The sequence below is a fragment of the Chelonia mydas genome, chromosome 1 (genome assembly GCF_015237465.2).
Source record: "Chelonia mydas isolate rCheMyd1 chromosome 1, rCheMyd1.pri.v2, whole genome shotgun sequence".
Classification (NCBI taxonomy): Eukaryota; Metazoa; Chordata; order Testudines; family Cheloniidae; genus Chelonia; species Chelonia mydas.
This window is the reverse complement of record NC_057849.1, coordinates 325965425-326109603: the sequence shown is the minus strand read 5'-3', so window position 1 is coordinate 326109603 and position 144179 is coordinate 325965425. Positions and strand designations below refer to the sequence as shown.

At 43.0% G+C, this 144179-nt stretch overlaps 1 protein-coding gene across 1 annotated transcript; it reads right to left on the bottom strand.

Moving 5' to 3' along the window:
- Nucleotides 1-40194: 40194 nt before the first annotated feature.
- GNAI1 (G protein subunit alpha i1) lies at nucleotides 40195-110357 on the bottom strand. The gene is made up of 9 exons (XM_007060810.4): nucleotides 109348-110357; nucleotides 83676-83718; nucleotides 83452-83593; nucleotides 70063-70220; nucleotides 60918-61046; nucleotides 46048-46177; nucleotides 44531-44684; nucleotides 42419-42625; nucleotides 40195-42297 (listed from the first exon to the last, which is right to left on the bottom strand). The coding sequence occupies exons 1-8, from the start codon at nucleotides 109463-109465 to the stop codon at nucleotides 42435-42437; spliced, it is 1065 nt and encodes a 354-aa protein (XP_007060872.1). The 5' UTR covers nucleotides 109466-110357; the 3' UTR covers nucleotides 40195-42297; nucleotides 42419-42434.
- Between the last annotated feature and the right edge of the window lie 33822 nt (nucleotides 110358-144179).

Sequence of the window (144179 nt, the reverse complement as noted above, 5' to 3'; positions counted from 1 at the left end):
CCTCACATCATCTCTGAGATATAAGCAAAGAATATTGAGGGATCAATTCACCACTGAAATGTGGCATCTCTGAATGAACATAGCAGCTGCTCAACAGCACTCCTCTGCAGGACTATATAAACGTGCAGTGGAAGTAAGAATACTCCAACTATAATTGCATGGGGGATTAGAGAGGCAGAATGTAACTACTTGCATTGGAATTTGGCCAGGACACTAAACACTTCTAACTACTGAAAAAATCTTCAGTAAATTCAATCAAGTGATCAGGACCCGAGCTCCAAATCTCATACAAACCATGTAACTTTTTTCAGAGTAACAGCTGTGTTAGTCTGTATTAGCAAAAAGAAAAGGAGTACTTGTGGCACCTTAGAGACTAACCAATTTATTTGAGCATTGTTGAAATCATGGTGGAATTCCTCAAGGGCTTCTTTTCCATGGGTCCAGATGATGAAGATGTCATCAATATAGCGCAAGTAGAGTAGGGGTGTTAGGGGACTTTTGGTAGTATAGCACTTCTGTCTCTGTGCTGTGGCCTTGGCTTAGTCCTCAAAGGGAAAACCATCACCTGCCAAATCACCAGCATCACTTCCTACAACGTCCAGGAGTTCCTTGGAGGTCTCTCACCCAGCCACTGAGTAGCCCCTCCTCCTCTCAACATGGCCAAAGTCAAAATCCAAGCAAGGGAGTGAGGCAAGTCAAGATTGTGACAGTCCAGCCCCAATGTGAAGTACTCACTTGAGCAAAGTTACTACATGCCTGAAGGTCAGTGGGACTGCATTAAGTTAATTGGCCTAATAACCTAAGTGCCTGCAAAATCAGGACTTTATCCAGTGATTAGTAATGACACAGGCTTTAAGAAGTTAGATACATGAGTTGTATCCTGGGAGTGTCACTTTAGGAGAAGAAAATAAGTGTTTGAGGAGAAATTCAGTGATTTTTTTCCCCCTGAAACAGCTAAAGCCACCCTGCTTTTCTGCTTCATGCTAAGCGTGAAACATACTGAATCACTCTGGCAGATACCTTAAGCTAGGTGATTGTGTATCACTTCATGGGGTTCTATTCAAACATGCTATTGTGTAAAAAAAATAAATAACCGTGTTCTTGTGCCCTATACCATATTTTTACGGCACTGACATCATTAGCAACTGCTAGTAAATTGACCAGTAAGAGAGTCGATTTCCTGTAGCTCAGGGTACAAGCCTTACTGATCCATTTTTTCAGTCCATGTTCACAGCCATGCAGGAAAAGGATGTCCTATTTTTAGAAATAACCTTGAGCATGTTTACTGGCAAGCATATCTGTAGACTAACCGTGCAACTGCTGTAACTCTTTGATCCAACTGCTTTTCATAATCAAAGAGCACAGCTAAATAGGCTACGCTACTGAACTTATGCATTCAGGCAGCAAAGCACACCTGGGTGAAGCACAGTCTAATTGTGTTATTGTTTTGTGTTGTTTTCTTTTGTAATGTATTTTACAGAGATGGAGATAAAAAGAAGTTGAGGTCAAGGCCTGCACTTCCACACAGACTGAGTCACTGCTGGAGCTGTGCAAGCTCTGGTGGGCTTAGTCCAGGAAGGGGATGGCAAACTGAGCTCTGCAGTATGGATGCAAACCAAGTTTGACTTTGGTAAACTGGAACCTCCAAGAGAAACCAGCACCTCCCTGACTCCCCCGGCGCTCACATATACAGATGTCTTTCTGCCACAGCTACACCAGCTGCTCCTTTCCCCCACAGCCCCCTTCTCTCCTTCACCAGCTGCCTCTTCTTCCAAATCAGCACCAACGCAATGTCTTGTGAGGTTCGTGATGGAGTCTGCTTCTCACTGCTGGGGCCTGGGAGCCCCTTCCAATCCTTCCCACAGGTTTTTTGGGGCCACAAAGGGCCATTTCTTCCAGAAGAGGCTTCAGAGAACCATGAGAAATGAGTGACTGCCTCCATTCCTCCTCTGTCACCACCTCCGTAGTGCAGCGGGAGCCCCGTTCCCTTGCTCGACGGTTTTATTGAAAGATAACTCTTAATCTATGCGGCAGCTGGGGAGCTCCTGAGGATGACCTGAAAAAAAAGTGTGTGCGAGGGCAGATGCCCCATAATCCCTAGCGTGCCATTGGGGCCTGATTCCCCCATTGATCTCAAGGGGACGACATACAGTTAGGCAAGTTCTGGAGTACTTTGCTGAATTGGGGCTAAGGAACACCCCAGCAGAAGGGGTGGTTGTCGCTGGGAAATGAAGGAGACTGCCTAGGAACAGAGTGAGATTTGTGCTTTTCCAATCTGTGTAATAATTGCCGTGCTCACCAAACTTTTGTGAGCAAAGGCTGAGGCTTTCAAATGAGTTCAACCCCCAACCCACTCAAAACGTGGCTCAAAGCGACTATTCCAGCTACAGCCCAAAAGATGGGCTTTTCCTTCATCTAAATGCACTGAAAAACAGCAAGAGTTTAATCTAATCTGAGCCTACCAAAGACTCCCATTAGACATGAAAAGATACTGCAATAATTCAGTTTTCATCCCACTACGGATTTACATTCATTTAGCACTTGTGCACCAGGGATATAAAACCCTTCAGAATTATTTTCATAGTTTCCTTTGGTGACAGCAATAATGAAAATACAATAGTAAGTTTCCTCATTTTTAAACTAGCATTGTATATATCAGTGCCAAAAATCATTTGTCAAGGGAAAGGCAGCAAATAAATAAATGGGAAAGCAAAGTGATACAATGTCCATTTAATCAGTAACTTGCCACTTGAACAAGCCAATACCTGATGTTTCAGATAACATCTAATTCTAATACCTGATGCTGCTGGATTAATACACTGAGAAGGTCCTACACATATTCATTCAGCTGTTTAAACAAATGTGCTTTTCACTCCTTTTTATGTTCACTTTCCAGGGCTACTCTACAAACTAGCTGGCTAGCAAGAAGGTTGCCAGGAACAGTGAATTTTAAATGAATTCTGGAGAATATTCACTGAAAACAAATTTTGAATTCTTAAAGGTGAGTATTCTCATCCCAGCCCTGTGGCTGAGACCTACTCTCATCCAATCAGAGAGCAGAAACTGACCACATTACCTCTGTGACCAAAGCTAGCCAATGAAACTTGAATTTCAAATATCCAGTGTGCAATCAGTCAATGGATCGTGAACCACTTGAAGAAATTACTGAGAAAATAATTATGAAGAGTGAATAAACTGGCAAAAATTGCAATCATCATATGGACAATTTGTGAAAAGAAAAAGAGTCAAAATTTATTCAATAAATTATTCATTATGAACTAGTCACTGAACTCTACTCATAATAACTCTTACTTATTATTTGCATTGCAGTAATGTGTAACACTCCAAAAGGAGACTGGGGCCCCATTTTATAAGATTTTCTGCAAACACAGAGTGAGAGCCAATCCCTTCTCCAAACAACTCACAATCTAAAGAGACAAAGGATGGGAGGAGCAACACAAGCACTGTGAGGTGAAGGGACTTGCCCAAGGTCACAGAGCAGGTCAGTGACAGAGCTGGGAAATGGGAATAATCCCCAAATATCCTGAATAATCCCAAATAATCCCCAAATATCCTATTCACTGGACCACACTGATTCACTGGGCCAATATACTGATTGCTCAATCCTATAAAGTTCCAAATATATTCTGTGAGGTGCTGAGGGCCCTCAACTCCTGCTGTTGTTATACCAATAAAATAAAAACCAGCAGGATCTTATTAAAGGGGAAAAGGCAAAATACCACATTTATTGTGAATATAGACAGAATCATAGTAAGCAGTTAGTTATAGCTATAACATTCCATTCAATCTCATATTTATTCACACATTCATTCATACAAACACACACACACAGGTTCTGCAAGGTTGTTATCATAGTTACCAACCTTAGAGTTGCTCATGCCAAGCCACTGGCCAGGTGGCCTGGACATGAGGAGGGAGCAGGGCCTTGTCAGATGCACATCTGATGCTCCTGGAAGTTGGTTTGCAGAATCAGACCCCAAAGTTCTCACTTTCCAGAGTCCATTTTTATAGGAATTTCTTCCTATGTCAAGTCTACGGGAATTGCTTCATCCTGCTGTTGCTGAATCAATCAGCAGATAGCACATTCCTGACGGCTCCGTGCTGCCAGATGTTATCTTGTTCTTTGGTTCTCCCATTCTTGAGGCTGTTGGGTGGATTCCAGTCTGCCCTCCGGGGGTCCTCTGGTTATTTCCACTTGACGCCGTCTTCAGCCGATGGACACTGGATTCTTAGGCTGGCACCTCCCTGATCATTCAGTTATTATCCACAACAAGCATCCATCCACATACATCTTCTATATCTATTTTAATCACAATTGTTAACAAAGCGAGATGAATACAACAAAAGGGCGGGGAGTCTCTGGGTGCTGTTTCTATTGTTACAGAGTATTGCTTTGAGTCTCTCTCTGTGTGAGCAGTTGTTGTTACAAAGAATTGCTCTGAGAACAGACTCTGTCTTAGAATGTACTAACACAATTAGCAGCTTGCAAGTTTCACACATAGAGGGAGAGAAACAGTACCAAAAACCAAGAGACCTCTTAATTAGTAATACCCTGGAATTTAAACTATGGGGAATCAAACTCATTTGTGATTTTAATACAGAACTTCTTTAATATGATCCAACACTGTCAATGGCAGAAGAGGGTTTTCAGCACTCCTCAGCTCGTCAGAAAAGTTAGTACTGGTCAGAAATATTCCAGTACAACAGGGGTTTTTTTTGTCAGAATTTGCCAATTTGTCAAAACCTGTCTGCTTTCCTGCCAGCTCGCCTGCCCAGCTCCTTATCAGCCTATCTGGTGGACTAATGAGGAGCCGAGAACCTGGAAGCCCTTGGAAGCTTCTGGTTCCCCAGCAGCCCAGACATCTAGCTCCTCAGAGGCCTGGGCTTCCAGGGATCACAGCAGCTCACTATACAGACTGCCCCAGAGTCAGGGTCTCCAAGCTTCTGGGGTCCGTTGCTGAGGGCAGCATGCCAGGTAGACTGCTGTGGAGTTGGAGCTCTGTTCCCTTTCTGAATCCCTTGTTCCAGATCAGACTAAAACAATACATCAAAATCTTCTGAAAAATGAAGTTACCATTCTCTGCCCAGCTCTAGGAAATGCAGTGGTAAATACATCACTCATGACATATCCCTTTACCCATGTTAATTTGCCTTCCCTCAAATGCTTATCTTCTTCAGCCTCTTTTTCTGTTTTCAGAGTTTTTATGAAAAAAATGAAAGTTAAAAGCACTCCAGCTTCAACACACATTGCCAATTTCAGTTTTGGCTTAGAGACCAATTTAAGCTTTTATTATAAGTCCTTTAATATGCAGTTGTTTTTATTTTAACAGAATTGCTGATAGACCCTGAGGATCAAGTTGCAAACAGTGCTGTATAATGTTTACTACTTTGCAACTGGGTTTGACAAATGTATAAAATATTAAAATGTTGCCATGGAATATATTTCCAAGAAGTATTGTTAGAGCCTATTGGAAAACATGTGTTGTTCTAATAGAAGGGGAAAACATGATAAAATATGGATTAACACAAAAGATTCCTATAATAATACACCTGACAAGAGCAATAACCATGAATTTTCTGAGAAAAAGGATACATATTGAGCCACTTCCAAGAAAGAGTTTTAATCTGTTTCCCTGGAACAGCAACTTACGCCAGAGCTGACTGTTCAAAGGTTGGGCTATTTTTCCACTGACTGTGTCTGGAGAAGAAGGCTGTTTCAGTGGAATGATAACCTATGACTCAGTTAAATTCCTTGCTCTGCCCTAGACTTCTTGTGTAACATTCGGCAAGTCACAGTCTCTTTGTGGCTCAATTTTCCATCTTTAAAATGGGGATGAGTACATTCAAGATTGTGACTTGTTCAGAAATTATATTGATGGAGGCCATATAGGTAACTAGAACTGGTCAAAAAGTTTTCCACACAACAGTGCAAGGAGTGGAAGTCCATTGGCTGGGGTGTTCTCAGCTGTCTGGTATTCTCTAAAAATAACTGACATGTGCCTATATGTTCACACAGAATTCTGAGTTAAAATAATGTTAAGGTCTGTGTGCCTTAACATTCCCTGCTAAACAACACAGGGCAGAAAATAGGTGATTTCATATACTGAACTGTATTGCTGCTATGTATACACTCAAAGTTTAAATACATAAAATTGAACTCAGATTAGGACTACTGATACTAAACCTTATGGCCAAGATATAGTCTTACTGGAACATGATTTTATAATGTGAAGTCCGACATAACCTTAACTATTATTATGGTGTCACTGGACAAAAGCATAGTCTGAAGGGAATGATAGAACATGTCCTCTGTAACCCATGAAGGTCTGGTTCTAGATTTGGCAGGTTCAGGATCCTGTGTGAAGCATAATACCTGGCATCCATAACTTACATTGTACATTTGGTTATGGGAGGGTTGGACAGCTCAGCGAGTCACAGACAATTGCTTAGCCCCTCAGAAGAAGAATCAAGGTGGTTTTCAATAGTGGGGAGGAGGTTTTCATTATCTAGAAGGATGCTGAAACATTTTCAGCACCCTGGATAATAAAGCTTGGGCTCCATCAGTCCAACATACAAGGTGCACAGAGTGTGGGAGAGGAGGTAGAGTCCATTGGCTGGGGTGTACTCAGGTGCATTCTGAGAGCATGTGTTGACAAAGCAAAGTCCTGTGCAGTTGCATACTTGGCATATATTGCCCCTATCACCTGGATCGATCGGCCTTCAGCTGTCATTAAGACTGTGCCAATCACAATACGTCTGCCATTCTTCACGCATGCTTGCCTTTCTTCTCCACGTTCGTCAGAAACATTTAACAATGTCATCTTCCCATCTTCTTGGAGGCCAACCGGGTGGTCTTTTCTGTTCTCGTGGGTACCACTCAGCAATGATTGCGGTCCACCTATTGTCCGTGAGCCGTGCTGTGTGGCCTGCCCATCGCATCTTGTGATGTCTGCTTTCTACAACAATATCTTTCACACCGCTGAGTTCTCTGATCATTTCATTTGGGATGCGATCCAGAAGGGAAATTCCAACATAGCTCATTCCATTGCCCTTTCAGCTACTGACAGCCACTGCTCTTCTCTCTTCGTCAGTGCCCACGTTTCGCTGCCATACAGCATGGCTGGCAGCACGGTTGAATTGAAGCTATTTGTACATGTGGTCTTGTCGATTTTTCCTTTGAGGACGTCCTTGATGGAATTAAATGCACACCATCCTGCCCGAATCCTTCGCGAGAGTTCTCCATTCAGGTCTTGGTGCATATTAACTTCTTGTTCCAAATATATGTACTGTTCCACTTCTTCAATTTCTTCTCCTGTTACCGTTATTTCATTTTGCAGTGGTTCATTTTCAGGCCGACCTGACTGCTTTTCTTGTTGAGTCTTCATAGCATGCTCTACAGTTGGTTGGTGCTTTCGGCAATTAGTACAATGTCCGCGAATCTGAGATGGGATAACTGTTCTCCATTTTTGTTGACACCACTCCTCTAATTGATCTTGTTCATAACCATTTCGAGGCAGGCGGTGAATAGTTTCGGTGAAATCGTATGTCCAATAGCCATCAGTATCTTGGTTCCTCTTACACACGTTCCAAACATTATTGTTTTATATTCATATAATAAAAATAATTTTACAAGTTAAAAAGCCTTGCTAGAGCCTGACTATGAGGGCTGGCATTTGTACGGAAAGACAGCTTGTTTAAATTTTTATCTTATAAACAAAAGTTAGCATTGGAAAAGGCCAAATATAGCATAGATAGGTGCTTTGCAAGGCACCATTAAAATACACCATTAAGCATCCAAGGGTATGTCTTCATTAGAAATGTTATCCTGTGAGACTACTACTGTGAAAAGTTGAGTCAGCTGACACCACGGTGACCATGACTTTGTGGTCAGTGTGGACAAGTCATGCTCAGCATCACGATAATTAGTTCTGCTTACACCCTGTTCCCTAAAAAAAGAAAAGGAGTACTTGTGGCACCTTAGAGACTAACAAATTTATTTGAGCATAAGCTTTCATGAGCTACATCGGATGCATTCAGTGGAAAATACAGTGGGGAGATTTTATATACACAGAGAACATGAAACAATGGGTGTTACCATACGCTCTGTAACGAGAGTGATCAGATAAGGTGAGCTATTACCAGCAGGAGAGGTGCAGGGGAGGAACCTTTTGTAGTAATAATCAAGGTGGGCTATTTCCAGCAGTTGACAAGACCCTGTTCCCTGTTAGGTTAGGCCATGACTATCTGACACAATGCTGAACACAGCCAGCCCTTTTCTAAACTGACTGCAAAGTTATACTCAGCATTTTATCAGCTTATTTGACACTTCTCCCACTGAGTTCGAACAGGATAACATTTCCTCACCTATCCAAAGACACAGTGTCAGAGATAGCTGCTTTGTCTCTCATATTGCAAGGAAGTACGTATTTTAAGGGCTGGAAAACTTTTTAAGAGCGGGATAAATTGTGTCAAATGTTGTGATGTGTTCTAAAAAGTGGATTCATGTCCCAGCAGGGACTAGAGTGAGGCTACCTGTCATGAAGTGTGATCCTCCAGTTACAGACCATGACAACACCAGATGACCGAGACTACCACTCTCTTTGCAGAAAAAAACTTCCATATCTGGCATGAATGCCTTAGGAACTGAATCTGACATGATGTGACTAAATCCATTACTCCACCTCCCAGGTTGTCAAGCCCAAGAGAGGTTCTGCCACAGCATCCCAGGCTCTATTCTTCCTGGTCCCTTCCCTGCTTAAGAAGGTAAAAGTGCCCTTGGGAGATACTGGGTTCATCTACACCAGTGGTTCCCAAACTTGTTCCACCGCTTGTTCAGGGAAAGCCCCTGGCGGGCCGGGCCGGTTTGTTTACCTGCCGCGTCCGCAGGTTCAGCCAATCGCAACTCCCAGTGGCCACGGTTCGCTGCTCCAGGCCAATGGGAGCCGCTGGAAGCGGCGGCCACTATGTCCCTCAGCCCGTGCCGCTTCCAGCGCGAGCCGCGATCGGCCGAACCTGCGGAAGCGGCAGATAAACAAACCGGCCCGGCCCGGCAGGGGCTTTCCCTGCACAAGCGGCGGAACAAGTTTGGGAACCACTGATCTACGCCATAAATGATGAGTGACTGTAGCATGGGCAGGGATATATACCCACACTAGCTCTAATTGAGCTAGCATAGATAACAATAGTGAAGACATGGCAGCATGGATTTCAGCACCAGCTAGCAGCCCGAATACATACACAGGATCCCTCGCAGGCTTCTAATGGGGCACACAGCCCATGCTGAAGTGTGTGCTGCTGCACCTTCACTCCTATTGTTAGCCATACTGGCTAGATTAATGCTAGCATGGGCATGCCTCCCATGCTACAATCACACCTTAATTTGTGATGTGGACGTATCCTGAGGTGTCAGAAGCCTACAGCTAAAGAGGATATAGCTTCCTGTGGGCCTCATTCTCAATCCAGCAGTCAGAGGCTAATCTGGTTTAGAATTGAGTCCAGTCTGGATGACTGGTACTTAGTAGAGAAATGACTTGACATGGACCTGAAGTCAAAACCAGACATATCTATGTGAAAGGATAGCTATTCTAGCTGGAAGCATCCTACTCTCCTATCAGAAACCTAAGATGCTCAGCTGTTCAGCAGATCACCTGACTTTCTCAGTAGCCCTTAATTCTTCATGGATAATCACAATACTGTGCCTGATTCTCTTTTCACTTCCAGTTGTTTCACACCGCTGTGAGTTAATGGAGTTATTCCTGACTTACACTGCTTTAAGTAGGAGCACAATCAGCCCCTGTGGAGGAAACTGAAAGTGAATCAAGCATCCAGAGATGAAAGACTAGAGCGTATTATATCAAATTGCCACTTAATCAACTAAAAATCTTCTTTGACACAGCATTTAACCACTTTGCAAAGGAAATTTCTAGACTCAAGATGACAACTCAGGCAGATATTTTTGCATCAAATATTATCTTGTTTTGTACACCCCCTCTCATCTACCCCTCCTAAAAGAAAATCCAGAGAAATATTTTAAATACCTGCTTACTTACACTTATAAACAGGGGAATATTGAGTAGGATTACCAAGGTTATATATCACCTCTGGATTTGTCAATGGCGTAGCCGGTACTAGAGTACTGTGCCCTTGTTCTGGTGTCCACAATGCAAGAAGGATGTTGAAAAATTAGAGACGATTCAGAGAAGAGCCACAAAAATGATTAAATAATTGGAAAAAATATCCACTATAGTGATAGACTGAAGAAGTTCAGTCTGTTTAAGGTTATCAAAGAGGTGGTTAAGTTGTGGCTTGCTCAATCTATAAGAAGCTACATAGAGAACAGGAATTAGATAACAGAGGGCTCTTCAATCTAGCAGACAAAGATATAGCAACATTCAGTGTCTCGAATTTGGAGCTGGACAGTTTTAGTCTAGACATAAGCTACAAATGTTTAACAGTGAGGACAAAGGCAGATTGAGATTATTGTGGCCCTGGGCACAAAGAACTGTGGGGGGAGGCAAAGAGGGGCCATGTCCTCCCAGTTTTTAACATGGGTAGAGTAGCCTTGAGCAGGCACAGAGCAGCAGTGGCTGGTGTTGTGCTTCATGGTGGAGGAACTGATAAGGTGATCAGATCCCACACCGCAAAGCACAGCCCCTGCTAGAGGTGCTTGCCGCTTCCAAGTAGAGGGCTCAGGGGGCCCTGAGCCCCCCTTGCAATGGGGCTCTGTCCCCTGTTCTTCCCCTTCCCTCCAAGCCCCCACTTCCTGGCCAGGCCAGAAGCCGGAGCTGGGCCATGATAAGAGCCGCTCAGGGAGACTGGGCTGCTGCGGGGAGCCCAGTTCCTCCACTCACTCTGGCTGGTGCACCCCAGGGGGCAGGGAAATGGGCTGGCGGCTGCCTTTGGGCACCCTACCAAGGGCAGAAGGAGGGTATGGGACTCCCCACAGCAACCTGGGCTTCTTGGGCGGCTCTTACTAGTTCTGGCTTCTGGCTTCGCCAGGGGGGCGGGGCCTTGGGGGTATAAGAGGAGGAGGGGTGGGGTCTGGGGGGAAGAGGAAGAGCACCAGTTCCCCCCCACACTTCTACACAAGTTTTGGTGCCCCTGTGGGGGACCCCAATTTGGCCAGGACCCCTGGGCATGGGTTCTGTGGCCCCAGGCATTAATCCACCACTGAGTGGTGGAGTGAGGGTAAATAATCTTTGGAACAATTTACCAAGGACTGTGGTGGATTTTCCATCTGGCAATTTTAAAATCAAGATTGGATGTTTTTCTAAAAGATATAGTCTAGTTTAACAGAAAATGATTCAAGGAATTGCTATGGCCTGTGTTATGCTGCAGGTCAGACTAGATGATCACATTGTACAGCTGTCTGCCCTCCGCAGAAAGATCTGGCAGCTGCTGATCTTACAGCTGACTTGAGATTGCTGTTGCCTTGGCACTTCACCTCAGCCTTCTGCCATGGTCAGGACACAAGGGTGGGGCTTAGGGACACAAAAGATCCTATAGGACTGAGTGTAGGTGGCACATTGGAAATATGTGTGGATGTACGTTTTGAATGTTGCTTTATTCTTTCCAGTCTTCTTTCCACAAGCAAAACTTGCCGAAGATGGATGCTATAGTATCTTCCAATGAAGTTTTGACTGAGCAGTGTTACAAAATTTAGAACTAAAAGGAGCATTTTGCAAACCAATCTGTGGAACATTCTTGGGGGCATAAAGTTTCATGTCAAGCAAAATTCAGAGGGCTCAAAAGTGGGTGGGATTTTTCAAGTTTTTCTCACTATCTCACTCAGTCCTAATATTATTATCCCCCTTGAGGAAACCAAGCCAGAGAGGTTAAAGCTACCATTTTAAAAAATGATTTCTGAGTTTGGGTGCCTAAAGACACCTTGGCCCAGAGCCTCAAATGTATTTAGGCACCTAACTCCCAGTGGGCTTTATTTTCTGAAGTATCACAACTCCAACAGAAGTCAAGGGGAGGTCCAGGTGCTCAATATCTCTGAAAATCAGGCCCTTGAGATGTTTCAAGTTGTGCACCCAAAAACAGGCTATCAAAAGATAGAAAATCAGACACAAATCCCTTATTGCAAGTTAAAGAATATCTAAACTGCAATAGCGTAAAGTTTAAATGATTCTAAGCAGTGCGATTTGCTACAGATGGCCAAATTGCTGACAGCAGTTCTTAACTTATACATTATGTTTTACATAGGAAAATTACCGTTAACAAACCCATACACATACTCATACTATACTAAAACTGAACTATGCTATAATATAACTATACAGTACGTATAATTTAACATTATTTGATAAACTCACTCTTTCCACTGGCTGTGTTAGTGATACTGTCTCTTTCTGTGTTTGCTCCTTCTGCTGTGGCTGCTGCTGCTTTTTCATTCTGTTACTGTTGTAGCTTTGGGTCTGTTGTTCTCTTTTCTCCAGCAGCTCTTCCTGCTGGCTCCTAACTGTCTAACCGCCTGTCAGCACACTGCCTTTTATACTGTCAGACCTTCATTGAGCATGTTCACTATTAAACATTACCTCATCCCTGTTTACTGGGCATGCTTACTACTACCAAAAAAAGCAGCCCCAAACCAGCCCAGGCTGGAACTGTCTGACCTATCCCTACCCTTCTAAGCATTATCTCAATTCTGCACATGCTCACATACCTAGTACCAACATTCAATTTGGGCATCCCTGGACATGTCCAGACATGCTCAGACTTATTCAATACTAATAACCCAGAAACACTCTGTGGCCCTTCCTTATGTTACTCTACATTCTATTGGGCATGCTCAGTCCAGGAATCTCTCAGCTCTGGTTATGTGACCCACGTTGTCCAGTGGTAAGCGACCTGCAGTTTTCTGTTGTTGCAGTGACTTGTGCTTATTCAAAAGGGAAGTCAGAGCAGTGGCGGATTAGCCACTGGGTTGAGAGGGCCCGTGTCCAGGGGCCCCAACCAATTGGGGGCCCCCAGAAAAATGGGCACTTCCATGCCCCAACCCCGCTCCCCAACAGAAGTGCCAGGCAGCAGGGGAAGCCCCCGGGCCCAAGACTGGAGGAGCTCTAGGACCCTGCCACAGCCTCAGCGCTGGGGGAGCTCTCACTCCCTGCTGCGGCCATGGGGCTGTGGCGGGGAGGGGGCACAGAGCTTCTCCAGACTTGGGGCCACAGTGGGGGAAGCAGAAAGGAGCAAATAGGGTGCAGGCCGCAGCGGGGGTGGGGAGAGGTGTCAGAATGGGGCAAAAGCGTGGGTGGAATGGGGTGGGGCTATGGGGGAAGGGGCAGAATGGGGTTGGATTGTGGGTGGGGCCACAGGCAGAAGGGGTTGGGAGGGGGCCCCCCCTTGCTCTGACCCAGGGCCTCACAAAACCTTAATCTGCCTCTGAGCCAAAATGGAGGTTATGAACACAAAATGGAATTAGAGGAATTTCTTCCGTTTCACAGTGATTTTTCCTCACTTAAGTATGCGATGGCACCTCTAACAGAACCATTCACTGTTCTCTTAAGTCCATTCATGCTGATGAAGCAGCAAACTCATGTTCAGAATGGAATAAGCTTTCATGTGGAAACCAGTTGAAGGAAATGTCATTTTAGGGGATGAGCCCTCTGCAGCCTTCTCAGCATAGGCTGATCTCAAGGGATAGTGACCTCACATAAGCGCTGACACTATTATCTTCAGAGTCACTTCTCAGATCTATTGCTATAGTTCATCTTTCCTCTTCATCAAACTTGCAAACAGTTAGATGTCTAGAGCAGCACAGCCTAATCAGGAAGTGCTACTGGCTCTTCCGTGGAAGTTATAAATCATAAAAATGTAGAGCTGGAAGGGACCTCAAGAGGTCACTTAGTCCAGCTGCCTGAGCTGAGGTAGATCCAAGTATATCTAGACCTTCCCTGACTGGTGTTTGTCTAACCTGTTCTTAAAAACCTCCAATGATGGGAATTCCACAACCTCCCTTGGAAACCTATTCCTTAAAGGTTGCATTCCTTTAGTTATTCCATAAATTTTTTTTTGTACAGCTCTGTTAGTGGATGTAAAAGGAAGTAGGGTAATTTACTTCTGTGCGGTGGAGTGAAATTTATAGAGATCCAAATGTTAACAGCATTGTCTAATGACTATACCTTTTAGTCTGTCTTTTGAACAGTGTTAAAATACAGAAGTAGTGTTAATTATTTGATAGTGGTGTCTCCCACTATAAATGCTATTGAATGTTTCATTTCAAATGCAAACATACTTTTACAAAATTAACCCATTTCTAATCAACTTTCTTTGAAAATCTGAGATTATGAAAGACTTTATAATTTTTGGTTCAAACAAGCAGAAAATTATTCTGCAGCCACATCATCTTTTCAACCTTGGCTTGTAGCTTAAAGGGAAACACACATGAGGGGTTGGGATCAGGTTTGAAGGTCAAGTATGAGCATTCCCAGGGACATATATTCAACTGATCTTTGTCTTCTAGACCATAGCTAAATATTTATTTTCTTCTTGTGAATTTGTATTTACTGATTTTCACTGAGGTCTATGGTTAACTACAATACAACCATTAAAAGAGAAGGTTATGAACAATCTCTCGTTTAACCTGATCCAACCATAGGCTAAACATGCTCAACTCCCATGAAAGTCATGGGAGTTGTGTGTCTTCCCTGGAATAGCCTCCCTCTCTTGTACATTAAAAACAACCCCTTTCTCTTCCTTTGTAGCCATAGCCTTATGCAGTAGCACTTTACTCCTGGTGTAGGCCCACTGACCTATGCTATCATAGGGGTTGACAGGGCTGTAAGGGAGAGTAAGGTCTCCCAAGTTCTGGCTGCAGTGGGGATAGCTGTCCAATTCCTTCCTGCATGCAAGTTGAAGGAGGTAGAGAGAAGTGGGACTACCACAGACTCTGTCCTTTGCCCCTGATAGCCAGAATAGCTGGCCAGCTGCACAACAGGACGTAAGCTTTTCCATGAAAAGGAAGAATTATCATACTCCCTACCTAGAGCAACAGTGAGCAGTAAAGGAATAGCACGTGATTCACAGTCTGATTTATTTTGGGGGCAGTGCCACCCCCTATTCCAGGCAGATTGTAAAGTTACAACCTCCAACCCACTGAGTTGAATGGGACTATTAATGGAGTATGGTACTATTCAAGGTAAGTAATGGCAATAAAGTCTGGCCCTTAATTATTACTATTCAACCTTTATATTATGGCAGTGCCCAAATGCCCCAAATCAATATCGAGGCCACCAAGCCTTCCTGCGATCATCAGCACCTCGCTAACAGCAACTCCACACTTCCACCGTTGTCCCATGGGTTGTATTTTCCCAGTTTTCTCTACATGCTCTTCAGGATAGGGACTTTGCCTTATAAAAGCTCAATTACAGTATTACTGTCTGTAAGCAATTAAATCAGAGTAAAACCACTCATGACAAAAAGACCAGAAGATATTGGGGAAAGAAATTCAGATTAATTATTTACGAGTAACATTACAGTTATATTGCATTTAGTCAGTTGTCAGTTCAGTCCATTTACAGTACTTAGTTCAAACTGTCCTCAATAATGATATCTTTCCTCTTAGCTGATACAGAACATGCTTTGGTGGGATGCAAATTGTGTTTCCCCTCTACTCCCGGTGTGTTTTATTATTTAAACTCAGCGGGAACTCTGACACACAATTTCTTTCCCCAGATTTTAGAGCATAAACATGATATTTTATATGGTCTTGTCTCTAGGGAAAGGTCTTTGTCCTGGAGTGTTTGTATTCAAACAAATAGTTAACAAAGAGCAAAACTAATTTGTTTTGAGAACCAAGTCTAATTGCAAACAAGTTAATTCTACAAAATTGGGACTCAAAACACATTACCATCACTGAGCAGGACTAAGCGATCTAGCCAGTCTAAGAAATAGGACAGACTATTTGGAAGTATTTAATCAAATGTGTCTAAAGAGTAAATGAGACTTTGTTTGATAAAACCATAGTTTGCTGATTCCATTTCTCTCGACTCTAAACGTGTGTGTGCATACACACACATACACCCCTACATAGACACATATATGCTGTCCCAGGTGTTCTGTCATGTTCTTTCTTGTGCGTCACTCAGCCTTATTTAAAAAAAAAAAATCACTTGGGGCCAAATTTTGCCAGCCTTACTCATGTTGAGCTGTATCTTACTCCATGATTAGTTTTGTTAAAATCAATGAATGTTCATAAAGCATTTTGAGATCAAAGGCTCTATTTAAGTACAACGCATTGGGTATGTTTTCACTTCACAATTAATCTGGGTGATTGGCACCTACCTCTGAGCACCTGGATTAGTCTAGCCTAGGTGTGAGAGTCCCCACAGCAAAGCCCTCCCTGCATTACTATGTTCTCCCTGTTTCTTCACTCACCTGCAGTGTAGACATGGCCTATGCTATGCTGGTATAAGAACATTCATACCAGGATAGCTGCATCCACACTAAGGGGTTGTACTTCTTTAACTATACTGGTGTATTTAAAGCTGTACAGCTCTTGTATGTAGACAAGCCCTTCCAAATGTGTTTGATCAATATTTTACCCTAATTTATGTCCCTCTCTCCGTCTTCCTGTGGAATAATGGGTATGTCTTCACTGCAGAGATAACCCCACTTTACCCAGATTTTAGCCTAACCCCCCCTACCATCTGATCTGGATTTGGAGGTGCTTTAAGCCTGGGCTAGCTGGGAGCATGGGTTTAAGTCCAGGCTCCATTTTAATTTAGGTTGGAACACACCCACTTTGCAGTGAGGAGGCAGGTAAAATCACTTGAGTTTTGATAGTCCTCTAATGCCCTTCCCACAAGTCCCCCTGAAGGACAGACAAGTTCTCCCTCAGCTTACTGGGAAAGAATCCTAGAGTGTCTCAGCATGAAGAATCATGGGCTATGCCTCCAGACACGCACAGATGAGCATTTTTGCCAGCGTAGCTGATTCCCTCCTTGCCCCCAGGCAAAATAAGCTATACCAGCAAAGGCACAGTTTTGCCAATATAACTGCATCTACACTAGGGACTTTTCGTAGCATATCAGCCATCAGTGCTGTCCCTTATTAGTGGTTTTCAAAAGTCTTTTAAAACTTTGGCCCAGATTCAATATATGAATTTAGAAATGTCTATTCAAGTAAAACTTGTGCAACTCATTGCAATATGTATTTCAATTTTCTAGAGGCAATCAAAAGCAGAAATAACCAGCACTTTAAGTAAAAATTCAGAGAACATGGTTCAAAGGAAGTCCCATCTAAAGTGAATTCTCTCTTTTCTCTCTTAGGAATACTGACCGTGTTAAATGAAAATAGGTGTGTATGGAGAATATGCATCTGGATTCAAAAAGAAACACTGCCTACATTCTCCACATGGGTATGCAATATGTATATAGTTAACTATTTTAGGTATTTAAAAGTTATGTATTTTCTTCAACTCTATTAAAAACAATAAAGAGTGGGGCAGCGTGGTCCAATGGATTGGGAACTAGAGTGGGAGTCAGGGGACCTAGGTTGTATTCCTAGCTCTGCCAGTGATTCATTTTTACCTTAGGCACCTTTGTCACCTCTGTTTCCCCATCTGTGAAGCAAGGAGAATGATAATTACCTTGAAAAACCATTTTGATGTCTACAGATTATCATTGGTTAATTATGTATAGATTGCTGTTGGAAATATAAGTGTCTGATATGAGACTCGATTCATAAAAAATTAAAGAAGGAAAATACAATTAATGCCACTCAACATGGGTCTATGGCAAATATAGCCTATCGGACTAATTGGATATCTTTTGTTTTTAAATGAGATTACACATTTTTTGATACAAGTAATCATGTTGAGTAATATACTTACACTTTCCTAAGGTGTTTGACTTGGTACCACGTGACATTTTGATTAAAACATCTAGAAAGATATAAAATTAACATGCCACACATTATGTGGATTAAAAGTTGGCTAACTGATAGGTCTAAAAATGTAATTGTAAACAGGGAATGATTACTGAGCAAGTGTATTTCTAGTGGAATCCCAGAAGGATTGGTTCTTGGCTCTACAATTTAACATTTTTATCGGTGACTAGGAATAAAACACAAAATTATCACTGAAAAAGTTTGCAGATGACACAATAATTGGAGGAGTGATAAATAATTTGGAGGACAGGTCACTGGTACAGAGCAATCAGGATCTCTTGGTAAGATGGGCTCAAGAAAACAATGTGTGTTTTAATACAGCTAAATGTAAATGTACACATCTGGGACAAAGAATGTAGGCCATACTTACATAATGGGGGACTCTATCCCGGCAAGCAGTGACAAAAAAGATATGGGGGTTGTGGTGAATATTCAGCTGAACATGAGCTCCCAGTGTGATGCTGTGGCCAAAAGGGCTAATGCTATCCTTGGATGCATAAACTGGGGAATCTCAAGTAAGAGTAGGGAGGTTATTTTACCTCTGTATTTGGCATTGGTGCAACTACGGCTGGAATATTGGGTCCAGTTCTCCTGCCCACAATTCAAGAAGGTTGTTGATAAATTGGAGATGGTTCAGAGAAGAGCCACAAGTTGCCGTTTTAGTCTGTATCCACAAAAACAACGAGGAGTCTGGTGGCATCTTCAAGACTAACAGATTTATTTGGGCATAAACTTTTGTGGGTGAAAAACCCACTTCTTCAGATGCATGGAGTGAAAATTACAGAGGCAGGCATAAATATATATTGGCACAAGAAGAGAAGGGAGTTACCTTATAAGTGGAGAATCAATGTTGAAGGCCAGTTTAGTCAGGGTGGACGTAGTTCACTCACAATAATTGATGAGGAGGTGTCAATACCAAGAGGGAGAATTGCTTTTGTAGTGAGCCAACCACTCCCAGTCCCTATTCAAGCCCAAACTGATGGTGTTAAGTTTGCAAATGAATTGTAGCTCAGCAGTTTCTCTTTGAAGTCTGTTTTTGAAGTTTTTTTGTTGAAAGATGGCTACTTTTAAATCTGTTATTGAGTGTCCAGGGAGATTGAAGTGTTCTCCTGCTGGCTTTTGTATGTTACCATTCCTGATGTCTGATTTGTGTCCATTTATCCTTTTACGTAGAGACTGTCCAGTTTGGCCAATGTACATGGCAGAGGGCATTGCTGGCACATGATGGCATATATTACATTGTTAAGCTTATAAGAAGCACACAGGATATTTATAGGGAAGAAGGCAGCACGCCGCATTTATTGAGAATACAACAGTTAGCATATGCTTTTCAATCTGTCTCTCTCTCACTCACACTCACACACACACAGAGTCCTGCCAGTTGATATTTATAGTTACCAGTCCAGAGTCTGGATCAATCTAGTGGCCAGCCAGATTGGTCACAGAGGGGAGCAGGGCTCTGTCGGTCGCGATCTGATGCTCCTGGAGTGTGGCAAGATGAACCCAAAGTTCCATGGCCAAGCACCCTGTTCTTATAGTCTTTTTTCTCTGTTGAAGTCTATGGATTTTGCTGTGTTAGTTTGTGACCGGTTACTTCTTAATTGGTGTATCTTTTGATGTAAACATTCCAATACACCTCCAAGAGGGTTATCCTGTCCTGGTTCCGATTTAAGCAATTGTCCTGTCTTTAGGGGTGCCAGCCTTCACCTCAGGGTCATCAATTTGCCCTTCCTTCATTATGGATGTGCATGGATGATTTTCTGGTGTTCTTAAGTCTCTTTACTCCTTTTTCCTTGACCATCTGGCTATAACAATGGCCTTCACACCTTATCTTTTCCTGATGCATAAATTCCTCATTCACACAGTCTTTTTACAGAGATCTTTGAGAATGCAAACAGTGTCAGTTTATTTTGAATCTCCTTAACATAGACACAGTACAAGATCCTGTCTTTTACTTACTAAACCTTAAAACAAAGAAATGTATATTTAACTAGAGTGCCTAATTTGTAATACACATAGGAAATCATACTAGACGTTATAATTTATCCTAAAACAAAAGGGTGACCATAATCAGTTATAATGATTGTTCTGGTCTGTCCCTGCCTTAAAATCAGTACAGACACGGGCAGTCTGTCAGATGCATTCCTACCAATGTCCCAGAGGGTCATTCCTTTCTGCTGTTCAAAAAGGGTGGCTGGTAAAATGAAATCAAGACATACATTAATACCTCTATTATTATAGTACAATTATAAAATCCTGCTCCTACAACATTAGTAGATGTGCAAGTGAATGAGCCTCTGATTATGTGGTTGGATCCTATGATGGTGTTGCTAGAGTAGATATGGGGACAGAGAAGGCAACGGGGTTTGTTACAGGGATTAGTGTTTAGTGTTAGTGTTTCTGTAGCGTGGTGTGTAGTTGCTGGTGAGTATTTGCTTCAGGTTAGGAGGCTGTCTGTAAGCGAGGACTGGCCTGCCTCCCAAGGCTTGTGAGAGTGGGGGATTGTTTTCCAGGGTAGCTTGTAGATCATTGATGATGTGCTGGAGAGGTTTTAGCCGGGGACTGTATGTGATGGCCAGTGGTGTTCTGTTATTTTCCTTGTTGGTCCTGACCTGTAGTAGATGATTTCTGGGTACCCATCTTGCTCTGTCAATTTGTTTCCTCACTTCCCCAGCTAGGTATTATAGTTTTAAGAATGCTTAATAGAGATCTTGTAGGTGTTTGTCTCTGTCTGAGGGATTGGAGCAAAAGGATAAATGGACATAAATCAGACATCAGGAATGGTAACATACAAAAGCCAGTAGGAGAACACTTCAATCTCCCTGGACACTAAACAACAAATTTAAAAGTAGCCATACTTCAGCAAAAAAACCTTCAAAAACAAACTTCAAAGAAAAACTGCTGAGCTACAATTCATTTGCAAACTTAACACCATCAATTTGGGCTTGAATAGGGACTGGGAGTGGCTGGCTCACTACAAAAGCAATTTTCCCTCTCTTGGTATTGACACCTCCTCATCAATTATTGGGAGTGGACTACATCCACCATGACTAAATTGGTCTTCAGCATTGGTTCTCCACTTGTAAGGTAACTCCATTCGTTTCTTGTGCCAATATATATTTGTGCCTGCCTCTGTAATTTTCACTCCACGCATCTGAAGAAATGGGTTTTTTACCCATGAAAGCTTATGCCCAAATAAGAATGATCAAAGGATTAGAAAACATGCCTCATGGTGATATGTTCAAGGAGCTTTGTTCTAGTTAGGTTAAAGAAAAGATTAAGGGGTGACTTGATTACAGTCTGTAAGTACCTTTATGGGGAACAAATGTTTAATAATGGACTCTTTAGTCTAGCAGAGAAAGGTATAACACTATCCAATGGCTGGAAGTTGAAGCTAGACAAATTCAAACTGGAAATTCAGGCAAAAACTTTTAATGGAGAGAGTAATTAAGCATTGGAACAATTTACCAAGGGTTATAGTAGATGCTCCAACAGTGACAATTTTTAAATCAAGAAGGGAAGTTTTTTTCTAAAAGATCTGCTCTCAGAATTATTTTGGGGAAGTTCTATGGCCTGTGTTATACAGGAGGTCAGACAAGATAATCACAATGGTCCCCTCTGGCCTTAGAGTCTATACTACTGTTATTACCTATGCCAGGTAGATTAAAATTAGCAGGGGTATGCCAACCTGTCCTACAAGCACACTTTTACTTGAGTGTAGACATACCCTGACAGCTTCAGGCAACCATGGTGTTTGCCAACACACACATGCGCACATTACTGATTGTGGGTTTAGTGACCCTGCAGGTAATGGGAAGTGACATGGCTTTTTCCTCATCATGTGAATATGGTAAAGTCTCACAGAAAGTCACCGTCTTCTAATATTGGACAAGGAACACCATTAGGATAATCAACCAGTATTTTTTCTAAAGCTTCTCTCTCCCTCTGCTTCATTAGAATCTCTCCTCATTTGCATCACCGGCACAAATCATCCTGGATTTTGTCCCTTTTGCCCCTCTAAGTGATGGCAACTGACATCAAATGTGAGTGAGCCAGAAAAGTGCAATAACTAGAAGAACTGTAAGAGCCACTAACACGGAATCTAGAAAATAATATTATCCTGTTAATGATTAAAAACCGTGTACTTTTATTTAGGACTGTAATAAGCTGGGGAGATTTTCAATGGGAGTTGGGTGCCTAACTAGCTGTGGTGCCTTTACAAATCTGTCCCGTGGAGATATGAAATATAGAACAATAATTTATCACAAGATCTGTCTTGCAATAAATATGTTCTTTCATATGTAAATTATTGAACAACATTTGTAAAATCTAGTTATTGCTGTTTATCAACCTTGCACACACTTTAAATGTTATACATTAAATTCATTTTAAAATAAATCCGGCGCTGAATATAAATTGAAATCACCTTCTAACTTTATTTCCACAAATTGAAAATTAATAGTGTATTTTCTTTAACTGCAAAATCATCCTGGATAATACTTTTTATTTAATCACAAATCCCTTAAATGTTAGATGCGAGCATTCTCTTGTTTCAATTCGGTAGCAGCCACACATTTTAATTAGAATAGCTGTACTTTCATTTTAATCTATATAGAATATCCTGCAATACATTTTACTGGGTTGTTTCCTATTAAACTTTTATGCAATGTAATACAATATTTATCAATCCAAATTGCTGAGTAAATTTTGGCTTGTGTTTTTATGATTATGTTTTCCTGGGTAGAGGCACCATAAAATCTCAAAATACTTTTCACTTTTGTTCTGTTTTTAATCTATTGCTTTACAAAAGAATTGCCATCCTGGAACAGACTAGTGGTCACTCTGACTATGGCCAAAGGCACATGCTTCCCTGAAAGGCACTGAAACAAATGTGTTTCTGTGAACTCATGTGTTAATCATCTTAGGACCTGAACAGGGGTATCACTGGGCGGGAGGGAGGGCTCTGGGGGCTATAGCCACCCCAAAATTTGCCTTAGACCCCTGTAGCAATGGCCGGTCTCTGGCTGCCCAGATCTGAAGGCAGAGTGGAGAGCAGCAACTGCTGGTTGGGTGCCCAGTTCTAAAGGCAGCACCACAGCAAGCAGGAGTAAGCTCAGGGCAGGTGGAAGGTCCCCACATCAGCCCCGACTGACCCGCTCTAAGCTGGGTTCCTGGACCCTGCTGCCCCCTGCGGTCACTGCTCCCTGAGGGCTTTGCTGGCCCAGGTCCCCCTGCCCAAGTGGCTGTTACCAGCTGTGAACAGTTGAAGAGTGGCAGGGAGCTGAGGAGGAGCCACAGCCCTGGGGCTCTGGCCCCAGCAGGAGGAGATCGGGAGCACCGCTGCTGCCTGCACCGTGGCACCAGCCAGTGCAGCAGTCACCCCTCCAACCTGGCCAGGCACTTAAGGGGGAGGAAGAGGAGGTGACAGGGCCAGCACTTACCAGAGGAGAAGCAGAGGGCAGCCCCCCAGTTTTCTGTTGAGAACATCACAGCGCCCCCCCTCCCGACAAGAGGCTAGTGAAGCCGCTGATCCTGAATGTGTTCAGCATAAAGCCTATTTGTATTTAGGGAACCAGACAACATTCAGTTTCTACAAAAAATGAGGATTACTCAGCTGTAACCAGAGTTTTTCCAAGTGTTTGCTACACCTGAAAAGAATGTAAAGTTTCAACAGTCTTTTCTGAATACAAAAAGTGACAGTCAAAAGGTAAGTCTTCTGTCCTGCTGACCATTAGGGGCTATGCCAAAATTCTGCAGCCACGAGGCCCTCCTTATGGTCACAGCTGATGCCATCACTCTGGATGAAGCATCCACCATGTCCAGACTGCAATAAAGTCTTGGGTACCAGATGGCCTGCTGCAGTGAAAGCTTTAAATTCCCTGGAAGCTTCTGGCATCTCTTTGTGAATTTGGACACTGCATCCCAATTCACAAAGTCATATTTGGATAATCACACCTGCTGATTTGCAGTGTGCATCTGCCATGATGAAGTCAGACAAATTTTCCTCTCCATCAAGTCCAGTCTTGGACTCTTTGTCCTTAGGGGTGGACTTATATCTCCCCTGTCATGACCTGTCATTTACTGCAGTCACCACAAGCGAGTTAGGAGCTGGATGGGAGTAAAAACACTCCAAGTCCTGCATGGGGACATACTATGGCTTTTCAGAACACTTATGTGTAGGCGGTAATGAATTTGGAGTATTGCAAAGAGATTCAAGCAGGCTCCAAAAGGGATTTATTTATCAGGTTTCAGAGTAACAGCCGTGTTAGTCTGTATTCGCAAAAAGAAAAGGAGTACTTGTGGCACCTTAGAGACTAACCAATTTATTTGAGCATGAGCTTTCGTGAGCTACAGCTCACTTCATTGGATGCATTTATCATTTATCAGGGGAGCTGCTCTCCCTGGAGATGAGGACAGGAGGCTATCCAGCAACTTATGAACATTCTCCTTCACGATTTCAGCCTGAATCCCCAAGGAGGAAGGTATATGCCTAAGATCCCAGTATAACCTAAAGTCCTCAGGCACTGGAGAGGAAGAGTCTGCTATAGCACAGTCATCTGAAGAGGAAGAATAAGGGTGAGGGGCCAATGGAGGCTGCTGGGAGGGAAGGAGGGGGGAACATGTTCTTGTAGGAGACAGTCAGTCTGGACTGGCTCAGGAAGAATAACCTCAGACCGCACCTGTAATAGAGGTGGCTCAGGAATAGAGACCACATTGGGAATCTGTGATTTTGCCCCAGACTGCATCAAAGAATGGGATTTCCAAGTCTGAGGCACATCCCAAGGATTCAAGGAGGCCACTGCAAATAGGAGTAAGGCATTTGTGGCCAGAGGCCCCTATCCCTACTGCAGGAATGGTGCTAATCCCAGTACCAATGGTAACCTGAGGATCAATAATAGTACTTCAAAGGCCAGGGGAAAAAGGGGAAATCCCTGAACCAGATCTCCAGGAGCCCTAGAAGTCACCTAGTGAGAATGGAGGAGTCACCCCAAGGGAGCAAACAAATGGTCAGCCTCGTCCAGGATCCAGTATGAAGAAGGCATCAGTGCTGAGGCTGAATGGGAGGTCAACACCATCAGTACCAGAAGATGCATCGCACGTCTAATCGTCGTCTAAGCAAATGACTGAGGCAAGACTGATGTCGGTGCCAAACCTGATGAATGTGTCTATAGTAAGGACACAGTGACAAAGATTGCAGTACCAAGGAGTTCATTGACACAGATGCTAAGGAGGTCGACTGTGACTCTGCCCCAGATGGTGAGGAATGTAGTGCCGACAAGTGAGACAGCTCAGCAACCCAGTCAGACAGCACCAGTGCCACAGCAGAAGAAGATGAGGTAGAAGCCACAGCAGCTGACAGCCCCTGAACTACCAGGGAATCTTGATCAGAATGGCAAAGCAGGTCTGACATCATCCTAGTGGTGTGGAGAGAATCCATGCCAATGCTGTAGTCATTGGTACTGGACTCTACGGACAGCCCATGGCCAGTACTGGAGTTGACAATAGAGTCCAATTGATCTCAGCATAGTACCGTGGAGTGATTAGATGGGCCTGCTCCATCGTGTATACTGAAGGACTCAGTGCCACTCAGCAGTCCTCTTAGAGGATGAAGAAAAGTCCCTCTGAGTCCTGGAACAGTCCCAGTGGGTCTTATAGGAGGCTCTTCCTTGGAGGACCTCTAAGGATGGAGATTCCGCCACTTCCCTAGGTAACCCTTCCAGTGCTTCACCACCCTCCTAGTGAAATAGTTTTTCCTAATATCCAACCTAGACCTCCTGCACTGCAACTTGAGACCATTGCTCCCTGTTCACTCATCTGCCACCACTGAGAACAGCCGAGCTCCATCCTCTTTGGAACCCCCCTTCAGATAGTTGAAGGCTGCTATCAAATCCCCGCTCACTCTTCTCTTCTGCAGACTAAATAAACCCAGTTCCCTCAGCCTCTCCTCGTAAGTCATGTGCCCCAGCCCTCTAATCATTTCCTTTGCCCTCCGCTGGACTCACTCCAATTTGTCCCCATCCTTTCTGTAGTGCGGGGCCTAAAACTGGATGCAGTACTCCAGATGTGGCCTCACCAGTGCCAAATAGAGGGGAATAATCACTTCCCTCAATCTGCTGGCAATGCTCCTACTAATGCAGCCCAATATGCCATTAGCCTTCTTGGCAAGGGCACACTGTTGACTCATATCCAGCTTCTCGTCCACTGTAATCCCCAGGTCCTTTTCTGCAGAACTGCCGCTTAGCCAGTGGGTCCCCAGCCTGTAGCAGTGCATGGGATTCTTCCGTCTTAAGTGCAGGACTCTGCATTTGTCCTATTGAACCTGATCAGGTTTCTTTTGGCCCAATCCTCCAATTTGTCTTGGTCACTCTGGACCCTATCCCTACCCTCCAGTGTTTCTACCTCTCCCCCCATCTTAGCGTCATCCACAAATTTGCTGAGGGTGCAATTCATCCCATCATCCAGATCATTAATGAAGATGTTGAACAAAACTGGCCCCGACCAGCCCCCTGGGACACTCCACTTGATACTGGCTGCCAACTTGACATCGAGCCATTGATCACTACCCGTTGAGCCCGACAATCTAGCTAGCTTTCTATCCACTTTATAATCCATTCATCCAATCTATACTTGTTTAACTTGTTGGCAAAAATACTGTGGGAGACCATATCAAAAGCTATGCTAAAGTCAAGATATGTCACATCCACTGCTTTCCCCTATCCCAGAGCCAGTTATCTCATCATAGAAGGCAACCAAGTTGGTCACGCATGACTTGCCCTTGGTGAATCCATGTTGACTGTTCCTGATCACATTCCTCTCCTCCAAGTTCCTCAAAATGGATTCCTTGAGAACCTGCTACATGATTTTTCCAGGGACTGAGGTGAGGCTGACTGGTCTGTAGCTCCCCAGATTCTCCTTCTTCCCTTTTTTTAAAGATGGGCACTATATTTGCCTTTTTCCAATCATCTGGGACCTCCCCCGATCACCACGAGTTTTCAAAGATAATGCCAATGGCTCTGCAATCACATCAGCCAACTCCCTCAGCACCCTCAGATTCATTAGATCTGGCCCCATGGACTCGTGCATGTCCAGCTTTTCTAAATAGTCCTTAACCTGTTCTTTCACCACTGAGGGCTACTCACTTTCTCCCCATACTGTGCTGACTAGTACAGCAGTCTGGGAGCTGACCTAGTCTGTGAAGACTGAGGCAAAAGAAGCATTGAGTACTTCGGCTTTTTCCACATCATCTGTCCCTCGGTTGCCTTTCCCATTCAGTAAGGGTCCCACACTTTCTCTGACCTTCTTGTTGCTAACATACCTCTAGAAACCCTTCTTCTTACTCTTCATATCCCTTGCTAGCTGCAACTCAGGCCTTCCTGATTACACCCCTGCATGCTTGAGCAATATTTTTATACTCCTCCCTAGTCATCTGTCCAAGTTTCCACTTCTTGTAAGCTTCCTTTTTGTGTTTAAGCTCACCGAAGATTTCTCTGTTAAGCCAAGCTGGTCACCTGCCGTATTTGCTATTCTTTCTGCACATTGGGATGGTTTGTTCCTGCGCTCTCAATGAGGCTTCTTTAAAATACAGCCAGCTCTCCTGGACTCCTTTCCCCCTCATATTAGCCTCCCAGGGGATCCTGCCTATCACTTCCCTGAGGGAGTCAAAGTCTGCTTTTCTGAAGTCCAGGATCCATATTCTGCTGCTCTCCTTTCTTCCTTTTGCCAGGATTCTGAACTTGACCCATAGGCGCCGATTCCGTGGGTGCTCCAGGGCTGGAGCACCCACAGGGAAAAATTAGTGGATACTCTGCACCCACCGGCAGCCAAGCTCCTCTCCCTGCCCCACCTCACCTCCTCCCCTGACTGCGCCGTGGCCCCGCTCCTCTGCCTACCTCCCAGCACTTGCTGCTGCCAAACAGCTCTTTGGTGTCATAGCAAGCTCCGGGAGGGAGGTGGGAGGAGTGGGAATGTGGCACGCTGAGGGGAGGCAGCAGGGCTGGAGTGGGGATTTGGGGAAGGAGTTGGAATAGGGGCAGGGCAGTGATGGGAGGGGCAGGGACAGGGACAGAGGGGGGTCAATCACCCACTGGCACGAGTAGAAGTCAGCACCTATGACTCGACCATCTCATGGTCACTGCTTCCCAGGTTGCCACCCACTTCTACTTCCCCTACCAATTCTTCCCTGTTTGTGAGCAGCAGGTCAAGAGGAGCATGGTCCCGAGTTGGTTCCTCCAGCACTTGCACCAGGAAGTTGTCCCCAACACTCTCCAAAAACTTCCTGGATTGTCTGTGCACCGCTGTATTGCTCTCCCAGCAGATGTCAGGGTGATTGAAGTCCCCTATGAGAACCAGGGCCTGTGATCTGGAAACTTCTGTTAGTTGTCCGAAGAAAGCCTCATCTACCTCATCCTCCTGGTCTGGTAGTCTATAGCAGATGCCCACCAGGACATCGCCCTTGTTGCTCTGACCTCTAAACTTAACCCAAAGACTCTCAACAGCTTTTTTCCAGATCCATACTGGAGCTCTGAGCAGTCATACTGCTCCCTGACACACAGGGCAACTCCTCCACTTTTCTCTCCCGCCTGTCCTTCCTGAACAGTTTATACCCATACATGACAGTGCTCCTGTCATGTGAGTTACCCCACCAAGTCTGTTATTCCAGTCACATCATAGTTCCTTGACTGTGCCAGAGCTTCCAATTCTTCCTGCTTGTTTCCCAGGCTTCTTAAGTTCGTGTAAGATAATTAGCCGATTGCCCTACTTTCTCAGGCCTCCCCTGTTGCACCATCTTCCTTGTGTTTCCTTCCTGTATCCCTCTTCCTGTTAGGGAAAGCACTGGATATCGAGCCAGGAGCCACACTGTGTTAGCTCCAAAGGACAGCGCAGGACTAGACAACCTGAAGAGGTCCCCAGTGCCGAAGTAGGCTTCGGCCTGCTTTTGTGACCTGCTTTTGTGTTCCAGACACAAAAATCTCTCACCACCTGTATCCTCCTCTTAAATGACTTTTTTTAATGTGCCCTTCTTCCAGGTACAACAAACACTACTGGGTTTAGCCACCCCACACAACAGACAATGTTTAAACCCTAATGAGGGCGTCACCCAGGCCAACTAACTATCCATCCTAACTACTGTAACTAAACTAAGGGTTCTACTAAGCTACCCTAACCATGAACTATATACAACAAATTTCCAGAGAAATTGAGAAAAACAGCATGAGGTAAATCATCACACAAAGAAAGCTCCAACTCTAGCCACGGGCAGTGAGGAGAGTCGGGGTGGCACTGCCTTTAAATAGCTAGGGAAGGGGCTAGAGCCACGGGATGCGAGTGCTGCCCCTATGGTACTACCAGGCAAAAGTCTCCAGTTTTGATGCACAGGATGTGCACACACAGGAGTGTAACACACATCTGCACCCACTCAAAGAACATGACATACACGATTCCTAAAGTTATGGGATTGAAACTTGGTTTTTTGCAGTGTAAATTTTGCAGTGCAAAAGCCTGTCAAAACTTGAAGCAATATAAATCAAAGAAACCATCGAGTGATAAGATGTCCACAATGCAAGGTGCACTCCTTTTTGCAAGTCATCTTAATTAGCTAATTGCTTCCAGATGAAGACCTCTTCCAGAAAGCACTATTTCTGAAAGTGATATTTTAGCATAGGTGAATCGAAGTAGCTGTATTGAAACAGCATTGCTACTCCAGTACTTTAGTGGGAGTACTGCCCTTTCGAATTGCCAGCACTATACTTTTAAAGTCACAGGTGACGGAAAATGCTGGCTATGTTCTATCTACATAGTAAGTGCCTGCACTAGAAACACTGTTTCAAAGAAATCACTGTCATCACTGCAACAGAAAGACTTTGGGTGTGTCTACACAGCAGCTGGGAGGTGTGATTATCAGCTCAAGTAGAGATACACACACTAGATCTGCTTCCGCTAGTGTGTTAAAAATAGCAGTGTGGCTGCAGTGGCAAGGGTGCAGCACAGGCTAGACATCCTAGAATTGTACTCGAGCGGCTGGCCTGAGCCACTGCCACCACACTGATATCTCTAACACTATCATGCAGAGCTAGTACATATATGTCTGCACATGCTGGCAAGCACAACTCCCAGCTGCTGTGCAGACATACCCTTAATATTCAGCCTCTTAGAACAAGAGTTGTTGAGACATACAAGCTAATATAAGTGGCAACATGCATTTAAAAGTCCAAAACAATCTAGCAAGATACAGTCTTCGTTCAAGATGAAGGGATGATGTGGATGAAGGGAAAGCGGCGGACGTGTTATTCCTTGACTTTAGCAAAGCTTTTGACACGGTCTCCCACAGTATTCTTGTCAGCAAGTTAAAGAAGTATGGGCTGGATGGATGCACTACAAGGTGGGTAGAAAGTTGGCTAGATTGTCGGGCTCAACGGGTAGTGATCAATGGCTTCATGTCTAGTTGGCAGCCAGTATCTAGCGGAGTGCCCCAAGGGTCAGTCCTGGGGCCGGTTTTGTTCAATATCTTCATTAATGATCTGGAGGATGGTGTGGATTGCACCCTCAGCAAGTTTGCAGATGACACTAAACTGGGAGGAGTGGTAGATACCCTGGAGTGTAGGGATAGGATACAGAGGGACCTAGACAAATTGGAGGATTGGGCCAAAAGAAATCTGATGAGGTTCAACAAGGACAAGTGCAGAGTCCTGCACTTAGGACGGAAGAACCCAATGCACCACTACAGACTAGGGACCGAATGGCTAGGCAGCAGTTCTGCAGAGAAGGACCTAGGGGTGACAGTGGACGAGAAGCTGGATATGAGTCAACAGTGTGCCCTTGTTGCCAAGAAGGCCAATGGCATTTTGGGGTGTATAAGTAGGGACATTGCCAGCAGATCGAGGGATGTGATCATTCCCCTCTATTCGACATTGGTGAGGCCTCATCTGGAGTACTGTGTCCAGTTTTGGGCCCCACACTACAAGAAGGATGTGGAGAAATTGGAGAGAGTCCAGCGAAGGGCAACAAAAATGATTAGGGGTCTGGAACACATGACTTATGAGGAGAGGCTGAGGGAACTGGGATTGTTTAGTCTACGGAAGAGAAGAATGAGGGGGGATTTGATAGCTGCTTTTAATTACCTGAAAGGTGGATCCAAAGAGGATGGATCTAGACTATTCTCAGTGATAGCAGATGACAGGACAAGGAGTAATGGTCTCAAGTTGCAGTGGGGGAGATTTAGGTTGGATATTAGGAAAAACTTTTTCACTAGGAGGGTGGTGAAACACTGGAATGCGTTACCTAGGGAGGTGGTGGAATCCCTTTCCTTAGAAGTTTTTAAGGTCAGGCTTGACAAAGCCCTGGCTGGGATGATTTAGTTGGGGATTGGTCCTGCTCTGGGCAGGGGGTTGGACTAGATGACCTCCAGAGGTCCCTTCCAACTCTGATATTCTATGATTCTAAGATGGTTTCTCACAGTCTCCTTGCGAGCCTTTTACTGGCTGGTCTGGCCAGGACCCATCACAGAGATCAAATCGCTTGGTTTCTTTGTCTCCTGAGGTGAAGGATGAGAACAGAGCCCCTCTCTGTTCCTTATATTCCCAAAAGGGTTGTTTTTTTTCTTACAAGTCTCCTTTGTCTCTCTGGGATGAAGGAGCCTTGTTAATTCACTGTTTCTCAAGTTCAGGATCAGGATAACCCCCACTGGTTTAGCTTGATGGCTTTGTTTACCGCTAATATGTAAAATGGGGAAAACCCACATTCCTTTGTCCAGGACAGACCTGTTTCTTACTTTTACCTGGACAAGTCTGTCTTGTCTTAAACATGTTCTAGTAACATCATGCGAAGGGAAGTCATAACTTCACATACAAGGTCAATACATGCATTTTACAATATTAATAACCAGTGTGTTTTTAGCTTTCACATGATACCTCATAAGGCATATTTGATACAAATCTTATTACAGTAACGTGTAGGGTGTGAATACAGAGGTGCCTAGGGTCACAACATTAAAGGTTTTGTTCGGGGGGGGGGGAGTGCAGATTGAAAAAAGAAGGCCCAGTCCATAGATTATGGATAAAAGAGGCACATTCAACTTTCACTTTCAATTTTGTCTCTACTTTATTTAATACCACCTGTTCTCACACTTCGTTCTAGTTGTGTCACTGTATTTGGACTAACGCATTTGTTCTCCATACTTCAGTGTATTGGTCTGAATTCATATTTTTCAACTTAGTGTGAAGCTTTACAGTCCTGTTACAATATCTAGGGGGAGGGAGAAAATGCGCTGATATAATACAACAAATGAATGTTTTAATGCAAGCTGTTTTAATAAGGAAGAGATTAAATATTTAGATCATACTACTGGCATGCACTGTGCTTCAAAGGGAAAAATGGATTCCTATTCAACACTGTTTACAATCTAAGGGTTGAATTGTATTTTTATCATACATCCTAAGTACAGGTCAGGACATAATTGCTCTGCCCCAAGAGTGGACCAAGCAACAAGACTCATCTACATGGGAAAACTGACCAGAATTGTTATTGAGGGATAAGCTATTCTGGAATAGTTCCCTGTATGGACACTCTAAAGGTTTGTCTACACTGGCACTTTACAGCACTGCAACTGTCTCGCTCAGGGGTGTGAAAAAACACCCCCCTGAGTGCAGCAAGTTTCAGCACTGTAAAGTGCCAGTGTAGACAGTGCCCCAGCACCGGGAGCCGTGCTCCCAGCGCCAGTAGCTATGCCCCTCATGGAGGTGGGTTTTTTAGAGCGCTGGGAGAGCTCTCTCCCAGCGCTCTGCCGCGGCTACACAAGCCATGTTAAAGCGCTGCCACGGCAGCGCTTTAACATTGCCAATGTAGACAAGCCCTGATTCTGGAAAAAGAATATCCACAGAGAGCTATTCCAGAATAACTTATCCCGCAATAGCTATTCCAGTCAACTTCCCTATGTAGAACAAGCCCTAAATCACAATCTGGTGTCTGGTCACTTTTTGCATTTGGGAAAATAACTTATACCAGTCCTACACCTTGTGCAGATTACTTTCCTCTCTGCATTGGTTCAAATGTGCTGACCGCCACATCTTTGTAGGGAAGGTAGGGCAGAAGCCCTTTACAGGCTGCTCTCCACCCTGAACCGTGACATGGGTATAGACCACACAGAGAATTAAATTAGCGACTTACACATTTTTACTCCTCTGTGTCGGCACATCATGTGGGCCACAACTGTGCCCTAAATCAGGTAGATAAACTTATGTGTCTGGTACAAGAGTGCATACTAAATTTTGTACATTTAAAATTAAGTTTCTAGTAAAAAAGAAATATGGTGGGAGTATGGAAGGGGGAAACTGGTAAACATTTGTGATCCAAAGTCTGTGATCCAAATTTGTCTTCTCAAAAAACTTGATCCATTTCTACTCCTGGGACAAATTCTCTGTACCATCCATGGCAAAGGCAAGAGTACATTCCCAGCATGAACAAATATTAGAGGCCAATTCAAGACACTGCAGAAACAAATTCAGCAACTGAGTTGAATCTTAATCTACTGCAGGTTATTAGTGCACAGCTATGAACTTTTTTTTGTTTTTTGAATGATCTCAACATGACACCAAATTCTTGCAACATTTATACTGTGGGTACAAGTAAACAACCTGCAGAATGTGCTCCCATGATAACTTGAAAAGTGTCATGGCACTCAGTGGGTTTAAAGAAATAAACAAACCTGTACAGACATAGTTCAAGAACAATAATGCACAGAAGTGATTCTAAAATACTACTGTGTCAGAACAGGAAGAGAGAAGTATGTGGAACATTAGGAAAATGGTTCATGTCATTACACACATCAGGAATTCAGAATACACAGATTGTCAAGGAAGTTTTTCTGCTTAATTTGTTGACCTTTTCTATAGTTACAGATACAAATAATCCATATTAAATACCCATATTGAAAGACGGCAGGTCAATCTCTCTAATGAGCAAAGATATGTGGTTTGGTCTGTTCCAGCCTGACAGATTACTTAATTTACAGGAACATTCTTTGAGATACGATCTTCTGCCTGGGTCCCACTGTAGAAGTGTGCACACCATGCACATAAGACCAAAATATTTTAACTAGCAGGGTCCTTTGGGGCTATGCATGTGCTCTTCACATCCTTGTGCCCCGGTCCTCAGTGAAGTTATAAAGGGCAGAGCAGCCCCACTGCCCCTCAGTTTCTTTACTAACATATAATCCAAGTAAAGGACTCCATATCAGTAGAGGAGGAGCGCAGGTTGTGGGATTGGTGCGATTTCAAAAGAATCTTGAAGAATTCCAGTTACTATAAGGTAAGTAACCTCACTTTCTTCTTTGAGCATTTGTCCACATCGATCCCACTATAAGTGACTAGCAGTTACTACTTTAGGTGAGTGATAGGAGTCCTATCTAAATGACTTTAGGACAGCCCTTCCAAACTGGGTTTCTAATCTAAAAGCTGCCACAATGGAGTAGAGATTTATAAATGTATGAACTGAACTGCAAGTAGCTGTCCTGCAGATCTCAGAAATAGGGACTCTCCTAAAGCAAGCTAATGATGTCATCTGACTGCTCTAACTCAAAAGAGAAGAGGTAGTTTACTAAGTAGAAAATTTTAATGCAGTCTAACTCATTTAGAGAGTGAGAGGAAACAGTCTGCCCATCAGACTTATCACCAAAACCCACAAAGACTGGATGATTTATGAAATGGTTTTGTTCTGGTATGATAAACAGATGTAACCATGAGACATATAGTGTGTGGAATTTAGCCTCTACAGGAGAGTTGAGCTTTAGGGGGGAAAAAAGATACCTGTAAGTGGATAAGTTGATTTATATGAAAATCCCAAACCATTTTTGGTAAATATTTCGGATGTGGCCTGAGAGTAATCCTGTCTTTATGGGGTGAGGGGGGAACAAAACAAAACATTGTTTAGAGTGGCTGTCATCAAACCCTAAAAACAGTGCTGGGTGGGACAAAATTGAATGATTTTTTCACAGGTGGGTAATATGCAGATATAGCAGCAACATGAAGTCTAGCACAGCTAAACAGATCCCTGAGTGTTTCAAAGACAAATATTCCAAAACACTCCAAGAGCTGAATAGTATCAGGGGGCAGCCATGTTAGTCTGTATCCATGAAAAGAACAAGGAGTCTTGTGGCACCTTAAAGACTAACAGATTTATTTGGGCATAAGCTTTCGTGGGTAAAACACCACTTTTTTCTTCAGATGCGTGGAGTGAAAATTACAGATGCAGGCATTATATAATGACACCACGCATCTGAAGAAGTGGTGGTTTACCCACAAAAGCTTATGCCCAAATAAATCTGTTAGCCTTTAAGGTGCCACCAGACTCCTTGTTGTTTTCAAGAGCTGAATGTGTCTCTGAATGAACAAAAAATATTCCACTTAGTGTGGTATGCCCTTATAGTAGAGCCTTTTCTGCTCTGGGCCAAAACATCCTGAAAGCTTCTATCCACAGAACTAAGCCAATGAGCCTCCAAGCTGTCAGATGTCGTCATGCTGGGTCCAGGTGGAGACCCAATGGTCGATGGTAATCGCAGCCCATGCAGCCATAAAATAAGGAGACTGCCAGAGAAAGGAAAGAAGGGGTAAAGATTCTCTACAACAAATCCAAGTTTCTTTGAACTCAGCATAAAACATGCCACCTCTGGTCTTATAAAAAGCATGCTGTCATAGTAGTAGGGTCTCTTCCCTTTCAGAAGAGAGGCCTTTTTCTAGAAAAATTAGGATCCTTTTCTTGGTACTGAAATAAGAAAGACGGAGGCCTCTACCTGGAAAATAAGAGAGATCTGCTTTGCTTCCTCTTCTGCAATTGTAAAGACCAAGAGACTCAAAATCCTTCAGAAAGTGAAGCACTTTGTCAGTTCTTGACTTAAGAAAACCCTCAAAAGGAAGATCCACAATTGTGGCTTAAACCTCTTTTGGAATGCCTGGCAGCCATGGTGTTCTCTGCATAGAATGGTCTGCAGTGACCTTTGACCATGCTCTAGCACCAGAGGCAACCAGGGAGACCTGCAAATCTATCTTCGTCACTAACTGGCCTTCCATAGCCACTGCCTTTAGTTAGTCTCTGGTCTCTTGAGGAAGCTTACCCATTTACTGTAACACTTCCTTCTCACTGCAGGAAGTTGTACTTCACCCACATGACTTGATAGTTGGCTATAGAATCTGAAAACTTGCAGAGGAGTAAACTCTTCTCCCCAGAATCTCCATCTTCTTGGGCTCTTTATTCCTGGGCATAGATTTAGGTGGCCCAAGCAGCTCAGCATTTTCATGAGCCACCGTCACAACCAAAGTTCCAGGGATTGAATGAGTAAAACAAGTACTCAAAACCCCGTAGGGGGAATTTGGTACCTGCAGTCTCCCCTCTTAGATGTGGCCAAGACAGATTCCAGTGTTTGCCACAGGTCCTTGGCAGGCTCAAGAATGCCTTCATTAGTAGGCATGGAATCTCTAAGATGTCCGCCATTCTTTTAAGGAAATCATGGAAAGTCTTGAAATAGTCTATTGTGAATTTATTAGATGGAGCCACAACTCCGTCAGGTGACAAAGATCATATGGTCAGGTGAATAGGCTGATCCTCATATTTCTCAGTGAGGTATTTTCCCTTGCTATGAGGTTCTTGCTCGAACTCTGAAGGAATTCATGGTAAGATGACTGAGGCACTCATAGATGATTCTTTAGGAGGTGGCAACCTTACACTGGATCTTGATACAGCTGAATACAAAGTAGAGAGGGTGAGACCAAGGATTCCACAGAAGCCAATAAAGTCAGGACTGAGTCTCATAAAGGAAGGGCAAATAGTTCCCCATAGGTGGAAACCAGAACATGAGAGCACACTGAAGCATGGGATCTGTGATGAGAGGGGCTCCTTCCAAGGCTACACTCAGGCATCAACCTAGGCAAAGGAGATCTCATAGGCGAAGGGCTCCTGCTGCCATGTGAAGGTGATGCAGTTTAACAGAATCCTTCTAGAGAAGGAGCTAGTCCCTGAGGCGTAGGAACAGAAAGAAACTCATAGCATGAGAAAGAGCATTGGTATTTGTCACGAGGCAAGTATACCCAGTCACCCTCGAGGTGGGGCAAGGGCGATAGCCCCACGGTTAAGTCAATATGGCTGCGCTCAGCCTCAGGGCTCCATGGCCCAATGACAGGCACCAATAGGGCTCGCCTTGGTGGCAGGTAAAGAGCAGCCCTATGGCCAGTCAATGGGACTCCCCTTGGCTGCAAGGAAGCACGGCTTAATGGCCAGAGTCAATAGAAGGGGGTTTGGTGGGCCGCCCCCCAAAGGGGGGGGTGGCCGGTTAGGGGGACCCAGACCCTCCCATCTCCATCAGGTACCAACCCAGGGCCCTGGTAGAGGCGAAGGGGTTCGTCACAAAGTTGGTGGGGAATCTGCCTGCAACCCGCTGACTGCTGCACGGACACTGGCTAATCCCTCCTTGGGCTACTTTCTACCTTGACTCCTGCAGTTGAAGTCTGGGTGTGGTCAGAGTCTCCAGGCCACTTGGACAGCACGGCCCTCGGCAGCTGCAATCTCCCTGGGACATCTGCCAGTACCTGGGTACCTGTCCAGGTCTCAGCACTTTTGTGGCCTGGACTTCCAGCTGCTCCTCGGCTGGAGCCGAAGAGGTGCATCCTTCCTCCTAAGCAGTCAGCCCAGACTGAGCTGAGTTGCTCCCTTTTATACTGCAGCAGTTGGAGCATACCCAGCAGGGGTGAGGGAGTGTGGCTTCTGCTGCCAAGTACTGGTTTAACCCCTTCGTCTCCCATGTAGGGCAAGTATACCCCCTCACAGTACTGTAGAGGTTGGATGCAGAGAAATTTTCATCTTTGGTACTCAGGGCTCTGGTATCAGTACGGATACAGGAGAGACATCCATAAAAGTGGATTCTGGTTCCAGAGTGATGGTATATAAAAGCAGCTATGGTGGACATAGGAAGCAGTACTGATGGTGATGGAATTGTGACAGATGGTACCAATGCTGAGGTCTCAGAATTCTTATCAGGATGCGGTACCAATGCCAATGATGCCAAGGGAGTAATGTCAGTCACCGAAGATAGAAGACACTGAAGCGTTTTTTGAAGCAGGAGCAGACTGCTTTTGAGGGGGAACCTCAGAATCTACACTACAAAATGTACTTTCCATTAGAAACAGTTAATTGGCATGAGGAGCCCTTTGTGGGAGCTCAGAAAAAATTACAAATGGCACACTCAGAGATATGAGACTCGCCTAAACAAAACATTTTCTATGTGCATCATTGGCAAGCATAGGGATCCTGCAAGCAGGGCATATTTTAAAGCCCAGAAACCTATTTTCAGCCATCAGACCTACTCTCCAGTACCAAGGTGATATTCAAAAGAAAAAAAAGAAAAAACTTATCAAAACTAATTCTAAATGTAAAAACTATGGGGAAGCTGGGGGACACCCTGGGCTCTGACTCACTACCATGGGCAATGAAAAGGACCTGCGTGGTGGTTGAGGCTGCTCTCTCCTTTTTACCCTTGCCGTAGGGCGTGTGAAGGTAAGCAGGATGCATGCATAGCCCCAATAGACACTTCTGGCTAAAAGATTCTTGGCTAACATACCTACAGTGATAGCTGTGTGGACAAACGCTCAAAGAAGATACTTCCAAGTCATATACAATAGGTTTTTACCTGGCTGTGGAGCCTAACAGATTCACACCTTGCAAGTTTCTCCATGATCCTTTGTACTCTTATCAAAAGACTCTGAACATTTCAAAAGCACAAAGATCTTATTTTAGTATTCTTGTAGATTTTAAATTGGCTAGATTAATTTATTTCTAGGCGCTATAGCCATAACTGATAAATCATACACAGGCAAACTCTGAACATGCTCACATAAGAGGTAGTTAATGTTGGGATAGAGTACCCCAAAGTATCACTAGGTTTAAGCATGTCTCTGGTTCCATTAAAAATCTTAATAAATTGGTCATTTATGGTGAAATGTAAAACACACACAAGATGGAGGGAAGGTGTGCTGTTTCTTTAAAACTGTTGCAGGGAGCTGGATAAGAGGTGGACTGAGGAAGATTCTAGACTGTAGCGTTACAGTGAAGCAGAGAGAAAAAGGAAGACAGATCCAGTAACTTCAGGGGTACCACTTTTCTGATCTAATCAAGTTCTTTGTTCCATGTTAGAGGGAAACTACAATTTCAGTTGTCAAAGGTGTTGGCGTCACAAGCTGATGTCATTTTGGTGGCTCACACACATTTTGGTATCGTTTTGACTCTATTCTGGAAAGCAGCAACTCTGAAAGTGTCCCTAGCCTCTGTTTGCCAGAAGCTAGGAATGGGCCACTTGATGATTACCTGTTCTGTTCATTCCCTCTGGGGTACCTGGCATTGGCCACTGTTGGAAGACAGGATACTGGGCTAGATGGACTTTTGATCTGACCCAGTATGGCCGTTTTTATGTTCTTATAAAGTGACAGATGTCACGATAGTTATCTGCATACACGCTTCCCGCAGGATGCTATTGCTACGAGGGCTAACACTGTCTTTGGATGCAGGTGTAGGGAAATACCAAGAAGTGAGGTGACATTACCTGTGTATACAGCATTAACGAGATTATTACTGGAATACTACGCCCAGTTATGGTATCTACAATTCAGAATGGATGCTGGAAAACTGGAAGAGGACTCAGAAGAGCTGTAAGAGTGATTTCAAGATCTGGAAAACCTGTCTTACAGTGAGAACCCTTAGACATGCATTTAGCGTATGGAAGAGAAAGTTAAGAGATCATTTGATTATGGTCCATCAGTATCTACATACATGGAGACAATTTGTTAGCAGATATGTCTTTGTCAGATATAAAGAACTAACACCCTCCAAGAGGCTGGAAGATAAAGCTCAAGGGATGGTGGGATTCTCCATCATTTGAAGTCTTTCCGATTGGATGACTTTCTAAAAGATATGCTCTAGATCAACCAAAAGTTATGGACTTGATCGTCATAATAGCCCCTTTAGGCCTTAAAATGCATGAAAAAGAACAACTTATTTTGTATACACCGTTCCATAAATGTAAGACACAGACTTGTGAGATTCCCACCACAGAACCAGTATCAGTTCCGGGGGGGAGGGGGGGAGGGGAGGAGAAGTCTTCATGGAAATTTGTCCAGCTGCCAACCCAGCAAGTCAAAAGAGGAAAGTCCATCAGTCTGGAGTGGAAAAGCTCATGAGGAGATATATTTTCAATGCACTTGTTTAGTATAGGACAAAAAATTGTGTACATATTTCAGGAAAGAATTATACTTTTTTTTAAAAAAAAATCTCAATTTTATTAGGATGTTAGTAAATTATACAGGATAAAGTTCAGGTCATCAATGTGTGCTCATTTTTATTTTACTTACATACACTCTGATGTGAATTTACTCACAATTTCATTTCTTTTCATTTGTATTCACTATCTTCACAAAGTGGATGCAGCAGGTCTTCCATCAGTAAATTTAATGAAAAACATTTCTCTTAGGCAAGGCACAAAGAATTTAGACAAATTTTCAGTAATTTTTGATTAATCCCAATTTTTTTTTACATTAAGTACAAAGACAACAAGTTAAATAGTCACAAAATATTTCAGTGATACATAAAATCAGTTGTGAATGCAGCATGATAATGCACAATTCAAAGCAGTCCAAGATGTAAACCGTTTATCATAATTACTTACGAAAAGAGCTTGTTCTGTGTGAACATTTTCAACACCTCCATTAATAAATTAACATTACTGCTCCTTTGTTTTACTCTCATTTGAAAACATTTAGAAATTCCATAGCAAATAATGAAAAATTACAAGAATGAAAAGAGCTAAGAACTATTTCAAGGCCATTTCACAGCCTTAAACAAAGAATACACAATCAAAAATGAGTTAATGCTTTAAATAACCCTAGTTAGACATTTAGAATGAACACTTCTAAGCATATGCATCTGTAAGAAAAAATGGAAAACTAGCAACAGTTTCAGAGGTGTTCTTGTCTTGGACAAAGTAATATGGTATATGGTAGTTACATACAATGTTCTAACAAGTGTAGAAAGTAATATTTCTAAATTTGTTGTGATTACAATTCTTAGGTGACCAAAATGCTCAGGACAACCATCTAAGAACTTATTTACAAAATAAAAGCTTATTTCAGTTTCAAATGTATAAAAATCAGTTTTGGCACTACCCATAAGGCAATGCATAATATACCCCTTACATAGTAAATGATACAATGAAAGGTAAAGTTAACTGAAAAGAAATTCTATGTAATATTATTTAAAGGGACACTGTCAGTTTAAAAAGTCACACAAGTGCACACCATTAAAAGTCAACAATAGCACATAATTACCTCATATGGATATCGGAGATACTGAAGGTTTTCTTTATATTTGAAACAGAAAATATCTGTACTATATTTGATACCACTGTGCATTGTTTTTGATAGTGTCTAATATTTTCATGACTACCAATAATTTGTAGACCTAGTTTCCTTACCTACAATTAATAGCAACACCTTAGGAGCCTGATTCTAATTCCACGGAATGAAAAGAAAAAAAGGCTTCTTGCTCTCAAGTTTTGCCACTGGCTTTTACGAGAGCAAGGAAAGTTTTGCCACTCAGAGGAGAAAGAAGATAAATAGACAAAATACATTTTAAAAAATTTAATCTCTGTTACTGATCCTAATAATTTTTTTTTACATTTCCATCAGCTTGGGCAATGAAAATTAACTAATCCGGTTTCAGTTTCTCAGTGTTGTAATGTTTGTGCTGAAAAGACTGCAAAAAAAGTTTATTTGTAATCAGTTGTTTCCACTAGAATTTTAATAAATCAAAGAAACCTTTCATTAGCCTTGAAATTTTTAAGAGCTTTTTCAAAACCTAAGGTTAGGGACAAATTTGAATTCACAGTATCCCTTTAAATCTGAGCAAGTGTAAGATTATTTTAGATTACCAAGAAACCTGTAACACTTGGTTTTGCAAACAAAACCTAATAAGTCAGCATGCATATTTAAGATGAAACAAAAATTAACTTTTACAAGATGTTTAAATAATCCAAAGGCAGGGAAAAAGAAAAAAAAAAGGTTTACCCACCTTAAGAGCATTCTCATAAAATGTGGAAACTTTGGAACACAAATCAAGTTATTAAAATATTCTGTTCAATGGTCATACAAATAACATTCCTACAATTACAAGTATACATACAATTAAGAAACTTTTCATTGTTACCTAATATTTAATTAATTAAATTTACAAGACAAACATAAATAAAGCTGTTAAAACAGGCAAGTACAGTACTGGTCTGTCATTCAGCACAAATTGTTTTGTACTTCTTTCTTCTTAAAACCCCATCAGGTTAGAAGTTTGTGAAGTCATTCTTCAAATCTAAAAATAAAGATCAAAAGAATTAGATTCCTACGTACATGTACAAATGCTCTATATTACTGAGGCATATACAAATTGATGAAAAGTCCTATTACTCATTCTGGTCAAGGAACACAATTACCATTGAATGCAAAGTCTTAGAAGAGGCCACAGTCTTTTAGATTATTTTTTATGATGACGTCAGTTACAGCATCAAAAACAAACTGCACATTCTTGGTGTCTGTGGCACATGTGAAGTGAGTATAGATTTCCTTTGTGTCCTTTCTCTTGTTCAGATCTTCAAATTGACACTGGATGTATGCAGCTGCCTCTTCATAAGTGTTGGATCCTGAAGGAAGGGAAAAAGTTGTTCAATAAACACTAAATTTCAGGCTAAGGGTCTACACTTACCGGGGATTCAACGCACGGCGATGAACGCATCGGCAATCAATTTAGCAGGTCTAATGAAGACCCACTAAATCGACTGTCGATTGCTCTCCCATCAACTCCTGTACTCCACCAGAACAAGACGTGTAAGGGGAGTTGACAGGAGAGTGTCTCCAGTCGACATGGCGTAGTGTGGAACCCATGGTAACTACATTATTCACATAGCTGAAGTTGCGTAACTTAGATCGATCTCCCCCCGTAGTGTAGACAAGGCCTAAGCAGCAATGAATACTATACACTTTGAAGGAAGTCATGAACTGTTTTTTAAAAACTGCTGGACAGTTTCTTTAAAAATGGAAGAATGGTGTGCAGTTTTAAGTAACTGCACAACTACTGTTTTAAGTTACAGTATAAAACTCTTGCTGGTGGTAAAACATACTGGATTATTAATGTTTTAAGTTATATATACAAAAGGCTAAGGACTCAAATGAACTCCCACTTACATGGGAGTTTTACCCTTGACTTCAATGGGAAGTTGATCAGGTTATTAAAGAGCTCTAACTGCTCTGCAAATATAAGTGATGTTTTGTTTCCATGGAACTGTTTGTTCATGTTTTCAGATTAAACACTAAGGAAATTAAATACTGAGGGAACAAAAGCAAAAAAAACTTCCCTCATTCCATTTATTTTTGTTTCCACTCACTTTTCTTTTTCATGGAGCTTTCTTCCATCCCCACCTGCCCAAATTTGTATTTGGCCTATTCCCTCTTTTCTCCCAGTTTTAATTATATTTTTTCAAGTAAGTATTCTCTGCACAAGAGAATGATAGAATTTTATATAATTATGAAAATAAAATAAATCTACCAATAGGTAGTAGAAAACTAAATGCAGACCACTGCTGAATTACATCATCGTCTCTTCCTAAAGAATTCTTGCATACTATATTTTCCCTTCCAATATTTTAAAAAAAACCCTAAATGCCCTAAACCTCTTTAGGAGAAAATCCTATGATTGTAAAGGTTTTGGAGCAAAATGGAGTACAGGAAGAGCCTAATCAGAATAAATTGGAAAGAATCTCATCACGAAGAATGTTTAAACACTTTAAATACTCAACGAACCAAATATTTGTGTGGATTCTCCCCCAATGTTTCCAAATATTCCATGTATTTGAAAAGATGTTTGACATCAGCTTTCAATAAACCATGAATGTAACAATACTTCTGATTACAGTTAAATATTTTAAATTGTTGTTTAATGTTAGTATTTATCCTATTATGCTCTCAAACCACCACCTTAGAATACATCTCTGTTGGGAAGACTATCATCATTGGCATCGAGAGTTGCCATTTTGTAAGCTGTTACAAGTTTGGGACAGTTTTCTCACCTTATATGTACAGTTTTTCATATCTCTGAGCTGCAGTTAACTGTATTTTGGGATATTTTTAGACCTGGTTGTGGCTTTTCAGGCGGTCAATGCTCGCAGCCCAGAGATAGTGAATACTGGTCTATCAGGAACATTCCTGCTCTACAATGAGCAGTTATAAGGCTAAATTCTCTTAGCCTTACTCATATTCATAGTTCTGTTGACTCTGCTGGGACTACTCATGTAAGTAAAAAGAGCAGGATTTGGCACATACTTTAAAGTGACTAAAAGTGGCACAGTGAAGTTTCATGTTTATGTTACTCAACTTTCATATCAAATTGGCTCAGTTTACAACTAAAGAACGGTCTCCCCTAACTGCTAGCGGAGGACACAACTTTGATTCCAGATTAAACTGTTTCTTACTGGTGTTTCATGCATCATAAAACCAGGAATAAGATTCCATAACTGGAAGTGACTTGACTTCCCACGCAAGTGGCAGAATACCTGCATATTCAGGGTAGCAAATAGTGAGGGGACTCCTTTTGATTTTTTCTTCAAAGAGATCCTTCTTGTTTAGGAAAAGAATAATAGAAGTGTCTGTAAACCATTTATTGTTGCAGATGCTGTCAAACAATTTCATGCTTTCATGCATCCGATTCTGCAATTGAAAAGAAGATATTTCAGCCTACCCTCCATTATCCTTTTCAATAGTAATGAAATCAGGAAATGTATACCTGTTTGATACAGTGAAACTCTACCAATGGAGTAATAAAATCTCCTGTAAAAGTGTTTTTGTATACTGAATCCCAGAATCCTACCCCATGATGTATAAAACGGAGAACAAGATCATCAAAGCACGATTTCCTGTAATAAGTTTGGCGGCGTTCAGGTGAGTAAATTCTTTATTTTTGTTTTATTTTTCATTTACTTATGACTGTAGTTTTGAATGTCTAACAATTGCACTGCTTAGTGTCTCTTTTCCGTACATAACTGCAAATGTTATAAAGAAAAAAGAGTCCAGGGAAGACAGCAACCTTTAAGTGGAAATTGATTACTGCACAAATCCTCTAAAAGAAGTTAGAAAATCAAATATGGCAGCCCTGCCTGATAGTCAACTACTCCAGTGTTACCAGGAGACCAAATGAATAGTGTTTTTCCCCAAAAGTGATTTACTCACAAACATTTTCCAGTCATGAGAATAGCCTCTGCCATGCTTCTAACTGTTTATGCCAGTAGACTATTACCCACCCTGGACACAATTTGCCTAAGCTTGATTTGAAGGCTACTTCCTTACTCCTCAAATTACAGTCTACAGGAAAGTCAGCACACAGAAGTACTTCACTTATTAAGCCAGCTAGAGAGCAGCACAGACTAGGATCACTCTTGTCAGCTCCATGAATAAAGAGTGGTGCTAGTTTGTGTCTGCTTCCGCTAGGCGAGTCTGATCCTGAAAGAAGAGAAAAGAAGAGTAGCCGGAAAGAAAAACCAAAGAAACGAAGAAATAGAGAAGACCAGCAAATGCAGGGAAAATGATCAGAGAAAGAGACATATAGAAAGGAAGACTGAAGGACTGGAAACTAGGTAAAAAAAAAAAAAAAGAAAAAGAAAACACACGCAGGGAAAAGAAAGTGGTGGCTAAATAAGCCATATGGTTTTCCACTAAAAATTGTTTGAACCACCAAAATTTGTCATCGTAACCCCCTACTATGCAATTAAAAAAAAGCGTTCATCCCATTACCTAGTTTAAAAATAGAACGTCTTTTGGAACATGGAAAAGAGCTATCTGTAAACAAAAGTAGCTAGTAAGAATTTCTTTCTAGATATTTTCTTATGCCAGTAATATTCAAAGAGATGGCATTTTTTTCACCATTTCTACTGTCCACTGGGACATTTGCAAGTGGAAATTACTTTCTTGTGAAAACAGAAGATATACACGCTTTTCATAAAGGGTTTAACTTCCTTCAAGATCATTTAGTTTCTACTTCCTCTTTTCCCCCTTCCTTCAAGATTAGTTTACTTGCCATTTCCTCATCTTCTGCTAGGACCAAATCATAATCACTGAGCGCTACACAAAATATTATTGCTGTAACTCCCTCAAAGCAATGAATCCACTTCTTCCGTTCTGATCTCTGGCCTCCCACATCAAACATTCTGCAAAACAGAAAAATAAGATAGTGTTGAAATTCCAGCCTTCTGAATACTATACAAAAATTTGAGAGCAGACTGTACTAGTCTGATCACACAATTTTATGGCAAAAGAGTATTCAAGTTTTAGAGTAACACCCTAGTGTTGAAAATTAATTTTAATAAAGCCTTAAAGCCAAAAATTACTTTGAAACTAAAGCAAATAAAATGCCCTGCAGAAGTAAATGTGATCTCTACTACACAGTTTATCTGCAACTGTTTATGGCTGCAAGATATCAAAACCCACTGCAAAATATGTACCTGGATTTAGTTTTACTACACACATACTTGAATAAAGAGCTTTTCAACTTCTTTGGCTTATTGAAAAAAAATGCTAGCATTAAAAATACAATGGACCATGAAAACATTTCTTTTCTTACACAAATGCTTTGAGCTAGGGTGCAAAATCCTGTACATTCAGAAGCACAGAGTAATTATGTGTTTCACTGCTTTGGGGGAAGTTTTGTAAAAACACTTGGATTACACTCTGAAAATTGAGTAAAAGTTACATTTCCAGTTTTTATTTTCACTGTTTCAACATTTCTAAATCAAATTTACACTGTTTATCACTCAAATTATAATTTTTCTAACTTTCAGCTTTTCAAATTCAGCCTAGAAGTTAAGTTGGGTTTTGACTGGTGTACAGGCATACAGCTGGGGTTTGGTAAACATGACAGTTGCTAATGTTTAAAACAGAAAAATCCAGTTCGCTTTCCTATAGCTGATCAGGTTTATCTTTAAAGACCTCTAGTATATAAGCTGAAGTAAGCAGTTCAGTACCCAAGAGATGTTCTTCAAGACGTTTTAGTCAACATGGATCCCTTTGTTGGTGCGCATGCACCTTATGGGTGTGAGATCTGAGTCTTTTGAATAGCACTGTCCTTTGAGGTCATGAATTGAGGCCTATGGCCTCCTGATACCACTGTACAAGGCATAAAGGGCAAAGTGGTCATAACTCTCCCTCAGTTTTCTCACAATTCAAAGCTTGTGTTAGCTGAGGACTCCTAAAAGCAACTGAAGTTGCAGCTCAGGCTGGAGCTTGGGCTCTGAAGCCGAGTGAGTGGAGTGGACTTCAAAGCCCAAGCTGCAACTTCACACTATCTACATAGCTATTTTTAGACCACTAGTGCAAGCCCCATTACCTAAGTCTATTGACCTAGTATGGAAGGCTCTCTATGCTGCGGGCTGTGTAAACATGCTCTAAAGCAGAGGTTCTCAACCTTTTTCTTTCTGAGGCCCCCAACATGCTATAAAAACTCCATGGCCCACCTGTCCCACAATATCTGGTTTTCTGCATATAAAAGCCAGGGCAGGAATTAGGGGGTAGCAAGCAGGGCAATTGCCTGGGGCTCCATGCCACAGGGGCCGCCACAAAGCTACATTGCTCAGGCTTCAGCTTCAGCCCTGGCAGGGCTCAGGGACTTGGGCTTCAGCCCCATGCAGTGGGGCTTTGGCTTTTTGCCCTGGGCCCCAGCGAGTCTAATGCTGGCCCTTCTTGGAGGCCCCCCTGAAACCGGCTCGTGGCCCGCTGGGGGGCCCCGGTCCCGTGGTTAAGAACCACTGCTCTAAAGGTCCTGAAGTATTCAACACTGCAATTTAAATATTTATCATTACAATTTAATCCTTACTTTGAAAATTGTCTTTGCCATGTTTGATATACATGGAGTTATTTGCACCAAAAACAAAGCTTCACAATCAAGTTTGTTGATAAATTATAAGAGACCTATCAAAAACTGCATAGAAAGAAAATTGCTTTGATGTATTTCTGCAAAACTAAAAGGTAAGGTTTTAAACAGATAGGATAAGTAATAACCAAAAAGGACCATCTTAACTTCTGAGATACAGCTTATCAAAATGGGATAAAAAACTTGCTGCTACTACTTTAGATTTATTCAGTGCTCAGAAGCATGTTAGGTACTTTACAGACAACAAAGAAATGTTGCCTTACCTCAGAGAACTTTTTTTTAAATGTAGACATGACAAAACCAGGATGGATGGAAGGATAGATAAAGTTTACGATAAGCTAGAAGTCTACAATGTTATGTGGTTATTTAAATTACTTATGTACCCTGATATATTAAAATATGTCTCTCTTCAAAACTTGTCCCTGTCCATTTGCATCTAAAAAGATTCTGCTCAGAAGCGAGTTATTTTTAGTACTGATTCAACAAGTCTATAAAACCACTATTGCTTCCTTTAAAACAAAACTAAACTAAACAAAAAAAACTAAAATCCTCATGACTTCCCACACTCCTGTTTAACTACTACTGTTTAACCCTTGTGATGCTCCACCCAAAAACTCTAAATTTTATAAAAACAACAAGGAGTCTGGTGGTACCCTAAAGACTAACAGATTTATTTGGGCATAAGCTTTCGTGGGTAAAACACCACTTTTTCAGATGTATCTTATGGAGTTCTGCTTCCTTTTTAAAAAAAGGCTAATCAGGCAACCAATTAGGCACAGCCTAGCTGCATGAGACATTTACATCCAAAGTAAAGGTCAAGAAGAGGAAAAACAAGTTAAAAAAAATCTACAAAAAGTATGAATAAGTAATCTAACAAGATGTCAGAAATTTGATAGCCAGATCTTCAGCCTCCTGAGGAACAAACAGAACTGATAATTAGGGGTCAGTAACTCACAATTTGTACTACTGTCACTCCCAGGGGTTTCAAATTCCCTGGCTTTACTAATCAGTTTGCAGATCACTCTACACCTGAGGCTAGATATTCAATAGTGTGGCTTTTTAAATGTTACTGCTGGAAACGTAATTTTCACAGAGTTCGGAAGACAGAGTGGGGAGGATGCATTTCCACCTGCCACAACAGCTACATTTTTTCATGGTTGAACAAAAACAATTCAGTATACTTATAACCTTCTAAAGTATACAAATGAAATACATTTCCAATGTAGTAAAAGTCTTAAAACTTGGATTTGTCAAATCATACCATGCATTTCCATCAATATAAATACTGAAGGTTTTTTTTAAAAAGTGGGAACAGACACAATGGACTAGATATTTAGAACAGAAGTGCAGCTGCTGCACAAGAATCACAATTATCCAGTAAATATATTTATGTAACAAATGCTACTTTATAGTGAATTAATACTAAGTTTGTTGCTCTTCTCATTACAAGCCATTTCAGTGTACATAAAGCAAGAAAAACACTTATCTCCAGTTCCAAAACAACTTATAAGCTTTAAAGCAAACTTAAAGAACTAATCTATGATTTCTTTTTCAAAGTTCAAAAAAATGGAAACTAAATAGAACATATTATTTTAAGAGGAAAGTCAACTTAAAAACAAAACTCCCACACTTCTGCCAACATATTGTATCTACGATTGCTTCAATTAACACCTAAGATCACATAGCAGATTTATTTATTTCATTACACTTTATTGTGTGCCTTTGACAGTAGTCTAGTTAGTTTGTTTCCTCTGTAGAGTCAGTTAGCTAGTCATATTTCCCCCTTGTTTGTGCGAGCCTTTAATATAGCAAGAGGAGAAAAATGCTTTTAAAAAAGGGTGACTGTAAAACCACAAGAGTTTACAGGCTGGAATTAGGGGCAAGGTTAGTAATCTACTTGTAAAACACATTTTTAAAATAGTTTAGATTTTAAGTTAAAATTGATCTAAGAACTCTCCCACGGACTTTAAATGAAAAGTTACAATGCTTTGGTAAGCCATCCAATGAATAAGATTTGCATGTGACCTTAGCAAAGTCACAATCATCCAGACCAATTGAAAATTGATGTTCAAGGTCTATTTCTATCTTCAGATACACGTAGAATAACTTCACTGAATTCAATGGAAGTTGCAATCATTTATCCAAGGGCAAAAGGGGTCCATAATTGTTAGTGATCCTCATTTTCAAAAGATTGGCCGGCCTAGCAGGAATTAAAAAAATATTGGTTAAGGTATTAAGTTAAAGTGCAGCTGGACTCCATTCTTTTAAAAATATTTTTTACTAACTCATCAAGAGTGAATAAGAGCCTAATTTTGGTCTTTAAAACTGTAATTCTGGATGGCTAAGGGCCTCTGATTTGACCATTTCTTTCCCCCTGCATTTATACTGGAAGGAAGCCACATATTCCTACTAAGGTATATTTGTATGTCATCAGGGAATGAAGCAGATGGAGCGGCCAAAGTGCCTATTTATTTGTATTACCATAGGAGCCTTAGCGCAGCAAAAGCAGCAGCTGTTTCTTCAAAGAGCAGCAGAAGCTTCACGAGACCTAGGATTGGGAAGAGAGAAAGAGTAGGCAGGGAGAAGGGAGGGGGAAGAAAAAAAAAAAAGTGCATGTGGCCCTTCCCTCAATCCACCTAAAGAATATAGGAGGGAAAAGGAAAGAAGGGAAAGAGAAACCACATCAAGCACCTCAAAGCCAGGTGAGAAAATTGAAGAAGCAACTGTGTCCCCTCATAAGAACAGATTCATTAAAACAAGAAGCAACCATTACAACCATCTAATCTGACCAAGCCAAGAATTTCATCCAGAAATTCCTCCACGTTAATACCCTGTGCTTGAGTTAAAGTATATTATTTTACAAAGACATCTAGTCCTGATTTAAGACTTCAGGTGATGGAAAAGCCACAACCCTTGATAAGCTGTTCCAATTGTTAAGTACCCAAACTTAAAAATGTGTGGTTTATCTCCAGCCTGAATTAATCTATTTTAGGATTCTTAGGCAGCCTCTGGTCTTGTCTGCTAGAATAAATAGCCCTTTACAGGTACTAACAAGTGATCAAGTCACCTCTTAACTTTCCCTTTGATAAATTAAATAGATTGAGCTTCCTAAATCTTTCACTGTAAGGTGAGTTTTCCAGACCTTGACTCATTTTTGCAGCTCTCTTCTGAACTCTTTCCAATTTTTCAACATCCTTTTTGAAGTGTGGACACCAGAACTGGACAGACATTCCAATAATGATTTCACCAGTGCTGTTTAGAGGTAATACTAGCTCTCTATTCCTGCTCAATGTTTCCCGGCTTATACATCCAGGTACCCACCACGGCCCTTAAATCCTCTTCAGAATCACTGCTTTTGAGGATACAGTTTGCCAATATGCAACAGTCTGGGTTGCAAATTCACCAAGCAACGGGAGAGGAAGCAAGGGAGTAAAGCAGGGCTAGCAGACACCGCTACCCAAGAAATGGCAGTCCGGAAAGAAGTGCCAGAGAATTGCAAGGAAAACGGCCCGAGTAAAATTCTCTGCTCCATTCATTGGTGACTGAAATTCTGCCAACAAGCCCAGCTGGTACTTCCTTCCCACTGGCACCTTTTATCTGCTGCTTCAGTGTAGGGTGCACAAAAGGCCCATTTCAGAGAAGGCAAGGGGGACACAGGTCACTTGTCTTGTCCTTCCTCCAAACAGACTAAGGCCATGTCTACACTAGAGAGCCTACAGCAGCACAACTGTACCATTGCAGCTGTGCTGCTGTAAGATCTCCCATGTAACTGCTCTATGCCAACGGGAGAGAGCTCTCCCGTCAACATAAACAAACCACACCCAACGAGTGACAGTCTCCCACTGACAAAGCACTGTCCACATCAGCACTTCTGTCGGTGCAACTTATGTCATTCAGAGGTACGCTTTTTTCACACCCCTGAGCAACATAAGTTATACCAACAAAAGTGCTAGTGTAGACATAGCCTAAAAAGACACCAAGAGGAAAATACCAAGACTTTTACTGAGAGAGACAAGGTGGGTAAGGTAATATCTTTTATTGGACCTACTTCTGTTGGTGAAAGAGAAGCTTTAAAGCTACACAGAGCTCTTCTTCAGGTCTGGGAAAGGTAATCAGAGTGTCTCAGCTAAATACAAGGTGGAACAAATTGCTAAGCAAAAAGAGCTAACGCATCTTGCAAAGGATCATTCAAGTTAAGCAGGCAATTAACACCTCTGCAGTCATGAGACAAAGGAGGGTTAGTCGGTTAGACTGTTGTAATGAGATCTAAAACCAGTGTCCCTACTGAATCCATGATTTTTACTGTCTAGCAAAGTTATGAATTTAAGCTGTGAGGCTTTGCAAGAAGCCTAGTGGCAGATCTCCAGACAACAGTGGGCAGAACTGAAGATCAGGGCTGCATTTCTCAGTAATGGGTCTGCTGAAACCTTGTCCAATACATCCCATATCACTTCTACCCGCAAAGTTCAATGCTAACTCAGAGCAGGGGGTTCCATCTTGCCATCCCTTGCCTGTCATATTCTTGTGTGAATAAGGGTGCTTCTTCCCTCAAAAAATTGGAGAGGTAGCAAGGTGGGAAAGAGTGGATGGTTCTCTCACTCCACTCTGCCACATAATCTTGTGAGAACTTGAGATCAGTCTTCTCAATCTTAGAACTTTTTTTTTGTTGTTGTTAAACACACACACACGCCCACCAGCTGCCACCTCCTATACAAACAATTCTGAAGTGTGGTTCAGGTGGTCTTTTCTCCTTACTCTCACCTCAGAGTCTCTTTGACTGCTGCTCATTGAAGTAACAGTTGCAGCATCTCCTGCCACAAAAGCTGCTGCTGCAGCTGGCTCCTGTCTAATGGGAATGTATGAACTTACATATCCAAAAAACCTTTCATGTCAAAGATATATGCTGGCCATATGTTCACACTGATCTTCATTTTATAAGTGATATCTGTGAACAGATTTATGATTAAAAAATTAAATTACTTGTGGAATTTCCTGTAAAGATTGCATCCTACTTAGTCACACTTCATTCTGGTGGACTCTTGAGTAGCATCAGGAATGCTCAGAATATTTTAAAATTTCTGCAACTCTGTTGGGAGTTACTCATACAAGTCACCAAGAGAAGCAAGAATGTTACAGCCTTCCATGCACCAAACCCTCTAAAGTACAGTTCTATTTTAAAAGATAACTATAAGTAAATAAAGTTGCACTTACTCAACAAACCTGATCTGTGTGCACATGCATGCGCAATCATAACTGCTGAGTGACAAAAATTAAGATTTTACTACTATTTATTCCTGCTTTGTTTTGCACAACAAGCCCAGGTCTTGGAGAGCTAACTAGAGTTTTTTCCAGCTCATGTGTCAACAGCATGTGTATCCAATATCCCTTTGCAGAGCCACCAGAGCCTCCCCATTGACTTCAAATTATGTGCTCAGTTACATTGGTGAAAGTCATTGATAGCCCCCAAATATATAAACAACTGACTGAATTATCATATTCCTTTCCTGCATGGGTAGAGAAGAGAAATTTGGGGAAGGGGGTGCAAAAGTGGCAATAATAAAGGAAGGTTACTTACCCTTAACTGGAGCTGTTTCAGATATGTGGGCGCTATGGACATTCACTGTGAGTGCCCACATGTGCCAGGGAGCAAAAAATTTTCAATAGTCTGCATTGGTCTGTGCCTGTACCCGTGTCCTTCGTCTCCTCATGCTCCCAACTGACGGCATAAGGGGCAGTGTCGACTGATTGCCTCTCTAGCGTCTACTCTACTGCAAATCAGAAGATAATGCAAACTAAGGGGAAGGAGGGAGGACATGAATACCCATAGGGGCCACACATCTCAAAGAAGAAACAGTTACTAACCTTTCGGTAACTACTGTTCTTCGATATGTGTTGCTCATGTCCATTCCAATGTAGGTGTACATGTGCCGTGTGCAGTGTTGCTGGAAGTTTTCCCCCAGTGTTATCTGTCGGGTCAACTCTGGCGCCATCAGGGTGCGGTATATAGGCACTCAACAACATGCTGCCCCTTCAGTTTCTTCTTGCGGGCAATTCCGACAGAGGGATAGGTGGGCAAGTTTTGGAATGGACATGAGTAATACATCTCGAAGAACAACAGACACAGAAAGGTTAGTAACAGTTTTTTCTTCAAGTGCTTGCTCATGTTTATTCCCATATAGGTGATTCCCAATCAATCAATTAGGTGCTGGGATCGGAGTTTTGCTGAGACAGACTGGAGGACCACTTGACCGAAGGCTGCATCATCTCTGGATTGTTGAGTGATAGAAGAGTGCGTGGTGAATGTGTGAATGGATGAGATCGCTGCCTTGCAAGCATCCAGGATTGGGACCTGTGCCACGAATACCGCTGAAGCAGCTTGCGATCTTGTGGAGTATGCTGTCAAGCGAGGAGGTGGCACCTCTGCCAACTCGTAGTGTGTGTGGATGCAGGATGTGATCCCCAGGATAGATTCAGCCGATGGCAACATGCCCCTTGCTCTAATGGGGCCCCCCCATCTTGACAACAGCAGATTGAGGTCCCAAAACTTTAAGCAGTTCCTTGATGTGTTGATGGGGAAGTCTTTCAGAACGTTTATGATTGATATGACAACTCTGAAATGGTCTTCCAGAAGGGAGGTTCTGGCCTAGTTCAAGTTGAGAACTTCTCCTATGAATTCTATCTTCTGAACCAGCAAGAGAGTTGACCTTTTTGCATTTATCAGAAGACCCAGATCCTGGAAGGTGGACTGTATGAGTTCCATGTGTGCTTTTACCAGGTCCATGGACCAGCCTTTGCCCAGCCAGCCGTCCAGGTATGGGTAAACCTGCACACCTCCTCCGGAGGAAGGCCACCAGGACTACCAGGCACTTCTTGAATACTCGTGGGTTTTCGACAGTCCAACAAGTAACACCATGAACTGATAATCATAGTTGTTTACCATGAATCGGAGGTATTTCCTGTTTCCTTGAAAAAGGGCTACGTGAAAATATGCGTCCTTCAAGTCGAGGGCAGCATACCAATCCCCTGGATCTAGAGAGTGGATGATAAAGGCCAGGGAGACCATGCGGAACTTCAGCTTCTTCATAAACTTGTTCAGGCTTCCGAGATCCCCGTTGGCCTTCGGGATCAGGAAGTGATGTGAGTAAAACCCTTTGCCTCTTAATTTCATAGGAACCTCCTCCATGGCTCCTGCCCTGAGGAGCGATTGGACCTCCTGGGCCAGAAGTCTCTTGTGAGAAGGTCCCTGAAGGTTGGGGAGGGAGGGTGGGACGGAGTGGAAGAAATTAATTGCAGGGTGTATCCCACTTCCACTGGGCAAACAGTTCACAAACACAGGGGCAAGATCCAGACTTTGGTCTGGTATGCCGTCCTCCGGTGTACCCTCAAAAGATCTGCTTAGAACCCGTCAATTGTTTCCCAGGCGCAGAAGTAGAGGCTGCAGAGGTGTGCGGCGTATGCCTCCTCCGGAAGCCCTTGCTCCTCCACTGGCTGATGTCCTGCCTCTGCTGGTGTTGCGGCGGGTAAAATCAGCCCACAGGTTGGGACTTGTACTGTTTGCGCATTGGGGCTGAGGTGTGAAGGCCCAACAACTCTAGAGTGGCCCTTGAATTTTTTAGGCAGTGAAGCCAAGTGTCTGTTTGTTCGGAAAAGAGGGAATTCCCCTCAAATGGAAGGTCCTGAATTGTTTGTTGTACCTCGTGGGGCAGTGCAGAGGACTGAAGCCAAGAGCTCCGCCTCATGACCATCTCTGTGGCCATGGTTCTAGCTGCAGCATCCTAGGCCTCCTGAAGGGATGCTTTGGCCACAGTCTTACTCTCCTCTACTAGGGCCACAAATTCAGATAAGAGTTCCTTAAATGTTATCGCTGACCAGGAATTAAAATCATAGCAGCCTAGGCCCTGGTGGTTTGATATCCTAAGCTGGAGGCCCCCTATCAAGAAGGCTCCTCACCACCTCATTTGCCTCTGGTGTCGATGGCAGGGCCAGGGCTGTATCCCCTCTGTGGCTCACCCTAGGCTGGTAGTCCATGAGCACCAGACTTGAAGATCCCTCTCTGGGGCCAGAGTCACTGGTACCGATTGTTCTGTAGATGTTTGGAGAGTGGCCCAGCACAGGTCTTAGTCGCTCCATGGCCCCCTGTCGAGTATAACTTCCTGCCCAATAAATCCAGTTTCCTGGCCTCTCGCTTTCGGCGATGGGCCTTGCTGCCCTGGTCTCTCCCGTTCGTTCGCAGCAGCAACGACTAGGGATCCTGGAGGGGGGATGAGTGTATAGATACTCACCCCTTGGAGGATTACAAAGTACTTTCTTTCCACATACTTTGCTGTGAGCTGGAGGGCTGCGGGGGGTTGCCACAGAGCCCTCATAGATTGCAAGATGGCTTCATTTGAGGGCAGGGCCACTCTTGCCAGTCACAAGAGTGCTAATATGTCCACCAGGGCAGGAGCTGACTCTGCGATCTCTACCTGTATGTCCAGGTTCTGGGCCACATGATGCAAAAGCTCTTGGTGAGCCTTATAATCATCTTGAATGGGTGCTATGGTCATCCCTGCCACTGCCTTATCCAGGGAAGACGACAATGAGGCTTGGACTGACACCAGGTCTTGCATGTCCTCTGTTGTTGGTGAGTCCCCCACAGGGTATCCTGTGCTTCAGCCACCTCGGCACCCAGAACCGAACCCCTTTCTGAAGGGAACAGCAGGGGAGCTCTCACTTTTGGGGGCACTGAGTGAGAACCTTGGAATGGTTGAACCGTCCAAGGGGTCCACATCAGCCACAGGAGTGGCATTTGCCATTGGGTCGGTGGCCATGCCGATGGGATGAGCCCTTGTGCCATGGCTGTGGAATGCCCATAGTCGACTCAATGTGTGCTCCCTCGGGAGGCGTACAATTCAGCCTCTGACTTGGAGCTAGAGGACCCACTCCTGGGTGACTGTAGCAGCGCGGTGCCCATCAGTGCCAGGTAGCGGTGCTGCAATGGTGAGCAGTCGAGCCCTGCGAGGAGGGACGTGATGGTGGGGTGTCGCGCCATCATTGCTGGCTTGCCCAGTACTAGCACTTGTCTCTGAGGCACTGGGTCCTGCGGTGCTAGGACTGTACCTGGTAGTCCTGGGAGATGGCAGTGCTGGGAGGGCAAGAAGGCTCCTCACCACCTCATTTGAAGACTTGAAGACCCCTCTCTGGGCCCAGAGTCACTGGTACCGATTGTTCTGTAGAGAGTGGCCCAGCACAGATCTCAGTTGCTCCATGGCCTTAAGGCTTTGTTGAGAGCACCCCCAGTCCGACTTATTCAGCTTCTTTTTAGGCACCAGTGATGGGGAGCAATACTGCACAGCTGGTGCTGCCTTCTTACTAGCCAGAGAGGTATGTCAGTACCAGGCAATAGAAGGTGACAGGGAACCCATACCGTGCTGAGTCCCTCTTAAAGAGGTCAGGGCACTCCCGACCGAGGAAGTACTCGCTGTCAAATTGGGCTGCCCTAACCCTTCCCTCTTAAGTCACGAAGAACCTCCTCCCTGGCTTCCATTCAGAGAAAGGCTTGCATCTCCAGAGCCAGAAGTTGCTCATGAGAAGGAGAGCATGGGGGAGGGGGACGGAAATAAACAGAAGCATATAACCCCTTTCCACAGAGTTCATCACAAAGTGGTCTGTGGTGATAAGAGACCATGCCATGTTGAAGAGGGGCAAGCGGCCCGAATACTAAAAGGGGACATGATCTAATGACATGGGAATTGGTATAATGCCCAAGGAATCCCATCGAAAGATCTGTTTGGCTGGCCCCCACCTGGGCAGCCCAGGTAGGGATGCTGAGGCAGATGGGGGCAGCTGCCTGCATCTAAAACCCGTTTCATTTCTTTTGCAGTGACGGAGTGACGTTTCTGGAGTGATGGAACTAAGAAACAGGTGGAGTGCTGGGGCCTGAAGTGTTTCCTCAAAGACCCAGGGACTTGAGGGTGGCTCTGGAGTCTTTCAGACCATGGAGCTTTGCATTTGTTTGCTCTGAGAAGTACCAAGTGCCTTCGAACAGAAGGTCCTGAATGGACTGCTGGACCTCCATTGGCACTCCTGAAGAGTGGAGCCAAGAACATTTGCGCATGACCACCGCAGAAGCCATAGATCTAGTCGCCAAGTCTTTTGCGTCCAGGGCTACCTGCAGGGAAGTCCCTGCTACAGACTTACACTCCTCTACCAGAGCAGAGAACTCCTGCCTGGACTCCTGGGGAATTGAGTCCTTGAATTTTAACATCGAGTCCCAGACATTAAAGTCACACCTCCCCAGCAACACCTGCTGGTTGGAACTGCGGAGCTGCAGACCCCCATAGAATAAACACCTTTGTCCTGAAAAGGTCTAGTCTCTGAGTCTTTCACTTTGGGGGTTTTTGCTTGTTGCCCTTGTCTCTCTCTCTCTCGTTGGCCGCCGAGACCACCAGAGGCCTGAGAGAGGAATGGGAGTACAAATAATCATACCCTGGAGCGGGAACAAAATACTTCTTTTCAGCTCTGAGGCGGGAGGCAGGGAGGATGGGGTTTGCCATGGGGCTTTAAAACTGTCTGTGATGGCCTCACTGAGAGGAAGAGCTTCCTTCAATGGGGTTGCTGCGCTCAAAATATCAGCCAGGTTGTGGGAGGACCTCTAGCTATCTGCACTTTCAGTGCAAGATTCAAGGCCACTCTTTTCAACAGCTCCTGGTGAACTTTGAAGTCATCGTGGGGAGGTGACACGCTCACCCGACACTACCCCATCCAGGGAGGACGATGAGGACGCCTGCACTGGCAGGTGGTCCTCCTCTTCTCCTTCTGCATCGATCCAATCCTGAGGGTCTAGGTTCTGAGGATCGGTACTAAACTTGGTACCTGAGTCCAGATTGGGTGTTGCTCGATGGGATGGAAATGCTTTCTCTCTCAGACCACCGAGCATGAGCGCCTGGAATCAGGGGAAAATCCCCTGGGTTCAAAAATGGCCACTGCATATGCATAGGCCAGTGCCCACTGTGCCAAGGACTTCGGGGTAGCCCTACATCTGGATCCATAACCTGATAAGGCTGACTGGGGTGGTACTGGGAACAGTTCCTTGGCTGGGAATACAATTCCACTCTGAGTCAAATGACTAGCCTTCCTTCAGGGCCCACAGAGGGGCAGTACTATTTGGTGCCTGGGAACGGTGCTGAGGCGAGGAGACCTGCGCTGACACCAGCAGGGACGGCTTCCCTCTTGAGGGTACCAAACGGGAGCTTGGGGCAACTTGCTGCCTTCTGCTCACTGGCACCAACGTCACCAATTCTTGTACTGCCAGCGACAGTGGTACCGAAAGTACCAACAAGTCCCTGGCTGCAACAAATGCCTCTGGGGTTGACAGCACCACGACTCTGCTGGTGCCACAATGTCCCTCTGGTGCAGAAGGTTGATCCGGGACTGGATTCAACAGAGAGGACTGGCCAGACTCAAGTCACACTCCACTGTGCTACCCATGGTTGGCTTTCTTCAGAGTTGGGGAACACCCCCTCTCAGCCACCTGCTTATGTTTTTTCTTCAGCATCGGTGATGGGAAATGGTGTCGAGAGACTCCCACAGTGGGAGAAGCACTCCACACCAACACCGAAATACTCAGTGCTGAGTCGACTAGCTCGGCTCCAATGAGGGTCGGCACACCGCCTCCACCAAGATCTTTTGGCCACAGCATCACACTGGGAGCTCATGTTCAGCTGATTATCCATCACCAGCAACAAATCTTTTTCAGAGAGTCTCTGCTTTCCAGGAAAGAGTCCTCCATCCTGTAATTGAGGCCTTTATTCTGTGTTTACATTCAACCACATTAACATGCATATTGTTTGCTTGTGCCCAGTTTGCCAAATGATTCCAATTGCTCTGAGTGACGTGTCTTCTTCATTATTTACCACTCCTCCAATTTTTGTGTCATCTGCCAACTTCATCAGTTATGAGTTTATGTTTTCTTCCAGGTCATTGATAAAAATGGTAAATAGTGTAGGAACAAGAACCGATTCCTGTAGGACCCCATTAGAGAGAGACCCACTCGAGGCAATTCCCCATTTACAACTACAGTTTGAGACCTATCAGTTAGGCCATTTTAAATCCATTTAATGTGTGCCATGTTAATTTGACATTGCTCTAGTTTTTATATCAAAATATAGCGCGGTACCAAATTAAACACTTCACAAAGCCTAAGCATATTACATCAACACTATTCCTTTCATCAACCAAACTTATAATCTCATCGAAAAATAAAGATCTATTTTCCATAAACCCATGTTGATTTACATACTACACAGACAGTACATGTAACTCTTCCCCTGTATCCTTTTCATGCATTTGCTTGCTGAGAGAAGTAGAAGAGATTTCAAAATGTTTAGTTGCAAAACACCTAATGCACAGAGAGATAACATCTCTTAATAAGACTTGATGCGGAAACGTCTGCTCCTTAGAAGTTTCCTGAACTGTCTTTACAAAGTCTCATTTTTTCTTCATGAAGAAAAAAAAAACAGATTTGCAAAATTAGTCAGTAAACAAAGCATCATGTTGCAAACTGGGATAGAAATCAGCATTTAGATGTACTATAAAAGATATTTTGGTGGTTTCACTTCACAAATAGTGAATGTTCATAGTCCGTCAGCTCTTCAACTGATTTTCAAGTAGAAGAAAAGCTGATTTTTCAATCACTAGTTCTTCAACATTACACAAAAAGGATTATTTGAAAGAAGTTTATATATGCACATTATTCATGTAAACATGTAAGTTTACATGGGAATTAAATAGGCTTTCCTGGTGCTACAATTCAATGCTAAATATGCCTCCAAGAAGTTTGTGTTATTTCATTGTACTTGGTCTCTCACTGTGAAAGTCATTCCCCCAAGCCCTTCCCTCCGCGTGGACACCCCATCTTCTCTGAATATAGTTCCAAATGCCAAGAAATAAGTTGTGATAAAAGTAAGTCACAGTTGTTAACGAACATTTAAAACTTTGAATAAAACATATCACAGGGTTATGTGTACAGCTTGAATACTCACTTAAAATGAAGATCTTTGAAAGTAAAATGAGTTTCCACTATTCCTGTAGTTTTCACTCTAGTCCTGAGAACATCCTGTTGAGTCGGGATGTAACTGGTTTGTGCTATCCTGTCCAGATCATTCAAGTAACTAAAGATAAAATAAACACCGCTTTTAATTATTTTAAAAAAGATAAGAGATTTGCACAGATAACTTTTATAACAGATAAAATATCTTTAACATATCTAAAAATCCTCACAACTATTCAGCACATTCAGTTTAGCGTTCATCGTAGACATACGCACGGACAGTATTCTTTGGAGTAAAACAGAGAACCTGCACACTACATTTAAGTCTTACAGGTTATTTACTTCTTTCCTGGATATCTGGCTGGTGAATCTTGCCCATATGCTCAGGGTTTAGCTGATCGCCATATTTGGGGTTGGGAAGGAATTTTCCTCCAGGGCGGATTGGAAGAGGCCCTGGAGGTTTTTCGCCCTCCTCTGTAGCATGGGGCACGCGTCACGGGTCACTTGCTGGAGGATTCTCTGCTCCTTGAAGTCTTTAAACCATGGTTTGAGGACTTCAATAGCTCAGACATAGGTGAGAGGTTTATCGCAGGAGTAGGTGGGTGAGATTCTGTGGCCTGCGTTGTACAGGAGGTCACACTAGATGATCATGATGGTCCCTTCTGACCTTAATATCTATGAATCTATGAATTTACAAGTTTAAAAATAGAATTTTAAAAAAGTTTGGCAAGCCTGTACTAGTTAAAAAAGTGCATACTGGAAAATATTATTCTAGAAAGAAGAAAATTTAAGCAATTAATTCCATCTTAAATAATTCTTCCTTCTAAGTCTCAGAACGCATATGTGGTTTTCTTCCAATTGGTGCAAGCAATTATAAAGTAGGAAAACATGTAAACAGATAATACATTTCATTATCTTTACACCTGTCTACAGAATTAAAATATTTTAATATGCTGTCCCTTAATGGGAATTAATAAATGTATGAAGAATGTTCCAGCCAAAATACTGAATCAACAGATGTTCATGTGACTTAATGCTCTGTGATTCTGTTTATTGACTAGGTGGCTGGTTTGGCACACTGTACCACAGTAACTTTCCTTCTAGTCAGATAGTTTTGAAAATAAAGCCTTGTGTTTTACTTTCTGAAATTCTTGAGATGCATGCCATCAATTCAGTGCTTTAAATACAGTACATATGTGATTTTTATTCACATTCACTTTGAAAAGGAACAGAAAAAAGGAACGGCTGCCTATGTGATCAGAAATTATCAACTTCAGGGATATAATTAGGGGTGTTAAGTAAACTGTGCTGTCATTATGAAATTGCAGGAAAGAGAAGAGGAGGTTACTTACCTGTAACTGGAGGTTCTTCGAGATGTGTGCTCCCTGTATGTATTCCACTGAGGGTTATGTACATGCACCAGAGCTTTTCAAAGTAATATTGCTTGGTGGTCCGCACAGGCACCTTTGTATTGCCTTGTGGTTTCGCCTGATTGTGTTCCAGTGAGGGTGATTGACAAGATGGTGCAAGGAAGATGGTGGAACCGTAGAACAGAGGACCACTGCACCGAATGAGGCATCTGGCACCGAATGCACATACTAGAGCATAGTGAGAGGAAAAGGTGTGTACTGAACTCCACGTGGCTGCTACGTATACCTGCAAGGGATCTATTGTGGAGCATGGCTGTGGTTGATGCCTGTGCTCTCGTGGAATGGGCTTGTATCCCATCTGGTGGGGAGTTCCCGACAATTGATAGCAACAGTTAATGCACCCTGAGACCCACAGAGATTTTCTGGGTGGAAATGGCATGTCGTCCTTTAATTCTCTCAGCTATGTAGACAAATAGCCTGGGACACTTTGGGAATGGCTTCATCCTTTGTAGGTAAAAGGCCAGGGCCCTACACACATGGAGGGAATGAAGTCACTGTTGCTCATTAAAAGATCTCATAAAAGATCTTCTACACTTTCCACAGTATGCATCCGATGAAGTGAGCTGTTGCTCACGAAAGCTTATGCTCAAATAAATTGGTTAGTCTCTAAGGTGCCACAAGTACTCCTTTTCTTGTTGCTCATTAGAGGCGTGTGGTTTTGAAAAGGGGGTAGGCAGAGTATGGGTTGGTTGAGATGGAATTGTGAAACCCATTTTGGCAGAAACTTGGGATGCAGTCACAGTGAGACCTTGTCCTTACCTAATGTGGTAAAAGCGGGGTTTGCCAGCACGGCTCCCAGTTCACCAACCCTCCTCGCTGAGGTAACGCCAACAAGGAACATGACCTTCGTGGAGAGGAGAGAGAAAGAGAGCGAGGGCAGGAGGCCAGTGGTTCAAAGGAGAGTTCATTAAAGAGGTATAAAGACTAGGCTGAGGTCCAATCAGGGAGTGATAGGCTGAATTGGCAGATATTTACATAAAAGGCCCTTCCAGAATCGCACGGTCTAGGGGTGAGTAAAAATCAAATACCCTTCTACTGGAGGGAGGAAAGCACTAATGGTGACTGCATGCACTCTGACAGAGCTGAGATCGAGTCCTGAGGTTTTCAGGTAGAGGAAATAGTCAAAGCATAGGGATGTCCACAGCTTTGGGGGTAAGATCTTGCTGTTGGGCCCTGGAGGTGAAGCATGTCCATTTGGCCTAGCAGGATTGCCTTGTGGAGTCCTTCTGGCTATTGGAGAAGAGATCTTGCACTGCCAATGAGCATTCTTGTGCTAATGGAGGTGTCCATTCAAAATCTATGCTGTCAAGTGTAGCTTCCGTGGATATGGATGCCTAAGTCTGCCACTGTGTTGCCAGCAGTTCCGGAAATGTCTGGAGCTGGAGTGGAGGTTGTTTCGACATGTGGAGAAAAAGAAGGAACCAGAACTGACGACACCAGAATGGAGAGATTAGAATGGCTGTCCTGCTGGAGTTTTTGGAGGACGCGGGGAAGGGAGGGGGCATACTTTGTCCAGTCTGATCAATCGACGACCGGAGCGTTGCTCAGTGAGTGAGCACAGAGTCCTCTCCTAGAGGAATACTGGGTGCACTTGGTGTTGGTGTGTTATGCAAAAAAGATCTCTGATTGGTGTGCCCCAGCAACCAAGCTTGTCTGTGATTATCGTTTCGTGCAACTCCCATTTGTGGTCGGTTGCAAAGGTCTTGCTGAGAGAATCTATGATCGCATTCTGGGTACCAGGCAGGTAGGCTGCTGACAAAAGGATATGATGTGCAATGCACCATTCCCAGAGGAACTGCCTTCGTACACAGCGCTGGGGACCTTGTGCCACTTTGTTTATGTAGTATACTGTGGTGGTGTTGTCTGACATGACGAGGATGTGGCAATAACAGATAACTGGTAAGAACACGTGACATGCTTTGTGTACTGCTCAAAGTTTGAGTATGTTTATGTGCATTCTGGACTCTCGCATGGGTCCAGGTGCCTTGTGATCTCCAATGTAAGTGCCCCAACCCAGCGGTTCTCAACCAGGGATACACGTACCCCTGGGGGTATGCAGAGGTCTTACAGGGGGTATATCAACTCCTCTAGGTATTTGCCTATTTTTACAACAGGCTAGATAGAAAGCACTAGCGAAGTCAGTACAAACTAAAATTTCATACAATGACTTGTTTATACTGCTCTATATACAAAACACTGAAATGTAAGTACAATATTTATATTCCAATTGATTTATTTTATAATTATATGGTAAAAATGAGAAAGTAAGCAATTTTTCAGTAACAGTGTGCTGTCACACTTGTATTTTTATGTCTGACTTTGCAAGCAAGTAGTTTTTAAGTGAGGTGAAACCTGGGGTAAACAAGACAAATCGGACTCCTGAAAAGGATACAATAGTCTGGAAAGGTTGAGACACTCTACCCCAGCCTGTGAGCGACGCGCCCATTATGAATATCACAGTTGGCAAGGATGGGAGGAAGGCATCCCGGAGCAGACTTGTAGCGAGTCTGTCCACCACCGAAGAGAAGAGATGGCATTAGGTGGAACGTTAAATAGGGTGTGCATAGATTGGTGCATAGGAGAATAGATTCTTTGCAGCCATAGCTGTAGACAGTGAAGATGCAGGCGGGTGAAGGGTGTGATATATGTGCACACCGCCATGTGCCCTAGAATGGAAAGGCAGGTCTTGGCAGAGACCAGGGCTTTGAAGGTTATCAGGACTATTTGGTTCAGTAGGCTCTGGAATCTGTCCTGTGGTATATAAGCTCGTGCAGAGATCACATCTATGTGAGATCCTACGAATTCCAGGGACTAAGGGTGGCACAAAGTTGATTTTTCGACGTTGATGCTCTCTTAGGGAGGAGAGAAGTAGAAGAAGCTGGGACATCAATGCTTGAGCTTCCTCTTTGGACCACACTGCCAACAGACAGTTATCCAGGTTGGGGAAGACAAGGATTCCCTGACATCATAGGTGAGAAGCTACCACAGAGAAAACCTTTGTAAAAACTTGTGGGGCAGCAGCAAATCTGGATGGGACCCTGTATTGGAAGTGTTGATGCCCCACTTTGAATCTTAGGAACCTTCTGTAGGTCATATGTATGTTGAGAGCCACATGCCTTTTTCCAGTGAGGGAATGATGGCCACAAGTGTGACCATATGGAATTTCGACTTGCAAATCGAATGGTTGAAGGGTCGGAGATCAAAGATTGGTCTCCATCCCGCTTTCTTCTTGGTTAGCAGGAAACAGTTGGAATAGAACCCTGTGCCACAAAAGGCTGCCGAGACTGGCTCTCCTGCTCCTCTCTGCAGGAGGAAGTCCATCTGTAGGGTAAGAATACTGTCATGAAAGGGATCTCTGGGGGGGAGGGGGATGTGGAGGAGGCCTCATCATAAACTCTGTGGTGTAGTCATGTCGAATGATGTCCAAGACCCACTTGCCCATTGTTATATAACTCTCAAGCTGGTAGAAAGAGTTTGAGATGACCCTCAAAAGGGATGGAGGGTAAGAGCACTGGTGTGCACAGTGACTGATGGCTCTCTAGGTGCACTAAAAGACCACTTTTGTGATGACAGTGTGTTGTGCAGAGGTCTGCATTACTGGAACAGGCAGACATGGTTGGAGTACCTTAGGGCAGTTCTGATGAGGTTCGTACGTCCACTGGTGGCAGAAGTGTGGAGTTCTATATTGTTGGGCTGATGGTGGGTGATAAAATTTTCTCTTTGGTTCCAGTGTATATATGCCCAAGGATCATAAGGTGACTCTAGAGCAGAGGTGGGCCACCTGCGGCCCGTGGGCTGCATGCGGCCCATCAGGATAATCTGATTGCGGGCCGCGAGACATTTTGCTGACATCGATTGTCCGCGGGCACGGCCCCCCACAGCTCACAGTGGCTGCAGTTCACTATTCCGAGACAATGGGAGCTGCAAGAAGCGGTGGCCCGTCCCACCGAGCCACACATTGCCCACCACGGCTCTAGAGTCTTTTAGTTAGTGTAAGGAATCATAAGTTTTCTGATTGAAGAGGTGTGATTCATTGAAGGAAAGGTCCTCAACAGTGTTTAGCACCTCTCTAGGGAAACCTAAGGATTGTAACCAGGATTCCTTCCACATGACAATTCCAGTCACCAATACATGCAAGGACGTGTCCGCTGAACCAACTTCAGCCTGAAGTATGGACTTGGTGACAAACTTGTCTTCCTGTACAATTGCTTGGAATCAAGTACAATCCTGATGAGGTAACTTATCTGCAAATTCCTCCATCCAGTCATAGTTTATAAAGCCATTCTTGGCCATCAGTGCCAAGTAGTTAGAGATCTGGAACTGCAGTCTAGTTGAGGAGAAGACCGTTCGACCCATGAGGTCAGGTCTCTTACCCTCCCTGTCTGCCGCGATGGAGTGTGGGTATTGTTGTTTGGTCTGCTCCAATACAGCCTGTATTACCAAGAAGTTAGGTGGAGGGTATGAAAATAAAAGTTCTGGTTTGGGGCGGGGGAGAAGAGGTGTAGTACCTTTTTGCAGCCCCCTTAGGGGTTGGTGCACAAGTGTCCAGGATGTGCCACACAGTGCGTGCTGGTTGAAGAATAGCATCGATTGGTAAGACCACCCTTGCCAGTACCAAAGTGTGCAGAATGTCTAGTAACCAGTGCTGACAGTCCCATACCTCTTCCAGTTGAATCTCAAAGACAATGGCTATCTCCATAGGAGTTCTTGAAACTGACGATAGTCATCTGGTGGAGAGGCAGGTGTTGATGACACAGCTGCGCCTGGAGATGATTAAAGGAATCTCTTCCGATCCGCCAGTACCGTTGGAGCCGGCCTGATCGGTGCCTCCTCTAACCTCATTTCTGAACCTCTGCCGGACAAGGTGGGACGGTGAAACAGGGGAGTTCTCCTGAGCCGAATGAGACTATTCTGGAGGCATATAATGGGGCCATGAGCTCCAATATGGCCAACCCGGTTGATCTTGCTGCTGTTATACTTGTGCCCAAGGAGACAGATACCAGCTTCTTGGGTAAGGCAAAGGGGTAAACTGCCATGGAGCTGTTGGAACCCTCTGGTAGTTGTGTTTCCTGAATGGAAGCAGCAGACTATGCTGAATATCCAGACTGTCAGATTCAGGAGTCGTAGTCTTGCATGAATGCCAGTGTCAATAGAACAGGATGTGTTAGAGGGGTACGGCTAGCAGGTGGTAGATATAACGCATGAGATGGAGCCCTCTACAGAGGTGAGTGCATCAGAACACGTGGTGACCTCGCTCCCTCCAGGGTGAACAGTTCTTGAGGGCTGAGAGTGCTTCTGAGTTTCCCCAGAGTCAATAGTATCTGGTCCATTGATGGGACCAGAACCAGTAAAAGCATCTGGGACACCACCGACAAAAGCAGGAGGGGTATGCAAATCTGGCGCTGGGACCGGCAGATCTGGCAAGTGGTGCAGCCTTTTATCAGTCAGGCGAAACCACAAGGCAATACAAGGGCACATATGCGGACCACTGAGCAAAACCACTCTGAAAAGCTTTGGCTTCAGGCACATGTGGAATATAATAGGGACCATCACTCGAAAAGGAATGACTATTTCCCCAATAAAGCTAAAATACTGAAGGCATAGAGACTTTGAGGGATCTTATTAGAAGTAGGAAAATGACCCACAAAAGTGACTTTCCAGTTCTTTTTGTCATGGATGTGCTTTCTTCAGACTTATTTGCTACCTTGAGTTCATCCTGTTTGTCCCTATTCTCGATGACTTGAAGACTCTAGAAAGTTCAAGCTGTCCTCCAGGTTCAGAGCAGATAAAAGCAGGCTGGAGATATGTACAGCACTGTTTTTCAACAACTGATCCGTAGACCAATGCCGGTCCCCGAGATTTCCCTGACACAGTTTAGGAAGGCAGCAAGCCAGTCCCTGGTATCAAAAAGTTTGAGAAACACTGATCTATAGTATCTCAATGCACTAACGGCGTCATGTTTTAGTTCATTAAATATGGATTTGAATCGGTCATTTTATTATATTTTTTAAATTTAAACCAATCATTTAGCCTGTTGTCAAGGTTCCTTCCCCACTCTGAACTCTAGGGTACAGATGTGGGGACCTGCATGAAAGACCCCCTAAGCTTATTTTTACCAGCTTAGGTTAAAAACTTCCCCAAGGTACAAACTTTGCCTTGTCCTTGAACCGTATGCTGCCACCACCAAGCGTGTTAAACTAAGAACAGGGAAAGAGCCCACTTGGAGACGTCTTCCCGCAAAATATCCCCCCTAAGCCCTACACCCCCTTTCCTGGGGAAGGCTTGATAAAAATCCTCACCAATTTGTACAGGTGAACACAGACCCAAATCCCTGGATCTTAAGAACAATGAAAAATCAATCAGGTTCTGAAAAGAAGAATTTTTAATTAAAGAAAAGATAAAAGAATCACCTCTGTAAAATCAGGATGGTAAATACCTTACAGGCTAATCAGAGTCAAAACATAGAGAATCCCTCTAGGCAAAACCTTAAGTTACAAAGAGACACAAAAACAGGAATATACATTCCATTCAGCACAGCGTATTTTACCAGCCATTAAACAAAAGGAAATCTAACACATTTCTAGCTAGATTACTTACTAACTTAACAGAAGTTTCTGAGGCTGCACTCCTGATCTGTTCCCGGCAAAAGCATCACAGACAGACAGACAGACCCTTTGTTCCCCCCCCCCCCCCCGACTCCAGCTTTGAAAGTATCTTGTCTCCTCATTGGTCATTTTGGTCAGGTGCCAGCGAGGTTATCTTAGCTTCTTAACCCTTTACAGGTGAAAGGGTTCTGCCTCTGGCCAGGAGGGATTTTATAGCACTGTATACAGAAAGGTGGTTACCCTTCCCTTTATTTTTATGACACTTGTGTACTGCTCAGTGTTGGTAATTCATGCTTTAGATATGCTAAAGCCATTCTGTGCCGATCCCTTTCCTTTGTACTGCAAAAAAACTAGTAGCAGCAAATTTAAAGATCAATCAGGAACAGAAGATTTATTAAACTTAGAATACGTTCAGATGATTCAGAATCATGATTTACACATCACAAGCCTATAATTACATGATCTTATTACTATTATCCTCCTCCTACCCTATTTTCCATCTGTTTATCCTCTGTTGCTGCATCTAGTCTTAATTAGTTTTGAACTCATTAGGGCAAGAACTATCTCTATCTATGCATTTGTACAGTGCCTAGCACAACAAAGACAAATCCTGATTGGTATTTTTGGGTGCTACCACAATATTAATGTAATGGAACAGAAGCAAAGTTCAATCAACAATGCTGATTCAGAGCCAACAGTCATGGAAGGTTTCAATGTACAGAACAAGTAGCTTTGAGACCACAACTCCTCCCTCAACCCCACACCCCCAATATATGGGCAGAAATATAACAACTGGCCATATAAAGCAATTGAGAGTACCTGTTAGTTTTTATTTCTCCCATTAACTGCTCTGGGCACTGCTCACAGATTTGACCTGTTAATTCCAGCACAACATTTGGGTTCCCCACCCAATTCCTTTTCTTCGAGTTCAGACTTCTACTTCAGGACTGCTGCAGCTGTCTGATCCCAGAAAAGGGCACCTCTATCTAGGTACTTCTAAGACTCCCATCAGCATAGTATCAGACTGCCTCAAAGAATTTCATCTTACAATCTTTACCATTTTACAGGAGAGGGACAGGCTTGGTTACAGTTCTACACTTACTATGCTGCAGAGTCATTAAGCTGGTATTCTCTGGATCTATTGAAACAGGCTTGAACTCCACTATCTTTCCACAATCTCTTGATAACTCCTGCTAGTTCCGTGGTCATAAATCCTTCCTCTGCTGCTCCAGCTAGTACAAAGAGTTGTCGGGCATCATCCTGTAAGAAACATGGAAACAGAAAACTTGAAAGGGAAAAAACTAGAGCAGAAATCCATACCATTCCTTTAAGTCAACAGAAGGACGTAAAAGCATCAGCCCAGTCCACAGCAAATTAGTGGAGTAAGGAAATGAGTATGTCTACACAGCCCATCACAGTGACCTCCCGACCCAGGCTGGCAGACTATGTCTCACGGAACTCATGCTACGGTAACCCTCGTGCCTAATAGGGAGATCTCTTTAAAGAGGTCTATGGGGATGGGGTAGGAATAAGTTGTGTCTGGGTCCTTTTTCTTTTTTTTTTTGTAAAGTTGAATTTTCATTTATTAGGCAGACAATACAAAGAGATTCACTTAGATTTCTGACTCTGTTGTGAAGGTGTTGAAGACACAAAACACAATATTCTGCTCCTCAATAAGGAAAGCTCATTTGATTCTGTCACGGACACATGTAGCACACGTGGAACTGCCACAGGCTCTGCTAACATGCTTCTTTGTTTTTGACAACCTCATAAGGACTTTAGGGTGCACAGCACGAACACCGCGAAGTCTTCCTCGACACACACCACATGCAGACTTTAGTGCCTTGCCAACTTTCTTAGTGTAAAGGTAAACAATCCTGTTACCTAGTGTCCAGGACAGCCTGGTCTTGTTAGATGCTGTGTTGTAGGACAACCTAAGACGGTATGTCAGATGCTGAACCATTTTTTATATCTGGTCTGGGCAGATGCAATTAGAACTCCACACTCAGAAGTTTCTGGAATAGAGTGTGGCAGTTTTGGGAATGGTAAATAGGTTCCCTGTTGCTGAACTCAGACTTCATAAGGGCAAGTAGTCAGGGCAGCTATTTTGCAAAAGGCCATGCGCACTGTATGGTTTGGGAGAAGCTGAGCTCCTGGAGCAGAAAGCAGACTGTTTTCCCTAACTCTAAAGCATTTTGCAGCAGTTTTTTTTTTTTTAAATCTATATACTGAACTAAGTGGTTGATTAATTGTGTAGCTAACTAGCTGACTGAGTTGATTTCAGCAGAGCAGGAAGAAGAGTCTTCATGGATTCCAACTAAAGATTTCTACAAGCAAGTGGTGGGAAGATGTTGCTTTTAGCTCAGCAGACTATATAAATTTCGTGATCAAAGACTAATAGAGACTCAAACTAAACCTAAGCTTTTGGGAGCTCAGTTTCTTTTAATTGGGTTTCTGTGGGGACTGACCTGTTTAGATTTAATTTGTTTTCTTTATTTATGCTTATGAATAAACTGTGAAGATAATGTATGTGGATTATAAAGTAGCCATGTTATGCTATAAAAATAAATTTTAATTATGTTTCTTTATCATAAGATTTTATAAAATTGGTACTTAATTAAGTTCATTCCTTTTGTTCTTTTTGAGACTTGAATGTGTGAAGGTTGACCCCGTGCAATCCTTGCTGAAAATCCTTAGAGACTGAATTCTGGGTCTCTTGCTGCTTTTCTATGGGAGCTCGGTTTTTTTAAGGCACTGGTGAAGGGCAATGAAGTGAACTCTAGTCCACCCACAGGTTACACTACCACACTAAAAATAGCAGTGTAGACAGCACTTTGAAGTTGCAACTTAGGCTGGAGCTTGGGCTCTAAACCCCACCCCCGTGCCTAGGCTTCAAAGCCCAAGCTGCAACAGCTACACATCTATTTTTAGCACAGTAGCACAAGTCTGAGTCTGTCCATCCGACTGTAGAAAATAAAAGCCTATTGTTAATTTAAGTTTTTATATATTGACACACTGGTAGTAAATCAAATATTTGTGTCAAGACACTAAATTTTATTGATAAAGAAATTTTATTTCTCCTTCCATTTCTAGATATGGTGATAATGAAGAGCAGTTCTTGTTTTGAGGGGGTTAACCATTACATTATCATATTAGAACACCGTGGAATTCATAAGTCATATCATAGTATCACCGGTTAAAAATTTCTTATCTTACACTTATACTGCTCTGACCTTCAATACACAAAAGATTAATCACAAGAAAAAAACAAAACCCCTCCTTACATCTTAATTTTCAGATCTGTTTGAAATGACAGTACAGAAATGGCATGTCCCAACATCACAAGAATTGTATGTCCTTGTCTTTTTGCTCTGATTCTCTCATAGGCAAGGCTTGCTTGTTTGCCACAAACTCAAATATCGGTCCCAGTTCTCCAGGAAACAGATTGCAGTTCAAATTTTGCCTTCATTTACAGGAGCGAAACTTTCACTGAAGGACAATTAGACTGACAGGTGTAACTGAGGGCAGAATTTGACCACAGCTGTTCTACACATTTACCAGTAAATACCAAGATGAAAAAACCCTGCCCCAAGGAACAGACAATTTCAACAGTGGATTACATAAACAACTGAAATAGTAACAGACACCAAGAAAAGGGAGAAGCAAGAAAGGACATTTGTTAAATACACAGATATTCTCTTCTTATGAATATATACATCTGAGTAGTTGAAATATTTGGGTTTTTTTTTTTCGAAGTATAAGCACATTTTTTTAAGAGTGGCAGAGGTGATTTCTCTGGAATGATTTGAATAAAACAGTGGAGCCTTGACAACAGAACTGAGAAAGGTACTATAAGCAAAGGGGAGCATGGCAAGAGACAAAGAGACTGCTTCTGCAACAGAAGATGGAAAGTAGGTCTCAATTAGACTGGTATCTTTGATGGAATAGAAAGGGATAGGAGACCTTGGATTCAAAAGGTGACCAGGTTAGAAACAGGGGCTGCATGATGCAGGGAACAATTTATGGAGCACGGAACTATTTATGAAGGTAGCAATCACATGCATCTCTTCATCCCACCTCCAATTCCATCAACAAATCTACTTTTTGTTTCATGACTTATCCTTCAGTACCACCTTTCCCTTTAGAGAACAGTAAACACACCAAGTGTGGCTTTATTATGGGACATTAGGATCAACTCTTCTTTTTATGAAGTTAGGTAATGTGGGGTATCTTCCCTCCCATCCTTAAACAGTCTGGAATAGAGGGGCTTCCCTTCAGGAAAAAAAAAGTGGTTACTAACTTTTCCGTAAATACTGTTCTTTGTGATGTGTTGCTCATGTCCATTCCACATTAGGTGTGCGTGCACCATCACAGGAAATTTTTCCCTCAGTGGTACCAGAGGGCACTAGAGCCAGCCTGACAGATACCATGCGCTCATGTGCTGGTATAAAGAGTCTGGCTGGCCCCTAACCCTCTCAGTTCCTTCTTGCTGACTAACTCTGACAGAGGGGTAGGAGGGTGGGTCGTGGAATGGACATGAACCACACATTTTGGAGAACAAAAGTTACGGAAACGTTAGTAACCATTTTTTCTTCTTCAAGAACTTGGTCATGTCCATTCCACTTTAGGTGACTTACAAGCGGTACCCAAGGAGGTGGGTTTAGAGTTCATAGACATGCAGATTGCAACAGTATTCTTCCGAACTTGGCATCATCTCTGGCCTGCTGGGTGATGGTGCAGTGGGGGGAGAGGGTATGTACTGACGACCAGATTGCAGCTCTGCAGATGTCTTGCATCAGGACCTGAGCCAGAAATGCTATTGATGAAGCCTGAGCTCTCGTTGAATGAGCAGTCAAGATGGCAGGAGGTGCAACATCTGCCTGCTTGTAACACATACGAATGCAGGAAGTGATCTAGGATGAAATTATCTGGCCTGAAACCGGGAGGCCTTTCATCTTGTCTGCAACTGCGACAAAGAGCTCCGTAAATTTACGGATCGGCTTGGTCTTCTAAATATAGACGGCCAGGGCGCATCTAACATCCAACGAGTGGAGACGCTGCTCCTCTGAATTCCTGCATGGCTTGAGAAGAAAACTGGCAGGAAAATAGCCTGGTTACTATGAAACTGCGAGACCACCTTTGGAAGGAACACTAGGTGGGGGTTCAGTTGTATCTTGTCCTTAAAGAACATCAGATACGGGGGTTCTGATATAAGAGCCATAATTGCTGAGACCCTCCTGGCCGAGGTAATTGCTACCAGGAAGGTGACCTTCCAGGAAAGATACGACAGACAGCATGATGCCAGCAGCTCAAAGGGAGGGACCATGAGTCTTGACAAGAACACGTTTAAGTCCCACAGTGGAATCATTTTGCAAATTTGAGGGTAAAGTCTCTAATCCCTTGAGGAAGTGGATGGATAATTCATGAGACAAGACCGACTTACTGTCCACCACAGGGTGGAAGGCTGAGATTGCCACAAATTGCAGATTAATTGATGAAAAGGCCAGATCCTGTTGTTTCAGGTGAAGCAGGTATTCCAGCGCAGACTGGAGGGGTGACGGAGTCGGAGAGAGACCTCATAGGGAAGACCACACCAAGAAACTCTTTCATATGGCTAGGTAACTTGCTCTAGTACACGGTTTCCTACTACCTAGCAAGACCTGGCAGACTTGTTCAACCATGGAGCTTCCCTGATGGTCAGGTGGAGGGCCCTGAGGTTCAGGTAGAGTAAACAGATATGATTTTGTGAGATCAGGTCTGGGCGGGGCAGAAGCAACAGTACTATTGACAGGTCCAGCAGCATGCTGAACCAGCACTGTCGTGGCCACCCAGGGGCTACAAGGATAACCCTTGTCTTTTCTCACTTGACTTTCAGAAGGACCTTGTGTACCACAGGAACAGGAGGTAATGCATAGAACAGGAGCTCTGTCTGTGGAAGTAGGAAGGCGCCAGCAAGAGCCTGGGCTGTGACTGCATAGCAAGCAAAACTGCTGACATTTCCTTTTCAACCTGGTTGCAAACAGGTCTACCTGGGGAGATCCCCACCTCCAGAAGATGGATCTGATCACCTCTGGGTGAAGGGACCACTTATGGTGAGAAGAAGAGAAAGACCTGCTGAGGTGATCTACCACAGCGTTCCAGGCTCCCAGAAGATGGGAAACTTCAAGGTGGATGCAGTGTTTCACACAGAAGTCCCACAGGCAGATGGCCTCCTGGCACAGGTAGAGGAACACACTCGTCCTGGTCTATTGATGTAAAACATGGCTGCTGTGTTGTCCATAAGCACTTGTACAACTTTGCCCGTGATCTGGGGAAGGAACACTTGGCAAGTTAAGCAGACTGCTCTGAGCTCTCTGACATTTATGTGCAGGGAAAGCTCTTCCTGGGACCACAGGCTGAGTTCTGAGGTGCTCGAGACGAGCCCCCCAACCTAGATAAGATGCATCCAAAATTAGGGATACTAAAGACTGGTGGTGACAAAGGGAACATGCTCATGACCACTAATCGGGGAATCCTTCTACCAGTCGAGGGAGGCAAGGACTGGGGCAGGAACTGTAATCACCGAGTCCAAAGGGTGTGGTTCAGTGAGTACACAGAGGCCAGCCAAACTTGAAGGGGTCTGAGGCGCAGCCTTGCTTGCCATACCTTGTAAGTGCACACAGCCATGTGGCTCAAAAGTCTGACGCTGTCATGGTGGGGTGGGCATTGACCTTGGATATCAGAGCTGACATTGTCTGGAATCAAGCCCCTGGGAGGAAGGCTCTGGCCCAGGTCAAGTCAAGCACTGCCCTGATACACGCTATTCGCTGGACAGGAATGAGAGTCAACTTTTGCTCATTTATCAACTGACCCAGAGCATGGAAGATGGCTTGGACCAGGTGCAGTTTTTCACTTGAGCCTCTGATTGGCCACCGATCACCCAGTTGTTCTAGGTACAGATAGACTTGAATGCCTCACCTTCTGAGGAAAGCAGCTACCACCGCCAAGCATTTTGTGAAGTTCTGTTTGGGGCCTCGCAGTACCTGTGTGACCCCGGTAGCGAAGCTGAGATGGAGGGGGGCAGTTGCCTGTGCTTGTAACCCCTGCTCCATTTTTTAAACAGGTCTTGGTGAGGCAGCAGAGCTGAGAAGCGGGCCAGCGCCTGAGGCTTGAAATGCTTCCTTGAAGGTGCCAAAGAGTAGAGGTCCAGAGATCTGAGGGTTGTCCTGGAGTCATTCAGACCATGGAGCTTTGAGTTGGTCTATTCTGTACCTTCAAAGGGAAGATCCTGGACTGACTAGTGGCCTCAGGTGGTAGCCCTGAGGATTGGAGCCAGGAGCACCTTCTCATGAGAACAGCCAAAGCCATTGTTCTGGCCACTGCATCAGCTGTGTATAGGGCTGCTTGGAGGAAGGCTCTGACTATGGTCTTCCATTCCTCCGTCAGGGTGGAAAACTTGCCTGCAGTCATGTGGCATCAAGTCTTCAAAATTTGCCATAGAGTCCCAAATACTGTAATTGTACCTCCCAAGCAAAGGTTTGTTGGTTGGAAATGCAAAGCTGTAACCCACCCATCGAATAAATCTTCTTACGAAACAGCACTAGCTTCTTTAAGTCCTTTTGCTTGGGATTTGCACCTAACTGTTCTTGTCTGTCCCTCTCATTGGCCACATAGTACGTTTTCTCTGCCCAAATTGAGGTGGGGGAGAGAGAGAGAGGATAGGGGTCTGCCACAGGGACCTGATTGGACCCATAACAGCCTCATTGAGGGGTAGAGCCACCTTTGATGGCACTGCCGTGGCCAAAATATCAATGAGGCTATGTGAGGACTCTAAGAACCTCCATCTCTAGCCCCAGGTTAGAAGCCACCCTTTTTAGAAGCTCGTGGTGAGGTCCAAAGTCATCCTGTGGCATCAAGCCACTTGGTCCTGAGACAGCTTTGTCTGGGGAGGAGGAAGAGGCCTGTACAGGTGTGTGTGTGGGGGTCTTCCTCCTCTTCTTCAACCCCAACCACATCATTCAGGCCTAAGTCCTGCGTGTTGGTACTGGGCTTGGTACTGGATTCCAAGTTGGGTGCCGGATGGTGCAGTGGAGGAGCCCTCCTCTCAGACACCAGCAAGTAGGAATGGCTGGGCAGAGGCCCCGATACCAGGAGAAAACTGCAGGGATTCTAGAATGGCCACTAGACTTGCTTCAGAGTAACAGCTGTGTTAGTCTGTATTCGCAAAAAGAAAAGGAGTACTTGTGGCACCTTAGAGACTAACCAGTTTATTTGAGCATAAGCTTTCGTGAGCTACAGCTCACTTCATCGGATGCATACTGTGGAAAGCGTAGAAGATCTTTTTATACACATAAAGCATGAAAAAATACCTCCCCACACCCCACTCTCCTGCTGGTAATAGCTTATCTAAAGTGATCACTCTCCTTACAATGTGCATGATAATCAAGTTGGGCCATTTCCAGCACAAATCCAGGTTTTCTCACCCCCCCCCGCCCCACAAAGCCGACAATTGTCCCATTGGGCTCGACAGAACCGGGAGTGTCATCAGGTCCCTGGCCGCTGCAAAGACTCCAGGGTGGAAGACATTGCAATCCCGCTGGTGCCACAATGTCCCTCCGTTGTTGGTGAATGGTCCCGCACCAGACTCAACAGCACCTGCAAGCAGGGCAGAGTCAACGCTATGGTAACAGGGGTGAAGAAGAGACATGACACAGGTCGTGCTCCGCTGCACACTCCTTGTTTGTCTTTTCTTTGTACCAGGGGGTGTCCCCTCTTGGACCATTGTTTCTTCTGCCTCTTTCTTGGTACCAGAGAGGGGGAATGGTGCCAAGAAACATGCAGTGCCGGAGGAGCGCTTCGCACTGAAGCCAAGGTGCTCGGTGCTGAGTCAGACTGGCTTGCCTCCAACGCCAGTCTAAGCATGGCTTCCATTAGGATAATCCTTAGTCTAGCCTCCCTATCCTTTTTTGTACAAGGCTTGAAGTTGCAGCAGATTTGACAACACTCGTCAGTGAGCTTCTCCCAGACACTTCAGAGAGCTAGAGTGTGGGTCGCTCACTGGCATAGGTTTGTCACAGGAGGTGCAAGGTTTGAAGCCCAGAGACCAGGGCATGCCAGGCCCCAGAGACGAAAGAAGCCTCTTTAAACTAAGAGAGGGGAGTTTAACTATCTATACACTAATACTATTTACACTACTATTAGAAATTAAAATGAAGATAACTAGAGAATAACATGAAAAAACCCAACCCTGAATGATCACCTTGCCAAAGCAAGAGAAGCTGTTCCAGTGACCGTCACGGGAGGTAAGAGGGAACTGAGAGGGTGCGGGGCCAACTGAGCCCCTTATATCAGTGCATGAGTGCCTGGCACCACCGGCCTGGCGGGCACCACCAAGGGAAAAATCTCCGGTAACAGTGCACGCAGCACACACGTACCTAACGTGGAATGGACCTGAGGAAGCACTTGAAGAAGAACGTGCCATTTCTATCTCAGATTTCCTGAATAAGATGGCGTGCAAGAAGTATTTCAGCCATCCTTATTGAACTGGTTACGAGTCTCGTATCTTGGAGCCAGTCTAAAACCTTTTAACTTAAATGAAAAAGCCATTTGTCAGGTTACAGCCCCTCTCTTAAAAAGTGTTCTATCCAGTCTAGTATCACTTTGTCCTCCACGGATGATCTATAAAATCGAATAGATATTTAAATATATGCCAGTCTCCAAACTGGAGAATTTTAAGGCAAGTTCACCTGATCATCAGCTGCTCACACACTGAGTCAAATTAACACAGTTCTACTATAATCACTTCAAAGGGCTTATTCCAGTTAATGACTAGCCCTTGGTCTAGTCCCAGAAGTGACAGCATAGGACACATGCCCAAGTTCCATTTAAAATAAGTTTCTTTAAAATCCCTTTCAGACCCATAGGGAAGAATGTCTGTGAATGAAGCTGCTTTCCCCCAGAGACCATTAGGATTCTACTCCACTTCTAAATTTTCTGAATTTTCCTTCATACACTTAAGAAGAAAGGTCTGAAAAAAGTCAATAAAGCAGAAAGAAAAAGCCTCAAAACACACTTCCCCCGATTTCTTATGGCTACACTGACCAATTTAGCTGGACCAAAGTCAAGTCATTTTCAGGAAATTTTATATATATATATATATATATATATAAAATAAAAACACACACCATCCTTCTCTGCTTTCTGAAGGGTTTAAACAAAGTGAATGTTGATACTACAGAGCTATATATGCTGAAGGTTTTGTCCTCCATCAAGCATGCCAATTAGTGAGAAGTCAAGTCCACAGAACTACTTAAATGACCTATTTTCTCAGAGAGTCAAAATACCAAAATGTAAATTTACACTGCAGCAAGAATTCAGAGCAATAGTATCAACTTAATTTCCATATATATAATTATACAGTGAAATTGTATATATTCACCCAGAACTCTGTACTGTTGTAATTTTTTACAAAACAAACAGCATTGGGTTTGTCCTGTTCCTACAGATAGGAAACAAGTGACCTGACTGTAAATTTATACATTACACAAAGAAAAAAATGTCACAAAACTTAATCATCTCCTCCTGATGAGTCACAAATTTATCTCTCCATCGCCGCCTTCTTACCGATATTAATATAGTAATTATTTTTGAATGTCATCACAATAGAGAGTCTCCACCCACTCAAAAGCTGGCAGTTCAATATTTACACCTGGGGGAATTCTCCGCCACTGCAAAATTCATGTCTGGCGCATAATTTTTTTCCCCCTGCAGGAAATACATTCTTCCCAAGAATTGCTGCAGTTACACCTTTCACCCACCAGAGGACGCTGTGGTGCCAAAACAGCCAGCAACATGAACACAGCCAGCTGCTCTGGTGCCACAGAGGCCTCTGTTGGGCAAAAGGCAGAACTGCAGAATTTCTGGGGCAGAACGGTTTTCGTTTGGGAAAAAAAAATTCTGTGCAGTGGCGCAGAATTCCCCCAGGAGCAGAAGTTAATCACAGCACCCTGCCCACGGAGCCAGGTTAAGTCAGAGTGGGGCACATGGTGTTGCTGGGTGGTGGGGGTCACAGACTGGGGTTCAGAATGGCTAGTGGGGGGTGTGGGGGACAGAGTGGGGCATGGGCTCAGGAGCTAGTGGGGTGACAGCATTGAGCCAGAGGCTGAATGGGAGTGGGGGGCTGCAAGGCCACATGGGGATGGGGGGTGCCTGGACAGGGGCAGATGTGTGACTGAATGGGAGAGGCTTCGGGTCAGCCGGGGTCTCCATGGGGGAGGCTCCCCAACTGCCTAACAATCCTGCCCCCCAGACCCAGTTCCATACTTCTCCCACCCACACCCAACAACTCTCCAGGTTCACTCCAGGCTCTTTCCCTCTCCCTCAGCTCCTCCGTTACCCCTGACTCCCCCAAGCCTTTGCACTGCTTCAGATGGGTGCAAGAAATACAGTTCTGTAGTGTAATTTAAATGAATTACTCAAAGTTCTGTATTAATATGCCTAGTAAGGAATCTATTTATCAAAAAAATTACCAGAAATTTTGGGGGGGGGGGGGGGGGGAGGTTGTCTATATTGTTAGATACATACTTTCTGACAGGTATTTTGAAATAAGATACCAAAATAATTGAAACTGGCACGATTATATTTTGTTATTTTGACATATAAAATATGCAGAATATTAAAATATTGTGCCCAGAATTTTTAATTTTTTGGTGCAGAATTCCCCCAGGAGTAAACACTGGTCTCTCTCTAATACTACCGAATTATTCTTTTTACTATATTACCACCTAGAAGCTCCAATCAAGCACACAATATGAGACAATCCCTGTCCTAGAGAGATTACAAAAAGGTAAGCCACAACCAGATGGAGAACAAACTAAGCAACAGGTGAGGTAAATGAGGGTAACAGTGAGAGAAACAAGGCCATATAGACTAGTTGTGTGCATAATTAGCAGTTCTGAGCACATTATAATATATATACACATTTTCTCGAGTCATATATAACAAGAAAATTAGTGATCTAGTAACCCCTATTAGCCAAATCATTATAATTTCTGTCTTAACCATCACCATAAACTCAATGTCAAAAGCAAAGCAGCATTATCTAGTAATCTGAACATAGGACTGGAATCTGAAGATCTGGGTTCCACTCCCAGCTTTGCCACTGACTTGGTGGCCTTAGACAGCTGAAAATCTCTGTTCACACTCTTTCCTGAAAAATGATAATGGCTACTTCATAGGGGCATTGTGGCTATAGTCATTAATGTTAGTAAAAAGTGTTTTTGAGAAGTTCATATAAAAGAGGTATGCAAGTGCAAAGCGTCAACATATAAAATGGAGCTCCTTTCCTGATAAAACCATTTTTCTTCCCCTTGTTCTTTGTTCCCACCCACCCCCTTTCTGTCATTCAAACTTGTAATCTTGACATGTGAGGAAAAAGTAAATATGGCACAAGACCCTAAAGTACGAAATAATAAATGTCTAAATACTTGACAAATTTCTTTCAGTACATGATCAACAGAATCTCTCCCCTTCCTCTATGTGCTTCTGAGAAGACTAGCCCGTACCGGGGCTATTTCCTGCTTCAGCTGTTGCAACCAATGAATACTCCACACGCTGCCTTGACCTCCATTGAGTGCAATAACTTTTTATGCATTCCAGGATAGGGACTGCCACTTTAGGTGCTAAATCCAACATCTGGGTGTTACTGAGATCCTCAAAACCCCTTCTCAAGTGTCTACAGAATTAGACAGGTGAAATCCCTGGGTGCTTGAGTATCCTCTGTTAAAAGTCTGTAGACACCCAAATTTCTTCAAGTATGTATGTACACTGATGCCTCAGATGCATGGGTACCTCTTTTATGCCTTAGTCTTCAAACTAGGCATTTCCCCACCAAACTCACCTGCTGGGCCTGATTGGGCAGGTGTGCTCAGGGCATGCCTAAACACACGCAAAAGGGCTGGGGAGGCCCACCTTATAAGCTTTAGCCCAGTGGTCAGAGCACTCACCCAAGATGTGGGAGACGTGGGTACAATTCTGATGTGTAGAAGCAATCTGAACACAAATTTCCCATCTCTCAGCTGAGTGCCCAAAGCACTGTGGTATGGGATATTCTGGTGCAGAGTCTCAATTTTCCCTGTTGAAACTGTTCCTGTCAAGGTTCCTTCCCCACTCTGAACTCTAGGGTACAGATGTGGGGGCCTGCATGAAAAACCCCCTAAGCTTATTTTTACCAGCTTAGGTTAAAATTTCCCCAAGGTACAAACTATTTTACCTTTTGCCCTTGGACTTTATTGCTGCCACCACCAAGCGTCTAACAAATATAACGGGGAAAGAGCCCACTTGGAAACGTCTTTCCCCCCAAAATCCCCCCAAGCCCTACACCCCCTTTCCTGGGGAAGGCTTGATAAAAATCCTCACCAATTTGCATAGGTGAACACAGACCCAAACCCTTGGATCTTAAGAACAATGAAAAAGCAATCAGGTTCTTAAAAGAAGAATTTTAATTAAAGAAAAGTAAAAGAATCACTTCTGTAAAATCAGGGTGGTAAATACCTTACAGGGTAATCAGATTCAAAACAGAGAATCCCTCTAGGCTAAACCTTAAGTTACAAAAAGACACAAAAAACAGGAATATAAATTCCATTCGGCACAACTTATTTTATCAGCCATTTAACAAAACAGAATCTAACGCATATCTAACTAGATTGCTTATTAACCCTTTACAGGAGTTCTGACCTGCATTCCTGCTCTGGTCCCGGCAAAAGCAGCACACAGACCGAGAGAACCCTTTGTTTCTCCCCCCGCTCCAGCTTTGAAAGTATCTTGTCTCCTCATTGGTCATTTTGGTCAGGTGCCAGCAAGGTTATCTTTAGCTTCTTAACCCTTTACAGGTGAAAGGGTTTTTCCTCTGGCCAGGAGGGATTTAAAGGTGGTTAGCCTTCCCTTTATATTTATGACAGTTCCAATGTCTATAAATGAATAAATAATTATGCATTCAGACAGAGGAGCAGAATGACTGCAGAGCAGCAGTTAGAGCATTCACTTGGGAGGTAGGAAACAAGTTCAAATCCCTTCTCCACATGAAGGAGAAGGCAGCCATATACCATGTAAAGTGCAAGTGCCATTTATGGTGCTCTATAAATCAAGCCTCCTGCAAAGGAAAATTGTCAGTCATTTATTTGGAATGTTAAAAGTGAACTATTAATATTTTTGTTTGTCTGCACCCATTAGGTAAGACAAGGTAGGTTTGTATAAATGTTGCCAAAGTTCTTTAGATTCTGTATTATTCTGAAAAGTATTTTTCTCACTCTAAGGAGTTTTGTTTTTTTATTCTCTTCTTTCTTGGAGTGTGGATAGGGGGAAAAAGTTCTATTACCTTTACCATGCAACAACAATGGACAGGAAAATTTTTTTATTATCTTTACCATGCAACAACAATAGACAGGAAATTATGCTTGAACGACATATGGCATGTTAGCTGCACATCTACATTTGTATGTACTTCAATACTCACAGCCCTGGTTGGGTCACAAAAGTCTATCTTCAATCTCCCCATTGCTCTAATGATAGCAATAATGGATTGAATGGTATTACTGTAGACAACAGCTTTGTACTGTTTACATTCTTCTTCTGAATAACCAGCTTCATGGATAATCCTATGGAGGAAAATAATATTAAGTCTTCTATTCAAACGCAAGCAAGTAAATAATTTCAGTTATATCTTTTAACCATACTTACTTCATTTGTTTTACAATTGTGCTTTTCCCTGATTCACCAGCTCCTGAAAAATAAAAGTGTAAAGATTATTAAAATACATCCTTCTTGAGTTCCCTTCGTTTCCAAAGCTAACAGTTAAAAAGTCAGTTTTCACATTTCAAGAATTCCTTAACTGATATATTACCGAAGGATTTTAAAACAGAATTGTTACAAGTTACCTTTTAACATCAGTCAGGAAGTTTAAATTACAAATTCTTGCTTTTGACACTTACAATAGGAGGAGATTTAACTCTGAAATGCCTTTATATTCATAGCTATACTCCTTCAATCCACACAATCTTCTCATTTAAAAAAACTGCAGGAATGTCTAATGCAAACAAATGGTCAAATACATACCTGCAGAATCAACTAACTAAACCAGAGATGGGCAAACTATTGCCCGGGGGCCACCTCCGTCCCTCCAGACATTTTAATCCAGCCCTCGAGGTCCCATCAGGGAGCAGGGTCCGGGGCTTGCCCCGCTCCAGACAGGGAGCGGGGTCGGGGGCTTGTCCCATTCCGTGTGGCTCCCAGAAGCAGCAGCATGTCCCTTATCCGGCTCCCACGAATATGGGAAGCCAGGGAGCTCCACATGCTGCTCCCGCCCCAAGCGCTGCCCCCGCAGCTCCCATTGGCTGGGAACCACGGCCAATGGGAGTGGCAGCGGTGGCGCCTGTGGATGGGGCAGCGCACAGAGCTGCCTGGCTCTGCCTCCGCGTAGAAGCCAGAGGGGGAACATACCGCTGCTTCTAGGAGCTGCTTGAGGTAAGCACCCCCCTGAGCCTGCACCCTTGACCTCCTCCCATGCCCCAACCCCCTGCCCCACCCCTGATCCCCCTCCCACCCTCCGAACCTCTTGGTCCCAGCCCCACCCCCAGAGCCTGCAACCCCAGCCGGAGCCCTCACTCCTCACCCCCTGCACCCTAACCCATTGCCCCAGCCTGGAGACCCCTCCCACACCCTGAACTCCACATTTCTGGCCCCAGCCGGAGCCTTCACCCCCTCCTACATCCCAACCCCCAATTTCGTGAGCATTCATGGCCCGCCATACAATTTCCATACCAAGATGTGGCCCTCAGACCAAAAAGTTTGCCCACCCCTAAACTAAACCAACAAGTTGACAACCTTTTCCCTCACATGTTTTCACAATACCTCCCCTGAAAGGCAGTATAATCGAACGGTCATTCCTGCGACATCTAAAGGCTTGTCTACAGGGCCCCGCAACACAGGCTATGGGTGTGTGAGCTGCAAGGCACACTAAAGTGTTTACTGGAGCTGCCCCACATCGACCCTGCTAGCACGAACTAAAAGGCACAATGGGACCACATTAACACAAACTAGGTACACCTTTTATTACACTATGTCAATCATTTCATTAGTCAGCTTTTGGCACTTAACACATCTTTCAGTTTGACTTGGGCTAAAAGTTGTATGAGATTCAGTCTAAGAACAATTTATACTTTTTTTTAAAGGTTATGAAAATCGTGTGTGTAAGTAAGTTCTAATTCATATGAAATATACAGCAATGAATGATTCCCTCTCCTCCATATGTAAGTAGTTTTGGGGTTTTTATTAATCACTTCATCATATAAAAAATGGACATAAATGCTGTGCCTGGGATGGTACATTTTACCACAATCTGAAGAGTGTGTGTACACACACACATGCGCGCGCACACACACTCACTCACTCTCAGAGGTTCTTCTCAAGACTCATACTGGATGACCTTCATAACTCATTGTAGCTTCACTACTCATGAATAATACAGCCATCCCAAACTCCTATTGATAGAACCCTGATATGGTACCACATAATCACATTCCGTACAGCCACAGATAGACATGATAGGTACTAGGGGAGGGTTCCCCAACACCACTGATGAGCTCTAGGAACAAATATTTCCCCATCTCAACTGCTAGGCAGGGAGAAAGGATTGACTAATGAGTCCTCCAACTTTAGTATCAACCTCTAGAAAGTATGTCTAAAAGTTGGTGCCTCCTGCCTACCATACATTGGAAAGGAGAAGTACCTTTCTCCCCCTCCCCATAATTCCATCCTACCATCAGGACTTGTCTACACCAGCATAGCTGCACTTGTGCAATCCTCGCCTGTACTCATGTAAAAAGTGACAACTTTCCCCAATATCAAACTGGGGCAAGTTGTACTAATGCAAGTCACACTAGAGGTCTGCATGTGTACAGCTACATCACTAAAAATAAATTTAAAAAAAACCAAACAAACAAAAAATACACCCACTATGGCAGAACCAAGTGTGCCATGGAAACACAGAGCTATGGAGGACTTGAAACCTTGCTTGAGGGAATTTTCAATCTACAAAACCATTCAGGTCACCAGCTCTATTTACTGAGATCAGGGTCTCCCTGTACCAAGAATGGATGAGGGGGAGAAGTTTTAGATACTGAATAGCAGCTTTGTCTTGTGGGGCTACTATATTTTAAAGGCAGCCTTGTTAATCCACCTCTCTCCCCCCAAATTAAACAATCCCCAAACCAGAATTTTCTCCAGGGATTCCAGATTGAGAATAAGATATTTGCCCTTTTTGCATCTGATTGTTAGCTTTTTTTAAGGTGGTGAGCAAGAGCTTATTGTTGGCATGGCGCTATATTCCAAGGTGGAAGGAACAATTTCTACTAACATTCCATATCATCTGAATCCTATTGGTCTGAGACTGGGACGCGTCCTCCATCCTTACAAGGAGAAAGGGAGGTGGACACTTAGCAGTCCCCATAGGACTGCAGAGCTTCAGTGAACAATACTCTGATTTCCATTTGGGATAGAAGGGGGTCACAAGGCACCATGCCCCAGCTTCCTCTCTTTCTGCTTGCTCTCACTTTGGAAGGCATAGTTCAAGAACTCCATATACTGACTATATAGTTTCTGTAACTATCTGCAGAGGGCACACACCTGCAAGAACAGGAGAAGCCCCGCCACTAGTGGCTGCTGGTTTGGTTTCTCCACTACTGTACTTTTCGCTACAAGAATAAGAAGAGGGGTCCAATGGCGCTTGAGCTAGTCATTTATCAGTGGAGGAGGAAACCTTTCCTTTATTCTCCCTGTCCAGGATCTTCTCCCCCAATCGCCTTTCTGCCCCTCATCAAAAGTAAGAGCTCTGTGTTGACAGCTTGGAGTGCATCTGCAGGCAGTAGAACTACAGCTTATAAATTACTGCCCAAGTCCCTGGCAGTTTCCCCCAGACCACTTTCCTAGGACTGAGGTATGTGAAGGAGCTAATTTCTAAGGTTGCTAATGCTTGACCAGTTGATGTGTTTGATTCCTGCTCTCTGATGAGAAGGGTGAATCTTTCTGCAGGAGCCTCTACTGTTAGAACCGCTCCTGCCTCCGGGGAAGCAGGAAGCATGGCCCTCCTTGGCCTTGAGAGAGAGATTATACCAGAGGTATTTCCAGAAGCTTATAGCTGGCTTCTCCAGACCTCCCTGGGTTCTTTGCTAAAACCACTGTCCTTTCTCAGCATGGGAGCTCAGACTTTTTCCAAGTAAAGGCAGAACCCTTACTTTTCCCCCCAAACACAGGCCCATCTTTTTTCCTGGAGAAGTCTAAGGCCTGGTCTACATTAGGAAATTAGGTCAGTATAATGACATTGGAAAGGGATATGAAAAATCCACACCCCTGAGCAACACCGTTAAATCGACCTAACCCCAGGGTAGACAGCACTAGGTCGAAGGGAAACTTCTCACACTGACTTAGCTCCTGCCTCTCAGGGAGGAGAGTACCTACGCCAATGAGGGAATCTCTCCCTTTGGTGTAGGCAGAGTGTTCACTGAAACGCTGCTGCTGTGCCGCTGCAGCATTTTAAGTGTAGTCAAGCCCTTAGACAGGGGCAGCACTAAGGCTAAGCATACACTGGACGTTTACCCTCTGTTCCTCAACTCTTCCTTACCCTGGGTGGCACAGCTGGTGTTGTGAAAGGGACTGCCTGAGTAAACGGTAGGCAGCTAGCTGAAGGGGTGTCTGAGCACCCCTTGCCGCCTTAAAGGGACCAAGTCCTAAGGTATAGGGGTATTCTTAATAGGCCTTCCTAATTTCCTCCCCTCTTCATGAGGAGGGATGCTTCCCTGCTTAAACTAAATCTGAGCCATCTCTGCACTTCAGTCAGGTAAGGCATGCTAGACTTAGCTGGTGCCTGGCACTGGACCTGGTTATGGTCAGTTACACTGGCCACCTATTAAGGGAAAGTTCTGTATACATGAACTGTGGGCCACAGCCTGTCATAGAATATCAGGGTTGGAAGGGACCTCAGGAGGTCATCTAGTCCAACCCCCTGCTCAAAGCAGGACCAATCCCCAACTAAATCATCCCAGCCAGGGCTTTGTCAAGCCTGACCTTAAAAATATCTAAGGAAGGAGATTCCATCACCTCCCTAGGTAACGCATTCCAGTGTTTCACCACCCTCCTAGTGAAAAAGTTTTTCCTAATATTAACCTAAACCTCCCCCACTGCAACTTGAGACCATTACTCCTTGTTCTGTCATCAGCTACCACTGAGAACAGTCTAGATCCATCCTCTTTGGAACCCCCTTTCAGGTAGTTGAAAGCAGCAATCAAATCCCCCCTCATTCTTCTCTTCCGTAGACTAAACAATCCCAGTTCCCTCAGCCTCTCAGAAGTCATGTGTTCCAGTCCCCTAATCATTTTTGTTGCCCTCCGCTGGACGTTTTCCAATTTTTCCACATCCTTCTTGTAAGTGTGTCAGTGTGTCAAGTGTGCTGTCAGTGTGTCAAGTGTGCTGTCAGTGTGTCAAGTGTGCTGCTAGGGCAGATGGACATCGAAGTGGGTCACAGTAGAATGACTGTACCTAATCAGGTGAGGAATCTGTACGAAGCCAAGCAGAAACAACTAAGATGTTTGTACACCAAATGCAAGGAGCCTGGGTAACAAAATGGAGGTACTAGAATAACTGGTGCAAGGGGAAACAGATATTATAGGTTTCAGAGTAGCAGCCATGTTAGTCTGTATTTGCAAAAAGAAAAGGAGTACTAGTGGCACCTTTATGCTCAAATAAATTGGTTAGTCTCTAAAGTGCCACTAGTATTCCTTTTCTTTTTAGATATTATAGGGATAACAGAAACATGGTGGAACAGTAGTCATGACTGGAGTACAGGTATTGAAGGGTATGTGCTCTTCAGGAAAGACAGAAATAAAGGTAAAGATGATGGAGTAGCATTGTACATTAATGATGAGGTAGACTGTAAAGAAGTTAGAAATGATGCAATGGATAAAAACAGTCTGTTTGGGTCAAAATCCCAAACTACACAAGATTAGAGGGCTCTATTTTTATCTCTTTCTATCTTCAGTTGCACTAATTTCTTCAAATTCAGTCGTTCACAAGTTAAAATAACTACATACATAACTTTCTCAGGAAGAGCTGACTAGGATTGGTAAAGCCTGATGAATATTTTTCAGAATGATCAAATAAAATCATTTAAGAAGCAGATATAATTATCACCATAGTATCAAAGTATAGTATAATGGAGAAGTTGGTCATGATTTCATAGCTCATATTGGATTTAAACTTCCAGACCCATTTTCAATATCCCTCTAACTTGACTGGAGAAATTAGTTTATATGCTTAAATTAGGTTTGAAGTAGAATTCTTCTCCACATTTAGAAGTCTACAATTGAAAACTGAAATGGTAAGAGAGCAAAAGTTAAGACAGTTTCATGACTGTAGACACATACCACATTACTTAGAAATTGAGAATGCTAGAAAAAAAACATTTGTTTGCAGCGTGGTTGTAGCCATGTTAGTCCCAGGATAGGAGAGAGAGATGTGGATGGAACCACTGTGGAATGGGCCACCTGAATATCCTGAGAAACTCTGCTTCCCCACACACACCTATGCACATGCCTAGCTATCACCTACCACCCCACATTAGAGCCCATATGGGGTTTCATGAAACAATTACCACCCATACTTGATGGAGACCACATCCTGAAAGAAATTTTTCCTGAATGCCCTCTTCTGGCCTTCAAACAACGCCCCAACCTTCTCATCATCAGAAACAAGTTCCCCACAGAATAGAACAGTCCAACTCAAAATGGCACCAGACCCTGGCATAACAGACGCAAAACATGCAGACAGATCTCCACTGGTATGATGATCAACACCCCACACAACACACCCGTCAAGATCCCTGGGTCTTATACATGTCTATCAAAACACGCATCAAATACCCCAAAAACAAATATGTGAGTGAAACCAGACAATCACTACACTCTTGAATAAACTACCACAGACAAAAACACCCTATCACCCAAGGGCAAATACTTTTCACAAAATGACCATTCCATATCTGACCACTCTGTCCTCATCCTCAAAGGAAACCTGCATAACACCTTCAAAAGATGTGCCTGGGAACTTAAATTCATAACTTTGCTAGACACTACAAATCATGGACTCAACAGACACTGGTTTTATGTCTCATTGCAACAGTCTAAGGGCATAGCTATATTAGAGAGTTTACAGTGGTGCAGCTCCACTGATGAAGCTGCGCCGCTGTAAGAGCAGCTATGTTAGAAAGCTAAGCTGATGGGAGAGAGCTCTCCCATCAGCTTAGCTAAGCTACTCTAGCCCTCGCGAGCGGCAGTAGCTATGTCAATGGGAGAAGCTCTCCCACCAACACAGTGCTGTCCATACTGGTGCTTATGTTGGTGTATCTTATGTAGTTCAGGGGGGTCGTTTACAGGACACATCTACACTAGCACTTATGTCGGCAAAATTTTTGTTGCTCAAGGATGTGAAAAAAATACATCCCAAGCAGCGTACGTTTTGCTGGCATAAGCGCTTGTGTGCACATCGCTATATCAGTGGGAGACGCTCTCCCAGCAGCATAACGCAGCTACACGAGTGATTTTATAGCGGCTTGCCGCTCTAAGGTTGTAAGTGTAGACACGGCCACAGCCTAACCCACTAACCCTCATTTGTCCTACGACAGCAGAGGTGTTAATTGCCCACCTTAAGCGAATAGTTTCTTGCAATATGTGTTAACTCATGATGTTTAACAGTCTGTTCCACCTCGTATTTACTAGCTGTGACAGTGACTACCTTTCCCAGACCTGAAGAAGAGCTCTGTGTAGCTCAAAAGCTTGTCTTTCACCAACAGAAGTTGGTCCAATAAAAGATATTACCTCACCCACCATGTGTCTCAGAAACAAAAATTAACATTTCAGTCATTACGAAATAGATCTTCATCAGTTACTTATCAATTAAAGTTTCCCTATACAAATAACTAAAGTTTTGAGTGCTAAGAACTTAACTGCATTCCAATCTGCCATGAGTTGGAGGGTGACAGATTTGGGTGGGTCATAAGGGAGCACAGAAGGAAAGCCCCAAACTATATTACACTGGCACCTTAGGGATATGATTGGGATATACAAAGGTCTAAGCACAAAGATCTCCTTTTGCAAACATTAAAAGAGGAATGATTGTGAATTGAGGGTGCGGTAAAGAAGAAGCCAAGGAGACAGCTTGGCTGGAAGCTGGAGCTGCGAAACAGAGCTGGTTCTGGGCTTCCAATTCAATCTGGCTCAGGAATAGGGCCAGGGAGTTAATAAAACAATCGTATTTGCACCAGGAAAACGGGCTGCAAGCAGGGCAGAGAAAATTTTAACTGACCCAAACTTTCAGACAGTGCTCAGCTTTTTGGGTGAAACAGTAAGAGTCTATCACTGTATTAAATCTGAAACAAACAGACAGGAAATTCCAAAACAAAACTAAGTTACAGTTAAGGTTGCAAAGCACCGTTGTGAAGTATCAATGAACACATCTGTGTTAAAAGCCAAACACATTAAAAATTATGGAAATAGGCTAAACGCACATACTGACACATTCTCAATCACCAGCATCTAAATCACCTTAATTCTTCCCTTGAAAGTGTTGTTTGTTTGGTTTTTTTAAACAGGGGAAGGGTTAAGGTTATGTAGATGTTGATGACTAAGCCCTGGTCTACACAAGGAAATTTGGTTAGCATAACTACATCGCTTGGGGTGTAAAAAATCCACACTCCTGAATGCCACAATTAAACCCACCTAACTCTCGGTGTAGATAGCACCAGGGCAATGGGAGAATTCTACTGTCAACCTAGTGACCACCTCTTGGAGAGGTGGATTACCTATGCTGACAGGAGAAGCCCTCTCGTCAGCATAGGTAGAATCTTCGCTGCAGCATCTTAAGCGTAGACAAGCCCTGAGGGTTTTTTTGGTTTTGTTTTATTTTCACACCAGAGTGGATAAAAATCAAGGATTTTTTTTTTTTTAAAAAGTTTATTTAAATTGGATTTTTTTTATAAAATGCTTTTTGAGGAAAAAACCTATCTAAAGATAGTTTTAATTAAGATACATTATAGGTCAAAGATATCTCATCATGGAATAGGGATTATAAATTCTAATTCTATAGTATGAGACAATATATTAATGTAATGTTTAAGAAAAGTTTTGTAAATGAGTTCCAATAGTTCATGGATTAGGGACCCAATCTTATGGGGTTCCAGGGGGTTCTGTATAGATTATTTAGATTAATCTTTCTATCTACCCAATGGAACTCAGTGCTCAGTCTAGACAATACCATCAGAGATGCTTAGTTTTGCAGTTCTCAAACTGTGGATTTGTGTCTCCAGAGATAGCTTGCTTGTTAACAGCAAAAATGTTTTAAAATAAATAATATATATAGGTGAGAAACAACAGACCACAACCCTATTGTCTGCAATTTTGTGTACACAGTCAGTCCCTTACCTCTCTCTAAAAGTGAAAAGTTTCAAAAAGTTCAATGAATAGAAGATTGTTGGGGCCGGAATAGATCTGGACACGGAGGAGTCTGGAGATAAATGTGAGAAGGGAGGGACAAGCACTAGAAACAAAAGTGAAATTGCTTGAGCAGCATATCCAAAAGTCTTGAGGTCTTTATGAGTGTAGCCTTCATTGATTTGAGATCTACCATACCGTTCTCTCACTAAAAGGGAAAACCTATAATGGCAGTAGGCCATAAAAGAGACACAGTTTGGGAATATTTTAATGAGGTTCCTCTACCTATTGGCAAGACAGGCATGCGTGCAAAATGCAAACAGTGCAACAAAGAAATGCAAGGCCTGGTTGCCCAAATGAAACATCATGAGAAGTGTTCCTTCTCAGGAGGAAGCTGCATTGAAGATGATGAAAGGAACACGTCTGAACATGCAGGATCTTCAGGTTGGTAAACTTTTTAAATTCATACTTCTTTCTCAAGGACTGCCTGTCTTCTTTCTGGGCTATTCCTGAATTCTCACGTTTGAGCAAAAAATATAGTTGTTACTCTATGATACTATCATTTTAGATGCAGTTTTGATAAAAAATAGATAGCTGAAATAGGCAGATCTTCCTTTTACAATTTCATCTTTAAAGTAGTATTGAGTGTCAGTGAATGCAATGAGTAATACTAAATGAGCAGTATGGTAATAATAATTAAATAACTACATAAATAAATAAAATAACTTGACTTATTTTGTTTAGGAGAATCCATCCTCAACATACAGCATTCTGAAGACTATACCCCTTCAAGATCACCATCATTTTCTATCGTTTCAGTTATCTGCCAATGACAGTGTTTCAGTCACATCATGTATGTCATATAGCCACAGTATATCACCTGTAACAAAAAGAAAAAAAAAAAACTCCATCATCCAGAAACAACCACAGAGAAGTTTGTGATAAGAACCAGCATATTACAAAAAGAGGTAATTGATGAAAAATCTGCCTGGTTTGTTTATGCAACAAATTCTCCTTTCCGTATGATTGACTGAACCATGTTAATGAAGTGTGGGTTCTCATTAAGACCAGGATACAGTCCACCCAACAGAGCAGATGTTGCAGGCAAATTGCTGGATAAAGTGTATGAAAGAGAAATTGAGCAGTGTGCAAAAGGTCTAGAGGGTGAAATTGTTAACCTGAGTCTTGATGGGTGGAGCAATGTCCACAATGATCCTGTTGTATGTGCTTGTGTGGCAATAGAAGAAGACAATGTCTTCCTTACAGAAACAATTGACACAGCTTGGTCACAGACAATGCTGCAGATGTATCCAAGAGGAGAAGAAGAAAGTGAAGAAAGTCCCAAGCTAATAACATACGGTTGCACTCATTTGATGCACTTCCTAGCCAAAGACTTCGGGCTAATATTGAAATTGCAAAATTCTTCCATAACAACCACTTTGCAGCAGCTGCTCTGAAAAAAGTGGGAGGAACCAAGATAACTCTCCCACAAGACGTGCAATGGAACTCAGTAATGGACTCTTTTGAGCACTATGTCAAGAACTGGCCTAATCTGATGACAGTTTGTGAACAAAATGGTGAAAAAATATTTAGATGGCACTGTCACAGTCAAAATTCTCACACTAGGCTTACAAGAAATGTTGAACACATGCTGAGTACCCTGAAGCCTATTTCTGTAGCTTTGAACGAAACGCAGGGAAATAGCTCTTTTATTGCTGATGCTGCTGAAATTTGGAAGGAACTGAGTGAGATCTTAAAAAGAGAAATATGCAATGATGGAGTTAAATTACAATAATTAAAAAAATGAATGGGACAAGCACTATCTCCAGCTCATTTTCTTGCAAATATTCTCAATACTCAGTACCAGGGTCAAACCTTAACCGCTGAAGAGGAGGAGTTGGCTATGACATGGACATCCAGCAATCATCCCTCCAAAATGCCAACTATAATAAACTTCAGAGCTAAGGGTGAACCATTCAAGAAATATATGTTTGCTGATGACGTTTTAAAGAAAGTCACACCAGTGAACTGGTGGAAGTCACTTAAACACTTGAATTCAGAGACTGTTGAAGGGATAATTTCACTTTTAACAGCAGTAGCTTCTTCTGCCGCTGTAGAAAGAATATTTTCTTCCTTTGGAAGAAGTCATTCCACATTGAGAAATCGTTTGATACCTGAAAAAGGAGGAAAGCTTGTTTTTCTTCTCCAGATTATGAACAAACAGGAAAATGAAGGTGAAGATGACTGAGTTAGCTGCAGAAGCCAATATTTTAAGTTTCTCATGTTGATCTGGCTGACACAGTTATTTAATTTTTTTGTTTTTAATATTTTATTTAACTATTTTAGTTAAAAATAATTTTAACAAAAACAAACCTGATTTTAAAAAACTTGAATGTTTAACTAAATTCAAAAATTCATATGCTTGTTGTGTTAAAATATTATGCGTTTGCTGTTGAAGAAAAAAAAAACCAGAATACATAACATTGTTGTTTTAGTTAAATAAAACAATTTAAATGTCTGTCTGGTGATGTTCTCCTCCTAATACAGCATGGCAAGAAAATCCTACAAATATTAACGATTAACCTGTTGAACTGGAGATCGTTCACCTCCCAAGGACTTCATAAATATCTGCGCTTCAATTACCTTTGGCAAATGAAATAAGCAAACAATCATTCATTTTCTGATATAGCTGTAAAACTAATCTGAAAAGTTTTCAAAATAAATCATTTAAAAAAATATATCGGGAGTATCTTCTAAAAATGAAACCTACATCTATCTCTGAGTTGTGAAGAATATGTATTAAGGTTATAACAACCAACAAGAATGCACTTTTATGTAGAAATCCATGATTAAATCGAGTCTTCCCAACTAGTGATTTAAATCAATTTGATTTAAATCAAATCTACCCTGTTTAACACACTGATGTTTTTAATGTTATGTCTTCTCTTGAACTGCTCTTATCTTTTTTTGTTTTGGAATTTACAAGTTACTTGAAATGTAAACATTTGAGAGAAGCTTGAAGGACTTAAGAAGAAAGTTGTCTACATAGTACCTACAGACTACAGAAAATAAAATATTACAGTAACTCACCCAGGAAGTAATGAAGCATGAAATAAAGATCAGAACATCACTGTTAGAAGCCATAAAAATAACATGACAGACTTTGAAGTGATAATGACACTGATTTGTTGGACAGAAGATTTGAGATAATTCAAGATCTAGAAATCAGCCAGTGTTTAGATATTAGGTAGAAACAGAAACCACGTGTATGGCAAACTTTCAATGTTCTCACTGTGGGTAAGCACTCTGGAAAACTAAGATGAAAGAGGAATTGCTGCTGCTTCATTTCTTCCTCGATAGGTCTTTATTGCTCTAGACAAATCCTTAGAGTCAGTCTCTCAACAATAACTCATTTAGCTGATTACATAGAATATGTACTACTTAAGGTTACTTCTATTTTATTTACACCCCTATCATCTAGGGTAATTATGCAACAACTCATTTAAGTATATAGAATATAATGATTTACCACACATAGGCCACTGTTAGTTTGTTTTGGTTTGTTTAAAGTAATCAAATTACTTGAATACCTAGATTATTATTATTATACCTAGATTCATCAGGCCTGAAGCAAGGAACAAAAAGTAAGAGAAGGTAATTTAGGATTTTTCATTTACACCATTATTTCTACAAGAGTATGTTATAAGTAGTCCAATGTTTCACAAGAAAATTAGAAATTTAAAAATAACCCTAAAAATAGTACAGTATTCACCCTCCATAATTTCCACTTTTATCAAATTTTAAAAGACAAACCTTTAAAACCGTATTTATCTCTGGATTCCTGAGCCGAAATTTAAGTTACATTTAACAGGATATCTTCAGATAATCACCAATTCTTTCCATATTAAACACATTCACACATCACTAAGGCAAATAAAGTGCTTACCCATCAGTTTCAAAAGAACATTCCAAATATAAAATGATGCATTTTGTCTTCCTACATCTACTGACACCCTAAAACCAGAATGTAGCAAATTACCCAAGAGCCAAATCCTGGACCCAAAACACAGCCCAAACAAACAGACTATGCACTGAGGATAAGTAGTTTCCCAGGTTTGAAGATTTTTCCAATACGTGCACCATATCTTAACAGTCACAGTCATATCTTAACAGGCCACCTTCCCTCCGATTTGCAAGTACAAAGATCACCTCATTTCCCCTTTGGCACCTCCACCAAATAAAATCTCTGAACACAGTAATTGTTTATATAGGAAATATTAGTATTAACATTGTAATAGCATTCACCAGACCCATTATGTTGGGTGCTGTGCAAATACATATTAAAAACAAACACTCCAGCCATAAAGAACATATCGTTCTATGCTCTGATCTTGCTCAGTTTCACGTTACCAACTTTGCTCATATAAGCAGTCCTGCTGAAGCAGACTACGACAAACACACAAGTGGCTTTAAGAAATTAAAGGAAATAGAAGGGAAGACAAGGATAGGAATGCACAACGACAGCCAGCCATATGACAAACCAAAATCCAAGCCAGAAGTAATCTTTTTGTTTTAAACCAGCAATATTCATGATAACAGTATTTCCTATTGACCACCATTCCAGCTACTGTCTGTCAGAAAGCATAATGTTCTGTGTAACTGCAAGTCTACCTCTGCTCCAGAATCTCACTGTTCAACAGCTGACCTCCGCTGAATATGAGTGCCTAGACTTCTGCTGTGATAAATCAAGGAACAAATTTACTCCATAGCTCTTCACTTCCCTGGGGAAAAGAATATGAAGGAAGACTCACTAAGCAGGAGGTCTCAGGATCAACACCAGTGGTCCATGAAACCAGTCCATGAAACCAGTACTATTTTACAGAGGGGGCCACCCGGTAACAAGTCTGTGACTGAGCAAAAACACCAAATGTCAAGTGTACTGCATAAAGGGGCATAAAAACAAAACCTCTTTCAGATTAACTTTCTGCTGGACTGGAGTCATCATCTCCTATAGGACTTCCCTTCCATTCCTGTGACTCAAGGTATGTCTACACAGCAATTAAACACCTGAGATTGGCCTGGGTCAGATGACTCTGGCTCCTGGGGTTTAGGCTGTGGGACTAAAAATTGCTGTGCAGATGTTTCGGCTTGAACTAGAGCCCAAGCTCTCAGACCCCACGAGATCGGGTCAGCTGACCCAGGCAAGCCACAGCCATGTCATAGGTCTTTTATTCCAGGTAAATGTATGGTCAGAGTCGTAAGAATGGCAGGGTGGACAGGACAATCTCATACTAACAGCTCCACTGTGGCCTCATCTGCACTGGTATCCAGATCTCCTGCAGGTAGCCAGAGAGCCACCATATCCACTGCTTTTGTTCCCAGATCTCCTGTCTCAACAGAAAAGGAGAATTCAGCATCCCAACCTAGACACACTCCAGTTTGCAGTGTTGAGGATAATATGCTGACTAATGTTGACCATTTCCATTCTCAGAGGCAGAAACCTCTCACACCATCCTCTTACAATCCAGGAAGGATTCCACCCCAAAATGTTGTCCACTCCCCTCCCCCCACCCCTCAAAAAGGAAACGGTTTACTATCTGTGCCACTGGTAAAGAACCTGCTCCATCTCGAGCTGGGGTCTCTGCAGTCCTAGAGTACTTTCTACAACTTTAGTCTGAAGGCATAACCTTCCTAAAGGTCTATATAGCAGCAATATCTGCTCATGACAATTATGTTAAGGACAAACCCATCTTCTCTCATCCTACAATCTTCAAGATCCTTAATGGCCTAGTGAAAATGTTTACCTCCATTAGGAAGCCCCTGGTTTCACGGGACCTAAATACTGTCCTATCAAAGCTGATGGGCCTCTCATTATAAGCCTCTGGCACAAATCTTTCTAACATCAAAATGGCATCCTCATACCAATTACATTTTCTAGGAGTGTGAGTGAGTTAGTACTTTGTAGCCCATTCCACTTTATACTGTGGTTCGTATGAGACCCCATCCATGCTTCACACCTCAAATGGATTCAGATTTCCACCTCTCTCAATAAATTTCCCTCCCCATGTTCTTACCCGGATTCCATTCCCACTCAGGAAGCTCAACTCCATTTCCTAGATGTAAAGAGGTTCCCTGTTTTACCTGGGGAAAAAAATCTTTACAAAAATCAAACAGATTGTTTATAGCATATGGGGAGAGATGTCGGGGATAATCCATTATGAAACAGACTCTCACTGGATTAAATGTATAGAACATTATATTTTAGCATTAAAACCAGTAATCCATGGTTTAAACCTCAATGAGAACTCCCACATTATCAATGGCATCTCTTAGGCAGGTTCATCTGGTGGAGATAAGCAAAGCAGAAACTTGGAGTTCAGTTCACCCTTTCACCAGATGCTTGCTACTCCTTGGATTTAGTACGGCACTACAATGATCAGTTTAGGAGAGTGGTGCTATAGTCCATATTTAGCTAAGAACTCCTTGCCCACCATCATCCTGGTGAAATACTGTACTGCTTATGGGAGGCCCTCAAAGAAGAAAAGTCACTTATTAGTAACAGTTGCTCAAAGAAGGGCTGTGTGTATTCACCATATTGTCCCACCTTCACCTCTACTTCAAAGTTCTACATGTCACCACAATTTGGCAATCAGGAAGAAGGAACTCTAAGGTGATTGCAGGTGCACTCCCTTAGACAGAAAGCAATAACATCACCCTCACAAAAGATCCCTCAAGAACTCTTCAACTGATATGGCTTTTCAAGCCTGGTATCTGAGGAGCCATATCCTACAAGTGGAACTACACTGAGGCCCTGGAAGAAGAAAGCTGGGCTTGCCCTAGTGCTCTGCTTTACATTGGAGCAGTGCATCAGCACTGGATGTGTTGCATTGGCATAGTACCAGCAGTGCAAAAATCCCTAATGTAGCCAAAGCTTTAATCTTTAACCTTCCTGAATGAGAAGCCTAGGTAAGGGCCTAAAGTTCTAACCAATGTTCCAAAGCAAACCTTTAAGGAACTCGGATATAGGGCCCCATTTTCAAAACTCAAGTTCTAAGTTATATATGCAAAATGTATTTGCGCATGCAAATGCATGTTTCACATATATATTACCTAAAAGAATGTTTGTGATAAATTATACACATATCACAAAAAACACTGATTGTAATTATTTTCCCAACTTATTTTTAAACAGGTTAAATATAAAATATTTAATATCAACGTTTTGATAACTAGTCCCAAACTATTTCTGCTTGACAGAGCTTTGAAATACAGCAAAGATTCAAATTACCCAAGCAGAGGTTCATGTCCTCCAATAGGTTCAAATAATTTGCTCTATCAGTCTCCCCAGCTTGAGCAGAGGAATGGTTCTCCTTTAAAATCAGGGTCAATCCTCCCCCCCCCCCCCCACCACCCTTCACTATGGCCTCATTAGGGCTTCAAAACATTAAAATTTACGTTTGTAGTATGCAAAAATCAGCAGGCACCCATAAGTGTGAAAATGTTAGTTTAAATCCATAAAGGTAGATGCCTAAATAGAAGTGACTTGCTGGTTTTCTGAGGATATTAAGGCTAAAATCTAGTCTGATACACCCACAAAAACAAAAAAGCCACTGAACAGCACAGAAAGACAAAATTCAACTATTGTAGAATCCAGGGCAGAGGCAAAACACCAACCGCTACTAGCAAGGTCTGAGGTGTTAAATCATGTTAGTTGGGAATCCCAGGCAATGACATTAAGAGCTTTAGCAGCAGATAATGGTTTTGCTATGAGTTTACTGGATTTGTCAGGGATCAGTAAGTGAACTACCATATAGCTGAGAAATCCATTTCCAAGACAAATATATAACGTCAGGGAATAAAGAGGACACTGGTCCAAGCTTTGGGACTTTATATTCAGTCCATCACTAGTTGCAAGAAAGCAATGATGGATTCATCAGTGACTCTTTCAACATCAGATATCTCATTAACCATTAAAGCTACATATGCCTAATCCTACCGACTTGTTTATATCCAGCTTCTCACTACTGTAGGGTGTTTCTAGTCCTAGCAGATCCTAAGTTCGGACCTCAAACTGGCAAAGAGTCCTGTGGCACCTTATAGACTAACAGACGTATTGGAGCATAAGCTTTCGAGGGTGAATACCCACTTCTTCAGATGCATGTAGAGGAAATTTCCAGAAGCAGGTATAAGTATGCAAGCAAGAATCAGGCTAGGGATAACGAGGTTAGTTCAATCAGGGAGGATGAGGCCCTCTTCTAGCAGTTGAGGTGTGAACACCAAGGGAGGAGAAACTGCTTTTGTAGTTGGCTAGCCATTCACAGTCTTTGTTTAATCCTGAGCTGAGGGTGTCAAATTTGCAAATGAACTGAAGCTCAGCAGTTTCTCTTTGAAGTCTGGTCCTGAAGTTTTTTTGCTGCAGGATGACTACCTTTAAATCTGCTACTGTGTGTCCAGGGAGATTGAAGTGTTCTCCTACAGGTTTTTGTATATTGCCATTCCAAATATCAGATTTGTGACCATTTATCCTTTTACATAGGGACTGTCCAGTTTGGCCGATGTACATATCAGAGGGGCATTGCTGGCACATGATGGCGTATATTACATTGGTGGACGTGCAGGTGAATGAACCGGTGATGGTCTGGCTGATCTGGTTAGGTCCTGTGATGGTGTCGCTGGTGTAGATATGTTGGCAGAGTTGGCATCAAGGTACGATACCCGCACGAGGAAATAAGGAAACATATCACAGCGCCAGACGTGTATCCAGAAGCCTCCTGCTGCAAGACAAGCCCAAGGAAGAAACCAGTAGAACTCCACTGGCCATCACATACAGTCCTCAGCTAAAACCTCTCCAAAGCTTTATCAGTGATCTACAACCCATCCTGGACAACGATCCCTCACCTTCACAGGCCTTGGGAGGCAGGCCAGTCCTCGCCCACAGACAACCCGCCAACCTGAAGCATATTCTCACAAGCAATGACACACTGCACCATAGTAACTCTAACTCAGGAACCAATCCATGCAACAAACCTCGATGCCAACTCTGCCCACATATCTACACCAGCGACATCATCACAGGACCTAACCAGATCAGCCACACCATCACCTGGTAGAAGAGGGCCTCATCCTCCCTGATTGAACTAGCCTCGTTATCCCTAGCCTGATTCTTGCTTGAATATTTATACCTGCCTCTGGAAATTTCCACTACATGCATCTGAAGAAATGGGTATTCACCCACGAAAGCTTATGCTCCAATACATCTTTTAGTCTATAAGGTGCCACAGGACTCTGCTGCTTTTACAGATCCAGACTAACATGGCTCCCCCTCCGCCCCCCCGCCCCGATACCTGACCTCAAAACTGTACATCATTCAGTTACTATCTTGTTATCGGTCACAGAAATTCATATATAATTTTAATAGCTGCTATCTAAAAAGTGGCAGAGCTATCTAGACTGTAAAGTAAGAAAGACTCTCTTTAGTGCATGTTTATGCAGAAATTCACAATAAGACTATGTTAACATAAACAATAATATAACTAGAGATTGAAAACCAGAATGAAGCATTCATCATCAGCAGTTCACAAACTATTTGCTGCTAAAGTCTTGTCATAACTGACATTTGGGGAAATTTAAGATAGTCATTTGCATGATCAGCAAGGTTCAGAAGACCAGTTTCTCAACTTTCTAGTGCTAGATGTTTCTGGGTTCCAATTCTTCTAATGTGGATGCAGACTGAGATGTAGAAATGGGGGGAGGGTGGGGGGTGGAGGGAATGTGGATCATTCAAATGCTTTCAAAATGGCTCGCTTCCTCAAGCTCTGCTTTTTGACCAGAGATCAGAAATGTTTCATTCCATGTGTTAATACCCATTTTACTTCCTGTTCTATAAGACAGCACAACATTTCTACATAAAACTCCTCCATCCTACGACCCAGACCACTTCTGGTGAAAGTATTGCAACATACAGGGATAGGAAGACTTTTACCACAAACAGGTTTATATAACAAACTAAGGCCTCGCCGACACAAGAAAAGTTAAGACCCGTTATTTATCGTGGGTACAGCTCCACCAGTAGTAACAAAAGTGGTTTATGGGTCCCATTTTGCCTAATGCAGGAATCCTAGAAAAGTTATTTCAATTTCAAAACTGGATGCTCAGATATGAACCATCTCAGAACTGTTAAATTTATGAGATGCATCTCATCTGAAATAAGAGTTTGTAAAGCTCATTCTCATTAAAGGAACAAGTAATAGTTTATTAACAAGGAAGAAAAAGTAGTGAACAGTTCAGAAAGCTCCTGCAAGCTCTTATGTAAGTACTTAACTTTACTCATGTGAGCAGTCCCAATGACTCCAATGGAGTTACCCATCTGAAAAAAAAGTTAAGCATGTGCTAAGTGTATATAGGACAAGGGCCTAAGAATATTCAATTTTAAGTCTATATTTAGCCATTAGATTTCCAATAGCTACATCACACACAACCCCATGGAGGTTTAAAACAAAAACAAAAAATAGACAAACTTTTCTTAAATCATTGTTTCACCAATAATAAGCACATTTCAACAGTTCCATCATGTAATATCTTCATTACAACGTACTGTGTGCTTCTGTAAAGGCAGCCCGTTTAGACCTGATTGCAGAGATTCTTTTCCACTGTTTTTCTGTTGCCTAGTTACTGTAAGCTCCTACTAAATATTTTATTGGGTGCCTTTGCTAGATAGATTGATGTCAAGTACAATACATTTTATGTAATGTCAAGTACATTACATAAAAATTATATAAAACAGGATTATTACACACTACCATTTTACCTCAAAAATCCAACTCTTATTCCAGTGAACTGCAATATTTGCTAGTAAAATTCTTTGAAAATATCAACTTTATAAAAAGTAGGTAGCTCGCATTTTCCCCATTAACACCTTATTTTAATATCCCTTTTTTAAGGAAAAAGATTGTACTTGTATAACAATGTCAGCACCGACAAACTAAAAATTTCAGTTATTCGGAAGCTGCAATGTCCTGTCAGTTACCCCTGAATCTAGGGGAGAAAAGCAATCTGTTTTCCCACCACAGTTAACACTGTGGTTCTGAGAAGCATCTTCTGTTCATTCTTAAGCCTGATAAGCCAATCAACTGATTAGATGGGAAAACTGTAAGGAACAGTATTAAGTTCTAAGAGGATGAGTACTTTAAACCATGACAGCTAAACTAAAATAAATGCAATAGACATGTGAAGATGTGCTTTTCCTATCAGAAGCAGTATCAATATCGGCTATTTAACAGACCTGACTTTATACAAGTATGGTAAAAATAGCACATGCTATGCTGAGTCAATGATTCTCAATTATACTGGGTCTATGTCCCACAGAAATGGCCAAAATTGACCTCACAACTGACTATACCCATAATCCTTTGTGATTGCAGAGATGTGGAAGCGGGATCACAGGATGGTTTTTAAGACCATTTTGTGTGTTGGGAGAGACAGCATACTGATTGAGATGCTTCTCTCCACCACTTACCCAGCACTCAACCTCAGGGAAGCAGTACCTCCAGAGATTTTGCAGATAAATCCACCACCTCCGGCATCCCACTTTCCATGCCCAGAGCTACATAGCAATGGGTTTGGGGCAGGAGACAGCAAGCTTAGGAAGGAGAAAACATGGAAATAAGCTGCTTCTTCCTTTTCCTCCCCAGGCTGTTACTAAGTCCTAGGAACAAAATGATTTTAACTTCACACAGGTTTCAGAGCCGTGTTAGTCTGTATTCGTAAAAAGAAAAGGAGTACTTGTGGCACCTTAGAGACTAACCAATTTATTTGAGCATAAGCTTTTGTGAGCTACAGCTCACTTCATCTGATGCACTTCACACACCATCCCAACCCCAATCAATGGGTGAGATGCATAAGACGTCTCTTTGCAACTCAGAGACAAAGAACTGAGCCCAAATCTTCTTGTGTCAAGAACACAGATTCCTGAGGCACAAGACTGGCTCAGCATGAAAAAAAATATTTTCTCTGTCAATTTGCTAGTCCATGCCCCAATTATATTTCAGTTCAACCATGTCACCCTTATTTTGAGTCATTTCACTGACTTCCCATTTGCCTGTGTAATAAATTCAAAATTCTTGTCCTCACTGTCAAGACCTTACATTATTCAACGCTTGCTTACATTTCTGACAATCTCATTTACTGCTCCCCACCACCACAAGTGCTTATTCCTGGTCACAGTTCAACATAGGGTCAACTGCTATCTTCGATCATGTTGTAACAAGGTTAGTCTAAACAAAGCCTGACAATAAATACTGAAAAGTCCAGGGACAAAGCTTTCTTGATGACAACTTCAGGTCTCCAAGCTATCAATTAAGTTCTCTACTCCCTTCTGATGGGAACACATTACACCATTGTGTGCTAAACATTAAGATTGTATATAGTGTTGCCCCAGCTGTGTTGGTCCCAAGAGATTAGAGAGTCAAAGTGGGTGAGGTAACATTAACATCAAACCAAGACCTGAAGAAGAGTTCTGTGTAAGCTTGAAGTCTGTCTCTCACCAACAGAAGTTGGTTCAATAAAAGATTCTCACACACCTTGTCTCTCCAACAGTAAGATAAAGTAACTTAAATTAAGGTTAAAAGAAAGTTAAAAGTGTACTACAGTTAACATCGAACCCAGCTAAACAACAAATTCATACGCTGCTGTCACACATTTAAAAAAAAAATCCTATAAAGTTCTGCATATTAGAAAGTTTGGGAAAAAAAACAACACCTTAGGTTATGTCTACACTAGAGACCTAAGTTGCACCATTGTAAGGTATCCCATGCAACCGCTCTATGCTGATTCACTCCGCTTTTTTGTTGGAAAAAGTTTTTTGATCAAAATGAATGTGTGTTTTTTCAACCAAAAAGTAGACAACAAAAAAACTTTGTTAGAAGTTTTCAATTGTCAGAAACTGAACGTTTTTCACCTCTTGTATGAAAAACAAAAAAATTCATATTAATTTTTTTTTTAATTTTCAAGTTTCCTCAAGAAAACTATGGGCATTTCCCAGCTTTATTTACTAAAATTCAGTAATAAATTTTACAAAATGTACACCAGAGAGATTGTATACCCTAAAGATCTCTAATTGTTGGAAGATCACCCCTAAGACGGTGGGACAACAACACTATATAGGATACAAAATTATCCAAGTAAAACAGTACTTTAAGACGAATATATTTTGACTCGAAAAGATAAAAAAATTAAGAATAAATTACCACAACCTACAGTCTCTAAGGCACACCCTTAAGGGGGTGTGCCCCGAATGTTCCTCCGCACAGCAAGGTCCGGAGCACCACGACCGAACCCAACTCCGTTCCCAGACCCTTCCCCAACCACAGCACGGTCCTGCACCCAGTCCCAGCTCTGCTCCCAGACACAGTCCTAGTCTCAGCTCCGGCCCTGGCCGAGCAGCAGCTTCTCTCCCAGCTCCCTGGCGTGGACAGATTCCATTACAGATAAGGGGGGGGGTACAACATGAAAGTTTGGGGACCACTTTCTAAGGCCTAGCTTAGTTGCACTGACTTGACTAAAAGGTGTGATGTTAAACTGATTTAGCTAAACCAGTGCAACTTTGTGTTTAGACAACATTTAAACTCAGTTGTTATTTAACATTGGGAAGATAAATCAGGTTCAAACCCAATGAGAGACAGTCCACACAAAAAGTTACCTTAAATCAGTTCAACATCACACTTTTAGTTTAACCAGTGCAATTTCTGCTCTTATATAATGAAAAAAAGATGGAAATACTACTATTTTCAATATGTATAACACCTAGCATTTGAATATGTGTTAGCACAAGACCCAACAAGAAACACTCAAGTCATGGTATTAAAACAAAAATAGTTTTTGTAGACTCTAGTCATTTTGTCTTAACAACTAATCATTTGGGGTAGACAGATAGGTCTATATAGTAGCAAAGTAACGCACATTGGAAAACACAGTCCCAACTATACATATAAAATGATGGCATCTAAATTAGCTGTTATCACTCAAGAAAGAAATCTTGGAGTCATTGTGGATTGTTCTCTGTAAACATCCACTCAGTGTGCAGCGGCAGTCAAAAAAAGTGAACTGAATGTTGGGAATCATTAAGAAGGGGATAGATAAGAAAACAAAATATTATATTGCTTCTATATAAATCCACGGTACACCCACATCTTGAATACTGCATGCAGATGTGGTCATCCCATCTCCAAAAACGAATACTGGAATGGCAAAAGGTTCAGAAAAGGAAAACAAAAATGATTAGAGGTATGGAATGGCTTCCTTATGAGGAGAGATTAATAAGACTGGGACTTTTCAGCTTGGAAAAGAGATGACTAAGGGGGGGGAAATCTGATAGAGGTCTATAAAATCATGACTGGTATAGAGAAAGTAAATAAGGAAGCACTATTTACTCCTTCTCATTACACAAGAACTAGGGGTCACTGAATGAAATTAATAGGCAGCAGGTTTAAAACAAACAAAAGGAAGTATTTCTTCACCCAACGCACAGTCAACCTGTGGAACTCCTTGCCAGAGGATGCTGTGAAGGCCAAGACTATAACAGGGTTCAAAAAAGAACTAGATAAGTTCATGGATGAGCCATCAATAGCTATTAGGCAGGATCGGCAGGGATGGTGTCCCTAACCTCTGTTTGCCAGAAGCTGGGAATGTGCGACAGGAGATAGATCACTCGATGATTACCTGATCTGTTCATTCCCTTTGGGGCACCTAACATTAGCCACTGTCAGAAGACAGGATACTGGGCTAGATGGACCTTTGGTCTAACCCAGTATGGCCATTCGTATGTAGCAAGAAAAAACACCAGGAGAAACAAACCAACTTTGGTGCAGCACAGATGGTGAGCCACACAAATAGGTCAAGAGGTATTCTCCGAATTATGGGCCTGTTCATGCACTCCTTAATTATATAAAATCTTAGTCCAGTTATTTTCAGTGGGTTCTTCCTGCATAACTACTTTAGGATCCAGCCCCAATAAAAATTATCTCTCTGATTTTCACAGCCCATTTTAACTGAAGCAAGCTTTCAACTCCTGGGTTATGCTATTCTCAAAATGTATTGGTATGAGCAGATAAGCTATATACACTGGGACTGCATGAAAACTGTACAGAAGAATATGTATTTTCCTATATTACAAACCCTGAATTTGTGAAACTTTTAATTAAGCAGAAACAGTTGCGGAGAGAACTTTATTAATTGTGAAATATAAGTGAAAATACAATTATCTAAAAATCATGCTTTTAAAACGGTGTGTTCAAAGTGTACGTCTATGGATGTCGTGCAAATATTTGTGCATACTAGAACTGCACAAATTAAAACTTCACAGAAAATAGTAAAATACTTAAAAAATTATTTCGGTTGGAGTTTGTAGGCACTACCATAATAATAAAATGATCAGTTTCTATCACCTTCAGGAACAGAAACACTAGAATGTCTACACTTTTAACACTGACATACTTTTAACCTTTCACGCTACAATCAATCAATGGCTGAGGAAGCACTGCACTAACCAAACAGGCCTGATATTCTGAAAAAAAATCAGTTGTTTCCTTCATAAGAAAAATGTCAAGTGCATGAATGCAGTGTAGGACTACATTTGTTTTTCTCCATACAAAGCTTGTTTCACCTCTACACCTATCCAGGAGAGAACTTAAGTTTCCTGTGCAATAGATATCCAATGTGTCATTTTAGACGTTAGAATAGAAAAGAAGAATAATTGTTTCCTGTGCAAAAATATATATCAGAGTATTATTCTGGCAGTTAACATTTCCTGGGAAAAAACAGAAAACTTTTCCTTTTGAAATTACCATCAACTACTAGTGCAGCTCCTAAAAGGCAGAAAAACCATGCAGTTCACTGAGTTTGTATATGTGGGTTAATATATCCCTGTTCAGTTTGTACTTTTAAAATATATAATACGAGATACCTCACAATAATAGTGTGGTGCAAATCTCACTTCCCTCATTAATTTTAAAAGTATCTTCTGCTTGTAACTAAGGATTATGTAACATTTACTTAAGTGAAGGATTTTAAATGTTCACTTCCGATTTTTTAAAACCTCTTAAACTTTCTGGTTTATACATCCCCACATTCCCCAAACACTGTTAAAAATATGTCAAAAAAAAAAAACCCACCCCAAATCATCATGGAAAGGACTAAAACTACTGCCACAACTGTATGAATGCAGAAGACAAATATATAGTGATTCATTTACTTACACACTGCAAAAAACCCAATCACAAAAGGTGATTTTAAGATAGATATTTAAAGTATAGGCAAAATAAGTGTTCCTCGTGGAAGCAGAACATAGGGAGAGTAAAAGTAGTACCCTTTTGTGTGTTCCTTTAACGTGTGCTGTTTCAAAAGGCGAGTGTGAAACGTGTGGGCATGTCTACAGGGGGCAAGCGTTAAAGTAAAAATCTTCCAACCCAAGGGTGCTGGCTACATTACAACACTGATCATTCCAATTTCCGTAAATTCTTCCACTAGCCAGCAGAGGCCAAGCGCGCCGCTCTTCGGGGGAGGCTGCCTTCCCCATCCCCACTCCCCGAGAACTTATGAGGCATGGCGGCCACAAGAACATCCACGGTCCCGTTCGTGAGGGATCACCACACGGGGCAGTAACATCTCCAAGGTGCCACACGCCACGTCTCGCCCTCGGCAGCGGGCGCTCAGGAGTGTTACCCGGAACCGTGCCAGGCCCTGGGGAGGGAGTCACCGGCTGCCACCAGCGCACAGGCGAAGCAGGATCCCTGCCCCGAGGAGCCCAGGGCGGGTAGGCACAGAGCAGCGGACCGGGGGCACCGGGCCCACGGGCCGGGAAGTGCAGCAGCCCCGTCCCTTACCTAGGAGGAGCAGCTTGACCTCCCTGGCCGCCTTCTCGCCATCCTCCCGCAGGTTCCTGTCGATCATCTTGCTCCGCTCCACCGCCGCCTTGTCCTCCGCGCTCAGCGTGCAGCCCATCTTGGGGGGCGCTAGGTGCTTAACGATCCCCGCCCAGAAGCCCCGCCGTGGAGGCGCTCAGGTGACAGAGCTCACCCCCACACGCGCGCACCGGGATGTGGGGGGGGGCGACGCTGACAAGACAAGGCTCAGAGCCGTTTCTGTCCGGGCGTGAGTTGAGCCAACGGTCCCGAGAGCAGGGACCCGCTTCCCTCTCCCCGAGCTCCCTCAGCCCAGTGATGCTGCTCAGCTCCCGAGGCGCCGCCTGCCTCTCGCGCTCCCCAGCAGCGCGCGCGCGCCAAACACCTCGCGTGAGGGAGCGCGAGCCGCTCGCTCGCGTACAGTCTTGCTCGCTCTAGGGGAGGGCAGTGCGCGTGCGCACGGCTACTCAGGTTAAAGAAAGCCTGTGGCGAAACGGGGGTGGGGGGATGGAAAAGAAGGGGGTAAGAAACCCAGATGAAAAATGGGGAGGGGGTGGAAAAGGGCAAACCACCTCTCCCAGTCCACGCTGCGTCTGCGTGACGTCACCGGGCCGACCGTTTTTAATAAAAATTCTGTTAACGGGGAGACCAGAGTTGAGGGAGTTTTGAATTTCAACGGTTGTAGTACCAGACTGTACCAGTCTTACTGAAGGGAGGAGACACCCAATTCAAGACTGTACCAACAGGAGCGGGTGAGTCCGCCCGTTGGCTGGGGAAAGTAAGCCCGGCCCACCCGTTCAGTGTGGCTAGGCCGGTCAGGGGAGTGCATCAGTCAACCGCGACCGAGCGCCTTGCGGGGGGGGGGCGCGTAGGAGCCCTACAGTAATCCCCAGGGGCTCAAAAGTCATGAAACTCGTTTAAAAGGGAGCGAGGAGGCGCCAGGAACCGCCCTGTCGCCCCCTTGCTAAGAGAAGGAGAGGAGGGCGGGCCCCCTAGCTCCCGCTTCTCTCCTGTGACAAGAGGGGACAGGGAGCTCTGGCTGCAGCAGCGCTAATTGGTTAGTCTGCTCCAGAAACGGGGGCGTCAGCCAATCAGAGGGCTCAAATTCGCTAGGGGGTGGAACTTCTCACATGATGAGGCTGGCTCCCGTGTTTGCGGTGCCGTGGCCGGAGTTGGCACGGGGGGTGGCTGGGCGCAGCACTGACCTACCCGGCATACGGCTGCCGCGCAACCCGTCTGGGTTTTACCCGGACAATTCGTTTTGGGGCTCTGGCTGCCATTTAGGGTTGCCTGGTGCCCAGTTTTGGAACGGAAAGTCCGGTCAAAAAGGGGACTTGGCCGTGTCTGGTCACATGTGCTGAATGGCACCACAAGTCCAGTTACCAGAGGGCATGGGGAGGTGCTGGGTCATTAACCCTTTGCAGCCCCTGCTCAGCCAGGGCTGCCTCCTACCAGCAGGCAGGCTCCTTGTCAAGCTGCAGCAGCTCCAGTCCCAGCCCTGGAGCAGAGGGTCCCCGGGGAGTCCGAGGGGTGAAGGGATATCTAGATGATTCAGAGAGTGGAGGGGGAAGAGGCATGAGCAACAGGAACGGGCCTCAGCGGAAAGACGCGGAGCAGAGGTGGGGCCTTGGGAATCCCAGTTACTAGCCATTAGAAAGGTGGCAACCCTAAGCAGTAACTGCGGTTCACGGTGCCTGGGGAGTGTTCACGGTGCCTGGACTGCACTCCCCCTGCTTCCTTGCCACCACGGCACCCTCTCCCAGTTGCAGCCATTCTGGGCCCCCTCTGCTATTTAGGCCCTGGGGTGCAGGGGAGGGCAGATGGGGTGCAAGGGCATGGGCCCAGTTGAGCTTGCCCAGAAGAACCTGGGCTCCTGCATGCGGGGTGCACATGCACCAGAAGCAGAACTGATTTGGACAACACAGCTCAAAGAACCACTGTTACAGAAGAACATGTCACGTTCTCTCTTGGGAACAGTGAGCACTATTGTATAGTTAAAGATGAGAAACTTGCAGTTCCTTCCGATTTTCACAACTAAAAAAATCCCCTCTGTGAAAATGTTCACAACTGACTTCAATTGAAGGGTATTTTTTTTTTAAGTTTAGCTGGTATCAAATTATGGTTGAAAAAATTTCATTTTTCAATGAAGAAATTATTCCCCATTAAAATACCTTAAACTCTCAAACTGAACATAACATTTCAAATTTGGCATGATTTAAGTCCTCACTCAGCAAAGAAAATGAAGCCAAATTTGAAGAAAAATGGTTCGGTTAACCAGCAGCAGGAAACAGCTTCCTGGGCCAGAAGTCATAAATCTCAAGTGTATAATTAGCAGCATAAAGGGAAGATGCAGCTCTCCTCATCCTCCCTCCATCATCACAAGAATCTGCTTCCTGCCCTGCTCCTCCCACCCCAATCAGTTGCCACCTCTTCCAGCCACATGTGCTTTCCATGCTCAGTTTTGGTTCACTTCTGGCACCTTTCCCCAACCACCATCTCCCCAAAGCTATTTTTCATTTAAAAAATGAACAACTTTTTACTAGCTCTGCTATTTATTAGTGTTATTACATATCAAAATAAACGATGGTCTACTGTGGCTTCTGCACTGCCATCTGGGAGACCTAGTGTCAGTCTCATTTCTCAAACCAGAGAGTTTTGGGAGCAGCTGCATAATTTACTCATTTCCAAGAATGAAGCGGGTGAATAATGCTACAACAGTGATCTTAAAGTAGATTAAAATAGATGGAGGAATGGTGGCCATGAAATAAAATCAGGGGGATGTGGGTCACTAGGTTGGCTATTTGAGGGATTGCAAAAATGATGTGTATGGAATTCCAGATGAGCTTTTGTAAAATAACCCAGTTCCTTTGTACATATCTACTAATTTAAGAAAAGTAATTCTGAATTCAATCACTTTTAACTTACTCCTTTTGAGCTGAGAATCGCAGCATGTTTGTAGTGTTCTTCATCACAGTGGTTCAAATTTTGACAGTAGGACAGGTCATTCCCCTTGAGACAGGGATTTGTTATAAAATTTGGAGTATACAGAAATGAAGAATTTCATCTCCACAGCATCATCCCCCCCTTTTCCCACATATGCAAAAGCCTGGGTTTTGCAAGTGAGATGGAGCAAAGGACTAGAGGAAGCAGATAGTGGACAGCTACTCTCTTTGGTATGTGGAGCTATTTTACCACTTTCTCCTCTCCCTGAGGGAGGGACTGGGGCAGCAGACAATAGGGAATAAGATGGAATCATGGAAGCCAGTGGGCCTGAGGTACATAGGATGTAGTACAGGAATTCTGTGGCTTTCAGAGGTTTAGCCCCCTTCCTTGAGGCCCAGGGAGGATGGAGCTGAGTGAACTCCAATATGGCCCCTCCTATCAAGCTACTGAATAAAGCTGAAACTACTATAGCTGGGTTAGATGATGGAATTGCAGGACACAACCAGGCAGACCTGAGGGACTTGGGACAGGCCTGCTCAAGTGCATCTCAGGACTCTGGAGCCATGCTACCCACTTACACCGAACAGAAAGTGGGGTTCAGTGGATGGGAAAGTGAGAAGTGATGTGGTAAAGGGACATTTGCCTCTTGGATGTTGACACCAGCAGGCAGGGAACAGAATTAATGGACTACTGCCATGGGAAAGTGTTTTATTATTGATATAGTGTAGTTGTGTTTTCTTTAGTTGATGCTGTTTCCTTTTCCCCAACTAAGCTTTTAAATGTTTATTACATAGATTCACTGTCTATGAGTGGAGGATTATTGCCTATTAAGAACACCCAAGGAAAGTATGTAGTGACCCCAGAAATTCTGGTTGAGGGTTTGAGCTGGTGGGGTTTGTTAGTTGTAAGAGACATCCCTAGCTATTTGAATCCAGACATTGTTGCTGTCGATGACACATAGGAGAAGGGTCACATTATGATCCATGTATCTTATATATAGGGCTAAACTGTGCAACCCATACTCTTGTTGGTGACCACTCAGCCAAATAGTCTCATTGAATTTCATGGGAAAACCCACGGAAGTGTTTCCAACATGCGTAATGGTTGCAGTATCTAGTCTTTAGGTGAGCGGGGAAATGGTCCCGCTATTGTGGGGAACTTTCCTGGCTTATACAGTACCGCGGTGAAGTGGGCTAGCGAAAGGATCTGAGTCCTCACTCCCACTTCCTTTACCCAGAGCCCTGCCTGACCTCAAGGGCTCCCCTTCCACTCTCCTGTGTGGCAGAGTCCTCGTAATCCAAACAAGACTGGACCCGGATTCCCGGAGGGCTCGACCCCCAACCTTGTTGTGGTCACTTAGGGCAGGGGCTAGGGAGTTCCCACTTCGGGGTGCTCTCTCCACACTGGACACTTCTCTGACCCACTGATCATTACATACAGTTCAAAGCAAATATAATTTATTAAACAGCAATCAATTTAAAAAAATAAGGAAAAAATGGAAAAGGTTAAAGGAAAACACATAATCCCGCTCTGTGGCACAGGGACATCACAAACAGCATCTCTGGAATGCAAAGGAAGTTCAGTCTGTTCCTCACAAGTTTCAGGCCCCTTCTCAGGGCCTGGCTGTGCTGCAGGGATGCTGCAGGTCAGACACTTGCTCTGGCGATAACCACACACCCTCAGGCTCTAGGTGGCAGGACCCTTCTTCCCAGCGTTGACCCTGCCCTGTCAGGGTTATGATCCCCCTCCAAGTCTGGCCTGCAGGGCCTCATGACTGGGGGCATTTCCCTGCGCTGGGCCCACTGCCCCGGGTCCCCCTTGCTCTCCCCAGCTGCTCACTGCACTCAGCTCTGGACTGCTCCAGCTCCATCTCTAGCTCTACTCTGCCTCAGCATGGCTGCTGCTACTGCTCTGCCTCCAGCTCCCTGGGCTGCTTCTCTGGCCCCTCTGGCTCTGGTTGCTGCAGCTCTGCTCCCAGGACAGGTCTGCTCTGTGGGCTGCTTCTGTGACTCTGCTCCCAGTTTGGACCTGCTTCCTGGGCTTCTTTTCTGGCCCCTCTGGATCTGGCACAGCTCTTCTCCCCAGCTCAGCTTGGGCCCCTGCTTTCTCCTTAGCTCGGCCCCACTCTGTCTGACCCAGGCAATTCCAGCTTACAGGGAGGACGGGACCCCCCCAACCTCCTGACTCTCTGATCAGCCTGATTGACAGGGAGGCCAGGCTAACCTGGAGCATTGGCCTCTCCCCATTGTTCCTGGGGATTGTCAGCCTCAGGGTCCTGATTTCCCGCTGACCCTTCCCCTTTCTTTTGGTACTGGGAGCTAACCAACCAAAACACCCCCACCGAGTTTTAGTAAGGGGACAACAGTCCCCTTATGTAACGATGCTGGCTTTCATGGGACCCAACTGAGAATATCAGTTCAGGACAAATTGCTTATAGCTGGGCAGTTACAGCCCAAGGCTGAGGTTTCTTTGCACCCAACGCAAACCAAAACCAGCGAAACAGAGAAGACTTTGGTTTTACCCCACTGGCTAACCATAAATCACAAAAGCAATTCCCTTAGACATTCCAGTTTCCCAGTATCACCACCAGTGCCACTGATTATGGGGATGAATGGTTATGAAAACGAATACGCCAGTAAAAGAAAAAAGGTTCTCTCGATCCGAAAGGACCAAGTCCCAGACTCAGGTCAATATACAAGTTAGATTTTACCCACAAATCACACAGTTGCCAATCCTTTAGAATCTAAAAATCTAAGGGTTTAATCATAGAAGGAAAAAGATATAGATGAGAGCTAGAATTGGTTAAATGGAATTAATTACATACAGTAATGGCAAAGTTCTTGGTTTAGGCTTGTAGCAGTGGTTAGAATAAACTGCAGGTTCAAATCAAATCTCTGGAGTACATCCACAGCTGGGATGGGTCATTCAGTCCTTTGTTCAGAGCTTCAGTTTGTAGCAAAGTCCCTCCAGAGGCAAGAAGTAGGATTGAAGACAAGGTGGAGGAGATGCATCAGCCTTTTATAGTCTCTTGCCATGTGGTCTCTGCTTTCTTTGTTCCAAAGACACGCTATCCAGCACATGGCATAGAAAAACCTTAGAGTTCTGTCAAGGTCCCTGCATGCCTTGCTGAGTCACAAGGTGTATCTGCCTTCGCTCAGTGGGTCAGTTGTGTAGCTGATGGTCCTTAATGGGCCATCAAGCAGGCTAGACAGTGCTGATGCCAAATTGTCTGGGGTGTCACCCAGAAGCACAGCACAAGTTTGAAATACAGACAGTATAGAGCCAATACTTATCACTTTAAATACAAAAATGATACATGCATACCGATAGAATAATCATAACTAGCAAACCATAACTTTGTCCTAGACACCTTATTTGACCCCCTTTATACAAGATTTGGTGCCACTACAGGACCTTGGTTCCACCAATGATCTATACAGTCACAAGTTATGTTAGGAATGTCACACCTTACACTTAGCAAGTATGCAATTAGTTTGATTGGATGAGACTTTTGGTCCCAGTTCTCCATTGCCTGGCATTTTTGTAGCTGTAACACTCCATTATTATTTATTATTTGAACCATAGTGCCTAGGGATCCGAATCATAGGCTAGGACCACATACTGCTATGCCCTGTACAAACACCTAACACAAAGATAATCCGTGCCTGGAGAACTGAGGCCCCAGTTCAGTTTCCATTGACTCCAATGGATGCATAATTGGGCCTCATTCTAGACCCCAAACTAGCACATATAAATGATGGATTTTGTTTTTCTTTAATTGGCATTTTGCATATTGACTTTAACTTTTAGGTAGACTTGTGGCGTTTGTTATATATAACAGATGTACCAGGCCTGACAGAATGAGTTGTCCTCAGTTCTCAATAGCTTATATGGGTGGGAAGTACAAGGTACGTAGGGGTCTAAGTCCCATTTTTAGGCACGACTGCAATCCATAAAATAGCTGCTTGGCTGCCGCCTAACCCCATAGGTGCTTAAAGTCGCTCAGCACCTACCTTTGCAGTAAAAATTCCTTGGTGCCTGTGTTTCTACCTCTGAGCGTGTGCACTGCTATCTCCCACTAGGTGCCCAGACCCCTGTCTCCCACCTAGGCCCCAGAGTAATTCATGAACCAGGGGAAAGACCAGTGTTCATCTGCTTACCTTGTGTGTGGGATCCTCTCCAATAGGCATGCACTGAGGCTACCTAACTCTACCCAAGACGGGGGAGGGGAGAGGAAGGGAGTCGTTCCTTCTAACCTTTAGCCCAGAAGTTAGGTTAATCACCTGGGAAGTGGGAGACCCCTGATGCAAATCCCTCTGCCTGATGCGAAGGGATTTGAACAACAGTTTGCCACCTCTAAGGTAAGTGCCCTAACCCTGGGGCTACAGAGTAATTCTAACTCTCTCTGACCCAATTAATATTTAGTTATTCAATTATTTAATTAAACTGGAAAAAACTTCAATAGGAGAGACTGAGGGAGACCCACATTAGTATATTTCATAGGGTAGTCAGTAGCAGCAGCAGCATGTGAAGTTAGACAGCCTCTGATTGGGCCCCAGACACAATTTAGGCAGCCAAATGCTTATCTTTCCCTGGTTCATGAATCACACACAGAGATAGATGCCTCCCTGCAACCCAGACTTAGGCACCAAACTCCATGAGAGGGGTGGGGCTTATCATCCCCCTCTCACCAGCATCCCCTACTGACTAGTTTAGGTGGCTCCCTGCCTAGTGTGCTGGCTTAGTGCATGAGCTTTCGTGAGCTACAGCTCACTTCATCGGATGCAGTTTCCACAGTATGCATCCGATGAAGTGAGCTGTAGCTCACGAAAGCTCATGCTCAAATAAATTGGTTAGTCTCTAAGGTGCCACAAGTACTCCTTTTCTTTTTGCGAATACAGACTAACACGGCTGTTACTCTGAAACCTGGCTTAGTGCATGGCATTCTAAGGTGCCTATCTCTCCCCTTTCATTGTATAGGAGCATGGGTTCCTAACTCAGGCTTTGTGGATAGCAGTGCTCTTCCTGTGATTGTGTAGGTGCCTAAAAGTTAGGTATTGTGACACTTGTCCAACACCTAGCTCCCATTTGTGGATCTGGGCCCATGAAGCCACTATTTAACTGTGAGCACACCACCTACTAATATATTTGTAGTTGGACTCCCACCAAGAGATGGTAAATTGTAAATGGTCTTGAAGGTCTTCGTAAATAATTTACTCTCCTATTTAAGTAGACCTTATTATACAGTAAGTCATTGCATGCCTTAGAAAATTATACTACTGTTGGAAATTAAAATTCATGCCAACATTTGTAAAATAACCAGTGCAGGAATGTAGCTAATAAAAACCTAAAATAGTCAGGAGTTGCTTCAGATGATAATAAACCAGTTGAGAGTCCTGTCCCCGTACATTAATTTCATTGGTGAAAAAAAGCATCCAGATGTTAAATGTAACACCTCTGTAGGGATGGCTTTTCCACTACAGACTTCATCAAATCGATATCATCAACTTGCCCGTCTACATTTAATGCAAACCAGAATTTTTGTTGCAGCTAAAAGCACTAAACAACATGTGGTTTGTAAATTTTATAGTATCATAGCTGGATAATGTTAGGTAGACTGAGCAGGCAACTGGACAGTATAATCATTTGAATATACTGATAAGAATGCAATGGATGCAAGTAATTACTATCAGTGCCGTGGAGATTTCAGTGAAAATAAAATTTAATGTGTTGCAGAAGAGTAACAGTGTTAGATAGAAGAGCTGGGTGAATGCCTTATAATGTAGGGCTTGATTCTGCCCTCAGATACATAGTGCAGCTTCTGTTTACTTCCGTGGAATTAATTCTAATTACACTAATGGAGAGGAGAATCAGTTTTTTGTGAGCATACTATGCAATCCAGTAATCCTTACAGATAATTTCTGGCAAAATATTTGCAGTTAAAGTATTTTTAAATGCCAGAAAGAAGAGATAGAGGGGCAATTTGGTGCTTAACTTATTTTAAATTAACCTTTCAGAAAAAACGTCCGGTTCCCCACAAGTCACACTGGTCATCTCTCAGTTATTGAGACTCCAGGGAGCAATGGTCTGAGATGTCATAGATATGAGGACTCTAGAAGAGTTATGGTATCAGGCCATAGCTGCTCCAGTAAATGGATTTCTTGTAGTATAATGCATATGTTTTGAAAAGTCTTTTTATTATGATATAATATGAAAAATCATACCAAAGAAGGCCCCATTCTTTAACATTCCCATACAACCTGAACTGAAAATGAAATAATCATGATTTGGTGTGCTGAATGCCCCAAGTAAGCAAGAGGGATAAGATATTTCTTAGCCCCTACAAAATAAATAATTATTAAATTAATAAGTATGCTTCTCAAAAACCTATAATTATCTAAAAATACTAACCTGAGCTTCTGCAGGGCTATAATGGCAGTCTTGAAGTCACATAATTATGCGTTGAGGTTTGTCACAGCAGAATAGGAATGAGATGCCACAACTAGGAGAATTAGACATTTTTTTTAAAAGTTTATAGTTAAGTGTTAAGTCAAATCATGATTATTTCACTTTTAGTCATATTTGAATTTCTCCTCTAGGCATGGCCCTTCACAGTAAACATCACATTCATAAATGTCACTAGATTTGAATACCTAGTAGACACACATCTGATATGAATTTGACAACTCATGAACAATTTTTCTTGTTAGCAAAAACGTTGCCAAAGTTGAGTAAAACATTCTTTTCTGTGTCTGAAATTTTCAGTCCAACTTTTTGGTGGTGCACTTTCAGATATTGAATTACAATGACATTTTTTCAGTTTTCCTGATTGGCAGAGTCTGCTCAATATGTTCAGGATGGTCCACAGGAACCATTTTGCCTTGTTTCTCCAGGCATATGTAGAGTGAATGGGATATTCCCCACAAAAGACATTAGAAGGGAGAGCAATTCTGAAATCCAAAAAGACACAATGGGTGAGCCTCTCACACCCTGCTCTGGCCTATTTACACATGGTAAAAGGGCCAGAGCTGTATAAAGGGCCCTAAATGTGCCAGTTCTAGCTGAGGGAGGATTCCTGCGACATAGGCGCTGCAGAAGACAGCGAAAAGACTTCCCTTTGAGACCCCCTTTTAAGCCCTGGCATATCAGGTATAGTTAGGGTAGGAGGGGTGAGTTGGGAGCATGTTGCAGAGATTCCAGGCATTCCAGGCATATTACAGATCATAAGACAACCAAGGGAGGCTGCCATAACTCAGACAGATCCCTGGGGCAGTCCAAGTTACACTTGGGGTCACTTCAGTCCCCAACACAGCCCAGGATCAAGAGGATACAAAGATATCTTAAGGGTAGCTTGGAATCTCTCCCTGCTCTCTGCAAGTTCTGTGCTACAGCTGTAAGAGGTGCAGCACAGAATCCCATCTCAGATGGAAAACAGTGGTGACTTGTTAACCTCACCAAAGATAATACAAGGATGGGAGAATGTCCAAGGGAGGGTGCACTAAAATGTGCATATTCTGTTTATTAATCTTAAAATTATAGAAATGTAGGGCTGGAAGGGACCTTGAGAGGTCATCTAAGCCAGTGGTTCTCAAAGCTCGTCTGCCGCTTGTTCAGGGAAAGCCCCTGGTGGGCCAGACTGGTTTGTTTACCTGTCACGTCCGTAGGTTTGGCCAATCGCGGCTCCCACTGGTTGAGGTTCGCCGCTCCAAGCCAATGGGGGCTGCGGAAAGCAGCGCAGGCCAAGGGGCGCGGTCCGGCCCACCAGGGGCTTTCCCTGAACAAGCAGTGGACTAGCTTTGAGAACCACTGATCTAAACTAATCCCCCCATGCTGAGGCAGGACAAAGTATACCTAGGCCATCCCTATTAAGTGGTTATTTAACCTGTCCATAAAAATCTCCAGTGATGGGGATTGCACAACCTCCCTTGGTAACCATTTCTAGTCCCTAAGTATCCTTATAGTTAGAAAGTTCGTCCTAATACCTAAGTCTCCTGTGCTGCAGATTAAGTCTATTGCTTCTTGTACTGCCTTCAGTGCACATGGAGAACAGTTGATCACAATCTTCTTTATAACAGCCCTTATCATATTAGAAGCCTGTTACTAGGTCCCCCCTCAGTCTTCTTTTCTCAAGACTAAAAATGCCCAGTTTGTATAACCTTTACTCAGAGGTCAGGTTTTCCACTGAAATTTAAAAACACTGAAATTTGCATATTATGTTTATTAATATTAAATATAGATTGTGCCATTTGAACCTGTTGGTGACACTGGGCACTACACTAGGTAACTCGGGAGAGTGTAAGACCATGAGTGTTGTTGAAGCCTTCTTGCTCTAGGTCCAGATAAACTAAGGCCCCTTTGCTTGTTGAACTTTCTGTGACCCTGCATAACTCTAAGGAAGCTAGCACACAAAGAGACAGGTTTGCACACGGCTCGCCAGCCAAGGCCAGCTTCGGCCTGGGAAACAGATAGATAAGGCAGAAATGTTTAGCAAAAACCAGTAACAAATAGGACCAAATAAGGCAAGGCTCGGGCAATGCTACTGAGGAAAAACACAACTGGCTGCTTTAGCTGATTGGCTACGGTATTGTACAGGGCAACAGGTAATTGGTTGCATAAGCTTGTGTAGTGAAGTAGGCAAAGGTATAAAATGTATACTGGAATTTGCTGCGCAGCTGCAGGATTTGAGACAGCTAAGTCTCCCTGCGCCCTATTTGAACCTTCAAATAAATCTCTCTGCTTCTCCACCCTGTTGTGGTCATTGGCACGACACACACCGGGCAACGAACCCAGCTGTTGCTTGCCTCAGGCACTCTGTGCTGGCAACAGTTCTTGGCGTCCCTGGGTGGGCTCAAGGCTGCTATTTAGCCTTGCTCGGACCCCTCCTGGCGGCCGACGGATTGTGGCGACAACCGACGCCTAGCACGCACCTGTGAGTTCATCGGGAGGCCTCGGAGGAGACGCGATTTGCTCGACCCCGAAGGGCACAACGGTGCAATGCACCCCTATAGTGGAGAAGCAACTGCAGGCGACGGTGAGGAACCGGTCCCTTGGAAAAGGTAGGAACAGTCCAGTGGTCTGGACTTTCTCTGTTAAGACCTGGGGACGCCGAGAGTCGTCCGGGAATATGGGACAGGGACAGAGTAATACAGGCAGGGCACAGTGCACGCCCCTAGAATGCATTCTAGCAAACTGGAAAGCGTTTGGATCAGATCCAATGACTAAAAGCAAATTGAAAAGGTTTTGTACAGTAGACTGGCCTCAATATCGGCTAGAGGACCAGGAATGGTGGCCACCGGAGGGTCAATCAATTATAATACGATCCTCCAATTAGTTTTGTTTTGTCAGTGAATGGGTAAATGGAATGAACATCTGTATGCACAAGCGTTTATGGCTTTAAGAGATAGAACAGACATTCTACAGAGCTGTAATTTGACTCCAACAGGACCGGTAGTAGCTAACCCCCCAGAACCCCCCCAATGTTGTAATGGCAGATTCAGCGTCCCCTTCGGCCCCCACACCCCCACCTTATAAGGGTAGGACACCTCGGGTTACAGAGATTGCCCCCTCAGTGGGACTCTATCCTTTGATTACCGAGACTGTTGTGGCTCGTCCAGGGGCAGACGGATGCCAGGCCACCACCATGCAAGTTTATACCCATGTGCCATTCAATCCAATAGACCTAGCAGCTTTTAAAACACAGGCTGGGGAATTCTCCTCGAACCCAAGCCGGTTTATTTCAGTCTTTGAGGGGTGCCTCACTAGTCACAAGCCGGACCGGGGCAACTGTAATATCCTCCTGAGAACCCTGTTGTCTGAGGTGGAGTGGAATCCGGTTACAGCTAAGGCAAGGGGAGCGTCAGCTTTCAAGCGAAAGAAAAAAGAAAAGGAGTACTTGTGGCACCTTAGAGACTAACCAGTTTATTTGAGCATGAGCTTTCGTGAGCTACAGCTCACTTCATCGGATGCATAGCATATCGTGGAAACTGCAGAAGACATTATATACACACAGAGACCATGAAACAAAACTTCCTCCCACCCCACTCCCCCGCTGGCAACAGCTTATCTAAAGTGATCATCAAGTAGAGCCATTTCCAGCACAAATCCAGGTTTTCTCACCCTTCCCCCCCCCCCCCCACACACATACAAACTCGCTCTCCTGCTGGCAACAGCCCATCCCCCTTTGAAACCCCTCTTTATAATGCGCATGATAATCAAGGTGGCTCTAAGGTGCCACAAGTACTCCTTTTCTTTTTACGAATAGTGACCCACCTTGATTATCATGCGCATTATAAAGAGGGGTTTCAAAGGGGGATGGGCTGTTGCCAGCAGGAGAGCGAGTTTGTATGTGTGTGGGGGGGGGTGGGGGGAAGGGTGAGAAAACCTGGATTTGTGCTGGAAATGGCTCTACTTGATGATCACTTTAGATAAGCTGTTGCCAGCGGGGGAGTGGGGTGGGAGGAAGTTTTGTTTCATGGTCTCTGTGTGTATATAATGTCTTCTGCAGTTTCCACGATATGCTATGCATCCGATGAAGTGAGCTGTAGCTCACGAAAGCTCATGCTCAAATAAACTGGTTAGTCTCTAAGGTGCCACAAGTACTCCTTTTCTTTTTACGAATACAGACTAACACGGCTGTTACTCTGAAAGCGAAAGAAAGGAAGCTATCTGTCAAGTCCCTACCCCAAGCACTCGTAAACGGCTCAGGGCTTTTCTGGGTATGGCGGGCTTCTGCAGGATCTGGTTCCCAGAGTTTGGACTATGGGCTAAACCGTTATATGACTGTGTCAAGGGAACGGATCACGACCCCTTTCACTGGTCCCCAGAAGCCGACAGGGCATTTAAAATCCTAAAAAGGAAGCTGATGGAAGCTCCAGCCCTGGGTCTGCCGGATTTCTCCAAGCCATTTCAACTGTATATACATGAACAAAAAGGGGTGGCCCTGGGAGTGCTAACCCAGTTGTTGGGGACCTGGAAACGTCCCGTGGCTTATTTTTCTAAGTAACTGGATCAGGTTGCAAAGGGTTGGCCGGCATGTTTACGGGCAGTCGCAGCTACTGCCCTAGTACTTGAGGAAGCCGAGAAGCTAACATTGGGAGGGGTTATGCAAATCTATACTCCCCGTATGGTCCGAGCCCTGCTAGACACCAAGGGTGGGCTCTGGCTCACCCAGGCTCGGATTGCTCGGTATCAAGCTAAGCTGTTAGAGAACCCCGAGGTCACCCTGCAGTCTTGCCCCACCCTTAACCCAGCCACCCTCTTGCCAGAAACGGAGGAACAGGAACACGACTGTTTAGAGATCATAGATGCCCAATATTCCAGCCGCCAGGACTTAAAGGATCAGTCGCTCCCAAATGCAGATTATGAGTGTTACACTGATGGTAGCAGCATTGTCAGGGAGGGGCAAAGGAGGGCGGGTTATGCTGTCGTGACCCTCCATGATACCGTAGAGGCCGAGAGGTTGCCCACCGGGACCTCTGCCCAGCTGGCTGAGCTAGTAGCCCTGACCTGTGCGCTCGAACTGTCAAAGGGAAAGCCGGTCAACATTTTCACTTATTCAGAGTATGCTTTTGCGGTGCTGCATGCTCATGCTGGCCTGTGGAAGCAAAGGGGAATGCTAACAGCCCAAGGCTCCCCAGTCAAGTACGGGCCCCAAATTCTCCGGCTCCTAGAAGCTGTACAACTCCCCTCAGAACTAGGTGTGGTGCACTGTAGAGCCCATCAAAGGGAAAATCAAGACGTGGCCAGGGGCAATGCCAGGGCGGACAGAGAAGCCAAGCATGCCGCTACCTCGACTCCACCGGAAGCTGAGGGTGCCCACATGCATACCCTTATCCCATCAATGGGGGTGCTTCCAACCCCTCAGTACTCTGGGGAAGAGAGGAAACTAGCTGACAAACTCGGTCTTCAGGACAAAGAGGGATGGCTTCATTCCCCGGAAGGGAAGATTCTCTGACCGAAGGGCCTGATCCGGCCAGTACTGCAGCAGCTACACCAAACCACTCACGCCGACAGAGAGGCCCTTATCCAGCTAATGGGAAAATACTTCTTAACTTCTGGACTCCGACCCCTGGCTACCCAGATACAAGCTGACTGTTTAGTCTGCCAAAAGAATAACCCTTGGCCAGGACATCCAGCAACACCAGCTACCCTGGAACCCACTCCAGGCCCCGGACTGGTGTGGCAAATAGATTTCACTGAGTTTCCCCGAACTCAAGGGTTCAGATATCTCCTCGTCTTGGTGGACCGATTCAGCGGATGGCCTGAAGCCTTCCCATGCCATAATTGCACTGCCAAAACAGTGGCCCTCAAGTTCGTTAGGGAAATTATTCCCCGCTTCGGACTCCCCCAGTGGATGGAATCTGACAATGGGACGCACATCACATCAAAGATCGTTCAAAACATCTCAGATGCCTTACAGATCCCTTGGAAACTCCATACGCCATGGAGACCGCAGTCCAGTGGTGTAGTGGAACGCACCAATCAAACCCTTAAGCGACACCTCTCAAAAGTGTGCCAAGAAGCCTCCCTGCGATGGCCCAATGCTCTACCCCTTGTCCTGCTCCGCGTCCGCGCTCTCCCGAAGGGTAGATTAGGGCTTAGTACCTTTGAAATTATGTTTGGAAGGGCATGGCCTATGAATGGGACACCGGTTCTGGCAGGGGAGTGCGAAATAGGATGTGGTTTTTTGTCTCAGTACATGTGCTCTCTGTCTGCTGTTCTCTCTTCTCTCCACAGGTATACCAAAGACTTCCAGCCTCTTCCATTGGATTCCCCTGTCCACTCCTTGCAGCCAGGTGACTCCGTGCTGGTTCGTACCTGGAAGGACGAGCCTCTCCAAGAGAAGTGGAAGGGACCCCACACCGTCCTGCTGGTTTCCCACACGGCGGCAAAGGTCGAGGGACACAAAAACTGGATCCATCACTCTCGCCTGAAGGTGGTGCCTGCTCCTCCACCAGCGGAACAGTGGACCGTCCAGCCCATCACCATGTCACCCTCCGACAATCTTGGACTCAAATTATTGTTTAAAAAGACATAAGCACGGGGGGGAGGGCTACAAGGGCATATATATCATGAGGTCCCTTATAGTGGATGTCATTTGCCTGGTATTCCCCATCTCTCTCTCTCTCTAAAGAAGGGATGGATGGGAACCGTTAATTTGAATGTAAATACCTATGAGGCCCTCAAAATCGCCTTTGCCCAGGAATTTAATCTTTTTCCAACTGCTGGATATGTTCCCAGATCCACTATCATGCAGCCAGCTTCCCTTGGAGGGCAACCCCACAACTGCTCAGACCTCTGTGACGGGTGGATAAAAGCAAACGCCACTCCCTTCAGGTCATGGCCCACCTCCCATCGGGCAGGCCCTGGCACCAGCGGTCCCTGTATGCCACCCCCAAACCCATTAGTGAGAAAGATAGATTCGGTATGATCCTTCTCCCAGCATATGGTGTGGGTAGATTGGCCAAGCTCTATCGCCAGCTCTCTGTATTCCTCACCAAGTTCGCCAATGATACCTTGGCCATAGAGAGGAGCCTCAACACGGAACTTTATCAACTCCGGTTGTTGTCCCTGCAAAACCGCCAAGCCCTAGATTACCTTTTGGCTGCACAGGGCGGGGTGTGTGCCCTGATTGGGAATGAATGCTGTATGTATGTCCCAGAAAATTAACAGGATATTAACAAGCACATCCTGTCAGCCAAACAGGCCCTTAACCAGTGGAAAGCCCAGGAAAGAGAGCCCACTATCTTTGACTCACTCTGGGGATGGCTGCCCGACCTGGGGGGAGGCATTGTTCGTCTCCTGGTCACAGGTGCCGTGTTGTGTATTATCATTCTCCTCTTTCTTGCCTGTTGTAAAGCACTCATATACAAGATATGTGCCTCCCGCTCCACAGAAACCCCATTATATCCTCTTGTTGAGGATTCTAACTCCTCAGCACTTAATCACTTATTGTCCAGGGAATATGAGAAAACTCAGTTGCAAGCTTGTTGAGTATTCTCAAAGGAAGGAGTTGTCGGTGACACTGGGCACTACACTAGGTAACTCGGAAGGATGGAAGACCACGAGTGTCGATGAAGCCCTCTTGCTCTAGGCCAGATAAACTAAGGCCCCTTTGTTCCTTGAACTTTCTGTGACCCTGCATAACTCTAAGGAAGCTAGCACACAAACAGACAGGTTTGCACATGGCTCACCAGCCACGACCAACTTCAGCCTGGGAACAATAGATAAGGCAGAAATGTTTAGGAAAAACCAGTAACAAATAGGACCAAATAAGGCAAGGCTCGGGCAATGCTACTGAGGAAAAACACAACTGGCTGCTTTAGCTGATTGGCTATGGTATTGTACGGGGCAACAGGTAATTGGTTGCATAAGCTTGTGTAGTGAAATAGGCAAAGGTATAAAATGTGTACTGGAATTTGCTGCACGGCTGCAGGATTTGAGACTGCTTAGTCTCCCTGCGCCCTATTTGACGCTTCAAATAAATCTTTCTGCGTCTCCACTCCATTGTGGTCATTGGCGCGACGCACACCGGGCAACGAACCCAGCTGTTGCTTGCCTCGGGCACTCTGTGCCAGCAACAAACCTTTTCATTCAATTATGTTAGTCATTAATCAGTAAGGGCCAGATTGTGCAAGCTTTACTCATGTTGGATAACACTTATTCATGCAAGCAGTTTAATTTAACTGGTGTAAGTAAATGTTCATCAACCTAAGGGTTGCACAGTTAGACTTTAAGGTAAGGTATGTTTGAGAGTAAAAACCTGAATTCAGCCTTGGTTAGCAGTCTTGGTCTGGTAAAAGGGTGAAGTGTTGAAAAGATGAGGAAGAAAAGAAGTTCAGAAGAGGAAAAGAAAATGAAAAAGAATGATCAAGGGTCTATATAAACAAAAAGGGTATGAATCATATTCTTTCCTGGGTATCTGGCTGGTGAATCTTGCCCATATGCTCAGGGTTCAGCTGATCGCCATATTTGGGGTCGGGAAGGAATTTTCCTCCAGGGCAGATTGGAAGAGGCCCTGGAGTTTTTTTGCCTTCCCCTGTGGCATGGGGCACGGGTCACTTGCTGGAGGATTCTCTGCTCCTTGAAGTCTTTAAACCACGATTTGAGAACTTAATAGCTCAGACATAGGTGAGAGGTTTTTTGCAGGAGTCGGTGGGTGAGATTCTGTGGCCTGCATTGTGCAGGAGGTCGGACTAGATGATCATAATGGTCCCTTCTGACCTTAGTATCTATGAATCTATATTTCATACAGATCTCGTCTTTATTTCTACATAGTCTTCAGAATATATGGAAGGCAAAGACTGCTCTGAATCAGAATTACAGAATCATAGGACTGGAAGGGACTTTAAGAAGTCATCTAGTCCAGTTCCCTGCACTCATGGCAGGACTAAGTATTATCTAGATCAGTGGTTCCCAAACTTGTTCAGCCGCCTGTGCAGGGAAAGCCCCTGGCGGGCCGGGCCGGGCCGGTTTGTTTACCTGCTGCGTCCGCAGGTTCAGCCGATCACGGCTCCCAGTGGCCGCGGTTCGCTGCTCCAGGCCAATGGGAGCTGCTGGAAGCAGCGCGGGCCGAGGGACGTACTGGCTGCTGCTTCAGCAGTTCCCATTGGCCTGGAGCAGCGAAACGCGGCCACTGGGAGCCACGATCGGCCGAACCTGCGGACGCGGCAGGTAAACAAACCGGCCCGGCCTGCCAGGGGCTTTCCCTACACAAGCGGTGGAACAAGTTTGGGAACCATTGATCTAGATGATCCCTGACAGGTGTTTGTCTAACCTGCTCTTAAAAATCTCCAATGATGGAGATTCTACAACCTCTCTAGGTCATTTATTCCAGTGCTTAACCACCCTGACAGGAAGTTTTTCCTAATGTCCAACCTAAACTGCCCTTGCTGCAATTTAAGCCCATTTCTTCTTGTCCTATCCTCACAGGTTAAGGAGAACATTTTTTCTCCCTCCTCCTTGTAACAACCTTTTATGTACTGGAAAACTGTTATCATGTCCCTTCTCAGTCATCTCTTCCCCAGATTAAACGAACCCAATTTTTTCAGTCTTCCCTTATGGATAATGTTTTCTAGACCTTTAATCATTTTTGTTGCTCTTCTTTGAGCTTTCTCCCATTTGTCCAGATCTTTCCTGAAATGTGGCGCCCTGAACTGGACATAATACTCCAGTTGAGGCCTAATCAGTATGGAGCAGAAGAATTATCTTGTGTTTTGCTTACAACACTCTTGCTAATACATCCCACAATGATATTTGCTTTTTTTGCAACAGAGTTACACTGTTGTAGGTTTCCAGCCCTCCGGGATTGGCCTGGAGTCTCCAGGAATTAAAGATTAATCTTTAATTAAAGATTGTGTCCTGTGATGAAATCTCCAGGTATACATCCAAGCAGAATTGGCAACCCTACACTGTTGACTCATATTTAGCTTGTGATCCACTATGACCCTCAGATCTCTTTCTGCAGTACTCCTTCTTAGTCAGTCATTTCCCATTGTGTAGGTGTGCAACTGATTATTCCTTCCTAATTGAACTACTTTGCATTTGAATTTCATCCTATTTACTTCAGACCATTTCTCCAGTTTGTCCAGATCATTTTGAATTTTAATCCTATCCTCCAAAGCACTTGCAACCCCTCCCAGCTTGGTATTGTCCACAAACTTTATAAGTGTATTCTCTAAGCCATTATCTAAATCATTGATGAAGATATTGAACAGAACCGGAACCAGAGTTGATCCCTGTGGGACCCCACTTGATATGCCCTTCCAGCTTGACTTTGAACAACTGATAAGTACTCTCTGGGAATGGTTTTCCAACCAGTTATGCACCCACCTTATAGTAGCTCCCTCTAGGTAGTATTTCCCTAGCTTGTTTTTGAGACAGTCATGCAAGACTGTATCAAAAGCCTTACTAAGATCAAGATATACCACATCTATTGCTTCCCCCATTCACAAGGCTTGTAACCTTGTCAAAGAAGTTATCAAAAGTTATCAAAAGTTAAATTGTCATAAAATTATTACAAGTGACGTCCCCTATTAGTTAACAAACATTGACACTACGCACATATAATTCATAAAAAAATCATTCAAATATCATATCTAAAATATCTGAAAATGTAAAATTAAAAATTACATACTAGTATTAATACACAAGAATACCAGAAAGATTCTTGAGTTAAATTTTCTGCTCTTGAATCTTTGCAAATTTAAGAACTTCAGGCTTTTTAAACAAAGGTTTCTGTTCCTTTAAAAATCTTAATTATTGCTGGGTGAATGGTAAAGTATATGTTATACCCTGATCTCTCAATAGTTTTCTTGCAAGATTGAATGCAGTTTTCTGCTACCATAAATGGAGAGAAAAATCTTGGAAAATGACAGATTTTCCTGTTTGAGTTATACCCTGACCTCTCAATAGTTTTCTTGCAAGATTGAATGCAATTTTCTGCTACCATAAATGGAGAGTACTGCCCCTCAATGGTAATTAGGTACCTTACTCCAGTGCCAGAGGAAGGTTCTTCCCTCCACTTGGGATTCTCAACAGTCAACCCTCTCCTGGAGGTCGGCATCTAAGCCAGGTCAGCCCTTTCTCATTAAAAAAGAGAGACTCCCCTGCTCTATTATACACAATAGCCCATTAGTTAGGGCCTCACCTGGATACAGGAGACCTGTTTTCAAATCCCTGCTCTGCCTGATTTGAAGTAGAAATGTGATCTCCCGCTCACTAGGAGAGTGCCCTGACCACTAGGCAATGGGTGTATTCTTATGGGGTCTCTCAGTCTTTCCTGTTGAAATTTGTATAAATAAATACTCATTGGGCCAGAGAGAGAGAGAGACTATAGACCCGTGGTTAGGACACCCACCAGGGATGGGGGGGAGTGAGGTTTAAGTCCCTGCTCCAATGAATATTATACACAGTAGAATATCTTCAACAGGAGAAGTTGAGATAGTCCCACCCCACCATGCACAACGGGCAGGTGGCTAGGGCAGCTGGGATGTCAGAGACCTGGGTTCAAGCCTCTGCTCCAAATCTGGCAGAGCAGGGATTTGAAAACAGTTCTCATCTATCCCAGGTGAGTGTCCTAACCACTGAGCATAACAAGACATGAAGAGCGAGCTAAATTCTTGCTCTCACCTGCATTTTGTGAGGGCCAGGTGTGCTCTGAGCTTGCCTACTGGATCAGGCCCTACAGGTGAGGGAATGCAAAGGTAGAGAATCCCACCAGCCTCTGAGGGCCAAGCAGCTTGGCGGCAGCAGCAGAACTTAAGTGGTTTTGCGCATGCCTGCCAGAGGCATCTACATGTTGGATTCAAGCAACTAAAGAGGCAGTTAGGAACATACGTCCTTTTGCAAATCTCACCCTTAAACTCATGCTTCATTTTAAGCATTTGAATCATCCCACTGAAGTCAATGGAAATTTTGCATTGATTTAATGGGGCCAGGATTTGACCGAATGAGAGCTCTTAAGCATGTGGTGGGTTGGGTGCTATTCTGGACTGGGGTCAGGGTGCTCAGCACCTTTCATAATCAAGCCTCATGTCACTAACAAGTTGTTGAGTAAGCTGACACTTGCTATATTGCACAGTTGTTATTGTTACTGCTCAGCTGATACTTCTTAAGTCATGATGATGATCCTGTATCCACAGTCTGACACCAAAGTACTTGGGAAGAAGGATATTCTTTTGGTTTAGGTGCTGAAATCTGAGGATATGGATTCAATTCTCATGCTCAGTGTAACTTTTGACTAACCGATTAGTCTCTATGTTCCTCAGTTCACCTCTGTAAGATGGGGGAATAATATTTCCCTACCTCAGAGGGATGAGGATATATAGGAGGAATTTTCTCAGATACTTGCTGATAAAAGCTATCGTAGTAGATAAATATTGTTTTTTATTTGATACATAATTTATTAAGGAAAACAAAAAATATTAGACTCATTAAAGGAAATATGGGTTACTTTTAATACATTAATTTTCAACTTACAAACAGGAATGAGTAAACTAGCCCTTCAGTCAGTTTAACTTGAGTGTTCCTTGTGTGAGCAGGCTGTCCTTTCCCTTCTATATTGAAATATAACTGCCCCAGGTTGATAGGGTAATGCTATCTGTACTATTTTAATGCTTATATGTTAAATATACATAGTGTGTGTACTAGGTTGTATTTTCAGTATAGAGACTTATTTTTCTTATACAGTACATTGTTCTCCATAACTGCTACAGAAAGTCAACATGGTTTGCAAAGTTCATAATTTTTAGTTTCCACAATAAATTGAATACCATTAGGGTGTTTAGCTAAATAATAAATTTATATTTAATGGGGTCAGGGAATTATAAATTACCTTTCTAAGGATAATCTTTTCTTTCATAGCTAGAAAGTTCCACCTTAGTGCACTCAATTGATTTGTTTAGGCCTCATAGAAAAATTAACCCATAACTAGGGAGTTTTTCTTGCTCTTTTACTAATGCAATGTAGTTGTAAAACGACTACCAAGACTGTCAGTACTCCTGGACAGGAGACCTTCTCTGTTATTACTAATACACAGTTGGGTCTGCTCTTTCAACCTTAACTGTCAGAAGCCCTGTTGAAGTCAATTAAACCCACTGCATATGAGTGTAATATGAGTAAGGGTTGCAGGATTAAGTTAAGTCCTTTAAGATATTAAAACTCCAACTAATGAAAATTTAGTGTATTCCTAAAAATGCAACTACTTAGAAAAAAGCTTTCACTAATAATCTATAGATGTTGTGGTTAGCAACAGAATTAATGCTTATTAGACAAAGTAGTCTCAAAACGATTATTTATAGGTTACATTCTGATCCCATTGCAGTCAAGGGAAATTTTGCCTTAACTTAAAATTGGACCAGTATGATGTTCTGTACCTCGTGGGAACACCCTGCACCCCCATTTTCATCCTTATACAATGATTGTGTGGTATCCAATGCAAAGTTTGTCATGTTGGGTGTCTTTGGAAGGCTCATGATGCACTGAGCATTGTTGTTATAGCATCGTTATAGAAATTGTTGTTACAGTAATGTTATAGGTTATAATTTCATGTATCTAGTTATGAGGCTAAAAAGGTATCCTCATGGCTTAAAGCAAGCACAGGAAAAAGCTCTCCAAGAGCAGGGTGGCAGTTCACACCTCATCAGGGTATATATGGGACAAACCCAGCCCAGCCTTACAGGAACAAAGGACACTGGCCTAGGCACCAACAAAGAATCTGTTGGACTCTCAAGTGAGTCACCCCCATTCCTTTGGTCAGTTTGGGACTGCCATGAGGTAATGCTCACCTGATTCTGAAGGGGGAGAGGAGTAAAGCCAAGAGGGAAGAAAGGACATGATAAAGGGGAGAAATGTTTGTCATGCTCTTCCGCTCTCTTCCACCTACATCTACAGACATCACCACCAAGCTACTGAAGCGCTGATCAAAGGGGAGAGCCTGGCTGAAGGACAACCAGCCAGCGGTGAGAAGCATTTAAGTTTGTAAGGACATTGAAAGTGTTAAGATCAGTTTAGAATGTGTTTTGCTTTTATTTCATTTGACCAAATCTGACTTGTTATGCTTTGATTTATAATCACTTTAAATCTATCTTTTGTAGTTAATAAATCTGTTTGTTCATTCTACCTGAAGCAGTGCATTTGGTCTGAAGCATGTCAGAGACTCCCCTTGGGATAACAAGCCTGGTACATATCAATTTCTTTGTTAAATTGTTACATTTGTTAAACTCATATAAGCTTGCAGTGTCCAGCAGGCATAACGGGACACTGCAAGACGGAGGTTCCTAGGGTTGTGTCTGTGACCAGAGATATTGGCTAGTGTCATTCGGTTGCCCAATCCAAGGAGCAGCTTACATGACAGAGGCTGTGCATGAACAGCCCAGGATGGGGGTTCTCACAGCCGAGCAGGGTAAGGCTGGCTCCCAGAGTCAAGGGTTGGAGTAACCTAGCAGATCACCAGTCCAGATACACCAGACGGGAACATCACAACCAGTATCTAACTCTGTAAGTAGCAACAGCTGAGACTTACAGTAATATGTATAAGCCATTTAGTTAGGTATTAGCCCTGAATCTTATAAATCCTGTTCTTTAAGATACTTTCCCTATCTCTGCATTTCACCAGTGGTCAGAAATGTTTTGTTTCTCCCGGTCTCTGAAAATGGTCCCAACAATAGCCAGAGTATATAATTAATTAATTAATCTAATTAAATACCAAGACAAATCAAATTAAAGGGTAAATGGTATAAAAGCTTACCTAGTCTGAAAGCTGGGTAATCCCAAAATAGGTTAAACATTTTCAAGTTGCAGAGGTTGAAACAAGTATACACTTAAATAGTAGAGCACAGGTGTCTGTGACAGGTTATTTCCTTTTCTTTAAGCCCCTTTCTTCCCTATATGGAACAACTCATGTAGAAGAAAGATAAACGGAACTTTTTAGCTTCTTAAGAACTCTTCCATTTGCATGTGTGAGTCAGAATCACCATATAATAGCGAAGGTTAATTTCTTATGGGGGAAAGAAGCTGTTTGCTGCATCACTTATTAGATGCACTTGGGAGGTCCAGCTGTTTCCCCTTAACTGAAGCAGAACTATAGAAGGTTTCAGAGTAACAGCCATGTTAGTCTGTATTCGCAAAAAGAAAAGGAGTACTTGTGGCACCTTAGAGACTAACCAATTTATTTGAGCATAAGCTTTCGTGAGCTACAGCTCACTTCATCGGATGCATACTGTGGAAAGTGTAGAAGATCTTTTTATATACACACAAAGCATGAAAAAATACCTCCTCCGACCCCACTCAGGAGATCAGGAGAGTGGGGTGGGAGGAGGTATTTTTTCATGCTTTGTGTGTATATAAAAAGATTTTCTACACTTTCCACAGTATGCATCCGATGAAGTGAGCTGTAGCTCACGAAAGCTTATGCTCAAATAAATTGGTTAGTCTCTAAGGTGCCACAAGTACTCCTTTTCTTTTTGAGAACTATAGAAGTGAGTCATAGGACCTTGCTCAAAGAATTTTAAAACTCTAGATAAGGAAAGCTGGCATTGAGAAGCTGTATGAAGGGAAAAGGCAGGGAACATTTTGTATTGATTTGGAGCTATAAGGCACTTAAACAGGAAAGATTCTGTACTGAATGTTATTAAAGAGGTCCTGTCAGAGAAGTTGTCAGTACACTGAGTGTTTGGGGAAAAAACAGGATTTTTCCTATTTGAATTTTTCTTTAAAATTATATCTATATTCTTGCTTAGTTTATTTAAAGTAGAGATCATGTTATAGTAAGATCTGCTTTCCCTGTTAACTCTTTCCCAGCATAGGTATTAAAATATAAATTAGAAGGTTATCAGAGGGGCTTAGGCTGAGAAGTTGTAAAAATGCTCACCTGAGTCCCTGCTTCCTTGACCTTCCTTGCAATTAGGCTGTCAGAAACTTGCTGGCTGTAACTGCCCTTGAAAGCTTCTCATGTGGGGTCAGTAGCATTGAGGAACAATGAGCTAAAGTTAACATAGTCCTAGCTCAAAAGCTACTAGCTAACATTAGAAGCTGAATATTCAATTAAGCTGTATTTAGGGGTCAATTTGTGCCTTCCCTGTACAATGGTTTCTCCCCTCCTGGATACAGACCATTTAACTTTTAGGACTCAGTTATACAACCTTTACCCGTATTGGTAAGTACTTACATCAGTAGTCTCACTAAAGTCAAACGTCAGTAAGTGCGTGCTAATGTGAGTAACAGTTGCACCATACAGCTATTTTTATCCTTGGCTAAAGTGTTAGCTTTTTTTTATGCAAGTTTACCACTTCCATCCCTTAAGGCTGTTTGCTGTCTCTGCGTAGCATGTTAGATAGATAGATAGGTCAGTATTCTTAGTTGTAATTTGAAAGTTACAATATTTTTCCATAATTGGAATTTGTCTCACAGATGACTTCTCACATGCTGCCAAGTCAGTCTCAAACTGTGATACTCATAAATGAGATATTTCTGTGTTTTGTGTTGTGTTACATTCAGCAGGGACTCAAAATTGACAGTTGACAACTGAAATAGAGCAGATTGCACGTTGATACAGTTATAAAATAATCTAAAATTACCTTTTCAAATCTCTCGCCCAGTGAGTCTACCACTCCTTAGCAATCTCATTCTCTGTTCATTCTGTTCCCTCTCAATCTCATTTCCTTCTTCTCTCACCTCATCCAGTCATCACCTTAATTCACTTTTCATTTCTCCCTTGTCCGTGCTACATTTCCAAAAACACCACAACATCTGGCCTGACATGATGGCCTCTGAAACTGGAAACATGGCGTCCTGGTGTCAGGCAAAAGCAGTGGTATTTTGGTGGTTACATCAGTAAGGTGAGATACGATAGAGATCTGTTAGCTATATCTACTAATCAATACTAGTAGTTGTACAACAAGGATGAATATACTGCAATTACGTATATATACTGCCAATATTCAAAAACGGCAAGCAGGATGACCTGGGTAACTGTAGGTCAGTTACCTGACATCCATCCTGGGAAAAACAATAAAAAAGTTGATACAGGATTCAATTAAGAAAGACTTAGAGGGTAGGAATCCAATTAATGCCAATCAACATGGTTTTATGGAAAACAGGTCATGTCAAACAAACCTGATTTTATTCTTTGAGATTATAAGATTGGTTGATGAAAGTAACTACGTAGATGTAATATATTTAGGCTATGTCTGCACTACAAAGTTAAGTCGACTTAAGTTATATCAAAGTACAGCCACTGCTGTAATTAAACCACTGTTGCATGTCCACACTACGCTTCATGTGTCAGCAGAGCGCATCCACTGTAGCAGCTTTTGCATCAACACAGAGAGTCATGCACTGTGGGGTAGCTATTCCACTGTGCAACTGGCTGCAGAGTGTTTTGGGAAGGATTTGCAATGTCTCAAGGGGGCAGGTTCAGTACCACACGATGCAGGTTTCTCAATTCCATCATTCCATGGGCATCCTACTAGGTTTCCAGTCACTTTTCAACTGCCCTGGTAACCTGCGAGCCAGCCATCTGTGTCAGAAAGCAGGATCCTGCACTGCTCTTCAGTATTGTATTGTGCATTATGAACAGAAAACTATAAGAGGAGCTCAATGGGGGAGGCTATTCACCACCACACTGACCCCAGCCGCTTTCTTGTAGAAGCAGCATGTCTATGGCTCCATACCAGAGGCAACTATTTGCATCCCTTGCCTTCTCCTATGCCTGCCACAGCTCTTGGAGTTTTACACAGCACTGCTGCATGTCCCTAGCCCTTCCATGACCCAAGCAAGTTCCTGCACAGCCTCTCCTTCCCGGAGACTGAGGAGATCCATCATCTCTCATGTACTCCAGGCAGGAGCGCATTTGTTGTGTGGAGCCGGCATGCTTAGCTGGGCAGTTGCTATGTGAGCACTCCACACTGGGTAAACAGGAAGAGCAAATTCAAAATTTTCCTGAGGTTTAACAGCAGACAGCTGTTCACCTATGTACCTGGCTGTAGGGAAGCGGAGTTCAAAACGGTGACCAGAGCGGTCATGGTGGGCATTGTGGGATAGCTCCTGAAGGCCACTTAGTGCAATGTAAACAATATAGTGTTTACACTGACACTGCGTTGGTCTAACTACATCACCCTAAGCTCTACTCCTCTTGTCGAAGTGGTTTTATTATGTTGGCGTTGAAGGTGAGTTAAAGCGGTGTGAGGAGCATTGCAGTGTGTACATCTGCAGAGTTAAGTCAACATAAGGTATAAACTGTGTAGTGTCAACATGACCTTAGACTTCTGAATAACAAATTAGAACTATACAATATCAACAAATCTCATGTTAAATGGATTAAGAACTGGAAAACGGACAGATCTCCAAAAAATATTCCTCAAAGGGGAATCATCATGGAATAAGGGTGTTTCTTGTGGGATTCTACAGGGATTGGTACTATGCCTGATGTTGTTCAATATTTTCGTCTGATCTAGAAGTAAACATAAAATCACTACTGATCAAATTTGTGGCTGTTACAAAGATTGGTGGAATGGTAAGGGCAGTCATTCAGGGCAACCTGGAACACTTGATAAACTGGGCCTGTTCCAACCAAATGCATTTTAATAAAACCAAATGCATAGTTATGCATGTATGAACAAGGAACGTAGGCCATACATGCAGACTGTGTCCTGGACAGCCGAGACTCTAAAAGGATTTAGGAACCCTAGTTGATAAGCAACTCTGAGCTCTCAGTGTGCTGCTGTGGCAAAAACAGCTACTAGGATCCTTAGAGGCAGGGGAGTAATGAGTAGCAGGGGAGGTGATTTTACCTCTGAAAAATACATTGGTGAGAGTGATACTGGAATTCTATGTACAGTTCTGGTGCCCACATTTTAAAAACAATGTTGAAAAATTGGAGATGGTGCAGAAAAGAGCCACAAAAATTATTTGTGGGCTGGAGAAAATACCTTACAATGAGAGACTTGAAGAGCCAATCTTATTTAGTTTTATCAAAAAGGAGACTGAGGGGTGACTTGATCACAAGATATTAGTACCTTCAAAGGGAGAAAAGACTGGGTACTAGAGGGATCTTTAATGTAGCAGAGAAAGGCATAACAAGAAACAATGGCTGGAAGCTGAAGCCAGACAAATTAAATAAAATATATTAAATTAATAACACATTAAATAAAAAAGGCACCCACTTAAAAGTGAGGGCAATTAACCATTGGAACAAACTACCAAGGGAAGTGATGGATTCTTCATCTCTTGAGCTCTTCAAATCAATACTGGCTACCTTTCTGGGAGATATGTTATAGCTAAAACACAAGTTATGCTTTAATCAAACACAAGTGATTGGGCTCAGTATAAGGGTAAATGAGTGAAATTTAATAGCCTGTGTTATACAGGGGAGTCAGACTAGAAAGTCTAATGTAGCTCAATCTATGAATTGTATACTGATTACTTAAGAATTCCCAGTTATCACTCTGAAGTTTGACAGGTTCTTGTCTCAAGATCAGGCCCAGTATTATTAAAATTACTGTTTAGTTGGGAACCACGATGTGCACAGTTGCAACACTCACACTTTAGGAACCCTTCTATATTTGTAATAATTTATTAATACATTTAGCAAAGTCACAAACACTTTAACCCAGCAAGGTAGATCTAGATCATACAGAATGTACATCTGAAGTCACACCTTCCCTTGCAGAACAACCTGAAATGTTAGCCATTTTCCTCCTCATCACCATCATCTTCCTCATCATCACCAGTGGCCATCATCCTGGCACCTCCTAAGGGCTACATCTCACTTTCCTCCTGCCCACAGGCTGGGATACAACTTTTATATGTTATGCTGATGCCATCATGTCTAATGCATATTCAGTAGGAGTTTCTCCCCTCTTCCTTAGTTGTATTTCCTCACCATACTAATGTTGGGTTGCCCTTCTCCTATAGGTTAGTATATTAATGATCTCAATTTATTATCATATACATCAATTTGTTGCCATGGAACTCTTGTGGTCAGACACCTAGAGATGTTCCCATCCTAAAATATCCAAAAGCTGGGGTTAGCTCATTTTCCTGTGGTTGGCTGGTATTGTTATGGACAAACTTCACCCTTAAACACTCTATTCCCAATTCTCCAAAACTTAGGGGTGACCATTAGGGCATTTCTATGAACTTTGGTTCAGATGCCTCAAGCCTTATGCTAACTGCTGAAGCCAGTGTGTTACAGGATACAGGCCTGTAGGTTCCTTGCATTACGGCTGAATAAAATACATGCTAAAGCTAGCTCTATTGGCTACACTGTCCCTTCTGGCCTTAAATTCTATGAATCTATGAAAAAATAAGTAATGAATACTCATTTATAAATTTCTTCTATTTAGTTTAGTTTAGACATGATACTGGGAGATATCCCATCATTTAATTTCTCTTTGTAAAATAGCTGGCTTTCAGTAAAGCATGATGATCTAGTGGTTATCTGACTTTTGTTCATCAGTTAACAATGAGCTTGGGAAATTATCATTTGTTGGAGTCATATTTGTAAATCAATGTGTTTTCACTTTTCCACATTTACCATTTTCTCCACTGATGATCAAATCAATAACTGGCATGTACATATATTTTTCTGCATATCTTACAGTATATAAAAACATTATTAACTGATTACAAACTACTTATGACAGAAATCACTTCACCCACAACTAAAATGCATCCACCTTTCAGATGAAATGTGAGAATTCTTTGACATTACATGTAATCATGTCTGGACAGACAGTGAAGAATAGTTTTACCCAACTGAAACTAGATGGAACATTTTAGGTAATCACAATATAATATCCAACTGAAATTTAGCCATGACACTTATGCTAGCACCCTTATTCTTGTGCAAAGTACTTTGGGAGTTTTAATGATCACAAATGGTCAGAGCTTCAATATTACATCTCATCTGAAAGGTGTGTATTCTCATTCAATTCATATAATGGCAAAGAAAGAATTTGACTTCTACCCAGATCTTTTCTGGGACCTTTAAACAATTGGAAAAAAAGAGAACATAACAGCAACATAAGCTGTTGTAACAGAATGGCAATAATGGTGACACACACTGTTCTAGTCAACACTAATTCATGCTCATCAGTAGGGCAAACTATGCTGCCTTCATTCTACTGAAGAACTAGATAGCTGCTTCATAAAACAGTGAACAGGTAGTATTATCACTTAAATAACACTGAGTTCAAATAATTGTGAGAATGATATGTCTGCAAATTATTCTATTAATTTACATAATGTGGCTATAATTTTTAGGTGCAATTTAATTTTTTTCAGCATTTTGGCATGAGACAAAACAGTTATATTTATATCAAATATATCTTCCTATCAATTTCCTCTGCATACAGAATTTCCAACAGTTTTTACCTTAGTTATAGATTGGTTCTGAGGGAGAAATACTTTCAAAGTGGTGAGCTGTTATTCCTGTCTAAATGGGCTATGGCATGGAGCACACGCCTGTTCCTTTAGAAATTCACCCTGTTTAAAGTGTCATCCACACTAGCACTTTTAAACCATGGGAAGTAGCTTAATATTATTTAAAATAGGTACCTATATTTGCAATTTTTAATCTGTGCTACAGCTGTTTTCAGAGACATAATCCCTCTAGGGTAATTTAACTATAAAGCTCGGCAAATACTGGGGGGAGGGGAAATTTCCAGACAATTTCATTTGAAATTTAAAATAACTTACTTTTGATTGCGTTAACATCTCTTTTGTGTTCACTTTCTGAGACTAGCCCAGCAAACTGGCAGGAATGTTCACTGTAAACTTGAAGAGACTATTGCAAAATATTGAAAGAAAGAAAGAGAATTTGAAATTCGTATTGGGAAGCATTCGCACGGTAATATGACTAATTGCGCTGCTCATCCAATCAGAAACCATGACGATATCGTATGTCTAGTGAATCTAATCATGGCAAATACTTGCAATAAGCTGCTTATGAATGAACTAAGGACCAAGAATTATTATTAGTAATTATTTAGTGAATAATTTTAAAGAACAAATACCGTTGAGAACAACATAGTCTGTTCACAGACATTTTATGAACACAAAGAAGTGAAATTCATCACATAAGTAATATAAGAATTATTATTCTTATTTCAAACATGGTTTGGTGAAGAAAGTTGTTGCTGTGAACTAGTCTTAAAAAGAGTTAAAGCTTGTTAGCAAAACTAGGTAGAGCTTTTGGTAGCATGGAGAGGGCTTTTTGTATAATAGTTGTAATTTCTGCTACAAGTAGACATGATAAAGGGTTTTGTAACTTGGATAATAAAGATTTTATTTATTTAAAATGAAAGATGATCAATGCACCTTGAAACATTGGTTTTCCTTTTAACCCATTCTTATTTGACTCTAAGCTTAACCGCAGCTAGTCTTTGTAGTTAAAATTTCAAAGTCTGATTCATATCATTGCTGAAAAGCCACCAGTAAACTGGCAAAGACAATTATAGGTATATGAGTATATACTAAAAGCGTCTTGTCAAGACACTCTCAGGCATTTGTGGAATATGTAACTGACACTGATGAACATTTTGCTTATTTTCACTACAGAAAATTTGAATGGCAGTAACAGATACAAAGCAGTAGTAAGAATAAAAAATTGCAGCAATTATTTTCATGTGCATCTCATGAGATGTCTGATACCCTGGGCATCCCATCAGATACTCAAAGGGAATGGTGTACAGAAATGATGCATGTATTTGTGGAGCGAATTAGGGAAAGAGTTGATGGAAGTTCCCGATTAAACTGGAGTTGTGGAGTGAATATGTGATCTGTTCCAGCAAAAATCATACAAAAAGGGCAGATATCCTGACCCTCATGGGTACTGGAGCCTATGCAGTAAGTATCACACTAGCATTTCTGCCCATTCCTGGTGTCGTAGGACCCCACAACCTTGGAACAATGTGATTGTATGTATGGCAGCACTAACTGAACCAGGCCAGACTAGACTGCACCAAAATAAAAAATGATTCTATTTTGAATACTGAAGTTGTTCATTTTAACTTCCACCTACATAACTCTTAATAAATGTATATATTTTGTTTATTCAGAAGAATTTTGTGGGCTGAAGCAGGCGGTGGGTATTTTACTATTCATACATCTCTGCTTCTTAGCAGTGCCTATTCAGGGCTAGACAAAAGCCCGATTGAACAGCTAGGAGAAATTTTGTATTATACAGTCATGTAAATGAGCAGCTAGGACATTCTCTGGACAATTACATAAAAATGGCAAGTGACCTGCTGTACAATAGTTGCTTTCAACGCGATCCAAGGCCAAGACAGGCTTTTGACAGTTGCATAATACAGATGGATCATAATCGGCCAACACAGAAATATTCCTCATTCATGCAATAAATGGAATCACATTTAGCAGAAGTTGAAAAAAAAATAGTAATGTCAGATAAGAAAATTGAGCATCATCCATTGAAGGTGAAAGCTTTTCTGATGTTATTAATGACAATAAAGCTTAGAATTCAGTATTAGGTCATGAAAGCCAGATAAAAATCAGAAGTCTAGAAAAAACTGCAGTATCAGGAAATTTGGGAGCTACTCAGCCTGTGAATGGAAATGGTTTTGCAAAGACCTCTGAAATGCTGCAGCACATTGTAAATGTTTTATGAAATTAATAACTGGAGATAACATGTGTTGTCAATATATGTAAAATACACAAAAGTATATTTAGATAATTTGGCAATACTTAAAAAAATATAGTTTCTAAATTAATTTAATTCTTGTACAATGAAAGGTAATAGATAAACAACAGTGGCCAGTGAAGTTTTCTATCCAAAGAAAAGGTATAAAACTTAAAGAGCAGCAGCACATTCTTCCTTGCACTGCTTGCTGTTATATTTTCACTATGACCTGGAAGAACGCCTGCTAGTATTAAAGGATAATTCAATCTCCCTGTACATTCTCTCCTTGACTTCCAGGATGACAACAAGGGTGCCAGTCAATGGAACACAGGAAGTACAATACCATTTCAAACCGATGGCCCATTTTTATGGCGTCCTTTGGCTGAGAATAGCCAGCATGAACTATTCCACAGGAAGGTGCATAATGTATTGTAATGGACAATCATGCAACAGCATTCTCAGGAGGAAAGCTTTTTTCTAGTCCCAGGCAGGAAGTGATTGGCTCATGGCCTGATGCATGAAAGTTGATGCCTCTGAAATATTTTTTTATTCTAGTTAGTGTGTCTGAAGATGCTATTGTTATTATTCATATGTCTAATCTCTTCAGATCCTTCTGAATTTTTTGCCTCAATAATACTTTATTGTAGGGGGTTCCACAGTTGTGTTTTTTTTTAAGTATTTCCTTTTGATCAGTTTTAAATATGTTTACTTTTTAGTTTTCTTTGTTCATTATGTACAAATTATGTATTTTTGTTGAGTGCAAAATTCTGGTGATGTTTTTCTTGTTAGGTCTGTCTCTCCGCTAGACTTGGACTGAGACCCCTATCTCGTGTCATGTACACCATCAAACTCCAGCAGATGGCAACACTTTTTGGCTGCTAACTACCTTTGTGCTGGATTTAAGTTGTCAATCTTGTGTTGAACGATTTTATATTTTAAAGTTTTGCAAAAGATTCAGCTTCACTCTAGAGTATAGTAAAAACTAGCCTTGATTCAAAGTTACCCACATCTGAGACCAAGCAGCACTTAATTAGAATGTTTTTTTGTGTGTCTGCAAACTCCATCAAAGACATATACCAACTTTCTTCCCACAAACTGGATATTGGCTAACTTCCTGAAGCTGTTTTTTATCAATGGATTTCAAAAATGTTTGCTAGGAACAGTCCCCTGGGACAAATCAATATGGCCATTAGTCCTGCTTCTGGTTCTAGTGAACCAGAAAAACCTGTGTGAACTGGAACCTACCATATAGAAACCAGATTTGATTAAATTCAATCCATTTAGAACTTGACAGCCTCCAAAACCATGCAAACCTTTTCAGAGACAAAAAATAACATACCCATTACCATTGATCAGGTCTCTAGTCTGTATCCTATTACTAATAATTTGATCCATTGAGGCACCCAATGAAATATGTTTTAGAAATGTGGGCAATAGATGTGGTCTACACTAATGTGTACATGTGCATGAGTTCATCCATCTTGAGGCATGATTAAACTGAACTGGATAAAGTGAGAACCATTCTATATGTCTCATAATGCAGTTCAAATACACTAGGTGTGAACTCAACTTTTACCCCCTGCCTGGGGTTTCCTTTACTGTTTATTTAAATAATAGTAAACATAAGCCTCAATCTCATCTTCTTGCTTTAGGATGGTTGTTTTCCTAAGGTTTCTCTCTCTGTTCCTTCCTTTAGTTCATTCTCTCCTCTGAAAGACCCTTAAATTTGGTC

Coding starts and splice junctions, on each gene's coding strand:
- GNAI1 (XM_007060810.4), bottom strand. CDS start 109,465: ATGGGCTGCACGCTGAGCGCGGAGGACAAGGCGGCGGTGGAGCGGAGC. Junction 46,178..60,917: donor TTCAAAGATCTTCATTTTAA/GTGAGTATTCAA, acceptor TCTGTTTTGCAG/AATGTTTGATGTGGGAGGCC. Junction 44,685..46,047: donor TAGCAGAAGATGAGGAAATG/GCAAGTAAACTA, acceptor TTTCAATTGCAG/AATCGGATGCATGAAAGCAT.